At 42.0% G+C, this 144179-nt stretch overlaps 2 protein-coding genes, 2 long non-coding RNA genes and 2 other non-coding genes across 6 annotated transcripts; 5 read left to right on the top strand and 1 right to left on the bottom strand.

Annotated features, from left to right (window-relative positions):
* The first annotated feature begins 18215 nt into the window (after window positions 1-18215).
* Eif3a (eukaryotic translation initiation factor 3 subunit A) lies at window positions 18216-47821 on the top strand. The gene is made up of 22 exons (XM_085694180.2): window positions 18216-18411; window positions 24678-24868; window positions 25019-25155; window positions 25640-25803; window positions 26860-27063; window positions 28342-28546; window positions 29966-30137; window positions 31214-31318; window positions 31684-31782; window positions 33314-33430; window positions 33620-33805; window positions 34320-34667; window positions 34916-35020; window positions 35370-35483; window positions 36142-36264; window positions 37327-37480; window positions 38765-38949; window positions 40652-40740; window positions 41642-42303; window positions 44390-44591; window positions 45412-45611; window positions 46649-47821. Exons 1-22 carry the CDS (start codon window positions 18363-18365, stop codon window positions 46870-46872), a joined length of 4035 nt encoding a protein of 1344 aa, XP_085550306.1. The 5' UTR covers window positions 18216-18362; the 3' UTR covers window positions 46873-47821.
* LOC125393818 (small nucleolar RNA SNORA19) lies at window positions 31426-31553 on the top strand. Its single transcript, XR_007229971.1, has one exon. It is a non-coding gene; the product is annotated as a small nucleolar RNA SNORA19 (small nucleolar RNA).
* Window positions 32838-32969, top strand: LOC125393817 (small nucleolar RNA SNORA19). Its single transcript, XR_007229970.3, has one exon. It is a non-coding gene; the product is annotated as a small nucleolar RNA SNORA19 (small nucleolar RNA).
* A 1135-nt stretch (window positions 47822-48956) lies between the features above and the next one.
* Window positions 48957-52705, bottom strand: Nanos1 (nanos C2HC-type zinc finger 1). Its single transcript, XM_085694181.2, has one exon. The coding sequence runs from the start codon at window positions 52506-52508 to the stop codon at window positions 51693-51695; it is 816 nt and encodes a 271-aa protein (XP_085550307.2). The 5' UTR covers window positions 52509-52705; the 3' UTR covers window positions 48957-51692.
* Window positions 52706-54516: 1811 nt separating this feature from the next.
* On the top strand, window positions 54517-75606 carry LOC125393528 (uncharacterized). Its single transcript, XR_015738309.1, has 3 exons — window positions 54517-54755; window positions 63737-63799; window positions 75537-75606. It is a non-coding gene; the product is annotated as an uncharacterized LOC125393528 (long non-coding RNA).
* A 42611-nt stretch (window positions 75607-118217) lies between these two features.
* Window positions 118218-122619, top strand: LOC148121278 (uncharacterized). Its single transcript, XR_015738310.1, has 2 exons — window positions 118218-121632; window positions 121941-122619. It is a non-coding gene; the product is annotated as an uncharacterized LOC148121278 (long non-coding RNA).
* The last annotated feature ends 21560 nt before the right edge of the window (window positions 122620-144179 follow it).

Raw genomic sequence — 144179 nt, forward strand, 5'->3', positions numbered from 1 at the left:
TCTATAGAACCCACATGTACTTTAAAAGAGCCTTGATGTAGTCATATCTTAAGCTTTATTGTACACATGGGATTATTTTATTATCACCAGGAAACTTTTTGTCCAAATTATGCTGTGTTTAAATATGCCTAAAATAAAGTACTCAAGGTCAGACTCTTGACACTTGATCCAACACTAATTCCTGATTCAATTTGAACTGTGCTGCCTTATTGCTTCGAGCATAATTGACATTCTGCTGACCATGGTGGCTGCAAAGACCCCCACAGATCCTTGAATAAATATAATTCTTTCCACCAACTTCACCAACTTATAGTTACCAGATAATTGTTTTGAACTTCTGTTAGACCTTCTATGAATAGATTCCTTACAGAGGTAACACAGGCTTTACAGGATTGGGAGAACTGGTGACATATTAAGAAAAAAAATCTTTTTTTTTCTTTTTCTTTTTTTTTTTTTTTGAGTTAGTGTCTTATGAACTTTGGATTGGTCTTCAACTTCCTATGTAGCTGGGGGATGACTTTGAACTCTGATCTTTCTGCCTGTAACTCATAAGTGCTGGATTTAATAGAGCTGGTGTTGGGTGTGGAGAAATGATATTGAGGGCCATGTCTCATGTCTATGCTGTGGGACTCTAGGCCATAGTTGGAGATACGATTTATGGGAAGGTCAATTTGATGGATGAATGTCCTTCATAGGTTTATACATTTGAATGTTTAATCACAGAGAGTGGGAGTATTTGAAATATTCAGAAGGATTAGGGGTTGTAGTGTTGTTGGAAGAAGTATGTCACTGGGGGTGGGCTTTGAGGTTTCAAAAGCCCATGTCAGTCCCATGCTCTCTTTCTCTCTGTTTTCAGATCAGGATGTAGCTCTCAGCTACGTCTCCAGCACCATATTCACCTGTTGCTGTACTTTCTGCCATAAAGCTTCCTGTGAAATGTTTTCTTTTATAAGAGTTGCCTTGGTCATGATGTTCCTTCACAGCAATGGAATAGAGACTAAGGCAGTAGGTGACTGATAATTATGCCTCTCCTTCCCCCTCTTATTTCATTACTTTGTGCTGTCAGACCTGCCAGACAAGTTCACCAGCGTTAAGTGGTAAGGCTTAGAGTATGGAGATGGTGGAAAGAAAGCCTATCCAACCAACCTTTAGCTGTGAGACTGACCTCTGTTCTGTCGTAGATGAAGCTGGGGTGTAGAAATAAACTTTCTAGTTTCAAAGCCCTGGTCTGCCCATCTTAGCAGTACAGCCTAATTTACATCACTTGTTCTCTTGTTTCCTTGAAAATCAAGGGAAGCTATTAGCTTCCTTACCTTTGTTCCTCTCCCAATAAAATCTGAATCAGAATAACTTTAGAAAAGTGTCCTTAGCCTTGTATCAGGGGTTTCCAAGACTACCCCAAATTCGTTGATTTGCTTGAAGGACTTATCAGTTGCCACGGAACTTGTTCTGTAACTGAGGATAATCTTTAACTTTTGATCCCATGTACTGGGATTACAGGTGTGTGCTGTAACACCCAGCTAACTATTTACTCATTTATTGTAGTGATAGAGATTTGAATCCAGGGCCTGATGCATTCTAGGCAAGCACTCTAACCACTGTGTTGTCTCTTCAGCTCATATCAACTCTTTATTTTTTCATACCTTGCTTATTCTCTTGTCCCAGAAAGTAGTCAGGAACTATTGACATTTGTGTAAATTTAGAAAATGCCCCCAAACCACCAGTTGGTGGTTGTACATGCCTTTTATCCCAGCACTTGGTAGGCAAAGACAGATGGTTCTCTGAGTTCAAGGCCAGCATGCAGCTAGGGCTACACCGATAAATCCCTGTCTCAAAACCAAAAATGTAACTAAGAAAATGGACCAAACCTGTCTGGTCATGTATGTAAGGGACTCTCATATCTCACAGATGGAATTTTGTGGACCACTTGAGGAAAGAATGGATCTTTTTTTATTGTTGTTTCTATCATTGGAATTAATCAGACACTGGTCCTGCCAGTCAACAGAGCCATCAGAGTAGCAACCCAGCCCATTGAAGGGGGCCAAGAGGGCAGTTCAGACAACGGTTTTGATGCTCTCTCCTGAAAGCTAATTGGATTTCAACATTTGTAAGTATATTATTTACTTTTGCAAAGATGTGACCAAAACATCTGAGACCTTCCAGGGAGGGGTCATTTATTTCATGTCACAATTTCAGAGGTGTTGGTGTACTGTGGAGGCATGACTGAGCAGAACATCTCATGTCATGGAGAACGGAAAACAGGGAAAGGGAACACAGGAAGAAGCCAGGGTGATGAGTACTTCCCAAGGATATGCGCCTAGTGAGCTGCTTCCTTTTCAACCATACCCTGCTTCCTGCCATTCATCACCTCCCAATAATGCCGTTGTATTATTGATCCTTAAGGGGCTAATCCAGGTATTAGATCAGAATCCACAGGAGTTGATATCGTTGGAAATACCACCACAGCATTTATACTCCCAGAAGTGTGCTTTACAGTCTCCTAGGCATTCTCAATGTAGCCAAGCTGCCAGTTGAGATTAACCATTATGGTGAGGCTTTCTATGAAGAAGTCCTTGCTGCATTCTCCAGATTCATGATGCTAATGTTGGGACCTGGTTTCAAGAAGCCAAGCTTTGGAGCTTTGCTGTGTTAAAAGAGAAAGTTTATCCAGAAGAATGTAATTAAAGCCAATTTGGATCTTGTTTTAGTTACTGTCCTATTTCTATGATAAAACACCATGCCAAAACAACTTATAAAAGAAAGCATTTAATTTTGGACTTACAGTTTCAGAAGATTAGAGTCTATAATGGCAAAGAGAGAGAAAGAGGGAAAGAGAGAAAGAGAGAGAGAGAAAGGAAATGAGAGAGAGAGAAAATGAGAGAGAAGGCCATACAGAATGGCACCAACTGAGTTTTTTGAAAACTTAATGTTCATTCAGTGACACATCTCCTCCAACAAGGGCACACCCCTAGTCATTCCCAAATGGTTTCTTAAGCTGGGGAACCTGGTGTTCAAGTATTATATGGGCCTATGAAAGTCATTCTCACTCAAATCACCACAGAACACTAAAAAATTTATCATTTACAGCGATGTGTCTAAAAATAATTCCCCCCTGTTTTAAAAATTATCTTTTTGCTGGGCAGTGGTAGTGTACACCTTTAATCTTAGCACTTGGAAAGCGGAGGCAGGCAAATTTCTATGAGTGTGAGGTCAGCCTGGTCTACAAAGAGAGTTCCAGGACAGCCAGGGCTACACAGAGAAACCCTGTTTGAAAAACCAGAAAAAAGTCATCTTTTTGTTTTAGAACAGTTTGACTTTACAGAAAAGCCATAAATGTAGTACTGAGAGTTACCATATAACCCACACCCAGTTTCTTCTATCAACCTTGTATCAGGACATTTATTACAAGTAATGGACCAAGATTGGTGCACCATAACTGTTTATTTAAATACCCTTGGTGAGCCACTTGTAGTACACTCCCTACAATCTCAACTCTCAGAGGAGACAGAGACAGGTGGATTGAGAATTCAAGGCCAACCTGGGCTACATAGTGAATCCCTGTCTCAAAACAAAAATCTTGGTTTTATGATATACAGATTATATTCAAATTATCCATTCAAAAAACAAGTTCTGGGCTGGAGAGCTAGATCAGTGGTTAAGAGCACTTGTTACTCTCTCTGAGGACTTGGGTTTCCCAGTACTCAGTTCCCAGTACATGGCAGTTCCCAGTCATCTGTAACTCCAATTTTAGAGGATCTGATAGTCTGTACAGGCATCAGATATGTATGGGGTGTACATACATATGTACATGCAAAACACATACATAAAATAAAATAATCCAAACAATTAAAAAACAAAGGAGTTCTCTTCCTAGTGAGGAGTTATGCATGAATGTGTGCACCCAGCCTGCATCCACACAGTTCTTCTGGATTCTTCTTCAGTCCACTTTCATGGCCTTTACCTTCTTCTTATGTAGGGCAGCCATCTTGGCACCCAGGGCCCTCTATCTCTGGCAGGTTTGTTACACTTATTCCCCATGATCCTGACATGTTACATGTGGTAGATTAACAGCAGCACAAGTGCCACTTTTTGTTGGGTATTCAGAGAATTTTTTTCTGTTTTTTGTTTTTTTTTTCAAGACAAGAGTTTTTCTGTACAATTCTGATTATCCTAGAACTTGCTCTGTAGACCACGCTGGCTTTGAACTCATATCCATTTTCCTCTGCCTTCCTATCGAGGGGATTAAAGGCCTGCACCACCACAATTACCCAGAATGAGAATCCTTAGTAATAGTGTAACTGAACTTCTGACCCTGAGTGATCAAGCATCATCCCAAACCATGGCACCAACAATTAACACTTAATACTCCTCACTATTAGAACCTCTTGTTAACAGACTCTTTGCAGCAGGTGCACACAAGGCTTTACAGGATTTGGGGGGAATTGCCGACATACTATTAACCAAAATTCTCCCTCTCTTTGAGTAAGGGTCTGAGGTAGACCAGACTGGTCTCCAATCTGCTATGTAGCTGAAGATGATCTTGAACTTCTGACTTTATCTTCCAAGATCTGGGGTTAGATTACTTTTAGAATCTCATTATTCCTCTGACATAATATGGAGAGAAAGACCTAATGATAAATGCCTGTAATTCCGACAGCCTTGAGATTAAGGTAAGAGGATCCCTGTGAGTTTGAGGCCAGACTAGATAACAGTGAAACACCGTCTCACAAGAACAAACAACAAAAAGCTACAGAGATGGCTAAGCAGGCAAAGGCGCTTGCATGCAGGTTGGACAACCAGAATTCAATATCCAGATCCTACAAGGTGGCAGGAGAGAACTGATGACTAAGAGTTGTCCTTTGACCTCCCCATGCATGTCATGGCATGCACATACCCACACACATACCCACACACATACACACAGTACATAAATAAATAAGTAAAAGAACAGAGAAACTTAGCTGGGCAGTGGTGACACACTCCTTGAATGCCAGCACCTGGAAGGCAGAGGCCTACTGCTATCTGGGGGACCAGCCTCGAGCAGCACAGGGCTTTGACAGGGATCTATGGAGTCAGTGAGGCTAAACTTTTCTATCTGAGGGGGGCAGGGAAAAAGGCACTCACAAACTCTTTTGATAGTTTCCTTCTTTATTCTTTCTCTTCTTTATTCTCTCTCTATATAAGTTGTTTTACAGCTTTTATACCCCAAAAGAATCTTCCAGGCTGCACAAGAGTCAAAACAGTTGCATTCCATTTCTCAAGTGAATGATTATAGGGAAAAACATGTTTTTCATTTCCCTCCCATGATTAAACATTTTATATAATTACAGGTGAGAAACAAATTATCCCAAGAATCCATATACGTTCATACCCAAGCAACTTGTATAGATTAATCATATGGCAAGCAAGGTGTTTTTGTCAGGTCTTTTACTGGCAGGCTGCATTTTACGGTTACAAAGAAAGGGCCGATTACTTTATTACTTATCTCGAAAAATAATCTTATAAGGAATCTTAAAGAAATCACAAATGTAAACTTTTACATATGAAAAAAATCATTCAGCTCTCCTTTAAATCTTTAGGATACATATCCATTCATTAATAGATTTTTTTATATCAGGAGATTGAGGACATACATGGGTATAAGGAATTAGTCATCACCCTTCATCATCAACCAAACCTAGCAAGGAGAGAACATCAGCCAGTAATAATTGGGCTGCTTTGTTCTTGTTCCCTGATCTTGAAGAGTTCTGCATTCAGCTATATGCCTCTCTAAAACTTGTCTTCTTGGGGTTTTCACCTCCAAGTTATTTAACAAAAACATCTTAGTCTGACTTTATTATTTTCAAAGCTTTGTTTCAGTTGTGATGCACTCTGAGACCTGTGAACACATCTCCCAACATTAAGTTTAAAGAATTTAAACTAGCTGGGCTACTGGGACTCAGTTGTTAGTTGTTAATTTGAGCTACAATCCATGCAGCTCCTTACGAGAGACTCCCAGATCCTAGCTGTGAAACACATCCCTGTATTTATTTTTGTTCATCAAAACTCTATATATGCTATCATCATAATAAAACTAGACAGTACAGCTTAAGGAGGAGTCATCTTCTTGCCAATCCACAGGTTAAAAATGCCCAGTAGAATGGGATGTTTCCAAGAGATAAACACTTGTATTATAGTCAGTGAAAATCTCCCCACATCTACGCACACCATGCTAGATATGAGAGAAAGAGAGTTGCAGCAAACATGTAAAGGCACAGCAGAAGCAAGAGAATTCCAGGGTCCGTAGTCCCATGGCCTAAACGAGATTGACCCATTAGAGGGTGCCCTTCTGGTGGGCTGACTCCTGGAATTTCAATTGCAACTTATTGTTCCTCTTGCATGACCAACGACAAAGGCCAGCCTGGTCTAGAGATTGAGTTCCAGGACAGCCAGGGCTATGCAGAGAAACCCTTGGGAGGAGGGAGAGAGAGAGAGAGGGAGAGAGAGAGAGAGAGAGAGAGAGAGAGAGAGAGAGAGAGAGAGAGAACTGTTAATGCCTCTATGTTAATTTTCATAGTTGTGTAACAAATTAGCATGAACTAGAGGCTCAGAACACCCATACTCATGAGCTCATAGCTCTCTGGGCTTGGTACAGTAGGCCTTGTCTCTCTTTTTAGAATCTTACCAGGCTGGAATCCAAGTGATGACCAGTCTGCATTTCTTGTTGGAGACTATCAGAAAAACTGGTTTTTAATTTCAGACTGTTGACAGCATTCAGCTCCTTGTGGTTGTAGGACTAACATCTCTCTCTTATCTGAGTGGTTGTTTACTGCTCTTAGCTCCTTTATTGAAGTAAATTTTTATTACATTCATTTATTTAATGTGTGTGTGTGTGTGTGTGTGTGTGTGTGTGTGTGTGTATTATATGTAAGCCTGCATGTCAAGGGTTTTTACAGCCATCTCATTGGACTATCTCCCCCTTTAAAAGTTACCTGTAGCTGGGCAGAAGCCTGCCAACCTAAGTTTGATACCCAGATTCCATGGTGGAAGGAGAGAACCAACTCCTGAAAGTTGTCCTCTGACCTCCACATACATGTACCCGCACTGACACACAATAATAAAAAAATTTAAAAAGTCAATTGCAGCATATAACCAAATCCTACTTTTGAAAAACAGGCCCAGGGTTTATACAAAGCAGGTTCACCAGGAGATGGGAATGTTGAGGATATTACAAAATTCTGTCCACCATGGTCAGTCTCCACCACTTTATTTATTTATTTTATGTGTATGGGTGCTTTGTTTAAATGTATGTCTGTGTATGGCATGCATGCCGGATGCCTGTGGAGGCCATGAGGGCATCAGGTCTTTTGGTTGTGAGCTACAATGCAGGCACTGGGAGTCAAATCTGAGTCCTCTGGAAGAGTAGTCAGCCATATTTCCTGCTCCTCTTTTATTTATTCACACAACACATATTTATGCAGTGACTGCTCTGTACCAGGCAGAGTTTCAGGACTGGGGCACAAAAGTGAACAAAACCTCATTGGTCCCTTAAAGCTTGCCACCTAGTAACCAAGGAAACAAAATAATCACCTGATGGTGAGTACTCTACAGAAAATTCAAACTAGAGATGTAGAAGGAAAAGGGAAAAGGAAAGTAAGATTATTTCAAAGTATATGAGATGCATTCACGAAAATGCCATAACGAAACCCTTTATTTGTACAATTGATACACACTATTAAAAAGTCTAAATTAAAGGAAAAACAGAATGGTCATCAGATTTACATTTGGGTATCGGATAGGGCTTTCTAAACAGGTGCCCTTTAAGTTGCTCTGTAACACAGAATGAAATCTCTACAAAGATTATCTCTACCTCCCCAGCATGAAAGCCCACACCCTGTGGCTCCATGTTTCCTTGTAATCATGTTTGACATATTTAACAGAGACATTTGTTTTCAAACCACACCCAAAACCACTCTTCAGTGTCTTATTCACTTTGCTTTGACCTGTGGTTCGGGTAGCGTTGGGCCTACCTTCCTAAAATGACAAGCAGAAACTGAGTTTCATGGCCACCAACAACAGTGACCTACTTGGTATAGGTACAATACGTTCTTGGTGTATCTCTGCTGAAGAGTTCAACCTTAACTGGACTTGATGAAAGTTGCAAGCTGGAAGGTTTTGGGTCTTTTTTTCATATAGCGAAATAATTAAGTTGCTCTGAAAACAGTCACAGAATTAATGTTTTCTGAATATTAACCATGTGCCAGGCCCTATATCTGCGTACAATGATGGGCTGTTCCACTCACCACCTTTAAGAGACTGCCAGCATCAGACAAGGACATCGACAGGCAATGGGCAATCTCTTACGATCTCTCTCTGTCTCCCTGGATAGTCTGCTACATTGACCATGCTACTCAAAGAGTCCTAATCTCATGCTATACTCCCACCATAGGTTCAAAGTTGATGTGACTACAGGTGTGTGCCATTCTTCTTGGCATTAAAGACGTTTTTCAATCAACTATGACATGTGCTCAACAAATATTTATTGAGTGCTTTCTATGTGTTAGGCACTTTTATAGGTGTCACATACATGAGCAAATAAAACAGACCTGGCCCTTTGCAAGATTACTGTTTTTTAGATGGGCAGTCAATAAATAAATGAATAAAATATGCTAGAAATCAGATGGCAATCAGTGCTGTGAAGAAAATAAAAGAACGATGCTAAGAAATGTAGGAGAAAGGGAAGTTGTCATTACTCTAAGATTTTACAGTAAGGCTGACTCTGGTGGGGGGGAAGTAATAATGCAGAGGACCAGGACTATGCAAGGTCTTGTGAGATACTGTAAAGACTCTGACTTTCACCAGCTGAGCTGGAATGACAAAATGGATCTTCATCAGGGGATTGGCACCAACTCATTTTTACTTCCAAAGAATGTCTTTCATTGTATGTGGGGAGTAAAGAGAAAGAACCAACATGAAAATAAAAACCCAATTTAGTAGGCTACTACTTACTCTCCGTGAGAAATATCAGTAACATGAATCAGGTATCACCAGGCAGTGGTGGTAACTGTTAGGATACAGTATTGGATGTGGAGGTAAGTCAGAAAATAAGGGTCAAGGATGTCTTTTATCAGCATAGGGGGAAGAACATAATTGCTGGCATTAATTTGGGATGATGACAAGCAAGGGTGGAGGCAGAGGAGACCAAGGAGTCTATTTTATAACAGATCATACATATATAATAATAAGGTATATAAAATATAAGATAAACATTTATTTGATGTGTAAAACAGAGGTGTGGCAAGTCTAGCTTCTTGGAGAGAAGTCAAAAAGTGTTAATGCAATTTTATCTACAGGATAGAAATGATGTCTAAACCCATGAGCTAGAAACTAGGCATGAGTTATAGTCAGAGAATGAGGTCCAGGTCTAAACCCTTGGATAGTTCAATCCCAGAGGTCAGAGAGAGATACGATCACACACGGGTGGGTAGTAGTCAGCAAGGTGGGGTGCAAATCAGGTCCTGGAAGTTAAGGGGAGGAAAATGCAACCAGGACAAGAAGTGGTCCAGCCTGTGTGTGAGAGAAAGTGTTGGAATACAGGGTGGCTTTGGCCAGATAGCACAGAAGGGTGGAGGCTGTGCAGCACTAAGGCAGCTGGGTGGGAGATAGGTCAACACGTTGAAGATAGCAAAGGGAGGGACAGAAACACTCTGCTGGGAAAATGGGTAGCAGCCTAGAGAAGTGCAAAAGAGTGGCTGAGTGGTTGCAAGGGTTGTGGTTTGGGATTTAAGGTGACATCTGTTTCCATGGCTACGGGAAGGGGTATATTATGAGATTTCACCTGAATGGGGTTCTTCAGGTAACAATAAATTTGAGAGAGGAGTCAGAAAAGAAAAAAAAAAAACAGTGAGGAAATCTAAGTTGGGCAAGGAGGAAACAGAAGACGAGGCATAGCAAACGGGAAGCAGAGTTGCTCTTTGGAGACAGAGTCTGGTTATATGTAGCCTAGGCCGGGCTTGAACTCATAATCATGCCTCAGCTTCTCAATCAAGTAGCTGCCATACAGATATATGCCACCATATCTCTTTAGCTTGGAGACACAGAACTGAGGGAATGCAGATTCCAAATGATCATAAGCCACCATGTGGGTGTTTGTAAGTTAACTTAGGCCCTCGGTAAGAGTAGCAGATATTTTTCGTTTGTTTGTTTAAAATTTTTATTATCGTCATTATGTGTGTGTATGGTGTACATATGTGAGTGTGACCATGCTTATGGAAGTCAAAGGGCAGAATTCAGGAGTTGGTTCTCTCCTTCTACTTATATTTGGTTTCCATTTATTGAGCTCAGGTTATCAAGCTTGTGTGGCAAGAGCTTTTCACCTGCTGACCATCTTGCTAGCTCTATATCAAGTTCAAATCCAGCCTGCAATCCTAGCTGCTCAGGAAGAAGATGCCAGAAGACTGCAAGTTTAAGACTCTGCCTAGGCAACTTAGGAAGACCCTGTCTCAAAACAAAAAGGTAAAAAGAGGACTGGGGATATAGGTCAGCTGCAGAGGACTTGTCTAGCATGTAAAATATCCTGGATTCAATCTCTAGTAAATGCCCTCACATGCTCCCAAAACTGGGAATGAAAGGTGTGGTCAGAGCTTTATAGATACTTCAGGTAGTAACTTGGAGGAATAGCAGGTGGTTTAGTGTGGTGGTTTCTTCAACTTTTTCTATTTTTGAACCTTTTCATCTGAGACAGTTTTTCATGGCTCCAGGAATATAAAATAAGTATATAATTTACAAACTATAGAAAAACAATGCAAGGGTGGTATACCTGTAATGGAAACAGCAACATTAAGGTTAGTATTATAAACAATATAACAATTAAAGTTTGATCAAACTTTCTCAGTCTATGAAAGAGAAAAATGTTACTTTCATTACTAAATAGACATACCAGGTTAAAAAAAATAAGTTTATAAATCAAATTAATTAGAAATCATAAAGAACTTAAAACAATTTTGGTATACTGTTGTAGGAGGCTGCTTGTTCATTTCCTGGCTACCAAGACTCCCGAAATAATCACTCAGAAACTATATTATTTAAATCACTGCTTGGTCCATTAACTCTAGCTTCTTATTGGCTAACTCTTACATCTTAACTTAACCCATTTCTAGATTAATCTGTGTATTACCACGTGGCTGTGGCTTACCGGCAAGGTTCTGGCATGTCTGTTCCCAGCAGCAGCTACATGTAGTCTCCTGACTTGGCCTTCTTTCTCCCAGCGTTCAGTTTAGTCCCCACCTCCACCCCCGCCTAGCTCTATTCTACCCTATCACAGGCCAAGGCAGATTTTTTTTTAATTCATTAACTAATAAAAGCAATACATATACAGAAGGACTTCACACACAAGTATACATAAGAACTTAGTACTCTATTAAAGATTAAAGCAAATTTACGTACTGAGATGGATGTATTTCTTTGTCTAACATAATGCAATCTAAAAATAGACTAATTTGATACATGCTGAGGAATGATAGTAGGAAATACTAATCATTTTTTTGTGATTAAACTGTTGTTTAAAAGCAGAAAATTTCCTATATATAGTAAAAAAATCAGTGTATTTCATAACATACTAATTTCAGTTCTTTTTTTTTTAAATATTTATTTATTTATTATGTATACAATATTCTGTCTGTGTGTATGTCTGCAGGCCAGAAGAGGGCACCAGACCTCATTACAGATGGTTGTGAGCCATCATGTGGTTGCTGGGAATTGAACTCAGGACCTTTGGAAGAGCAGGCAATGCTCTTAACCACTGAGCCATCTCTCCAGCCCCTAATTTCAGTTCTTTCAAAACTTTTTTCATTTTAAAATTTTGTGTATGAGTGTTTCGCTTCCATGAATGTCTTATATCACTTGTGTGCTTGGTACCCCCAAGAGGCCAAAAGCTACTGTCAGAATCCCATGAACTGGAGATACAGACGCTTGTGAACCTTCATCCGGATGCTGGGAATCAAATCCAGGTCAGATGGAAAAGCAGCCAGTGCTTTTAACTGGTGAGCACCTCTCCAGCCCCAAATTTAGCTTTTTCAAGCTTTGCTCTTTGTTGGGTGTTAAAGCCTGTGCAAAGTGCACATGTTCAGAACCAGTGCTATAGGATGCAACATGGGCTAACCCCAGGTTCACTATGCACTTGACTTTTGTATTAAGTTTTAGCTCTGCGCATTCAGAAACCTTTTACTGCTGCCAAATATCTTGCAACTCTACCACATTCAGTTACATAATATCATAAGCAGCTTTGAGCTTCAAAGTTCAGAGTTCAGGGAGGATTGAAAGAGAATGCTCTGGGAGTAGTTACTGGGAAGCAGTGGTATGTATCTGATCTGCCCTCTGGGGGCCAGTAGACTGAAAAAGGAACTCATCCACCCCTTTGTGAGGGGTGCAGGATGGGAATAGTGGCCAGAAAGATGGGTACAGTGATGGAATTAATGGTGTTATAGGCAAACAGCACAGGGAGTGGGGCAGCAAAGATGCCCTACAGTCAAGAAAGTTTTGGTAGTGGAAGCTATGAGTTGGAAGTTGAAGTATTGTGTTGGGGGGAGGAGGTTGGTAGCGAGGAAGGTTTGGACATTCAGAAAAAATCACAAATAGATCGGTGTAGTTTCAGGCTCAGAAACAGTGCAACCAGAAGCTTTGGGCAGAGAACACTTTTGTATTTGTGTTCTGCAGCTTAAGCAAATGGAAAACCGGAAGTAGATGGACAGATGCACTGAGAACTAAGGATTATATATATTGGGCTTCTAGACTTGTTCTTCCTTACAGATAGAGCTGGGAACAGTTTGATTTAAATATTTATTTAAATATTCATTTGTTAATCTCTCATGTTTAGTTTGTAAGCAACCTATCTGACTGTTGCTCTGTCAAGCATTCAGATAAATCAGTAAACAATACAAAATTTTGGTTCTTTTCCACTCTTAAGTATAATAAAGGATAAGACAATTTGTTATTAATGTTCAATATATATGTATGTATGTATGTATATGCACACACACATTATATATATATATATATATATGTAGAGAGAGAGAGAGAGAGAGAGAGAGAGAGAGAGAGAGAGAGAGAGGATCTCTCTTGTATCCCTGGCTGTCCTGGAACTCAGTATATACACCAGGCTGCCTTGAAACTCACAGAGATCTGCCTGCCTCTGCCTCCTGAGTGCTGGGATTAAAGGCATGGTCACCAAATTCAGTTAATATTCAATACTTTGGCATCTAACCTGATCTGGTGCCAGGGACGATATCTGGAGGAAGTGGCCCTTAAGCAAAACCTGAATGAGAAGGTTAGTTTTAAAAACAAGGAATGAGGCAAGGGGTTAGTGGGTGAAGGCCTTTAATCTTAGTATTTATGAGGTAGAGAACCTCCAAACAACCTAAATACCCTTCACCAAAGAATGGATAAAGAAAATGTGGTACATTTACACAATGGAGTACTATTTGACGGTAGAAAAACAATGACATCTTTAAATTTGCAGGCAAATGGACAGAACTAGAAAAAACCATCCTGTGTGAGATAACCTAGACCCAGAAAGACAAATATAGTATGTACGCATTCATAGGTGGATACCAGACATAAAGCAAAGGATAACCAGCCTACAGTCTACAACCCCAGTGAAGCTAGAACCCTCTTCCAGAAACAGATGGAAGCAGATGCGGAGATTCACAACTAAACGGTGGGCCGAGCTCCTGGAATACAATCGAAGTGAGGGAGGGGTGATGTGAACAAAGGGGCCGGGTGTGGTGGCACCCTCTTTTAATCCCAGCATTCAGAAGGCAGGTGGATCTCTCTGAGTTCGAGGCCAGCCTGGTCTACAGCGGGAGTTCCAGAATAGTCAAAGATATACAGAGAAGCCCTGTCTTGGAAAAAAATAAGTAAAAATGAGCAAAGAGGTCAAGACCATGATGGGGAAACCCACAGAGCCAACTGATCCGATAGTGGGAGCTCTGGACTGACAACTGGGGAACCTGCACAGGACCAAACTAGGTCCCTGGAATACAGGTAACAATGATGTGGCTTGGGCAATGTAAGGGGTCACGGACAATGGGACCAGGATCTAACTCTAATGCATGTACTGATTTTGTGAAGCCCATTCTCTAGGGACAGATACCTTGCTCAGCCTAGGCCAGGGGGAGGGGGGTGATAGTGGTGGTGGTGCCCTTTGGTTCTGCCTCAAGGAGGTGATGGGACAGACTTTGTTGACCCAGGGGAGCCCTTAACCTCTCTGAGAAGCAGATGGGGGTGGGGTGGAGTGAAGAGGGAGGAGCTGGAGAGGAGGGTGGGGAAACTGGGATTGGTATGTAAAACAAAACAAAGAGGAAAAAAAAGCAAAAAAACGAATTTATGAGACAGAGGGAGCTAGATCTGTTTCTGGCCAGCCAGTACTTCATAATGAGATTGTTTCAAAAAGAAAATAAAACAAAATAAAAAGGAATGACTGGTTCCTAGTGAGGTAATGGCAGGAGTTGGGGAGGGCCTTTGAGAGCACTGAAAGACATAGTATGTGGGCCTGGAGAGATGTTCACAAAGCTTATGATGAGTTTGAACTGTCTTTTTCCTAGGACTGCAAAGTTCATTAATGTAGAAAGTTAGCCTATTTTGTTTACTGTTGTGACCCTTACATCTATCAAAAATGTTTATCTACTATGCTTGGCACATAGTAAAGTGCTTGACACTTGATAAAGATTTGTTGAAAGAGTGCTTTACTGTGAATCGTAGTTTATAACTACACTGCCACATTCTTATAAATAAAATGATAAACGTGATGGCAGACATGATGGTGCAAGCTTGTAGTTTGAGCTCACTGCAGGCTAAGGTGGGAGAATTGAAAATTCTGGGCCAGCTTGGAATTTTTTCATTGCATAGTGAGATCCTACCTCAAAAGCAAAACAAAAGAGAACAAAACCACTCTCAAAAACATTCCCTACACTGGTCCTGAAGAACCATAGCCACAGGATCTTCATAACTCAGGACAACAGCAGGATATCTGAGAGAAGTTTTGGTGAGGGTTCGGTTTTAATGGTGTACCAAAAGCCAGAGGCCTTAAACTGGACCAACGACTCATTGCAAGCAAGTAAAGCTATACTGCATGACAAACCACAGCTCCCAATGACACTTACGACAAATGAATACGTGATGTAGAGTTGGAAAGATGGAGGAGCAAAGTGTTTTTTGCTTGTTTTCTTATTTACTTATTTATATTTTCTTTTGCGGGACAGATTACAGGGGTGGAGTGTGGACATGGAAGGACCAGGAAATGAGTGGGATTGGGTACGTGATGTGAAATTTCCAAAGAATCAGTAAAAAAATTATGTTAAAAAATTCCTTACATGTATGAGAGAAACTATCCCGGGAAGTACAAAAGTAACTTGACAAGGGAAAAAAATCATCAGCTTTGACCATGCTTGAATAGTTTCAAACATATCTTCAAGTTGTTTGTTTCCTGATGAATGAGCATTAATCAGCAGGCAATTTTATGTTTTTCTCCTGGTCCAATTAGCCCCTGTCTCAATTCTCATTATATAAACATCTAATTTTTAAATTTTTTTTAAATCAAGGACTCCTTTGAAAGGAGGCATTGGGTGTCTTATCTCTACCACTCAACATTATGGCTGCTAGATGTTACCTAAAACCTATTGGGGGAATGTATTTATCCCTGCAATTGATATCATTGCTTTCAGTAACAAATAGTACTAGGCTCCAAATAAATTATTGGAGATGGTGTCTTGTGTGCTGCCCAGTTAGTCTTGTACTCCTAGATCAAGCAATTCTTCTGCCTTAGGCGTTGAGTGGTTGGGACTACAGATACCAGCCACCATATAAATAAATTAAATAATACTAATTTGACAAATTTTATTTAATGCTTTTAAATCATCATTGGCTATTATATCACCAATGTTTCATATGCTTCAAACAATGTGAAAGGGAAAATTATCAATATGAGGGATATTTGATTTTAGTTCATCTTTAAATTTTCTAGGGTTCATTCGACTAGGCCTAACAAATGAGTAATGCTGAACCCATTTACCTTTAAATTTTTTTTAGATTTATTAATGTGTCTGTGTATTTTGCCTTTATGTATGTAAGTGGACCATGTGTGTGTCTGGCGTTTGAAGAGGTCAGAAAGTGCCAGATACCCTGGGACTGGAGTTATGGATGGATGGTTGTAAACCACACTGTGGATGCTTAGAATCAAACCTGGATCTTCCACAGGAACAACAAGTTCTCTTAACTGCTGAGCCATTTCTCCAGCTCCTATTTTTTTTATCCTTTTCTGATATGATAAGCATCTTCTGATATTTAGGTCAAGTTTCTTTTTATTGTTTGCATCTTTCTTTAGCCTATGAAGTAATTTTTATGCAATAAAAACTGCATGAAAGAACTATTTGCTATTTATGCTTGGCTTTTACATTTTGACTTAATTATAATATACACAAAGAAATCCCTTGATCATGCCCATAAAACAGTTGCTAAAGCATTTTAGTATTTGCTGTTCCTTTAGACCAACCCTATCTGGTATTTGCTTTGGAATGTGAAAGCTCATGCATTTAGCATGGTCTAAGCATTCTGGGGTAAGAACTCTTGAAATAAACTTAAAAACATGTTTTATTGTTTTTGTCTGTGTCTTCATGTGGGTATGTAAGGTGCCATAGAGAGACCAGAGATGCTGGATACCCCTGAGACTAGAGTTATGGGTGGTTATGAGCAGCCTGGCATGAGCGCTGGGAACTGAACTAAGGTGCTCTGCAGGCCCAGAACCCTTTTAAAGGTTGAGTCATCTCTTCAGACCTTTAAAAAGCCCTTTAATTTCTTAAATTTTATTTGAGAAATGGTTTCTCTGTGTAGCCCTGACTCTCCTAGAACTCACTCCGTAAACTGGGCTGACCTTGAACTCAGAGCCTGCCTCTGCCTCCAGAGTTCTGGTGTGAAAGGTGTGCGCCACCACTGCCAGGTTTTTGATTTGAAACACTGCATTAAAGGGAAAAACTTCATTGTGGAGACAGAAATAAGAGATGCTTTTGTGGTATGTACTGTGGTTTCCTCATTCATTGATACAGTATCTCATTAATTCACATATCCAATATTATTATCTATTATTGTAAAATGTGTAATAAACTTGCAATAATTTATCCCACCTTTTCCTTCTGAACCTTTCTTATTATGGTGCTAGGGACTGAGCCAAGGGCCGTTCATGCTAGGCAATCTTCAGCCCTGAACTCAAGCTATTTCCTACCAAGAGCTTAATAATTCGACGCAATTTAAATGGCTTTCAAGCTCTAAGCACAGTAATTAATCTATGCACACTAAGTTTGTTGGTCAGCAATAAAAGACATGGCTTGCAATAAACCCTTTTCTCACCAACAGACATTTCGTTTGTGACGTGGACTGTTATGTAAAAGTCGACGACACTCGCGTATTTTCAAACACACAAATAATCTGCTATTTTCCAGGGCCTTCTCCCTCTTACGAGGTGGCTCTGCCACCACTAGCTTTCTCTTGGGAATCCTTGAGACACTAAACCCACAAGGATACCAAATAACTCTACTTATTAGCGTGCTCCCCTCCTCTTCCTTGTCAATCAAGCGACGGGTACCCTATTTCCCCGCGACGAACTCCGGATTTCCGTTAAGTAAATTCGGCCGGGCAGTGGCAGTACAGGCCTTTAATCCCAGCGCTCGGCAGGCAGAGGCAGGAGGCCGACTTGGTTTACAAAGTGAGATCCAGCACAGCCAGAGCTATACAAAAAACAAAACAAAAACAAAAAACAAACAAAATTTGTCTGTCTCGAAAAACAAAAAACAAACAAAATTCTTTTTCAGCCTTTCTTGACAGACAAGCGAGGAGCCTGAGTAGTCAATGTGACCTTAACCTAACGCGGTCTGCCCACGCGCCATTCGCTTTGGAAATGATTGTGTAGACACTGCCTTTTCTCATCGCAGATCTGACAGCAAATTCCCCTTTCCCAGCCCACGTTCGTTGGAGCACCGCTGTCGGGAGGAAAATGTCTCCAAGGTCCTTCCCTCCCGCGCTCCAAGGGGTACACAACTGTTCGCGCCACCCGGTACCCGCCGCCACGTCAGCCCGAGCTCCACAGACAAGCGCGCCTGCGCGTGGCGAAAGTCGGAGCATGCGCAGAGGTCCGCCCCCTACATCCGGGGCTCGGGCGGCGGCGGTGCCGCCGCAAGGGAATCACGTGGCTCCTTCCTTTCCGTCTCTGGCCGGCTGGGCGCGGGCGACTGCTGGCGAGGCGCGTGGAAGCTCGCGCTAGTTCCCCTCCGCCTCCTCTCCCGGTCCGGGCCACTAGGGAGTTCGCCGACGCCGGGTGAACTGAGCCTACCGCCAAGATGCCGGCCTATTTTCAGAGGCCGGAAAATGCCCTCAAGCGCGCCAACGGTGAGTAAGGCAGCAGGTCGCGCCGCACACGGCCGGCCTGAGGCTTGGGAAGTCGAGGGCCCCGGCCCAATTCCCGCGGCCCGGGCTCTGGAGACCGGTGATCACGGCCGCCTCCACCCCGACCGTGTCTCGGCACGGCCTCCCGCTCAAACGGGCCGCGGCGGAAAGCGCGGATCAGGAACCGTCACCCCGACTTGTCTTCCCTGGCTGCCGCCTGATGCTTGCGTTGCGGGTCTCTCCGGCCTGGCGAGCCTTCCCCTCGATCAGCCTCTCTCCGGCTTTTCAGACTCGCGGGCTGCTTGGGAAGCCCCGCGCTCCCTACCGCCATCTGGGAGTGCCGGGGAGGAGGAAACATGGCTCCCTCCCGGGGACAATGCACGCGAGAACCTCGGCTCCACCTCCCGCCGGGGCCGGGAGCCCGGCTAGTTTACCTCCACCCTGCCTCTCAGGCACGTCTGGCCCCAAGTCCCACGCCGAGGCCTGCTGGGTCAGGGTCCACTTCCCTTACACAGTCGCTTTTGCACTTCAGGCCTCTCATCCATTAACTTGTTTCCTGTGCTCCCCCTCACCCCATATTGATTAGGGCCAGTTCGAAAGCCTATTCTGAACCACGAAAAGTTAATATTCTTTAGGGATTTAAAAATGGTTCTCCCCGACAAGTCCCTAGAGTTGTTTCCCCAAGGTCACTTGGGATCGTCAGGAAACTAAAACCAAGGTCTCTTGATAACCTGATCAGATTTTTTTTCTTTTCTTTTTTCCTTCCTCCACCGCAGCCCCACCGTCTGCTATTTCTCTTAACATATGTGTGTTTAAGCTCTGGCCCTTGCAGGAAAGACTTGTCCTGATCTCTTCAGTTTGACATTGTGAGGTGGAAAAGTCGTGTGCACATCCCTGATCTTTAAAAATTGCCTTTAAAAAAAACCCCTAATAATTCTGTAGCCGTCTCCCTTTGTAACTCCCAATTCAAACAGGTAAACCATGTATGTTGAGGATTTATGTTTGGCAATTTTGCTATAAGTGCAAGTCTTATTTTGTGAAAAGGCCATTTGAATCAGTACTTACAAAGGAATACTGTTCTTTTGTAACAGTAATACTGACTGAATGTCTGTCAGGAATAAAGATGTGTTGGTTACATACTGCTGAGATGTGTTTTTTTTTTTGTGGTTAGGGAGCAATCTGGAATAGAGTAATTATGCACCCTGGAATTGTAGTAGAATTTACTAAAACTGCAAGTTGCTGATAGCTAACCTAATACTAACACTAATCTACATTGAAATCAGAAGTGTAGCTAAGTTAGGACTTTTGATGTTCTGAAACTTAGAATTACATTGTGCTGTAGAAAATGGCATTGGGTGAACTTACTAGTTATAGCTGTTGTATACATGTTTAGTTGTAACATTTCACCAGCGGGCGTTTTCCCCCATAGTTGTCTACTTAAAGCATTATAGTCTTTGGCCTACATACATACATAGTAACATGCTGACCTTGTTTTTTCCTGTTTGGAATCGTCATGTGAACTTAATAGTTCAATAACTTTTAAAGTAGGAAGGTTACATAATGTGTTCTATATTTGTTTTCACTGTTTCTCAGTTGAAGTAGACTTGATTAATGATGAGCAAGTTGGGGAAAGTAGCAGTAAAGTACTGTGTGGGTAACGTGGATTCTATTGATGTATCTTTCTAAAGGCCTGTATTGACTTCTTGTTGCAGCCCCATTAGTATCTGAAGTAGCAAGTAGTGATGCCTTAGCTTCCAAGAGACTTGACAGGAGCAGATTGTCTAACACACTTATCTCTGTTTATAGGACATTAAGTAGAGTAATGAAAGGGCTTTTCACATTTTAGAAGTCTTAATACTTAATGTTTTATCTGTAGCATCTATATATATATATATATATTCAATGAAATAGCCCTTCTGGTAACACTAAGCAGTCATTTCTGAGGGAAAAATGTCAAAGCCTTTTCACTTTACACACACAAACCCTACAACTCCTGTCTTGAGATGAAGTTGTTATTGAAACCCCACAATTGAGTAGTAACATAATTTAGATACTTAATCTGTTGCACAGAATAGTGAAAAATGAAGCATTGATGTGAACCTTTTCATGGTTTCAATCGTGTCCTAAAAATAAACAGAATGCTAGTGATTCTACACTTATTCTATTAATACATATAATTCTGGATTTCAGTTTCTAGAATTTTAGTCATGGAATCATTTTAAGTGTTGAAATCCTAGCTTCACAAGCCTTCCTAACCCTTTATCTAGGAGCTAAATCTCACAACCATGAATCATCATGAAGAGTTTGTTCCAATTTCATTGTTTTGTTTAAAAATATTCATCCCCTCCCTTATTTTTCTTATTATTTGGGGGGCAGTGCAGGTATCTGTACGATAATTTTGTGTTTTGAGACAGGGTCTCTTATGAATCCACCTACTGAGTGCTGGGGTTAATTAAAGGGCGTGCTCTATCACACTCAGTAAAGTGTTCATTTAAGTGTGCTTCCTTTAGTTATTTGAGACTTTCAGAGTTATAAAGGATGAGTTTTGAACCAGACTTATCATTAAAGATTTATTTTTGTAGGGTTTTTGTTTTAGCGCCAGAGTCTTATTAGGTAGCGCCAGAGTCTTATTAGGTAGCCCCAGGTTGTCGTCAGACTTGATCCTGTTGCTTTAATCTCCTTCAGTGCTAATGATACAGATTTGGTTCTACCACATCAAACTTCTAAACATGACATTAAGAAACCACTCTAACAACCAACTGTAACTCCAGTTGAAGGGGATCTATACTCTTCTGACAGACAAAGACATGCTTGTGGGGCACATGCAAGCAAAACACTCATACACATAAAATAATTAAAAATTAGTATTTTTTTTAAAGTAAAGAAGCCCCAGTCCCATTTAAAATATATATATTGGGAAAGTGGATTATTCTTACATTTCCAATGTGTTGTATTTTATCATGAGTTCACTCTTCAACTTTAACTTTATTTGTATTTCATATTGCAAACATTGAATAATAGCTTGAAAATTTAAATCATTAGTGCACAATTAGGGGTTGAGTATATGGGTATGATGCCATTTTAATGTTGCTGTTACAATTTTCTTTTTATTTTATCTCATTTTTTGTGCATATGTGTTTTGCCTGCATGTATGTCTATGCACTATGTGCAAGTAGTACCCTATTCGAAGTCAGAAGAGGGTGTCAGAAAGAGTGTTGGTAGAGGTGATGTGCACCTTCCATGAAGGTGCTGGGCATAGAACCCAGGTCTTTGAAAAGTAGCCAGTGTTCTAAATCGCTGAGCCATCTCTTAAGCCCTGCTGTTATGGCTAAATTAATTCACTAATTAAGGTGTTTTTTTTCTGATAAGGACTTTCAGTTAAATAGCTTTGAAAAACACCTAAAAGCATGGGAAACAACCTTAGACACACTTCAGGAAGAGGATAGTGCTTAAAACAGAAAGATTTTTGGTTCTAATATAGTATCTAACTGTACTAACTTGTTTCATTTGGTAAAATTTTGAGGCAACAGTGTGTAACTGAAATGAAGATGGTTGTTTCCACATAATGTTGAGTTTATATTTGTTTGCTGTGAATACTATTTAATACTGTATGGGGTGGTGCTAAGGTTGTTTGCCTGGCATACTGGAGGTGAGGCGCTAGGTGTGGGTCTCAGCACTGGAAGGAAAAATAAATAAGAGGGCTAAGAATATTCTGTAAAGGTGCTTGGTTTTTGATTTGTTGCATGATTTGTTCAGGTCTAAACTTAGTATGTTCAAGAGCCGCAGGAGTATTGTTTCATTGGAAGAACTGGGAAGCACCATTCCGGAAATCTTAGTCATTAAACCTGTAGATCTAGTAAGCTCCCAAATAAGTAACTTTTATTGGCTTTCTGTGTGCATGAGTGTATGTATGTGCACCTGTGTGTCTGGTGTTGGTGGAGTTCAGAGGACAGGGTATCAGATTCCGTGGAATAGGAGTTACAGATCCTGAGAACAGAACTTGGGTGTTCTGGAAAAGAGCAGCAAGTGTTCTAACCTCTCTAGCCTCAATTTTGTCCATTAAAAAAAAATGGTACTGAGGATTGAACCCAGGGCATCTAACAATTTTGCTTTAAGGCAGAACATCCCAAATTCAGATTAATTCAGAAAAGAAATTGTTTGCTCAAGTATTTTATTTGTTTGTTTCCTTAGGGGGTGGTAGAGACAGGGTTTTACTATGTAGACCACATCCCAGATTCAGATTAATTCAGGATTTGAAAAAAGAATTGTTTGCTCAAGATTATGTTTAGGGGGTGGTGGAGACAGGGTTTTTTTTTTTTTTTCACTATGTAGACCAACCAGTCTGGCCTCAAGCTCACAGAGGTCCACCTGCCCCAGCCTCCCTGCTGGGGTTAAAGGTGTGGGCCACCATCCCTGACCCCAAATCTAAGGGGTCATTAAGCTCTTTAGGAGGAAAATAAACAGTTTAAAAAATGGAGATTAGTAAAACCAATGTTTTAACTCCTTCAAATAAAAATGTGCAGTGGAATCTATTTGTGTTTCTGAATTTTTGTGTTTCAAAATTCAGCATTTGTGTGTGTGTGTGTGTGTGTGTGTTTGTGTTTGTGTGTGTGTGTGTTTTCAGCCTCCTAAATGCTAGAATTACGTGTATAAGCCATCACTCCTGGCTTAATTACTAAATTTTAAAATGAACCTAACCAGTTGACTAGATTAACTATTTTCTATTATTTGTATGAAGGGGGAAAAGGGCAAAAAATACACATTTTTACTTTAAGCCACTTCTATTGGCTGAATTTGAAAAGGTGCTGCGTAAAATTTTAAGGCAGCAGCTGGATTTGGAAATGCTACTACACAGTGCCATCAAGCTCAATAAAGTCATTACTTTGCCCTATAATTTTTAAAACTAACACTAATTTAGATTTATAAAAGTTTTAAGTTTCACAGACTCATTCAAAGATAGCACAGAGTTATCACTAAGGAGCCAGTAAATGAAGTTAATTTTTTTTTGTTATTTTGTATAGGATGTAAGATCTTACTTTGTAGCCCTGAAACTCACTAAGTAGACCAGGCCAGCCTCCAACTTACAGATTTGCCTGCCTCCCTCGTCCCTCTCATTTTTTTCTTTCTGTTGTTGCTGTTGTTTTTCTTTTTCGAGATAGGGTTTCTCTGTGTAGCTATTCTGGAACTCCGAGATCCACATGCATCTGTCTGCTAGGTGCTGGAATTAAAGGCGTGTGTCATTAAGCTCAGCATCTCCTTTTTCTTTTTTAAGGTTTATTTTTGAGCTGGGCCACTGTGTGTTGAACCTTCCCCTCAAAAAAAGAAAAGGTTTATTTGTGTCTCTCTGTCTGTCTGTCTGTGTGTCTAAAATTCTGGGAGAGCCAGAAGAAGGCATTGTGTATCCCCTGGAGCAGAAAATTACAAGCAGTTGTGTGCTGTCTGATGGGGGTGTTGGGATTTAGATCTGTGTAATAACAGGACATTCTCTTAACTGCTGAGCCAATCTTCTCCAGACCCATGAATTCCTTTCTTGTCTTTTTTTGGTGTGTGTATGCGACCCATTTGGATTGTCACGTTTCAAACTCACATCTATAACTTCAGTTTAATACCAATCAAAATCTTAGCAAGCTATTTTGTAGATGATTGCAAAATTTGTGTGGAAAGGCTCAGACCTATATTAGATTAGAGATACCAACTGACAACGTTTGAATACTTAGTATCCAGTTTCAAGACTACTTGATTTCCTTGAGAATAAACTCATTTAAATGTAGTAAAAATAATCTGTTTTTCTACTTCATAAAATCTATCAGAAGTGAAGTCATCCATAGAAATGTGATGAAGGTCATAATTACACTTTCAGTTACTGGGGGAGATATGCCCCCCAACCATGACTTCAGTTTCTGGAATTTTAAAATCACTGAGCTCTATATGGACACTATATGTTGAGATAATACTAATTTTTCATCATTATATGTTGGATGATTATGGGATTGTTATTAGAAGCCAAACATGTAAAAAAATATTAGGAGTAAGTTAGAACATTAAATCAGTAAAGGGGCAAGATTTAGATTTAAAAAGTTTTTTCTTTACATTTATTTGTGCAAGTTAAGGGGACAGGAGTGGGTTTTCCTGCCACCATGTGGATTCTAAAGATAAAACTCAAGAGGGTCAGGGTTGGCAGCAAGGGCTATTGAGCTATTTCCTTGGTCTGTCATTTAGATTTTTATATAGCATGTATAGCTAATTTTAATTCTCATTTTCTTTTCCAGAATTTCTTGAAGTTGGCAAAAAGCAACCTGCCTTGGATGTTCTTTATGATGTTATGAAAAGTAAGAAACACAGAACATGGCAAAAGATACACGAGCCAATTATGTTGAAATACTTGGAACTGTGTGTGGATCTTCGTAAGAGCCACTTGGCTAAGGAAGGTTTATATCAATATAAGAACATCTGTCAACAGGTACTGAGCTCAGTTTTTTGTATTTTTAAAGACTTTTAGTAACTTTTAGAGTAATTTACCTTTCAAATTAAGTTTTCTATCTCAGTTTGCTTTTTAAACATTCTTTTAGTTCATTGGAGAAAAATTAATTCATTTTCCTTCTTCCTGTAGGTAAACATTAAATCTTTAGAAGATGTTGTTAGGGCATACTTGAAATTAGCAGAGGAAAAAACAGAAGCTGCTAAAGAAGAGTCCCAACAAATGGTGTTAGATATAGAAGATCTGGATAATATTCAGACTCCTGAGAGGTATGTGAGTTTAATGCCTTAGTAAGTATTTTGATAATTGGCACGATGGTTTATTTGTTTGTTTTTGAGACACCTGACTGTCCTGGAATGTACTCTGGATCAGGCTGGCCTCAAACTTACAGAAATTCGCTTGTCTCTGCCTCCTAAGTGCTGTGATTAAAGGTGTGTGCCACCACTGCCCAGCACAGTGTTTGTCTTTTTCATGGGCCACTATCATTCCCCTACCTGAAGGTAGGTGGTTATCAGAAAAAACTGCTTAGAAGCTTAAAATGTATACTTCACCAGCCATGTAAGTAATATTTAAAATTTACACCTTAGGATAGAACATGCAATAAAATTTAAACAGCTGTAATACAGACTGAGAATTCAGGGACATCTCAACATATATGAGATTGTGGGAAGAATGTCATTGTTGGTTTGGACTTTCAGATCACAATAAAATAGGAAATTACTTAAAATAGTTTTCAATGCACTTTTTTTGTAGTGTTCTCTTAAGTGCAGTAAGCGGGGAAGACACTCAAGATCGTACTGACAGATTGCTGTTGACTCCTTGGGTCAAGTTCCTGTGGGAATCATACAGGCAGTGTTTGGACCTACTTCGAAACAATTCTAGAGTTGAGCGCCTTTACCATGATATCGCCCAGCAAGGTAAAATGACAACGTGAAATGTTAATAAACTGATTTGAAAAGTTGGCTTTAGAATAGATTTTTGTATATTAACATCCCGTTCTCTATAGTTTTTTAAAACAACTAATTTTAGCCTTGGTGAAATGAAATTGATCTTTATTGCATAAATAGCTGAAGAAGAGATTTGTCTTACAGGTTTAAGAATTGCTCTACTGACTTTTGAAGCCCCCTCCTGCTTTTTTAAAGTTAAGCACACTGAGCAATAGGCTTTATTTTGTATATTTTCATATGTTACTATTCTCCATTCTTGATTATCCTCCTACTGCCAACTCCCTGACTTCTGTGCCACCCCCACTCAGCGAAATATTTTAAGAGCAAAGATGTCCCAGAAAGTACTCTGATATTGCATAGATGTGCATTTTGATGGAACAGTAGTTCATATGCTCTTCTGTTTCTGTATTTGAAATTAGGTTAGGTGAATCCTCATTACATAGTTGTCATTAGTACAAAAGCATGTTGAATTTATGTACATTAGATATGTAAGTTCATTGTATTTCAGCCTAGCAACTTTTGTGCTTAGTTTTTTGAAGGTGATCCCTGGGTTTGTTTATATTGAATTAATTTATTATTTTTTGTGTATGGGTGTTTTGACTGTCTGTGATATAGACATACATGCCTGGTGCCTACAGAGTCCAGAAGAGGGCACTGGATTCCCAAGAATTGGGAGTTACAGATGGCCATAAATTGCCATGTGGGTTTAGGGAGTCTGAACTTGAGTCCTCTGGAGTAACCAGATGTTGAGCCATTTCTCCAGCTTCTGAGACTTTTCCTAAATTCAAATTCTATTCATTTCCTATTCGTAGATTTCTGGAACCATATCTTGGGCCAGGATTTATGACCATGTCTTTTATTTTGCTCAGGATTCAGAGTGGTGGTATAGGTTCATGAGGGAGTTAAGACTAATGGTGAGCTTAGTTAATCTTGCTAAAGTTGATCTTAATATATGGTGTATTAAACTTACTCAGATACTAAAGTTGACAAAAATATCTAATTCTTGTTTGACAATTATGCTTACAGCTTTCAAATTCTGCCTCCAGTACACTCGGAAGGCTGAGTTCCGCAAGCTCTGTGACAACTTGCGAATGCACTTATCTCAGATTCAGCGCCACCATAACCAAAGCACAGCAATCAATCTTAATAATCCAGAGAGCCAGTCCATGCATTTGGAAACCAGACTTGTTCAGTTGGACAGTGCTATCAGCATGGAACTATGGCAGGCAAGTTAACTGTCAGCTTTGTTCCAGTCCCTTTCCACCTTGAGTATTGGCATTTACTCAGTACTGGTTAATTTCAGTGGGTAATGTGAGAATTTAAGGTTGTCTGACAGTAGGAAGAGTTCTGTACAGGAAGTTCAGAGGTCAGCTTTTAATCACTTGCAAAATCTGGACTAAACCATGAAATCTTTTCATTCTATGAGAAAACAAAACCCTGCATCATGACTGCTGCTCAAAATGTGGTTCTATAATTGGTCTGTGATTGGTACTACTCTGAGCTGGGTAGTCTGATGAAAGAAATATGGAGAAAAATATTAAAAGATGTAGGTATTTTTGTTGCTGTTGCTGCTTCTGCTGTTGTTTCCTGCCCTCATTTTGTTTGGTTTTAGTGCCAGGAATTAGTTCCTGTTTATATGTGCATGCTCTTCTATGATAGGTACCAAACCCAGAGCCTTGTCTTGACTTGGTAGGCCAGCACTTTAATGAGCTAAATCTCCCAACCTCCTCCTGGTGTCAGTAGTTAAAACTCATAGACTTTCAAATGGTAAGCATGTGCAACACCACTGATTACATCTCTAGCTTCTACAAACAGTATTGAATAACAGTTTCTTCATAATTTTGTGTTAATCTGATAATACATTTTAACTTTATTGTACTTTATGAGCATTTGTTGATTAGAATTTAAAATGACATATCGTTTTCTCTGTTTGGAGAAGTACTGCTTTAGTACCATGCATGGTATATACTGCATTTTAGAGATGGCATTGGTGATGAAAGGTTTCCTGGACCTTTTCCCCTTAGTTTATAGTCACATCAATTTGTTGCTTTATAACTTGAAGACTTGCATATTTATTTAACATAAAGTTACAAAGGATTAACTAAAATATCAGCAGTTTTTAGTTAAAATGCTTTAACTAAAAGTTAAAAGTAAAAATGTGATTTAATTTTCTGCTTTTGCCCATTGTATTTTTCCTTTTTTATAGGGACACCTGTCTTAAATTACTATGTGTAGAGGGCAAGCAAACATTATTATATTAGGAAAAATATTCTGGGACAGCTAAGACTGCACAGAGAATCCCTGTCTTGGAAAAAAACCAAAACGGCAGAAATTTAAAAGATAGCATTTTTATAATTATAAAAATTTCTCAGATTTACGAGACAGAAATAAAAACCATGTTAGGCATTTTATTTTTATTTATAGTAAGTTTTAATTTCAAGAAAGTGATTGGTATTCAATCCTTTTTAAACGAAGTGATAAAGTGATTACTTTGTACGTTTTAGGAAGCCTTTAAAGCTGTGGAAGATATTCATGGGCTATTTTCCTTGTCTAAAAAACCACCTAAGCCTCAGTTGATGGCAAATTACTATAACAAAGTCTCAACAGTATTTTGGAAATCTGGAAATGCTCTGTTTCATGCGTCTACACTTCATCGTCTTTATCATCTGTCAAGAGAAATGAGAAAGAATCTTACCCAAGATGAGATGCAAAGGTAAGAATTGTAGTTGGGTGGTAATGAAATTAAACTTTTACGTGGCAGTGTGGTCTAAACCATGGTATTTTAGCTTTTAGTTTTGGATTGGCTAATACTGTTGTGGTGCATTGTGAGTACTTGATAGGATGTGTAGCAGTATCCCTAGACTCTGCTCCTTAGGGGCCAGGAGCAATCTCTAATTGTGACTACCAAGTATCTCTTGAGACATTGTTCTCTTGGGAGACTATTCTCGTGAACCCAGAAAACCTGTCACTGGAAACCCAATTGAGAAAATCGTATATACGCAGAGGTAATGCTAACATGTGAACCTTTTATCCATATATTGGTAGATTCTCTTCTTAGCACAAGTTATATAATTAGGTAACTCCATCAAGTTCATTTCTTCTTCCTTGATTATAAAATAGTAACTGTAGCATAAAGCACTTGACTTATGTTAGGTTATATCCTGGTAAACCTATTGTAAGTTCAAGTCAACAGTGTATGCTGGGGAGTGAGAGGGTCTGCTCACTCTTAAAATTGCATGGCTCACTAGGAGCTGTGTGTATCATTACTGCTGCTGCTTTTTCAAGAATATTACACCTTGCATCACTAGCCTGGGGAAAGATAAAAGTTTCTATTTCTTTTGTACTGTGGTAAAAATATGGGTTAAAAAAATCGTGTTTCTTAACATGTGAATCATAAAATGGAGATTATTTGGGAGATAATCATGAGAACACATTTCAAAGATAAAAGTGTGTGCAACTTGTCGACTATTAAAAAGGGAATTATAGTATAGGTCGAATGTGGTGACACATGGACCAAACTAAACTAGCTTAATTAGGAAAAAAGGAAAATCCACAACAAACCTTATCACATAGCTTGTTTCTTTCAGTTGCTCTGTTTTCTTTTTTCTCTTGTTAAGCTAGGAATTGAACCCATTGTACTGCACAAACTAGATAAGTCACATGTCACCTTTTTTCCTTGTATTAGTAAACTTTGCTTATATGTGTCTGGTTTTTTTAGTTTTGTAGAAGAATACAAAATCAATCAAATGGTTTTCCTTAAAGGAGTTAATTTATTGTTCTTATGAATGCTATAATATTGGTTAGCAGCATCAGGCTATTTACTCCTGTGCGTGTTATTAAGACTCCTGAGCACCTATGTGCTTAGCATTCTAAAGTGCAGACTTTCTTGTGTTTCAGGAAAGTAAAAAGTAAAGTTTTCTTTCCCTGTCATTTTTTTCTTAGTTTATAAAGCTACCTTTAATTTTGGTAAGGAAGTTTGTCTTTACTGCTTTTGGGCCACATTCATTTTGAAGAGATTTAGTTTACAAGAATTCATTTCTTCAAGGTTCAGTTTTCTAATACTGTACTATGCTGGAATAATAAATAATTAAAAAAGCATATTTATAATCTCAAATAAAACTTTATTACACAGAATGTCAACTAGAGTCCTTTTGGCAACTCTTTCTATACCTATTACTCCTGAGCGAACTGACATTGCTCGACTTTTGGATATGGATGGTATTATAGTTGAGAAGCAGCGACGCCTTGCAACACTGCTGGGTCTTCAAGCCCCACCCACACGAATCGGCCTTATTAATGATATGGTTAGTATAAATATAAGCATTTATCGCTGTGGAGAGAAAACTTTGTGGTAAGTTTTAATTCATGATTAAATACTGGGAATTCAGATTCATTGTCAGACTTCTGATGTCTGGACAAGGACCCACTGATGAAATGGGTGGATATCTTGTTCATTTGAGGAGACTTATTAAAACAGTGGTTCAGGGTATGTGATGAATAAAGTATATTTTCAGTTACACCTGAAAGTGTGTGCATGATACTGGTTCATATCATTGTTTCAGATCTCAGTGGACATCAAAACTACTGGTACACTGAAATAGGGTGTGGTTGTATTTGCATATAATCCATACATAACTTCATGTAAGATTGGAATATAATCTCCAAATTACTTAGAATACTTAATTATATCACGTTGTACAATAGTTATGTTGTTTAGATGATAAGGAGAAAACATTTAAGACAGATGTAATTTTTTTCTTGAATATTATCTAAATTTGATTGAGTGTGTATGTGGAACCTGATGATACAAGGGACCAGCACTGTTAAATGAACACGATACTGTTCTGTTAATGGACGCTGAGTTTTCCGAATTTGACCCTGTACACAATAGTCGCTCCACTAATTTTTGTGACACTTTGTGTATAAGAATAATTTGTTGTGGGACAGTGGTGGCACACTCCTTTATTCCAGTACATGAGAAAGGCATTAGCAGGCCAATCCCTGAGTTTGAGGCCATCTCTGGTTTACAGAGCAAGTTCTAGGACAGCCATAGCTCCACAGAGAAGCTCTGTTTTGAACTTACACCCCTCCCAAAATAAGCTCTGTTATTTTGCCTTTTTGGCTATGTGATTTGTGCTGTCCAGCCTTTGTAAATATTGTATGTTACCTAATATTTTATTCTCTTTTCAAGTGTTTTTTTTTGGGTTGTTAATTATGGGTAGAAACAATATGGGGTAATTAAGTAATGGTTTGGATTGGATTATATTTGGTAAATTGATAAAGAACTGAGGTCAGTTAATTTTCTATTTTCATTTGTAGTCCAAAATCTCTGCTAGAAAATTTCCTTTAGCGGTTAAACGTTTTGCTTTTCTTACTATAGGTCAGATTCAATGTGCTACAATATGTTGTCCCAGAAGTAAAAGACCTTTACAACTGGCTGGAGGTAGAATTCAACCCACTAAAACTTTGTGAGAGAGTCACAAAGGTAAGCCTTGGCCTGGGCAGTTTTTTGTCTTTACCACATGGTTGGTATTACTGCATTTGAGCATTGTATTTTGTCTAAGAAAGAAATGCTCCCCTATGTGTTGAAAAATGCACATTTTATTGTCTTTTTTCTTCATATCAAGAGAAAAGATATTTCTGATGTGCTAAACAAATTTTGGAGGTAAATTAGCAACATGACTATTTCTGCCACTGTTGTCAGTCACCTTCAGACAAGTATTGATAGTGTTGTTTAATGATTTTTGTATCTTTATATTATATACTATTTGTATTTATATAAGAAGTTGAAAGAATCTGAACTATTTGTGTATGAACTATATTTTTTTCTCAATTTAATTGATTTTATAGGTATTAAATTGGGTTAGGGAACAACCTGAAAAGGAACCAGAATTGCAACAATATGTACCACAACTGCAGAACAATACCATACTCCGCCTTCTGCAACAGGTAAAATGCAAGCAAAAGCTTTATGGAGAAAGTAAAATTTCTGTCCTTGACTCTGTATCACTATTGCAAGTATTTGTATGTACACACTTGCTTTGTATATGTGCACACAAGTATGTGAAGGCCAGAGGTGGACATTGCCTGTCTTTCCTCTGTTATCTGTTACTCTTTATCTTGTATTTTGAGATTGTCACTGAATCTGAACCTGACAAATAGCTAGACTAACTGACTCTGGAAAGCTCTCCTCTCCTCTGTAGCCCTTTTATTCTTTATTTTGAAGATAAAACTGAAAAAAGTTTAGAATTAATTAAGTGAAAGCCATCCCAATTTCCACTCCTGCTCAATTTCTGTATTTGTAATTTTAAAAGAGTCAGTGACTCATCTGTTCTTCTTCCCTTCTCTTTATTTGCCAAATACTACTGAGTTTTCCTTAGGTGTTGGATTATAGTTGACCTCTTCTGCCCTACCCTCCATAGAGTCTTGCTGTTTGCTCTGGCTATCTTGGAACTCATTATATAGACCAAGCTGGCCTTGAAATAACAGAGATTGGCCTGCTTCTGCCTTCCAAGTGTTGAGATTAAAGGTGTGCATCATTGAACCTACCCTGAGTTTTCCTTGCTAATATAGGGCACCCATATTCCTTTAAAAATTACCTACCATTGTTTTTCATAGTCTGAAAGTTCTACTTACTCAGATAATAATAACAAAACCATCTATTTCTTGCCACTGGAACTCCCTTAGGGTTTTCCCATTAGAAAGTGTTAGAGCATAACTTAATATGCATATACCTTTGCATGTGAGTGAGACTCCTGTAGCATATGTAGAGTTAGTCACACAATTTATGTAATTAAATCTTCAGCAGCTCCTGAGAAGACTATATTAACAGAGCATCTTACCAGTAATAGATGGGTAGTCTTTCCTTTTTTGCTTACACTGACTATTGGTGTTCTTTTGTCATATTAATTCAGTGTCATAACTATGGTTGAATGTTGCAGTTTATTAGTGGTGTAAGTTCTTTGTACTTTATTTTCATTTGGTGAGGGAATATTATGATGTGTTTGCACATTTCATTGACCTGCTTTCTTTTGAATATGTGAGCAGTGTCATTTCTTATGTGCTATACAAATACTTGAAGGTTAATTAGCAGAGTAACTGTATATAGTAATGCTGCCAGTCTCCTTCAGACAAAAAAAAAACCCAAAGTATTTATATTAGGTAAGTAGTAGGCCTTTATCTACAAATATGTGGCCATTTAATGGGTTTTGATTTATGAAACTGGGAATTCAGAAGATGGTTATGTATAATATGTACAGCATATGATTTGGAGCCTTGGAAAACTCCATTTCCCATAGTCTACTGCTGTGCTGAGTTGCATGAACTTCAGTTTTTTGTTTTTTTTTTTTTTTTTTTAACCTTTTCTGGACAGTGGTCATAATTTTTGCTTCCTCTAGCTACCATGAAATTGCACATAAAAAGTGTGACTATATAGTAGCCATTATTAACCTGTGGTTTTTTTTTTTTTTTTTTGGTGCAGGTGGCTCAGATTTATCAGAGCATTGAGTTTTCTCGTTTGACCTCTCTGGTTCCTTTTGTTGATGCTTTCCAACTGGAACGGGCCATAGTAGATGCAGCCAGGCACTGCGACCTGCAGGTATGTGCTATAAGGAGGCACTGGTGGCTGGTTAGAAGGTCTTTGAAACTGTTTTTGATACAATAGTAACCTTTTAAGCCTAATTAGCAAATTCTCATTGCTTTTCTTTCTATTAACTTGGGGTGATAATTTTCTTCTCAAATGCAGTTGTAAGTTTAGGTTTGGTTACTGCTAATTTAATTTTCAAAGGTTCGTATTGATCATACTTCTCGGACTCTGAGTTTTGGATCAGACTTGAATTATGCAACTCGAGAAGATGCCCCAATTGGCCCTCATCTGCAAAGTATGCCATCAGAACAAATAAGAAATCAGCTCACAGCCATGTCCTCAGTGCTCGCAAAAGCACTCGAAGTCATCAAGCCTGCTCACATTCTGGTATGTGTTTTGAGGGGGATATGAGCTATAAAAGTTTTGATGTACTTGTATGTCTTTCACAATGTGGTTTGAGATGAAATCTCTGGAAGAGATTTTATGATTTCACTGGTGGTTGAGATGCTTTTGTCAAGACAAGTTGTTGAACTGCCTTTCAATTGGTGATGGATGTGTTATTATACAAAACAGCAGACTGCATATACAAAAGCCTTGGCCTAGCTGTTGAGGTGATTGTGTTCTTGCTAAATGATTGTTGGTGATCTCTGTCAGTATTCTTGACTTGACATAATAAATTTGGTGCTGAGAACAATAATAGACTGGCAAATAGTGTTTTAGCTTGTGTCATTGCTAGTTAGAGAATGAATAACTGTAGTGCCATAGTACTTGGATACTAGAACATTATCTTACTAAATACACATATTTGTGGAAAGCTGATATTTTACACGTATTTTTACTACTACTGTCTAATACTAGATCATAGCTATAATCACTTTTAAAAATGTATTTGTTTTTGAAGCAAGAGAAAGAAGAACAGCATCAGTTGGCAGTTACTGCATACCTTAAAAATTCACGAAAAGAGCATCAGCGGATTCTGGCTCGTCGACAGACAATTGAGGAAAGGAAAGAGCGTCTTGAGAGTTTGAATATCCAGCGTGAGAAAGAAGAACTGGAGCAGAGGGAAGCGGAGCTCCAGAAAGTACGGAAGGCTGAAGAAGAGAGGCTGCGCCAAGAGGCAAAGGAGCGAGAAAAGGAACGAATTCTTCAGGAACATGAGCAAATCAAAAAGAAGACTGTTCGGGAGCGGTTAGAGCAGATCAAGAAGACAGAACTGGGTGCAAAAGCATTCAAAGACATCGACATTGAAGTAGGTAGCACATCAGTCACTCATTAGCACTTGGGACCTCCAGGCAATTTTCCCCTATAATTGAAATTTATCTTTAAAATTTGTAGCCAGGAGTTGGCAGGGGCAGGTGGACTAGGCAGGCTGGAATTCTAGGACAGCAGGGCTATAGAGAGAAATTGTATCTCAACATATAAGCTAAAATGTTTCTGCCTCAAATAAATATAAACTAAAATGTTGTGGTGACCATTCTGCCTTTGTGTTGCCATCAGGACCTTGAAGAACTGGACCCAGATTTTATCATGGCCAAACAGGTTGAACAGCTGGAGAAAGAAAAGAAGGAACTTCAGGAACGCCTGAAGAATCAAGAAAAGAAGGTAAAAGAAAGGGTGGATTTTTTTCCTTGAGGGTTTTGTTTTGTTTTGGGTGTTTTTTTTTAATTTTTTTTAAAGTTTTAATAAAAGTTCTCCAAATTGTCTTCTAAATGATCCTCCTGCCTAATTGGATTGTTAATCTTTTCATATGAGTTAAGTAGAGTTATTTTGATGGGTAGCGGTGGTGGTACATGCCATTAATCCTTGCACCTGAGAGGCAGAGGCAGGTGAATCTCTGAATTTGAGGCTAGCCTGGTTCTAGAACAGTTGGGGCTACATAGTGAAACCTTGTCTCTAAAATCATAAAAACAAACTTACTTTGTAAAATTGCTTTTGTTTTCATACCGTACAGATTGACTATTTTGAAAGAGCTAAGCGTTTAGAAGAAATTCCTTTGATAAAGAGTGCTTATGAGGAGCAAAGAGTTAAAGATATGGACCTGTGGGAACAACAAGAAGAAGAAAGAGTAAGCTTTCATTTCATTGTGGTATTATATACTATATAAACTAAGTTATAAGTCTGCCCATGAAACAGCTTTTAAATTCTTTTGCTAAAAATCGCGCTTTTAACAATTGCTTACTACTAATAGTTTAGAAGGATAAATATTCACAATAAAGATTTAATATGAAATTGTAAGTCATAGCCTTGTGTGCATGCACACGAGAGAAGGGCATCCCTACGGGGCCCTGTGGCACCTGTAGTCAGTCTAGTACCTGGAGATTTATAGGCCTTGTGTTCTTCCTGTTTTATAATGGATAAATTGGATTTTTTTTTTTTTGACAATTCTCAAGTGTTCAGACTAAGTAGAAGTAGAAAATGCTGAAAGTCAAGTGGCACTTGGGACAGTCTGGAGCCTTCTGTATTTTCGTTGGGCTGAGAAGAAAATCTGACAGTTTGCCTTAACTTCCAGTATAATTAAATAGTTTTGCTCAAAACTTCCCTCACTAATGTCCTAGGACTCTTGTCCCTGCCTTCTATTTTGGGGGTCTACTGGGATACTATTGTTACAAGATACAGTGGGGAAGGACCAGTTTGTCAGTTTTAAAGAATGTCTGTTAGAATCTTTTTGAGGTAAATTAGGAAAACAAATGCTTTGGAGATTACTCTTCTGTTGTGTACTTTAGATTACTACTATGCAGCTAGAACGAGAAAAAGCTCTGGAACATAAGAACCGAATGTCACGTATGTTGGAAGACAGAGATCTATTTGTGATGCGACTCAAAGCCGCCCGGCAATCTGTCTATGAGGTGAGATTCTTGGGCTTAAGGGAGCGCTAATTTGTGAGCTTTGAGGGCTTATTTATTTATTTGTTTGTGTGTTTAAGGATTTTTTCTCCCTTAACATTGGCAAGATCTGTCTTGAGTTAAAGTATAACGGATAATTATTCAATATTTCAGTAGGAAGAGTTGGGAGATATTTTATCTCAAGGAATGTTTCAAAGATGAAATCTCATTTGATAGAAGTGTGGGTTTTGGGGATGGGGCCTGTTCATCAAGCTGTGTGTGTTTTGACACTGAACCTCTTGAAGGAGGCAGAATTTCAGGCACACCATGGCTAAATACAGATTCATGTGTGCTTTTAAGTTGTGTTTGTGTGTGTGTGTTTTACTGTTTGATTCAGTCAGAAATGAACTAGATCAGGGCTGGGAATGATGGTGTACACTTTTAATCTCAGCACTTGGGAGGCAGAGGCAGGCAGATCTGAGTTGGAGGCCAGCTTGGTCTACATAGTAAGTTCGTGACTATGTAGAGAGAACCTGTCTCAAAAACAAACAAACAAAAAAAGGGAACTAGAACTAAATCAAAGATGTTTGTGTTAATTTCTTAGTCATTTTCTTTGTTTTAAATAAATAAAATGTGACTAGGTTTTTTACTTCTGTTTTTCTTTTGTTTTGAGGTAAGGACTGGAACTGGGAGTTGAACCTATGGCCGCAGATGTGCCAGACAAAGCACTCTGCTCTCAGTCCAGTGTTTAGCTTTAGTTAAGGGTAATTCAGTATTTTAAAACTTAACATACTGATAAAATTTCTTTACTTTTTAAGAGATTCTGCTTTTGTCTTTTCTTGCTGGCCACTTACTATGGCTTTTAGATCAGTCAGAAATGAACTAGATCAGGGCTGGGAATGATGGTGTACACTTTTAATCTCAGCACTTGGGAGGCAGAGGCAGGCAGATCTGAGTTGGAGGCCAGCTTGGTCTACATAGTAAGTTTTAGATCTTGTGAGCTTACATGTGTAAAAGTATGTTTCTGGTTTATAATTTGGACAAAGTTGACCTTTGTGGGGAAATATATAACTGTTTAATTCACAGGAAAAACTGAAACAGTTTGAAGAGCGGTTAGCAGAAGAAAGACATAATCGTCTGGAAGAACGGAAAAGGCAACGAAAAGAAGAACGGAAAATAACTTACTACAGAGAAAAGGAAGAAGAAGAACAGAGGAGAGCAGAAGAACAGATGCTAAAAGGTATCCATTTCGATAAACTGCATGGTAATTGTTAGATGTCCTATTTTACGCTCTTATTTAGAAAACAAAGGAATCTGCATGATTGGTCTCTACTGTACAGATAACCCAATGCATTATATGTAGGTGCTGTTTCCTCTATCAACCTATATCTACATACTTAAGTTTATACTTTCTTCCCTCTTGGTATTTTATTATCCTGTATTATTAATTGTAGTAAAAGCACCAGGCCGCTTCCCGCTGCCCGACTCCCGCCTAGCTTTACCCAAAATAATTACACAGAAACTGTATTCATTTAAACATTGCCTGGCCCATTAGTTCTAGCCTCTTATTGGCTCTCACATTGATTCAACCCATTTCTAATCATCTGTATCGCCACTTGACTGTGGCTTACCAGCATGAGTCTAAGCAGCATCTGTCTCTGAGAGAAGAGCCATGGCGTCTACCTGACCTCTGCTTTCTTTCTCCCAGTATTCTGTTCGGTCTACTCTACCTATCTAAATTCTGCCCTATCAAAAAGCCAAGGCAGTTTCTTTATTTGACCAATGAAAGTAACACATACAAAGAAGACCCTCCTACACCAATTAATGATTATTACATATGTGGTTGTATACCTGGTATCACAGATTAAGAATTAGTTGTAGTTTGGTTTCTGTTGCTATGCTAAAACACTGACCAAAAACAGCTTGGGGGATGAGATGATTTATTTGGATTCCATATCATAGTCCATCACTGAGGGACATGAGAGAGTCTGCTAGGGGACTACAAGGTAGGAACCTGGAGACAAACTGACTCAGACCATGGAGGAGAACTGCTTCGCGGCTCACTCCGACTTGCTCAGCTACCTTTCTTGTGTAGTCTAGGGATGAATGATGATATTGCCCATAGCAATCAGCAAACAAGAAAGTGTGCCCATAGGCCAGTCTTATGCAGGCAATTCTTCCAAGTATGTCTAGATTTGTGTCAACTGATGTCATAAATCATTGTGAACTACTTGTTTTCTTGAATCTCAACTGCTATTTGTTGATTGCTATTACTTCCTACCTGACTTCTTTTAATATTCTTGCCTTTGAAAAACTATTTATTTACTTTTATGTTCATTGGTGTTTTGTCTGTGAGGATGTCAGATATTGGGGTTATAGACGACAGTGAGCTGCCATGTGGATGCTGCTCTATCCCACCTCCACTCTACATGTACTGCTTTATACCAGAAAAGTAGCCCTGATGGTCGGTAGGGAAAGTATGGGTGGGAATCAACATTGGCATAACCTGAAAAACATTTTATAGAGCGAGAAGAAAGAGAGCGAGCTGAGAGAGCAAAACGGGAGGAAGAACTTAGAGAATACCAAGAGAGAGTCAAGAAACTGGAAGAAGTAGAAAGGAAAAAACGGCAGAGGGAACTGGAAATTGAAGAAAGAGAACGGCGCAGAGAGGAAGAGAGGAGACTTGGTGATGACCCACTTTCTAGGAAGGTGAGTATAGAAGTTATTCTCTTGATTTCTCTTCGGTGCTAGAGAGAGAATCCAGACTCTTCATCTGGCAAGTCCACTGTTAACTAAGTTGTGTTTCCAACCCTTGCATATTTATTCTGTTTTAGTTACATGTAGAATCACCAATGAATTTTCTTGTATAATATTGTGACCTGATGAACCACTGTACATTCTCTGACTACCTAGATACAAAAAAACTGTTCATAGTGTCTCCATCACTTGGGAGAGATAGTTAGGTCCATCTCAACCTCATTCAGAATGTGCAGTGTAATCGGGGGGCCTAGGTGATAAAAAGTTGCTTGAACACAAAAACTGACTTGTTTCTCTCATCTTTTGAATTGTTCTCATTCGTGGTCTGTTATCCACTTAATCATAGTTCAGTTTTTTGTTTGTTTTTCTTTTTATCCTCATAGACTGAAGGATGGGTTGGGAACACCCAGGGACTAAGATTGTAGACAGGGGAGTAGTCGTGCTAGGTAGGCATTACCTGTGAACATTGATTTTCACATGGGGCCAGGCTTTTGTAAACTAAAGTACTGAGCTCTGGGGAATGCACCTTAGGGAACTAAAGAGCCTCTGTTTGCCACGTTTCATTCTTTCATTCGCCCAGTGGGGATACTTCTACGGCCGTTTCTATCTTTTTTAAACTTTTATAAATGATTTATTTTTGTTTTATGTGCACTGCTGTTTTTCTTGCATGTATGAGGTGTCAGATCCCCTGGAACTGGAGTTACAGAGAGTTGTGAGCTGCCATGTGGGTGCTGGGAATTGAACTCTATGAAAGAGCAGCCAGTGTTCTTAACTGCTGAGTCATCTTACCAGCCCCTCATAGTTCGGTTTTAATTACACCCTATGTCGCTTTTGATTCCTCTGTCTTCCCAGTCATAATATTCTTCTAGACTTTCTTCCAGACCTGTTCTAGTTTTCATAATGATAGCGTATGTGACCATTAAATCTGCTCTTCTGTCTCAGCTTCCTTTGGTTCATATTCATTACTGAGAGCCAAAGGGAACATACTTGACAAACCCTTTTCATAGTTTCAGCTGTATACTTGTGCTTCAACGACTTTACCCTTTAAACCAATTAAACCAATTCTAATTTTTTAAATGATTATTTTTTAAGATTTATTTATTATGTATGTGAATTGCTCTATCTGCATATATGACTTTTTGTGAGACGAGGGCACCAGATCTCACTATAGATGGTTGTGTGTGAGCCACCATGTGGTTGCTGGGAATTGAACTCAGGACCTCTGGAAGAGCAGCCAGTGCTCTTAACCGCTGAGCCATCTCTTCAGCCTCCTAAATGATTATTTTTAATTATATGCATGTGGGTATGTACACATGAGTGCAGGTGCCAACAGAATTGTTGGATTCACTGGAACTGGAGTTACAGGTAAAATTGTGAGGCATCTGATTTTTTCTGGGAACTGAGCTCTTTCTAGTCCCTAGTTTTTTATTTTTGTGGAAGAAGATCTTATACAACCAAGGCTGACTTTTAAAAAGTTCTTGATCCTGTTGGCCCTCCAAGTGATGACGAAGTTAGAGTTGTGCATCCTCCTTCAACCAGACTCTTTTTTAGGATCTTGAGGTTGTTTAATGAAAGCATGAAATGCTTGTGAAAACTCTAGTAGTTGGCCTTGTAACTTTTATTACTATGATGCCTCTTTGCTTTGTGGGTGCAGGACTCTCGGTGGGGAGATAGAGATTCAGAAGGCACATGGAGGAAAGGACCAGAAGCTGACTCTGAGTGGAGGAGAGGCCCGCCAGAGAAGTAAGTAGAACCGTAAGAACAATGTGCCTTGTCTTGGATCGTGGTATGTAGATTTTAAAATCAGATTGGGATTATAGAATGGTATACAGATCCATCTGTTATTTGAGCCAAGGTCATGGTCTGTGTAGCTTTAAGATAACCTTGAAACTCCTAATCTTATTTCTACTTCTCAAGTGTTGGATTTGCAAGCTTATGCCTGGTTTTACTGTTAATGTGACTTTTCTTTATAGTTGTTTTTTTTCTTCAACATTGCTCTTATGACTGACCCATATAAATCTTGAGAGATACCATCAGACCCCAATTGCACTGAGTTCAAAGAATAAGAATGAAATGTGTCGTGTTCTGGTGGCACACAGTTTTAGTCCTCTTGAGTTTCAGACTAGCCTGTTCTAGAGTGAGTTCCCAGGACATCTAGGACTATACAGAAAACCTCTCCCAAAAAAGAGCTGTCTATAACATTTTTTCTAAAGAGGTTGAACAGTTTTTTTTAATATATTCTTTAATTTTTGTAATACTGGGAGATAGAACCTAGGGTTATAGTTTAGTGTAGCAAGCACTCTACCACTACACTACCTGCTTAGTTTTTGAACTAATTTTTTTTTTATGGTAATAACTATTGGTAGGAATAGTGCTTTATTTATACAGAAGTTAAGTTTTAAAGCAAAGTTCATTGTAAAAGATACAGAACTTGACAAGGTGCTCTTGGGAAGGCACAGGTAATTGTTTTCAGGATCTTGTCTGCTAAGGTACTGAATTTTGTGTAATTTTTATTTGGAGAACATTTTTGAAGGACCAGAACTAATGAATTTAGACTTAGTGATTTAGAAGAATGAGTGAAATCAAGGATCCATAGGCTTTCTGAAAAATTTGCTTTTAAAGCTTGTACCTTACTGCTCCTTAGGGACTGGAGACGTGGAGAAACTCGGGATGATGAGAGGCCTCACAGGAGAGATGAGGATCGACTGAGGCGCGTGGGAGATGATGAAGAGAGAGAATCTTCTCTTAGACCAGATGATGATCGCATCCCCAGGCGTGGCCTGGATGATGACAGAGGGCCTAGACGTGGTCCCGATGAAGATAGATTTTCTCGTAGAGGAACAGATGATGACCGTCCTTCCTGGCGTAATGCAGATGATGACAGACCTCCCAGGCGAATTGGTGATGACGATAGGGGAAGCTGGCGTCACGCAGATGATGACAGACCACCCAGACGAGGACTGGATGATGACAGAGGAAGCTGGCGTACAGCAGATGAGGACAGAGGACCTAGACGTGGGATGGATGAGGACCGGGGGCCGAGAAGAGGAGGTGCTGATGATGAACGGTCATCCTGGCGTAGTGCTGATGATGACAGGGGTCCCAGGAGGGGCATGGATGATGACCGGGGTCCCAGGCGAGGGTTAGATGAAGACCGAGGACCTTGGAGGAATGCTGATGATGATAGGATTTCCAGGAGAGGTGCAGATGATGACCGGGGGCCTTGGAGAAATATGGACGATGATAGGATTCCCAGACGGGGTGACGATGCAAGACCTGGTCCTTGGAGACCATTTGTCAAGCCCGGTAAGATTTCATATTTAAAAAATTAGATGCTTTTGTGGAATTTGTTTGGTGTGTAAAAAATGAAATGACAATTGTACTATTATCTTTTTTTTAATGTAGGTTTTTTTCAAGTGCCTGTACAATGATTTTTAAATGAAAATTACTCTCATTTGTCCAGTCACCCTGGGATCATACTCAGAATCTCATTTTTTAAAGTGTAATTATTTTAAAATCGCCTGTGTGCGGGTATGTACACATGAATGTAGGTGTCCATGGAGGCAGGCCAGAGGCATCTGTTCTCCGGGAGAGTGAAGGCAATTAGGGCCTCCTGACATGGGTATATGGAATTGAACTGCAAGAACAGAATGTGCTGTTAATTGCTGAGCGTTCTCTCCAGCCCCTTTCAGTCTGCCCTTTGAGGAACCTTAAATTCATCCACTTCTGTGTTCCCTCTGATTGAAATTGAGTATATGTCCTTTGAGCTCTCCTTGCTCGGCTAACTGGCTTCTGCCATTTTTCCCCACTCCCAGTTCCTTTTTGCAGTACCCAGAATAATCAGTCCTTCCTGAGTTTAGATCTAATTATCACCTTTTTTTTTCTTTTACTAGTTGTGACTTCTGTGGCAAACATACTATTTATCTTTTCTAATTTGGCCATATTCCACTATTGAACTATGTGACCTTAGATTGCCATGCTTTGTGTAAAATGAGATTGGCAGTATGGTAGGTTCTCAGTAAATTGTGATGTGTCCAATATAAAGTTGATGTGCTGTGAATACTGAGAAATCCTAGAAGAAATACAGGCTTAGATGCCTTTCTATTATTCTGCCATCCATCAGCATATAATTTGTCTCTTGATGTGTTTCTGTTTAAATCACTTTGCTCAAAACAGTACTGATTTGAAATAGTGAATCCATGGCCAGCAGTTTTGGTAATCCATGATTGAACAAAGTTTGTCTAACACATGCATTTCCCCTTAAATTTGAGACAGTACTTCAGCCTATTCTTGTAGGTCATTTGAACAGTGGAGTTAAAAAAAAAATCACAGTACTAAATAAGCAGACCTTTTAAAAGGACATTTTTTATAGTTAAAAATGCTGATTCTGTGACCAGAGTGCTACAGACCTGAGCTGGCATTACATATGTCAGAAGACAACTTATTTTTCTTTCTGAACTAAGTAATTGCAAGATTGCCACAAATATTAATTTGGGATTAAAATATTTATTTGCGAGTGGGCTGGGTGTGATGGCACACACACTTTTAATCTCAGCTTTCTGGTGGCAGAGGCAGGAGGATCTCTGTGAATATAAGGCTAGCGTAGTCTCCATGGTAAGTTCCAGGACAGCCAGGGCTACATAGAACGACACTGTCTTTGAAGCAGAAAATTCAAGAATCTGACAATAGTTAAGATTGACTTAATTATGGCAAGGATTAATTAAATAAGTTTGTTACTCACTTATTGATATGAAAGTAAGATACAGTGGTGATTAGCTTTGTAGCTTTAATGCACCAATGAGAAGTTGGCTTGCTTTGGCTTCTTTGCTGTTTTATACGAAACACCAGGCAGAATCAAAACATTTATCCTTGTCTTGTAACTGGATGATGGGGTAAATGTCACAGGACAGGAGTAGGAAAGAGTCATTGATTAAAATACTACAGAGTATAAATTCATAATTGGGGTGGTCATTCCCAGGAAACTGAAGTTTTCTGCTTAACTGAGTACTCTGTAATACAATTAGAACAGATTTTTATGCTGGCAATGTACACAACAAGAAATATTTGATAATCTCTTATTTTATGAAATATTACATCGAGACTGTTTAAACTTCCTATAGAGACATAGTTCAGGAAAATTACTAATGAGCAGCCATATATATATATGGCACAAACATGAATTTAGTTTTGTTTAATTTTCTTACTGGAATAAGAGTATCTTCAATTTGTTTGGGATGATGAATTAATGCTATCTTCATAAAGGCCAGGGATGAGCTCAGTTGATAGACAGCTTGCTTAGCATGCATAAGGTCTGTCTTTAAATCCCCAGCACCACACAAACATACAATTGCTAATCTGTTATAAAATAAAATTGCTTCTTTTTATAAAATAGGTGGATGGAGAGAGAAAGAAAAGGCTAGAGAAGAGAGTTGGGGTCCACCTCGAGAATCAAGACCATCAGAAGAACGTGAATGGGATAGAGACAAAGAGAGGGATAGAGACAGTCAAGATCGAGAGGAGAACGAGAAGGACCCCGAACGAGAAAGGGACAGAGAGAGAGATGGGGACCGGGAGGATCGCTTCAGAAGACCCAGGTTGGAATTATCCTACTTTTGTAGTTCTCTTACACTTTGCTATGCACTCCAAATCATTTTTGATAAGTAATATCATTTAGATAAACATAGAAAATGAAAAAATGGGCCTGGAGGGGGAGCTTAACTCTTACTGGCTGCCTGCAGGTCGCTTAGCAGGTAAATGGACCAGTCTGGTGACTACTACTCCTGCTTCTTAGAGCAATGAATTATCTTAATTGTTTTTAAATTATCCTTTTTTGTTGGTTTTTGAAGATGAAGTGTTAATGTGTAGTTTAGGATGGCCTGAATTCCAGTTTTTATCCGGCACTCATATGTTAAGATTTATAGTCTGTTGACAACATGCCCGGTTTTTATTAGCAGTAAAAGTCCTAGCAAATCTGGTGGGGAAAGTTCTCTGTATTTTATCCAGCATGGCAGCCAGCAGCTTCATGTGGCTAGTAATCTAGCTCTAGGAGTATGGGTTGTGCTGTTGTAGGCTCTTACTTAAGTAACTACAGGTGAAGTGGTCTAGGTGCCTTATTAGAAATGCCTGAGATAGATACCAGATTGAGATTGAGGTGTTGGGAGTTTAAACTCAGAATAATAAACTGGATTTGGTGTGTTATGTGTGTCCGTGTCCTCCCCCCCCCCGAAATATACTTGTTTTTGTTTTTTTGAGGCCGGGTTTCTCTGTGAAGCCCTGGTTACCCTGGATCTCATTCTGTAGATCAGGCTGGCCTCAAACTGGTATGCACCACCACACCCACAAGACTGGGGTGTAGTTTACAAATTACCCATGTAGTCTACCAAGAGCTGAACTTGTTACTTTAAATGGCTGCAGAGATGAGGGTGGCTGGAGAAGAGGACCAGCAGAAGAATCTTCAAGCTGGCGAGATTCAAGTCGCCGTGATGATAGAGACCGGGATGACCGTCGTCGGGAAAGAGATGATCGTCGTGATCTGAGAGACCTGAGAGAAAGAAGGGATTTAAGAGATGATAGAGACCGGAGAGGACCTCCCCTCAGATCAGAGCGAGAAGAAGGTAGAGAGACATTTTGGGTGTTGGAATGAACAGTTTTGTGGCAGGATTGGGGCTTTATATAATTATCTTTTAGATTTATATGGACATTGAAAATAAGAGCAAGTGTAGTGTACTTAGTTATCAGCTCGTGTATAAGGCAGCTGTACAATAGACTTAATGATAAGTAGCAGAAATTGGTGAGATTGGAGAGAACAGTATTAGTTGTATGAACACAGGAGTGTAAAGCAAAGACACTTTGGGGCTGGTGAGATGGCTCAGTGAGTAAAGCTCTTGCTTAGCAACTTGACGTCAGTCCTGGGGACCTGCATAGTAGAAAAAGAACTCACTCCCTGAAAGCTGTTTCCTGAACTGTACTCACTCGCATCCCTAACTGCATACACCTAAACAATATTTTAAATTATATCTGTTTATTTTTGGGTTTTTGTTTTTTTTTTGTTTTGTTTTGTTTTGTTTTTGAGGCAGGGTTGCGCTGTGTAGCCCTGACTGTCCCAGAATCTGTAGTCCAGGTTGGCCTAGAATTCAGATCTGCCTGCCTCTGCCTTCCAAGTGCTGGCATTAAAGGTGAGCACTGCCACCACCTGACAACAACAAAAAAATTTAAGTATTTTTAGTTAGTTTAAGATGTCCATTGTACTTCAGTTTGCTCGCTCGTCGGGATCAGAAGAGTATTAAAACTATAACTTAACATCCCACATTTTATGATTCATTTGCTAAAATTCAAGAGCCAAAAATTCTTTCTATTGGACATCTTTATTCTGATAGTTTTTATCCTGTGTTCAGTTTTTAACTATAAAGATATTTCTATGGTCAAGGATTTCTGTTTGCAATTTTTCAATTATGTCTGTAAGTTCATATTTTAAAAGGTTTTTGTCAGAAATGACAAAAGAATTAAAATGTGGACAAATAATTAAAATGACAACAAATTAATTAAGTGATTCTGCATTGTTGATTTTCTCAAATAGTTTAAGGCGGGCATTTCTTTAGCTTTAACCAATAAAATAGTTCAAACTTAAGACTTTTTTTTTTAACTTTTCTAGCAAGCTCCTGGAGACGAGCTGATGACAGGAAAGATGACCGGACTGAAGAACGAGATCTACCTCGTCGTATTCCTCCGCCAGCTCTTTCAAGAGATAGAGAGAGAGAGAGGGAACGAGAAGGTGAGAAAGAGAAGGCATCCTGGAGAGCTGAGAAAGACAGGGAATCCCTTCGTCGTACTAAGAATGAAACTGATGAAGATGGATGGACAACAGTACGACGCTAAGGCCCAAGACGATGGAGTCAAACTTGTGTCTCACCACATAGGTTTGATCACAGTCAAGGATTATTATACTTCTGCTTCACCCGGTCTATATTGAATTCTTTAATGTTGTCTCACCATAACACAAAAAGCATGAACTTGTATTAATCATATATAATAGATTGATCATGCACTGTATTCACAGGAGGTTGAAAAACCATGCCATTTTCTGGAATTTAAGGTGTTGCATTATTTCATCAATCATTTGTTTAAAAAAAACTAAAAAATAAAAATGAAACCTTCAGGTGTTAACACCTACATCTTGGTATACAATTGATCTTTTTGTTTTGTTTTGAAATATCAATTTAATTTGGACTAAGGTAAGGTTCTGTTAAAATATTTGAAAACCCTTTAAGCCAACTGATCTGACAGCTTTCCCATCATTAGTGGGGACATACTTTCTTGGGTATTTACTATTAATGACATTTAGGCAGTTTATAGCTTCTGATCAGTGCAGTAGACATTACAAACACTGGTTGCAATGGGGTTTTCTGTAGACTACTTGAGAGAGGTGAGTATAAGCATTTTGTAGTCATCATGGCACTGCTCAGGTGCAGATCCAGGACAGGACAGCTTTGGGTTCCTAGAGCGTTTGGTAAACTGTTGCTCTTTCTTTTTTTCTGTTGCCAAAAGAAAACTGCTTTCCCACTAATTCATGCCTTTCAAGCATTTTAAATATGACAATATTTATAAATGTGTGGTTTGGAGGAATTGTTTAAATTCTTTTTCCTACTTTCCTTTCTTCAGGATAGATTATTTCAACAAGTAATTTGTAGTGATGACTGTGTTGACTTCAATTTTGGAGTGTAGTAGCTGTGTTAAAGAGTAATAACCATTTGGTCTTATTGAAGCCAACACAGAACTTGCTGCTGTGTTTTTTCTTCAGTGATAAATAAAATACTTACATAATTGGTGTTAGTGTTAATTTGTTAATGGTGTTATAGACCATGTATTCAGTTGAGGTTTTGTGAATTTTATCAATGCTATTAAAAATTATTGTTAATAGCAAAGAATAACCTAATAGTAATACAAAAAGCACATGGTAGCAGCTAGCAAGTTTGTGAAGCGTCCTTACCATTCACAGAAACTATCGGGAAAAGGAAAAACAAAAAAAGCAACAGAGTTGTAGGGGATTTGTGTGACAAACTTTTAGTGGGGGTGGGCTTTATAAATTCTAAGGTAGTGGTTTAAAAATTTGTTACAGCTGTCAGACCAGAAGAGGGAGAACTGATGCTTTTCCTACTTAATCATGTGCTTTTTGTATGGTGTTTCCAAGGATTGGAATTTCAAACATGCAAAAGACTTAGAGAGCATTGGTTATATTTGAGACAGTAACCTCCTATGTATGCATTTACTAGTGAGCCAGATACTGTGATGCCAGAGATAATCCCCAGAAAGTGATTTTTTTTTTAAATATAGTTGAATGCATATGGTGGGGGTAGCACATTTCAAGGTTAGCCTGCAGATCTATCTTGGCAGCTTAGCTGGGTTTTCAGACACTGTCTGCCTTCTTGTTCTGGGAGAGAACCCAGGGAACAGGGTAGGGGCAGAAATATCTAATGCTTTTGCTTTGTGGTTTAGTTCATGGGATTCCACTATCACAGCACTCTCTCCATACATTTAACAGGTTAAAGGAAAGCTGATTAATCTCCAGGTGAGTCCTATGGCTTTTGGCAGTTATAAACAGTGGAACCTTACAGCCCCTGTAGCTGTTCTTGAAGGTAGAGAGGCCCCCAGAAGATCTTTATCACACTTGCCCATAGACTGCCAACCAGGAAGGGGTTTGAACCTATGTGTGGGATATAGGCAATAACCACCAGTACCAAATGACATGTCATCTCAGAACTTTGTTGGGTGAGGCAGAAGGATACTGAATTTTACAGGTGAGCTTTGGCTGGTGAGACACAGTCTCAAAAACTGTTTCCATCTGCTGTATTTTCCCCACAGACATTTTGGCTAAGTTATAATAGAACTACGAGACACTGGAGGGAATGTTCTTACCAAGACACTTAAGACAACAAAATTAATCTGAAATACATTTCTGATAGTTTTGAAATACATGGTTTTGGTTTAATATATCTGACAAAAGTTTTAATCAAAGCTATTTAACTTCTGAAAAGAATTTTGTAGGAAAAATAAAGTACAAGGAAGTAAAAAGCCACTAGAATTAATAAGTTTGGACAGACAGGCTAAAGCATAGCACAGCCTGTTGTGCTCATGGAGAAGCTGTTACAGGGCTGTACCTTTTGTGGTTTAAACCAGATACACAGTGTGTTCTTAGAAGCCAACCTTGTCACAGTTTTGTATTAAACTTTGGGTCATTTACTTCCCTGTAATGGGGTTGATCCTAGGGTTTTGTGCATTCTAGGAAAGTGCTCTACCACTGAGTACTTCTAGCCCTAAACTTCAGTTTCTAGTGTAAACATTTTTACAGAACCTTTACAGAGTGTCACATCGCATTCCAAGGATTACTTAAGCCTCCCTCTGCCTCAGGAGTGCTAGGATTTCATACCTGGCTGGTTTGGTGGTGGTGGGGTCTATTTCCTCTTGAGCGCTAACACTAGAAAACCAACATTTTTTGTTTATATAGAAGACTTTTTTTTTTTTTTTTTTTTTACACACAAGGTATTTTTTTTTGAATCTGGAGTTTTCCAAACCTGGAGCTAGCCTGCTTCCTGTGTGGTTAAGACCATAGCTTTAAGAAAAACACCCAACACAGTACATAAATGTGCACATATGTGAAGGTCAGCCTCAGAGGGATAGTCTTCATGAGCTCACATAACGTGAGATAGGCTTTTAGCAAGGCTGGCCTCTGCCTCGCCAGCACTGGGAGTAAAAGCTTATCACCACTCCCATATTTTTATGTGGGTGCTGGGGATAGAACTCAGGTCTTTGTGCTTAGAAGCACTTTATTGGTAGCCATTTTCCCCATTTGTTAGCATAACAGATACTTAATGTGAGCACATTTTTGGGGGGTCACCTTAGTACCACTCACTGAACAGGAATGCAAATCTCAGCACCCCTGGTTTTGGTAAGATGTCAGAAAATAAATGTAGGCATTAGGCATGTGCTCTTTGGATTTAAGGAGTTCCATCAAGGCATGTGTAGTGAAGTTCAAAGAGCTGAATGACTTGATCTTGCCTTTGAGAATGCTCAGTTTTTTTGAAGAACAGACCAGTTCGGGAAAAGAATGTGAATTTATGTTAACTTGAAAAACTTTACCCTCAAACAGATGGTTTATTTTCTAGCAAAAGAACAAGGAACTACATAGTTTTATTAAGTTTAGGCCCAGGTCGAGTGGAATCTAATTCTGTGGGGCTGCAACGGGTATTTTCTTTCATTGCTAAGAATGTCTTTACACCAACCCCTTCTTGTATATGATATGATGTACCCTGTGGCCCCCACCCCCTTTTACCAAAGGGTGCACAGCTATCCACTATTTTTATATCACTCTCTGGTACATGGGAAGCCAGTTTGTTGTTGAAGTTAACTGTTTGATATGAAAGTCTACTCTCAGTACTGTAGCTAATCTGACTACTGGAAGTTTTATATACTTAAACTCTTGCCTGGTATTTTCAGATAGTATTATGTCTGAGTTTATCTTAATTCACTTCCACCTTTGCCTCTTCTGTCTGGATGGCAGTTATATGCCATAGTCCAGCATTCAATGTGATGGATTTACTGCAATTAAGGGGTTAGGAACTTTTGCCTCAAGATTTGGTTCTGGAAGCAGACCAGTAAGAGTGGAATCATAACCAAGGAGGTCATGATACTTGCATCCAACCCAATTATTAGAGCCTTTAAATGGTGTTTATTTTGGCACACCTGTATATCTGAAGGTAGACAGCCCAGAGGACAACCTTCTGGATCTCGGGTTATTGCTTCATATTTCCCATTTTCTATTTAGGAAGCCTGAAATTGAACAATCAAGGTGAGTTAAAACACTGTTCTTGGTTTCCTCCTTTCTGATCTTAGCATCAGACATTATAAAGAATTGGACAGGTCAGGGAATGGTGCATAGAGGAAATGGTAAGGAGTTACAGGGGAGATTAATGTATTCGTATACTGTCACTGTATAAATACACAAGTCTCTTAAACAGCACCATTTCCAAATATGAGCATGATATGATTAGGACTTGGCACAGTTAATTTTAAGGGTGGGAAGGGCTACTTGCTAATTCAGTAGAATATCTGATACATAAAAGGTTAAGAACTATTCTAGCTGCTACAGATTGTGCCTTTAAACCTCCCAGTTAGGACAGAAACAAGCTACGAGGAGGAACACCCTCTTAAATTAATACTGGGACGTGTGCTGAATTGTTTTACCTGCAAACAGTAAGGACAAACTTAAAAAGTTAATAAATTGCATCAAACAATAAAATAGACATTTGCCGACATTCCATAAAATGGTTAGTTTTACACACTAAAGTTCAGAGGCTATTAAAAAATACTCTAGACCTAATAAAGTGCCTCCATTCATGAAACGAAACATCCAAAATCAGAGACAATTTCATAATGATGCGCACCTAAAATAGGCCGACGTACATAGTAAGCAACTCTTCAGTCGCCACACTTAAAGCCGGTGCCATACTCGTTCAGTCCTCACGGTTCTGGATGCGCGCTTTAGAAACTAGAGACAAAATTCAAGATTTCAACGTCAGAGACCCGACCACTCCACTGGAAACTGCTGCGCCCCGCCGGCTTCCGCAAAACGAAGACCACTTGCAAAGTTGAGTCACGGGAAAGAAGGCGCGACCATGACTTCAGGCGTCCACAGCCCGGCCCTAGCGCAGCTTCTTGCTGGGCAGGCTGTCCCTGGTGCTGCGCAGCGGCGGGCGGGCAGCAGGCGGTGGCACTTTGGAAAGCGGGCAATATTTGATGGTGTGTGCGTTGTCGCCGCTGGCACCGCACAAGGGGCACGTGTAGCGGCGCAGAACCGGGCACAGCACTCGGCCGTCGGGGCCCTTGAGGATGTGTGTGGTGTAGAGCGCCACCGCCTCCTTGTTGTTCCGACAGAACACACACACCTGCAGCTCCGGTTTCAGCAGACGTGCGGCGGCCGCCCCAGAGGCCGCGTGCAGACGAGGCTCGGCCGCCCACGCAGGGCCCGGCACCTCTCGTGGCGTCACCTCGGTCGTGGGGGCGGCGGAGGCGGCGGGCGCGCAGCTCAGCAGCACCGCGGCGGCGCGCCCTGCGAACGGGTTTAGCTCAGCGAAGCGCTCCTCCAGCAGCCCGGCCTCGGCAGTGCCGGCGCACAGCTCTAGCGCGCGCAGTTCCAGCGCGCCGCCCAGGTAGCGGTCCCGGGCCCCTGGCTCATCGCCATCGTCGTCCTCGTCGTCGTCGGGCGGCTCGAGCGTCGGCCCCGCCGCCAAGGGCCCGGACCCTTCGAGCGAGGAGCAGTGGGACGAGGAGGGCGGGGAGCTGCGGTCTCCAGCCCTGGTGATGAGCGTGGCGAGCCCCAGGTAGTCATTCCAGGAGCTGAAGGGCTGCGGGTGCACCGGGCCCGGGGCGCTCATGTAGCGGGCGCTGGGCACGAGCGCCATAGGCGCGGGTGCGCGGGCGCGGCGGGGCGAGCGTGGCGCCCAAGGGAAAGCCTCCATGGGCCGGCAGCGGCCGCGCGCCTCCCCGCCGCCGGCACAGGCCGGACGGAAGGGACGCGAGAGCCTGCCCACCGGCCTGCCTCGGGGTGGGGCAGCCTTGCCTCCTTTTATCGCTCCCGCTTCCCCCGGTGCCCCCTCCTCTCTGTCTCGGCCCTGCCCCCTGCGATCCTCCGCCGGGGCCACCGCGCCCGCGCCCCCGGACGGAGGCGGAGCGGAGGCGGGTGCGCGCTCCTCTCCAGCCCCGCGCGCCTCCTGCGCCCCGCGCTCTGCGCCCACCTCGCCAGCTGCGGGGCGCCTGGCATCCTGCGAGGGGGCGGGTGAGGCGCCGCCTCGGGCCCTGGCGCTCAATGGCTGCCGACCTGACTCTGCGAGCGCCGCTCGGGACGCTGATTGGTGGTAGCCAGAGAGGAGGCGGGCGGCGGGTGTGTGTGTTGGGCTGGGTGGGGGGTGGCTTTGCAGAGAGGGCCGGGAGGGGCGGTGGCTGGGGCTAGCTTTCGCCACAGTTGTGGGGACTGCCACTGGTGACCCAGCTTGGTTTTCCCTCTGCGGAGTAGTGAGGTGCCGTGGACTCAGATCGCGATGGAGCCACTGGGATACAAGTATCCACCTGCAGCGTTGACTGGACCGGGGGTTAAGGTCTGAGACCACCATTTCCCCTTGCCTTTCAACGTCATCGGCAAGAAAAGCTGTGAGAGGCAGAGCTAGGCGCCATCTCCCATCAAAGGCCAACCAGTGACTTCGGTTGGCAAAACGCTCCGGAGCTCTTTCCACAGGGTGAATCCTCCCACAAACTTTGAGGCTCAGGGAGGAAGCTCACGGTAGTAAATGGTAGAGAATCATAACAGGTTCAACAGGTGTTCAGAAACTGGGGGCAGTAAGATGTTTACTTAGGTGGTAGTGAGGACGGAGCCAGAAATTCTTTCTATGGGCCTGTTTGCTTGAAGCTCATCTTCTGGGGTCTTATATTGAAATCTAGAGTCTGTGCAACTTGAACAGCAGCGTATTCGATGCTTTGAAACGAGTAACTTTTTTATTTTTGGCAAAACCCTGGAGAATAAAGGACTTATTAGGAGAGAAAGAGGTAGTCTTGCCCTTCCCTGGAAAAGAGACAACTTAAAATGCAAACACCAACAACTTCAAAAAATAACTTGAAACTTCGAAAATGTGACATGACCTAGGATGAGGGACAGAAAAACACCTTCTCTTTGTTGGCTGGGCAGGTGGGAGAGCTGGTTTTGTGTTTTCCACTTTGCACCATACAGTGTCCACGGAAGCGAGGAGATAGGATCCCTAATGCTATCAGCTTTCTTTAGGTGACAAGTCACAGTCACATGACTTGCTGTGTCTAGCACAGGATGCTCAGAACTTGGCTTTGGCTTGGATTAATGTTAGAATGAATGTGTGAATGGTGGAACAGGTCAGCCATGAGAGGAATTTCTGGGATTATCTTTTTTTTTAATGGGTGATGAAAATGAGACCCCCAAGAATAGATGGAGTTCTTGAAGGTCAAACAGTGACTATGTGACAGTCACAATTAGAACTCTGGCCTCATTACTCCTGGCCAAGTGACTTCCCCAAATACCACGGCAAGAAGGTATTTCAGGCTAAGGTGGTGTTATCATCAGTGGGTAGCTGGAAAGAAATAAGTCGAAATGATGGATTTATCTTTGCTTGAGGCCCTGCCTGCAAGGAGCTATACAAAGCACACTGGAGGTACAGGATAAGGCCTGAAGCAAGAAAGGGACAACTGAGCTGGGCAGTGGTGGTGCATGCCTTTAATCTTAGTACTTGGGGGGCAGAGCAGGCAGTTATCTGTGGGTTTGAGGCCAGTCTGGTCTACAAAGCGAGTTCCAGGACAGCCAGAGCTGTTACACAGAACGAAAAACCTTGTCTTGAAAAACAAAACAAAAAAAGAAAGAAAGTGACATCTGTTCTGACCAGCTGTCAAGTTAGGGCTTGAAGATACGTATTTCATGCTCTTTCTCATGCCCTAGCTGCCAACGTTTGGTAGAGACCTAATGCCATGCGGGAATACTCTGCACTTGGCAATGTAGTTCCTTTTTAAAGTTTGTGTTGGCACTCAGGTTCAAAGTCACCTTTATTTCCTCCCTCTCTCCCACCAAAAATAAACAGAAGAACTGGAGCGGTTTGGGTCTCCCACAGAAGCCTGGCAAGTTTGCTGACACCGAACTCGAGCTCTTACCACAAGCACGGTGGCCCCCAGAGTGGTATGAAGATTATGATTCTGTAAGTGGAAAATTCCACTCTGTACATGTGTGTACGCTGTCTGCATACTTTCAATGTATGCAGAGATTTCAAGCTCTGAAGACTCCTCTTAGCCCTATTCTGAGAGAAACACTTCAGCAAGCAAAGTTTAAACCTGGTCAGCTTCCTTTGGATCAGGCTAGAGCCGGGAAAGCAAACAAGAGACAGGCTCTTTGCTTTCCTCCACATGTTTCTTAGTCCCTGTGGGAGAGAGAGAGAGAGAGAGAGAGAGAGAGAGAGAGAGAGAGAGAGAGAGAGAGAGAGAGAGAGAGAGAGAACGTGACACACTGCAGTTTGAGCATGAGGACAACTTTCAGGAGTGGGGTTTCTTCACTTTTGTGTGGGATTGAACCTTGACTGTCAGGCTTGCTTGGCAAGTGCTTTGTCCTGCTGAACCGTCTTGACAGCCCAAGGATAAAATGTTTATACGAATGAGATTTCATGCCTTGGGTAGTTCCTGCAGCCTGAAGGCATGGGTGATGGTAGAAAGAGGTCCTGGAAGGGTGTAAAAGGGGCATGCGTATCCTGGGGCACACTTCCCATGGCCACTCTCACTCACTCTTGAGTGTTAAGTAGATGTTTGACCCAGAAAGAGAGTTTGAAAGTAAAATCATGAAGGCTTTTAAATGTCCTTAGGTGCACACATGGCTTTCATACAAAGGGAGGTTTTGCTGTTAGTGACTTTGGAACCTCTAGAGTGGGTGGCTGCTCCAGGTCTGGGTCAAATAAACATTTACTTTTTGTCACTGAATGTGGGCCTTAGCCTGGTCATAAATTCTCTAGTTCTCTCTCTCTCTCTCTCTCTCTCTCTCTCTCTCTCTGGAACTGGCAACAGACATATTCCAGTACATCCTATGAAGTTAAACTGCCTGTTCACTCTGCAAGAGTCTGAATACAGCAGAGAGAAATAGCCAGTGTGAAGGCAGGTGGACATGGACCTCATCTCAGCTCCCTTTAAAAGTGGGCTTGACTGGCTGGACAGAAGGCTGTGGTGGGCAGAGTGGGCATGGGGGTGCTTTTTGTGCTGTGTTCCTTTCTCCACACACTAGCCTGGCTGTTTCAAAACAAATTTTCATATAACAAAATCCAAAAACTCAGTATGTACCAGGAAATCCCTTCCTGGTACTCAAGTTGTGGAGCTGGAGGTAATGAGGCTTCAGAATAAAGCAGACACCGTGGTGGGTTACTGGAAATGCTTATTTTTAAAAAGCGGTGACTTGTTAAATGACATAATTAAATGTCTTTGTGGTTGGGGTGCTTGGAGTCGGATCCTCTTACTTGCAGCTGGCTTTACTTCTTCACTGGAATTTTATGGTCCTATGAAAATTTATTTGTCACTTGTCAAAAAGGATGCTTTGTTCTGGTCAGACAGAGGTGACATCTGTGTCAGATTCCCCCACTTCTCTCCTCCCTCTCTGCCTCCCTCCCTCTCTTTCTTTTTCCCTGTGGTCTGGAACTTGATGTGTATGTAGCCAAGGCTGGTCCTCTAAGTCAGGATCCTCCTCCCCTACCACCTGAGTGCTGGGATTAAGAGTGTGGGTCACCTTGCCTTGCACTGTATCAGGATTCTGTGTATGTGGACAAGGGCTGGAAGGGAATCATGAGAATCAAATCAGGGTGTCTCTTCTCTCCCTGCCTTGAATACAGTCTCTCAGCTGACGGGAATGATTTCATCACCGTGAGCACCTGGCACTTCACTTGCTGAAGGGGCTTTAATTTCCCTTGATTTACCTGCTGATAAGTGTCAGGGCTGAGCCTTGCACCTGTGTCTTTCTTACTCCAAAGGTTCTTTTACCTGTGTCCCTCTTGCCTCTTTAAGTGTTCATAGTGTTTTTGGGGACTTAAGGGATTTAACTAAGGATGTGGAGTCAGGAAGTAACATATTCTGGCAGGTGGGGACAGAGAAAACATGGGAATATCCTATTCTGTGTTAAAGAGGTCCTCCAGTCTCCAAAAGCAGATCTGTGTAAATACAGTCTGGATGTTTGTCCATTGATGAGACTTTGGGTTAAGTGAGCACACATTTCTCTTAGTTACATTTTTTTTTTGTTTTTTTATTTTTAAGTATCTGGAGTTTCCAGTTGTGTTTAAAGTAGACTATGCACGAAGTAAATATGTTGAAGAACTGATGTCCCTGGTCGATGGGGTTTATAGTAATGGTAATGGGAGGTTGAGGGTTCCAAACCCTGGTAGTGCCTAGTTTTAACACAAAGCAGTTCTGAATTCCTTTTCTAGATGCCAAGCCTGGTACCTATTTCACAGATGTGAACGTTGGGTTTGGGTAGGTTAAAAACAAGTCCAGCATCCTACAACTGGTGGTGGTGGTCTCTAAACCCTAGTTTCCCTGAGTATTTCCAACTTCATTTAGAATTCCGCACATTCAGCCTCACCACTCTCTTCATGCACCCTGTAAAGAGACCATCTTCCTTCCCCCACTCATCTTTAGTCCTGCTCTGACCTAAGTGGTGAATGTAAAATGGCTGAGTCACTTTGGAAAACAAGTTTATTTAGAGCCCTCTGGTATGAGCAGTGTGCAGAATAGTAACTGAAGAACTACCTGCCGGTTACATTGTTTTTAAAAATATTAGACACGGGCTGTGGGTATAGTTCAGTGGTAGAGCACTTTGTGATCAAGCAAAGCTCAGGGTTCCACCTCCAGTGCTTCAAAAATAAGGAAAAAGTCAAATATACAGTATATAAGACCTAATGGAATATACATCTGCAGTCCCAGAACTGGGGAGACTGAGGCAGAACAACTACAGATTTGAGGCCAGCCTGGGATACAGTGTGTCTCAAATTTTTTAAAAAAAGATCATAAATTACTCTCTGTCCCATTAATTCTACTCTTGGAGAAATGAAAATACAGGTCCCCATAAATCCTTGCACACACACATTCTCAGCATCTCTCAGCCGAAACCTGAAATCCAACCAAATTTTTACCTCCTGGGCATTGATAGACAAGGCACAGAATGGAAAACTCTTCAGCACTGAAAAGGATCAAACATGGAGCAAGGTGGATGAGCCTCAAAATATGCACTGGGAAAGGAGCTAGATGCAAAAGACTGCTTATTGTCTGAGTCTGCTTATGTGAAATTTCTGGGAAAGGCAGAGAAGAGAACTGTGGTCGTCTGCGGCAGGTGGGGTTGACTGCAAACAGGCATGAAGGACCTTCTGCGAACAATGAGAGTGTTTCCAAACTCAGTGGTGGTGAGGTTTGCACACTGGTATGAATTTATAGGCTACTTAAAATGGGTAAATTTTATGGAGATACACATCATACCCTAAGAAGATTGTTAAAAATGTCCACAGCAGCATTATTCTTAATTGCTCCAGACAGGAAACAGCTCAAATGTTCATCGGCAGTAGAATGGATAAATAAACTCTGATACGTTTATTCGATGGATCCTGTCGAGCAGTATTAATGAGTCAATTATAGCGATATGAGAAAATGTGACACCAGGAGCACAAGGGCAAATGATGGAAATACAATTAGAGAAGAATGAATTGTGTGGCGTTTCCATTTTGCCCAGATAATGTTAACTGTTATTTTTAGGGGTCTGATGGGAACCTCCTTTAGCTAATGGCCTTTAAGAGGCTGGACCAGGGTGGGGTGTGACTTAGGGTACCAAAAAGCCATAGTCCTGCCCAGTTCCCTCTTTTCTCCTTACGAGCTACACCTGAATGTCGGACCCTATTCCTATTTCCTTGCTGTGATCCGTGAGTTCCCCTTTAATAAAGAAAAACCTTAGAATACTCTATTTGGAGTTATCTTGGGATTATTTGACTCGCATTCTGCATCAGGGGGCCTTTGGTTTGTCCTTGATATCTGTTCTCGGTTCAGCATAACAAACCAATAAAGAAGTTTAATGTCAGTAACAGGGTTTTGGGTGGTTTCAGGAGCCCTAGTAGCCAATTAACTAAGTTGTAAACAACTAGTTAATTTGTAACCAATTGACAGGTTGATTGAGGAGTCACAGCCAACTTCTTTTCTATATCTTACCTCTGTTCTCTTGATAAGAGCTGTCTGAAGTTGGTGGAATATCTCAGAATCACCTTTAGTTTTGCTTAAATACACTACTCAATATAATTGATCTATGAAATCTTTCCTTCCTTCCTTCCTTCCTTCATTTTTTTGTATTGTTTTTGTTTTCCAAGACAGGGTTTCTCCATGCAGTTCTAACTGTCCTGGAACTCACTCTGTAGACCAGGCTGGCCTCGAACTCAGAAATCCACCTGCCTCTGCCTCTCAAGCGTAGCACTATTAATAAAGAACCAGTAGCTGGCTGTTTTGCTTTTCTGACCTTCAGGTTGACCCTAATATCTGGATTTGGATTTTTAGTAATCATGCTACACCCAAGTGCTGAGATTAAAGCCATGTGTCGCTACCTCCTCACTCTTTTTCTTTCTTTTAAGACAGAGTCTCACTATGTAGCCCTGATGGGACTGGAGCTTGCTGTGTACATACACCAGGCTAGCCTAGAACACAGAAAAATGTGCTTGCCTCTGTCTCTCAAGTACTGGGATTAAAGATGTGTGTCACCACACCGAGGGGGAAAAATTCATTTTAACGCTAAAACACAAAACACACTGCTACTTAATGGCGAACACATACGGTACAACTTGAGAGAAGACTAAAGGGGAGGGGCGTTGGGGAGATAACTCAGTCAACAGAACAATAGGGTGCTTTCAGAGTACAGGGACTGGAGTTCCATCCTCAGAACCCACATTAAAACACACACACACACATACACACAACACAACAAAAATAAAACAGCAGCTCTGAGCATGGTGGCACATGCTTGTAGTCTCTGGCTAGCCAGTCTAGCTGAATTGGCAAGCTTCAGTCTAATGAGACACCCTGTCCTGAGGGAAAAACACCTAAGGTTGTCCTCTGGCCTCTGTTTATACATGCACATAAACAAATAATGAGTGAAAGACAGGTGTAGGATAGTTCTCCTTTGAGGGCCTGGAGATGGTATGGGACTGGGAGAGAGATTGAAGGCAATGGTTGGTTGGTTGGTTGGTTGGTTGGTTCATTCCTTCCTTTCTTCATTTTAAGATAGGATCTCCTGTTGTTCAGGCTAGGTGTATAGCTGAGGGTGACATTTAGCATCTGATCCCTCTACCTTTAGTTCTCGTAATTTTGGGATTATCAAGGTGTTACCATGCTTGGCTTTTTATTTGTTTTGTTTTATTTTTCAAGATAGGGTTTCCTCTGTGTAGCCCTGGCTGTCCTGGAAATCACTGTGTAGACCAGGCTGGTCTCATACTCAGAGATCCTCCTGCCTCTGCCTCCTGAGTGCTGGAATTAAAGGTGTGTGCCACCACCTTTGTCTATGCCTAACTTTTATAGTTTTATGATAATCTTTTGAAACTTTAATAATAAAAATTTTTGTTGGGCATGGGGTGTAGACCTATAGTCTCAGCTACTTAGGAGGCTGAGGCAGGGATGACCGTATGAAACTAGGAGCTTGGGGCCACCCTAGGAGTACATAGTGAGATCCTATCACTTAAAATGAGATGGGTGGGGAACTGGCTCAGTGGTTAAGAGTGTGTGCTGCTTCTCCAAAGGACCTGAGTTCAGATCATCATGTACCCGGATGTTCAGGAGAGAAGACTGAAGTCTGAGCTGATGGAGAGGGGATGCTGCTTGAGGATCCCATAGTGACCCCTTCACCCTTTGTGTCTAATTTAGTGTCAGTGTTCAGACTTCCTTTTGTGTAAATCTCTCTCGGATTGTAATTGAACATTTCCACCTGTTTACAGCATTTAAAAGTTGCCAAACTTTAACCGGCAATGGTGGCCGGGGATGACTTTAATCCCCACAGAACCAGGTAGATCTTTGTGAGTTCAGTCCAGTCTGGTCTACATAGTGAGTTCCATGACAGCCCGGGGTATTTAGAGCAGTGGTTCTCAGCCTTCCTAATGCTTCAACCCCTAAATACAATTCCTCATATTGTAGTGACCCCAGAACATTAAATTATTTTTATTGCTAATTCAGAATTGTATTTTTGTTACTGTTATGAGTCATAATGTAAATATTTGTGTTTTCCAAGCCTCAGGTGTCCCTTGTGAAAGAATTGTTCAATCCCCAAAGGAGTTTGGCCCACAAGTTGAAAACTGCCTGTGTAGAGACCCTGCCTCAAAAATGAACAAAAAGTTGCAGAACTTTGCTTTCATGGTTAACATTTCATGGCTAGAATGAAGTTGTGAATTAAAGAGTTATGTTTAAGAAATTAAACTGTTTAGCCATGCGATGGTGGTGCACGCCTTTAATCCCAGGACTCAGAAGATAGAGGCAGGCAGATCTCTGTGGGTTCGAGGCCAGTTTGGTTCAAAAGAGCTAGTTCCAGGACAGGCTCCAAAGCTACAGAGAAACCCTGTCTCAAAAAACAAACAAACAAATGAAGTGGAAAACAAAAAGAAATTAAACTGTTTAAGAAGGAAGCTCATGCAAATCCTTATTCATTCTCTGAACTGGGATGTGTGTGAGGGTGTTTCTTCCAAACCATTTAGATCATCGGTTCTCAACCCATGGGTCTCAACTCCTTTGCCAAACCTCTATCTCCAAAAATATTTACATTACAATTTATAACAGTAGCAAAATTACAGTTTTGAAGTAGCAACAAAAATAATTTTGTGATTGGGGAATCACCAAAACATGAAGAACTCTGTTAAAGGGTCACAGCATTAGGGAGTTTGGGAACCACTGAATTATACCATAAATAAAATAGCAATAGAAAAAACAAAAGGTTTGACAACAAAGAAAAGCAGAAAACATTAACAACACCAAAATTTTAAAAAGCAACAAAACCAAATACTTAGAAAAATATTTCTCCCCAAATGTATTTTCTAAAATACATCTGTTAAAATGTGTGAGAACATGGGGTTATTCAGTTTGTAGATGAATAAAGATATACACACATGTGGAAAATGTTTAATTCTTTTACTAGTCAAAGAGCGGCACTCTAACACTGCTTTAAAAGATCTACTTTGTGTATATTGATTTGGGTGCCTGTGTGGAGGCTAGAAGACAGTGTTGTTGCCAGGTGTGTGGTGTACACCTTTGATCCTAGTAATTTGGGAGGTAGAGGCAGGCAGATCTCTGTGGATTTGAGGCCAGTCTGCTGGTCTACACAGTGAGTTCTAGTGAGCCATGAATGCATAGTAAGACCCTGTCTCGGGCAAGTTACATGGGTGCTGGGATCTGAACGCTGGTCCTCATGATCGCCTGGCTAACTTTGTTTTCGCTTCTGAGTCATCTGTTCAGTCCTAATAAGTATTATTTTTTATCTTTCAAATGATTCTTTTGACAAGATCACATGCACCCCGGGTAGTTGGAGTTTGCTATGTAATAGAGGATGACTTTGAACTTTATCATTTTGCTTCTTCCTCCCAAAGACTGGGATGACAACAGGTGTTGATCACTATACCTAGCTCTTAGGTCCCCTCCAGTTGGTAAAGGCTGACAAAGCAGATGCTTTTCTGTGCTTGCCTTTTGGAAAGCCACTTGGAGTATCTGTTAAGAGCCCAGGGTTACAAGGCAGTGGTGGTGCACACCTTTAATCCCAGCACTCGGGAGACACAGGCAGGAGGATCTCTGTGACTTTGAGGCCAGTCTGGTCTACAAGTGCTAGTTCTAGGACAGCTAGGACTGTTATATAGAGAAACTCAATCTCAAAAACAAAAAACAAAAAACAAACAAAAAGAGTTCAGATTTAGGGAATTGGTTCAGCTGGTAAAACACTTATGCAAGCCTAAAGGACAACAATCGGGATTTCCCAACACCCATGTAAATCTCAGGTAGGAAGATGACATGCCTGTAATCCCAATATGCAGGATCCAGAGACAGGATTCCTAAGGCAAGCTGGACAGCGAGATTAGTTGAATCAGTGAGACTCTGCCGACTATGGAGAGCAATTGGGAAAGATACTGTCAGCTTCTAGCCTCCATAGGTAAGTGCTACACACTCCTATAGGTGCCCCTTCACACATAGGAACATACATACACACATGCATGCATACCACACACACATGCCCTCTCAAAAAGTACTTTCATTTTTCTATTGAGCACTTATCTGACTTCCAGGAGATAGTTATGATTTTTTATTTTTATTTAAGTTATTAGAAAGGTTTTTGGTGTGTGTGTGTGTGTGTGTGTGTGTGTGTGTGTGTGTGTGTGTGTATGTGTGTTTACCGTGTAAGCACAGGCACCCTTGGAAGTCAGAAGAGGATGTCAGATCCCCTGGAGCTGTCCTGCAGGCAGTGACCTACGTGACGTGGGTTCTGGTATCTGAACTTAGGTACTCCTCATGAGCAGCATGAGCTCTCAACTGCTCAGCCGCCTCTCTAGCCTAGGTTATTTTTTTTAAAAAAACAATTGTAGTTGATTTGAGAAATGGGATGTTGGATGATTTCATTGTTGTGAGATCATAGTACACAAACTATGACACCTACAGTATCACTAGACAACGTCATCTTAGGAGACTACTGCTGTAATTGGATCCATTGATGGCCTAAATGTCATTATAGCCACAACTCTAACCCAAGATACATTAAAAATTCCAGCAAAAGCAGTTATTGCTGGGTTGTTTGTGATACTATAGAATTGAAAACAATTGAATAAACAAAAGAGGCAGCTTGGTTAAGGGATCATGAACTATTGCATAATTGATGTAAATTAGGTTTTTTACTAATGTTTGATGGCATAGTAAAAGCTCACAGTATAAATCTGTACTATTGTATAATTCTAACGTATTACCAGTGATTCTCCCTGGGCTGGATGATTCGACTTTCCCCCTCTTGTAGTTTAATGGTTAGATTTTGGGGTTAAAAAATCCTCTCACCTTCGAAGTCAACTGTCAGTCTTGACCATCCCCAGTGGTTTTGTGGCATAGATCCTCCTGATTCATAAGTGATCACACTGGGTCTGCTGGCTAATCCAGACTTATCTCCCTACTTTAGGTCCAGTGGACAAGGAACCTTAAGCCCATTTCCAACTTGACTTCTTCCCCTTTGCCATGGAAGGTAATGTACTTGCAAGTTTGGTGAGCATTCTTTTGCCTCTTGTGCTGTCTGGCTAACCTTGGCAGGTGGTTTCTTTATCTATAACAGGCTTTCTCCTATCTCAGTACTTGGGTGTTTTGGGTGGACAGTTCTTGTTTGTCTTTTAGTCTGTCTGTCTTCCTCATTGTAGAACTCGCTGTTGTTCATCAGGAGTGGCTATTCCTTCCCCCCAACATTCGTTGCTTGTCCACTGGGGGTGAAGTCACCCCTAGATGAGTACTGATCTCTAAAGCAGCTGAAGTTCTTATCTTTTGGTACAGTCGTGAGGATCTGGTGACAGAACATAGCAAGGTCCTCTCCACTGTGTCTGTCTGTATTTTTTTTTTAAGGATTTAATTTGGTCTCTTGTATTGATACATAAAACATAAAGTTTGTGCATGTTTATGGGATGTGCTTATGTTCATGTGCACACAGGATATGAATCAGGGGAAACCTGCCTATTCTTAAACAGTTGTCATTTCTGTGGAAACATTCAAGCTCCGTTCTTCTAACTCTTTGCATGTATGTATGTAAAACTATTAAAAATAAACAGCGGTTTGGTAGGAGAGTCAATACTACAGAGGCAAAGGTATCTTTTTAAAAAACAGATTTATTTTATTTTTAAGTGTGTGTGTTTATGTGCTCATGTGTGTGAATGTGCCCATGGAGGCCAGAGGCATCAGATACCCAGGAGCTGGAGTTATAGGTGGCTGTAAGCCACACAGTGTGGGGACTGGAAACCAAAGTTGGATCCTCTGTTAGAGCAGTATATTCTCTTAACTCATCTCTCTAGTCCCAAAGTTACTTTTTAATGAAAACTCTAAAAAAACCTTTAAATTATTCAAATAGTAGTTTCCCTCATGTTATTAAAAATTAAAAATACAGATAGCATTAATATTTTTCTTCTGATCTTGCCTGTCTTGTGTCATTCCCTCCCCAGTGGCAACTCCTGAGAGGCAAATACCACAAGGGCAGGAACTGTATCTGTCTGTCTGTCTATCTATCTGTCTGTCGGTCTGTCTGTCTATCTATCTATCTATCTATCTATCTATCTATCTATCTATCTATCATCTGTCTGTCTGTCTGTCTGTCATCTGTCTGTCTGTCTGTCTGTCTATCTATCTGTCTGTCTATCTACAGGGTCTCACATTGTAGACCAGGCTGGCCTGGAACTCACAGAGATCTGAAAGGCAAGGACTTTATTGGTGAGGTCATCTTCTCATTTGGAGATGGAACCAAGTCTACAGAAATCACCCCATTCATGTTTGTTAATGATTGAGTTCATGTATGTTACCTCATTGTTTAAAAATGCTACATAAATCCCAGAAATTATTCGTATATTCCAATTCTTTAATGTAAGTTAGATGACCTCGCAGAGCTTTCAGTGGGTTAATGCTACTGCATGGTTGGAGGTTTGCAAACGTTTTTATACTCACACAGGGGCACACTGTGCTAGTTTGAATATAATTGATCCCCGTGAGCTCATAGGGAGCAGCACTATTAGGAGGTGTGGCTTTGTTGGAGGAAGCATGTGAGTGAGCTTTGAGGTCTCACAGATGCTCAAGTCACACCCAGTACCTTAGTTCACCTTCTGTTGCCTGCGGATCAAAGATGCAGGATTCTTGGCTCCTTCTCCAAAATTATGTCTGCCTGCGTGCCGCCATGTCCCACTGTGATGACAATGAACTGAACCTAATTAAATGTTTTTTCTTTTATTTATAAGAGTTGCCATGGTCCTATTTCTCAGAAAATTAGGCAACAACCTTCCTTAAGACCCAGTAATACCACTTTTGGGTATATATCCAAAGGATGCTCAGTTGTGTCACAAGTACATGTGCTCAACTATGTTCATAGCAGCATTGTTTGTCATAGCCAGAACCTGGAAACCACATAAGTGCCCCTCGACTGAAGAATGGATAAGGAAAATGTGGTACATTTACACAATAGAATATTACACAGCAGAAAAAAATAATGACATCTTAGATTTGCAGGCAAATGGATGGAGCTAGAAAACATCATTTTGAGTGAGATAACCCAGACACAGAAAGACAATTATCACATATACTCACTCTTAAGTGGTTTTTAAACATAAAGCAAAGAAAACCAACCCACAAATCACAATCCCAGAGATCTTAGACAACAATGAGGACCCTTAGAGAGACACACATAGATCTAATGTACGTGGGAAGTAGAAAAAGACAAGCTCTCCTGAGTAAATTGGGAGCATGGGGACTTTAGAGGAGGGTTGAAGGGAGGGGAGAGACAGGGAGGGGAGCAGAGAAAAATGTAATGCTCAATAAAAATCAATAATAATAAAAAGAGTTGCCATGGTCATGGTGTCTCTTCACAGCAATAGAAACCCTGACTAAGACACATACACACGTTTTTTTTTCAGTTTACTGTAGCTGAGATTTCCATATATACCACAATTTGCCTGATTTTGTTGCATGTCTTAGAATCTTTCCAGATCTCTATAAATAGAACAACTACATTCTTCTGCTGCTGTAAAGATGAGCCATAGTTTATTTAAGGGGTGCTGACCAGTGCCCCATCTCTCTTGACAGGACTGTCTGGTGCTCAGTGGAAAAAAAATCTCTTGCTGATGGAGCATGGTGCTATGCAAGCCAGAGAAGCCAGCTGATATTTTTGTTTTCACTAGCATGCCAATCTTTGAATCTTTTGGGTTTGACTGCGTCATAGTCTTGTCTGGAAATCTACCCTGAGCCTATTTTTAGCTGTTTGGCCAGGGGCTCAGCTTAGCTGCACAGACATGGTGTGCACAGGGTGGGTTGTTAGTCTGTAGGTGCAGCCTCCCCAGGCAGACCCAAATTTTAGGGTATGTCTGTTCCTTCTTGATGAATCTGTCTTGGGGCTTCGGAATCTTGAGGTTCTGAATCTTAAGGCAGGATTGAAGCTCTTTGGAGTCAGCTCCAGTTCCAGCAGATTCCTGAGTCCTTTTCTGGTCCTGCTGGGACCATGATAGTGGTTGGATATTAAAAGGGTGCTGCATCTTCCTCACCCTCTGTCCACTGTGCACACTGTCAGCTTTTTGCCTTCACACAAGCTGTTTCAGTTGATACAAATATTCTTCCCTTCCTCCTTGTTGCCTTTTACTTATTTTTATTTGTTTTCTTGAAACAGCATTTCTCTGTATAGCTCTGGCTATCTTGGAACTTGCTCTGTAGACCAAGTTGGCTTCAAACTCCCAAGTGCTCCAAATGCCTGCCTCTGCCTCCCAAATGCTGGGATTGGGTGTGCACCACCAATGCCCAGCTTCATTGCTGCCTTTTAAATCTCATCTTAAATGATCCCAGAAACTTCCCCTTTTCTCATATACACAATGGAACTTGTCACTTTCTTTTCTTAGTCCTCAGGGACTTTGCCTTTGATACCTGGTTGTCACAGGTAGAACTGATGCTCCTTGTTGGGTGGAACCTTTGACAGGTGGGACTCTTGGTACCCACTCTGGCTTTTGAGTATCTTGGAACGAGGGAATTCTGCAGTCTGAGGCTGCAGAATGGAGTGTAGGAACAAATAGAGCACTGAGAATCCCGGGGTCAGAGGATACCCAAAGGGCTGGGCTGTGAACACTTACCCAGTATGCACAGGCCTTGTAGTCAGCAGGAGAGCACACAGAGTTGGCTGTGCTGAGGGGTTTCCTTTTCAGCTTGGTTTCACATGAAGAAATGAGAGCCCAGTTGCAGAGATTTGAATTTGACCAGTGGAAGGCTTTCATTTCTAGAAAAAGACTAAAAGAAAATGGCAATCCAGATAATCACACACATCTACAAATTGCCACACCCTCCAGCACTCTCTCCATGTTGGGAGCTACTTAGACAAGCCCAGCAGTGGTCACTTTTCTAGGGGTATGGCTGTCTAGGGGGAGACTGAGAAGGAGGCAACAGTATGGGGGGATTGCTGCTACCTTGAACAGATGGCTCCAGCTGCAGTGTTTTGTTTGTTCGAGATGGGCGCTCACTATGTAGCTCTGTCTAGCCTGAACTCACTCTGTAGACCAGGCTGGTCTCAACCTCATAGAGATCGTCTGCCTCTGCCTCCTGAATGCTGAGATTAAAGTAAAGGCATGGCCACCACACCTGGCTGAACTCCTTTAAGCAGAAGAGGCCGCTGCTTTCTAGAGCCTATTAACTCTCACTTCAACACATTTATAAGAAGCATTTTATCTGGTTTCTTTATAAAAAAATTTAAATTGCATATGTTTATTTTCATTTGAATATACACAGATCAAAAGGTTGCATTTTATTAGTTATTTTATTAGAGACAGTGTGCAACACTGGTTTTTAATGGGGAAATGTATATCTTAACAGGATTGTGTCTTGATGATGACTTGAATAAAGTTATAACAACACCTTGTGTGGTGCCCAGAATGTGGGCCTAAGACTTGAAGCTGCAGGTAGCAAATGTTCTCAGAGAGACATGCCTCAGATGCTGCTGGCTGCTACCCCTTTCACATACCCCACAGACATGATGTTGTGAGACCCATGGGCCCAACACTGATGAGCTCAGCAGGCCATCCTTGGAGAACATGGGTGAATAGGTGTGGACAATGCTTTCAAAACTGATGAGATTCAGGAAAAGAAATTGTTGCAAGGCTATAAAGCTTTTTATAAAATATACAGAAAAGAAGGGCCAGTGAGATTGCTTAGTGGGTAAAAGCTCAGTTAGGTGGTTATGTGGAGAAGCCTTATGGTGGTTGGCATCTAACTGTATATTTTTCAACCGTACATGTAATACTTATAAAAATGGATCATTTACTATCCCAAAGCAAGAGTCAATGCTACAATTTGGGTGTGAAACATCTTCCTTAGGCTCACGTTTTGAATGCTTTGTTCCCAGCTGATAGGCTGGTCCTACTGATCTACTTCCTGCGTGTTTCACAGCCCCTAGAGTAGTCTGGTTCTTATCTTCTCTGTTTGGCCCGCTGTGCTGTGAGGGAACTCTGGAATGAGTTGCTCCATCATGCTATCCTTACAGTGATGAACTGAAATGGTGACTCCAAGTAAGCCTGTCCTGTCTTAAGTTGTTCATATATTGTTTGGTCACAGCCACACAAAAGGAGCTAATATACTTATTAAGTAATAAAGAACTGACAGACAGACAAGATTCACAAGCATTAGTACAGTAAAATTATAAACAATACTTTGCAAAAAGTTAGCCCCAGACTGAAGGAGATTGTTCCTAGGATTGTTCAACAATATTCAGTGAAAATGTGAAGAATTATGGCCACAACTGCTGATCTAATTATTGGGAACTGAATGGCTTTTAAGGACCCAAGAGGAGCTTGGTTTTGCACATCTAAATATGGAAATTTAATAACTGTACTTGATGCAGCCCTCTATCTCTGTCGGTAGTGCTGCAGAGAGAAAATTAGTCTTGGTGTTTGTAATTTTACAGATATTAAGAGACTGGTACAAACAACAAGACTCATGAGGTGGAGGGATTGAGGTGGCGGAGCTCATCTCATGGCCCAGTCGGACTGATGATACAGTGTAAGAGTTGGAGGCCCTCATTGCTGAGTCATACACGAGATCTGCATGTGGGGATAGTGAAGTCACCTAGGTTGTAGGTAAAACGTGTGTGGTGTGTGTGCATGTGTGTATGTGTGTATTGTGTGTGCGCATATGTGTGTGTATGTGTGTGCATGTGTGTATGTGTGTGCATGTGTGTATGTGTGTGCATGTGTGTGTGCGGTATGTGTGTATGTGTGTGTATGTGTGTGCGTAGGTGTGTGTGTGTGTAGGTGTGTGTGTGTGTAGGTGTGTGTGTGTGTAGGTGTGTGTATGTGTGTATGCTCAAGGGAGAGCATGCATTACTTTCATCAGATTCTTGAAGGGACCCATAACTACCCAAACACTGAGGACCTCGAATGTAGACCATGTCCTTTCCTTGGTGGTGGAAGGACACAGAGTTCTGGGAAGCAAAAGAGCTCCTCAGGTCATTGTCTAAACTGGTGTCAAGCAGTTCAGATTCTAGGTGTAAGAAGTCTTGTTTTAACTTGATGTCCCAAGCCTGACTAAGCACCGAAGCCCTCAGAGGGATCAATGAACAGTTTTGCAGCCTGAGCTGACCCCTGCCCCACTGATATAAGGTGTCAATGAGCCCTGAGAGACCGCATGGTTAGAAAGCTTTCTGGGTGGCTCCTGTGCTTGTTTGTCATCTGGAACTGGATCTGGGATAAAACTTTGGGCTCATACTGTGAGAAGATAGTTCTCAGAATGAATGGATCATGACGGGGTACTGTGTTTGATGTGTGTATGGGTGGTGGTAAACGGGTATGTTGTTTGTAAAATACCCTTTCTGATTTACTACAAGAACTCACAGGACTCATCATAGGTTACATCCATGACTTGGATTTATAGCAAAAGCATACAAAGAAGAATAGCAAAGACAAAAGGATGTGGGATGAAATGCAGGAGAAACCAGATATAAACTTTCTAGAGTCCTCCCCCAACCATGGAGTCACATAGGCTACATTAATGATTTTCCATAGGTGACCCTGATAGCAGGTGTGGGCATGATCCAATGCTAATGATTTTCTATAGGTGACCCTGATAGTAGGTATGAACACGTTCCAATGCTAAGGATTTTCTATAGGTGATCCTAATAGCAGGTGTGGGCATGGTCCAAGGCTAATGATTTTCTATAGGTGACCATGATAGCAGGTGTGGGCACAGTCCACTAGGGAGGCTCATTTAAGCTTCATGGAAGAAATGTCTATTCAAGTCATTTGTCCATTTTGAATCAAGGTTTTGTTGAACTTTAGGAGTTTCCTAGACAATTCAGATACATATTTGTTTGATGTATAGTTGGCAAATACGTTTTCTCTATTACATGTGTTGACATTTTGTTGATGTTATCTTTTGATGCACAGACATTGTGTGTGCATGCACATGTGTGTGCAAGGATGCACCCAAGTGGAGGCTAGAGGGGGATTTTGGTTATTTTTCTCTATTGCTCTTTATCTTAGTCACTTCAGACAGGTTCTTTCTTTACTTTCTTTTTTATTATTTGATAATTTCTTATATGCCTATAATGTGTTTTGATCACCTCCCCATTCTCCCTCTGGAGCTTGCTATTTTTCCAGTCCAGCTGGCCAGCAACCTAGCCTTCAACCTGTCTCTCCGTCTTCACCCACCGTCTGTGCTGGGTTACAGGCGTGGGCAGCCATGTCTGGCTGTTTTACATGGGTGCAAGGGATCTGAACTCAGGTCCTCATGCTTGTGAAGTGTGTGTTTTTACTCATGGAACCGTTGCATCAGCCCATACTCAGACATTTTACATTTTCATAAAATCCAGTTAGTTTGTCTGTTTTTGCTTTTATTTCATTCAAGAAATCATTGTTAAGTCTGGTGTTGTGAAGCTTTTGCCTTGCTTTCTTCCAAGAGGCCTTTTTTTCCTCCATTTTTTCTTGCCTGTCTTCTTTAGGTTTATCAATTTTATTGATATTGTCAAAGAGTAATCCTTATTTTCATTGATTTTTTTTCTATTTTTAAATTTTCTGACCTAATTTTTCTCTATTCTAATCATTATTTTTTTTCCTTCTGCTAGTGTTGGGTTTGTTATTCTTTTCTATTCCTTGAGCTTATTGAGTAGACCTCCCCCTCCCTCTCTCCCTCCCTCCCCCCTCTCTCGTGTGTGTGTGTGTGTGTGTGTGTGTGTGTGTGTGTGTTTGTATAACGTCCCTGTGATTTCTCTGTCTCTCTGTCTCTATTTCTCTCTCTTTTGGTTTTTCGAGACAGGGTTTCTCTGTGTAACCCTGATTGTCCTGGAACTCACTCTGTAGACCAGGCTAACCTTGAACTCATAAAGATCCACCTGCCTCTGCCTCCCGAGTGCTGGGATCAAAAGTTGTGTGCCACCTGTTGATTTGATTTTTTTAGTTCACTTGTTAAGAGTTTGTTATTTAGGACTGGGATATAGCTTAGTGGAATGAGGATTTTGTCTACCATTTTGAGGGCCTAAGTGTATTCTCAGGACTTTAAAAAAGCATGTGGTTTAATTTTTACAATTGTGGAAAATTTCTTTAATTATATTATTAGACTTCAATGCTTTAAAAATCTATTGAAATTTAATTTGTTCCTTTCTATCCTAGAAAATATCCCATGCACACTTGAGAAGAACATGAATGTTTGTTCTTGCTGAGTAGAATGTATATCTGTTAGATCCTGCAAATTAATATAAGATGCTGTACAACCAAAAGCAATCTACATAATGGAATCGACACCAAAATTGCAATGATTTTTAAAAAATGTTTATTTATTTATTATGTATACAATATTCTGTCTGCGTGTATGCCTGCAGGCCAGAAGAGGGCACCAGACAGATGATTGTGAGTCACCATGTGGTTGCTGGGAATTGAACTCAGGGCCTTTGGAACAGCAGGCAATGCTCTTAACCGCTGAGCCATCTCTCCAGCCCCCTGCAATGATGTTTTTCACAGAACTAGAGAAAACAATCATAAAAATTTTTGTGGAGATACAGGAGACCACGAACAATCAAAGCAATTCTAAGGAAAAAAGAACATAGAACAGAGGCATCATAGTATCTGACCTCAAATAGTGTTGTAATGACAAAGATACCATGATACTGGCACAAAAACAGACACGTAGACCCAGGGAGTATATTAGAAGACCTGGAACCCAGAGATAAACCCGCACAGTTATGAACAGTCAATTTTTAACAAACATGTAAAAATTATGCACTGGAAAAAAAAAGACGTACTTTTAAAGTAAATGGTGGCTAGAAAAACTGGATATCCCTCAGCAGAATAAAGTTAGATCCCTGTCTCTCATTCTACACAAAAAAATAAGTTCATACTGATCAAAGAGCTCAGTGTAAGCTGGGAAAAGCTGGAGCTGCTCAAGGAAAACACAGGGTGAGCACTTGAGAACACAGGCAGAGACGAGATCTCTAAGTACAACCCTAGCAGCACAAGAAAAATTCAAAAAAAGCTTCATGCCAAATAAAACCATCAAAAGAGGGAACAGTCAGATTATGAGATGAGAGAAAAACCTTTGCCAACTGTATTTTAGGTAAGGGGTTGTAAGCGCAGAGTACACATAGGCCACCCAGACCCGAATAATCACACAAAAGTCATATTAATTACAACACTGCTTGGCCAATGTCTTAGATGTATCCCTACCTAGTGCTATATCTTAAATTTAACCCATTTCTATTAATCTGTATATCACCATGAGGCTGTGGCCTACCAGTAAGATTTCAGCATCTTTCTCCTTGGGCAACTACATGGCATCTCCCTGACTCTGCCTACTGTCTCTATACCTCTATTGGATTTACCACCTGGCTTTACTCTGTTAAGTCATTGGTCAAAATAGCTTTATTCATCAACCAATAAAAGCAACACATATACAGAAGAACTTCCCACATCAAGGGGTCAATATCTAGAATGTATAGAAAACTCCAAAAATGAAACACTAAGACAGACAGACAAACCAAACACCCCCGATCAATAAAAGGACCAATACACCCCAAAAGATGGTTCTTAAAAGCAAAATACAAATGACACTAAATATTTTTTAAAAAATGTTCATTGTCCCTGGCCATCAAAGTCATGCAAATTAAAACTACTTTGAGATTCCATCTTGCTTCAGAATGACAAACATCAAGAAAACAAATACCACAAATGCTGGTGAGGATGTGGGAGAAAAGGAATTCTATTCACTATTGGTGGAAATATATGGTTGTGTGGAGGCGTCTCACAAGACAGAATAAGAGCCAAGCATGGTGGCACAGGCAGAGGCAGGCAGTCTACATAGAGAGTTCTAGGCCAGTCAGGGCATTATAGTGAGATCCTATCTCAAAAAACAAACAAGCAAACAAACCACAGCAAAGACTCCAGCCAATTAGTTAACCAACCAAAGAATAGAACCATCAGGTGACCCATCTCTACCATTCCCAGGCACACATAGAAAAGGACAACACATCCTAAGATACCTGCACACCCATGTTTATGGCTGCTATTTTCACAATAGTTAGTAAGTGGAATCAGTGTAGTTGTCTATCAACAGATTAATGGATAGTGAAAATGTGGTACATATGCACATAAATTTTATTTAGTAGTAAAGAAAAATGAATTCATAAAATATGCAGGCAAATGGCTAAAACTGGAAAATATGTTAACCTAGATTTAGAAAAACAAATCCATGTGTTCTCTCTCATATACAGATCTAGTTGTTAAATGTGTCTATCTAGGCAGAAGTTAATATGACTAGAGACCTGGAAACTAGGAACGGGCTAAAAAAGAGTCTTTAAGGGAGGGATCAGAGAAGACAGGACACATGTGCTATTAAAGTGGAGGGGAGAAAGTGAGGGCAAAAGAGTATAGTGGAGAAATGGGGGACAGGGAAATTGGGGGAGGAGTTAGAAGAGAGAATTAAAGATGAGAAGTATGTATGAATGTAATAAAGCTGTTACTTTGTAAGCTCATTAAAAAATTAGAAATAATATTTTTGAAATAAAGCAATTGCCAGTGGAGGAACTTTTTTATAATTTGCTACTTATTTTCTATGTGCCTCATAGCTGATTTTTGTTGTTGCTGTTCCTGATTTCCTATATTATTGTATTGTAGTATTTACTCAATTTTTTTTCTGATAGTAAAATGTTTGAGTTCCTTTCTCATTCCCTTTGAGTATATTCTAGGATCCTTACTGTGTGATCATGTTAACACCCAAAAAGTTATCATAGTCTGTGTTAAATTTATACCAGCTTTACTTCAGTCACACAAGGAACCTCTGCGTCTTTGCATCTCTGTTCTTCTCTTGCATAGAACCCTACTTTAATAGATAGGGAAGTAGGGGGTGACTGATAAAAATACATTAGAGACACTGCTACACTTCCTGGTACACACAACTCCCTCTGCAGACAGATAGAGCATCTCTCAACTCTCATCAAAGTGGCTTTGTTCCACAGTAGAAGGTGATTAATACAGAGCACAAGTGGTCAACATGCAGAGAATGAGAGACTGTGGAGTGCTCAGCTCCAAATAGAATGTTTGTCTCACACCCCCGACCCCACAGCTCAGGGGTCATCATGGAAGAAGGGTAGGAAGTTTGTAAGAGCCAGAGATGGTGTGTGAGCATCTGTTATTTGATGGACATAACAGGGCTGTTGCATACATAAACTCAAAGCAACTATGATTGCATGCACAAAATTCACATAAGAGCAAGTCAGCTGAAAATCTCAGAATGAAGGGGGTGGGATTCATGAAGTCATGTTCCCTTCCCCAACGCTGAGGAGCTATTGATAAATCATGGCTTCTGGTGGAGGGAGAGCCAGTTTTCTTCAGGGATACAACCCTTAGAAGCTATTTACACCCATCATACTAAGTGGACTTGGTGTTAAGAGCCAGCATATGAAATTGGGAAGGAATAGCAAGAATGAAGGATAGGGTAGAAATGGAGGGGAGGAAAGGGGTGATGAATTTGATCAAAATGTATAGTGTACATGTAAGAAGTTTTCAAACAATAAAAATATATATGTATCAACTTACTAAAAAGTAGAAATATTATGTTAAAATTCTATCTTTATATATCACATGTCCACAAATGTTAACTAATAACTGTTTTTTCTTTTTCTTTTTTTTAAGTTTATTAAAATATAAAAGTTTCCATTTTTGCCCCCCCTCCCAACACCCTCCCACTCCCCCCACTCCCTCTCCTCTTCCCTCACCGTCCCTAAGAGCAGTCCGGGTTTCCTGCCCTGTGGGAAGTTCAAGTTCCTCCCGCCTCCATCCAGGTCCAGGAAGGTGAGTATCCAAACAGACTGGATCCCCAAAAATCCAGAATATGCAGAGGAAACAAGTCCCAGAGTCATTGTCAATGGCTTTTTAGAAAGACTTCGGGTCAGCCACATTCAGGGAATCCTGCCTCCTCCAGAGAATCTGGTTGGATCAAGCGCTCCTTCAGTCTCAGTCAACTGGCCTTGGTGAACTCTCATTAGATCAGTCCCCTTGTATCAGTGGGTGATCGCTCCCCTTGCGGTTCTGTTTTCCTTTTTCATGTTCTTCCTCCTTCTGCTCCTCCTTTGGACCTTGGGGGGCTCAGTCCGGTGCTCCAATGTGGGTCTCCATCTGCATCGCCATCCATCGCCGGATGAAGGTTCCCTCTGATCTTGCCCTCCCTGCTCATGTTCTTCTTCCTTCTGCTTCTCGCTTGGACCTAGGGAGTTAAGTCCAGTGTTCCAACGTGGGTCCCCGTCTCTATCTCCATCCATTGCGAGATGAAGGATCTATGGTGATAAGCAAAATATTCATCAGTATGGTTATGGGCCAAGGCCAGTTCAGGCACCCTCTCCTCTGTCCAGAGAACAATCTGGGGATCTCTCCTTGGACCTGGGGTCCCATTTACAGTCAAGTCTCTAGTAAATCCTAAACTGACTTCCATAGTTGAGATATATTCTTCCCTGAACCCATATCTATCCTTCCTCCCCCCCCCCAGTCCCCCGAGCATTTCCCATTCCTCCCCTGCTCCCTTCTCTCTAACCTTCTCCCCTTCCAACTACCCTCCCCCCCCCATGCACCCGTGGTTACCTGGAACTCTTGTCTATTTCCAATCTCCAGGAGGAAAACTACCTGCATTTTCTTCAGGTTCACCTTCTTATTTAGCTTCTCTAGGATCACGAATAATAGGCTCAAAGACCTTTAATTATGGCTAGAATCCACTTATGAGTGAATACATACCTTATTCCTCTTTTTGGGTCTGGCTTACCTGACTCAGTAAAGCGTTTTCTTTTTATTTTTTTTTTATTTTTCTATTTTTCTATTTATTTATTTATTTAATTTTTACTGGGAACCCCTCCAGAATCAAGTCTCTTGCAAACCCTAGAATGGCTCTCTTAGTTGTGATATAAACTTCCCTGCTCCCATAACCATCCTTCCTCACTCCCCCCTCCCATTCCCCCAAGCCATCCCCAATTCTCGCCCTCTCCCCTCTCCCTAACCATCTTCCCTTACTTCCACCCCTCCACCCCCCATACACCCGAGTTTGCTTGGCAATCTTGCCTAGTCAGTGTGGCTGTTTCTCAGGAAACTGGGAGTCAACCTCCCTCAGGACCCAGCAATTCCACTCTTGGGAATATACCCAAGAGATGCCCTATCATACTACAAAAGTATTTGTTCAACTATGTTCATAGCTGCACTATTTGTAATAGCCAGAACCTGGAAACAACCTAGGTGCCCCTCAATAGAAGAATGGTTAAAGAAGGTGTGGAACATATACACATTAGAGTTTTACTCAGCGGTAAAGAACAATGACATCTTGAATTTTGCATGCAAATGGATGGAAATAGAAAATGCTTTACTGAGTGAGGTAACCCAGACCCAAAAAGAGGAATATGGTATGTACTCACTCATAAGTGGATTCTAGCCATAGTTAAAGGTCTTTGAGTCTATAATTTGTGATCCCAGAGAAGCTAGATAAGAAGGTGAACCTGAAGAAAATTTATATAGTTATCCTCCTGGATAATACTAATAACTGTTTTTTAAGCCTATTAATTTCTTACATTGTGTAGAAAATAACATGTAGGTACCTAACTTTAATATGTAGACCCTAAAAGGGAAAAAAGGGAAAAGTGAAAACCCACTCTGTAACCCAGACTGGCCCTAAACTCAGCTGGATCCTATCTAAACTAGCCACATGACTGGCTTGTGACATTTCTTTAAAAGCAATCATAAAATTTTATTGTATGTGTATAGTGTTTTGGCTGCATGGATGTATATACTTCAGGTGTGCAGTGTTTATGGAGGCCAGAAGGTGGTGTCAGATCCTCTGGAACTGGAGTTGCAGATGGCTGTGAGCAGCCATGTGGGTGCTGGGATCTGAACCCAGGTCCTCTGCAAGAGCAAGTGCTCTTAACTTCTGAGCTACCTCTCTAGCCCCAAACTCTTTAATGTAATAATGTAATGACTCTGGAAAGCAAACTCTCCCTTCCCCCTGGCTTGCTGTCCACCATAATTTACACTTTTTCATTTTTGGTTTATGTCTTGGTTCCAAGAATCAGCTTGAGTCATAAATCTAGATCTTCTCAGAGCTCTTCTGTGCTTCTACTTTTTCTTGAGCCTGTGTGATTCCTTTCTAAGTTTCTCCAGACATGTATTTGCTTTTGAATGTCCTAGTCTCTCATGTATGGGTGGAAAGTGAAACATGCCCCCGGCAATGCTGAAGCATGTGTGGGCAGCCCATTTATATTGGGTTTCATGGTCTGAGTTAATGAGGACGACTGACCGGGTCTCTTCCTCAAGGAAGAACAGGTTCCACTGAGATTCGAACTCGGCTCGCTGAATTCATAGTTCAGATCATTAACAATTACACCACGGGAGCTGGTGCTCTCATGTATGGGTACCAAAGGGTAATCAGGAAAACGAAGGAGAAACTGTTGTCCCTTTAAGTCCCCTGGAAGTCACTTTAGTTAGAGGGAGGGGCTTGCATCAGAGGAGGGGTTTGCAGTAGACAACATTGACTGTTTGCCTCTTCATCTGCAACTCTGTGACCAGAAAAGGCCGCCCAGCATCAGGGTCCAGATCTCTGAGACTTGGAGGATGGCTCATATTTGCCTATTCTAACTCTCAAAGTTACAGTTTGAAGAGATGGGGATCAGGACTGGAACATGTTTCAGTCCATAATAGTATACAAGTTCCTAAATTGAGGCAGGGTGCTTGGAATTGGGCATCCATAAACCAAGCATATGGATATTTGTCCTGATGTTTCCTTCTTGGCTTCTTGAAGAAAGGATTTGGGAGCTGTGACTGGGCTGCCTCAGGCCTAAAGTCCTGGCACCTCCACCACTTGTGGCTAAGCAGACAGACTTATGGTGGACAGAACCCTTTCGTGTGACTATTACTGCTGATGAACAAGAGCCCCCTTTAATCCTCCTGGGACTGACAGCCTGTCACATGCTAGATCATGTCAGCTTGGCTGGAAGACAGCTTGGAGTAGTAGAGAGATTTGGCCTGGGATGTTTGGGAGTCATGTGACCTTCCTGGGTTTCCGTTTCCATGTCTGAAAAATAAAATAAAGCCCTTCTTTGCCTCAGGTATATTTGGAGTCTTCAGGTCGGTTTTCAAGGGCTGAGAAGGAAAGGATTCAAGCTCTACTGTAGGGGTGAGAGAAGATATCTGGGCATCTAGGCCACAACAAGACCTTGCTAACTTCCAGGCTCCCTTCCCAGATATGAGGTACCCTGTCACCAGGACTACCTCTAGTTGTCTCTGGTCTCACCCTAACTACCCCACCCCAGCTGCTCCAGCTCCTCCTAGCCATGCCTTGCTTCAGTTGGGAGGCCGAATTTGCTTTGTGGTGTGTGAATTTAGAGATGACCCTTCTTGAACAGAACAAGCAAACCCCAATTTACTTCAGATAGACTTCCTCAAATCTGTTACAGTCTTGACTAAGGTTTTCTGTCCTGCCTAGTTCCCATAGTCATTAAGTCCCAAAGAAATCACACAGAAGTCTACATTAGTTATAAACTGATTGGCCCATTAGCTCAGGCTTCTTACTAACTCATATAACTTATATTAGCCCATTATTCTTATCTATGTTATCCTCGTGGCCCAGTATCTTATTCAGCAAGGCAGTCACATCTTGCTTCTTCTGTGGCTGGGGTCACGACTCCAGAATAGGACTTCCTTCTTCCAAGAATTCTTCTGTTCTCATTGACCCGCCTCTACTTCCTGTCTGGTTGTCCTGCCTATACTTCCTGCCTGGCTACTGGCCAGTCAGCATTTATTTAAACTATAATTGACAGAATACAACAGAATACAGACCATTGTCCTACACCATTGCAGCACAAGTTTTGTGTTTGACTTCTAAGGCTCTAGGATGTCTACAGTCTAATGTTGGTTTTGCCATTAGACTCAGCTCCTCAAGCCTTTTAGGTGGCAGTAGTGATACTGGAGTGATGGCGTGCTTTTTTGTTCTTTGGTCTTTTTAAACAGTGTTCCAGGCACACACAAGGAAAATAGCTTTGAAGCATTAACTTCCATTGCTCAGATGCCCTTTGTGTGTGGGGAAACTAGAGAAGACCTTGAGGTAACCTGGTGTCAAAACAATAACCACATCACAGTAGCTGAGGAGATTAACAGTGTATCAGAAAGTGTGCTCAGTGCTTTAGCAGCATGAATGCCATTTAATTCTAAGAATGATCCCAGGGAATAGAAGCTATTATTATCCCTATTGGGTCAGAGAGGAAACTGAGACACAGAAAGGTAGCTGGGTAAACAGAGGAGCTCACCCTTAGGTCAGACCAAGGTAGGTTATAAAGACGTGTTTTATTCTAGTCCACCTCAGAGACCCAGACATGCACCTGAGGGAAGGGCCACTCAACCCCTCTCCAGGAGCCCACTCTCTCCATTGTTAACTCTCTACTACCATTAATGGCATGAATGATGGCATTAATCCTTTCATAAGGGCAGAAATTTTTACCTAGATATCTCTTAAAAGTATTCTCCTTCCAACTCCAAACTGGGTTCTTGAGTTTTAACACATGAACTTTGGGGACATATTCAAACCATACCAGAGAATTCAGAGGTGGAACTCATCTATGACCTGGAGCTCATCTATGACCTCCTCCCTACTTGTTCCTCTAAATGTGTATGACTGCTTCATATGCATCCACACACATTAAGGCAGGCATATCACCTCTTATTTAATGGCCACCTTCATGAAGCTGGTGTCCACAGTTCTTACAGAATTCTGGGGTCTCTGAACTACTTAGTGATGGTAGTGGTGGTGGTTCCCAGAGTAGTCAGAGAAGAACTAGTCAGGTGTGAGCCAAGGTGAACATGCCCAAGAGACCGAATCAGGGTGTATCTACCAGGTGTGGAGACAAGCAAGAGGTATCTCATAGTTTAAGACTGACTCTCAATCAATAACAACTTTGTTCGTGTGTCCTGGGAGTATTAGGAGATATTTTTGGTGTCACCGTTGTCATGGAAGTGAATGGATTACTACTGGCTTATTGTAGGTTGAAACAGTTTAACTACTGTTCACATTGGGCAGAACAGCCCTTACTGACAAAGAATGATCTTGCTTCACATGTCATTAGCAATAAGTGTGAGGAACCCTAGCCCAGCGTTAGTGCTGATGACTTGGGGCTAGGAAGAGAAAGAGACTCCTCTGAGCTGTGACCAGACAGATTAAGTTCTCTCAGAAGATGTCAGTTTAGCCTGTGGGGCATGGCCCACTCTCTCCCAGGCCAGTGGAATTTAGAATATACCTAGAGGGACCTGCAGGGACAGGGACCTACCACTAGAGCAAGTTTGTGAAGAGGCTGCTTGCAGCAGAAACCAATTAGTTTCATCTGTTTTCCTACAAGTGTCATGATTGCCTTCTTTTCAGCCAGAAAAATTTCCACTGTCTACATGTACCACACTTTCATTATCCATTCCTCTGTGGATGGACATTTAGCTGCTTCCATTTCTTAGTTATTGTGAATAGAGCTGCATGTGTCTGTGTGGCTTACACATTCTTATAGATCTCAGCAACAGCTCTGTTATTGCTGTAAACCTAGCCCAACGTCTCAGAATTGTTCTATTTGACTCATGACTAATTTGTATTGCTATCCTTAAAAAGAAAAAAAGATGGGATTTCTCTATATAGTCCTGGCTGTCCTGAATCTCAGAGGGATTTGCCTGCTTCTGCCTCCTAAGTGCTGGAATTAAAGGTGTAGTGAGTGTATCTCCACACTGGGAATGCTATCCTCTTTAAAAACATTATTTATTTTTATATGTTTTATATGTTTCTGCTTGAATGTATGTCTGCACCACAAGCATGCAGTGTCAGGAGAGGGCATCAAATGAGCTAGGGATGGTTCTTTGCCTCCATATTGGTGTTAGGAGCTGAACTTTGGTCCTCTGCAAAAGCAGTAAGTGCTCTTGACAACTGAACCATCACTCCAGTCCCAATACCCTCTTTTTTTTAAAGTTAATAAGAGAGAGAGAGAGAGAGAGAGAGAGAGAGAGAGAGAGAGAGAGAGAGAGAATATGTTTCTATATGCATGCCCCAGAGTGTGTGTGTGTGTGGTGACCAGAGGACATCTTTCAGGAGCTGATTCTCTAATTTCCGTGGGTTCCAGGGATCATTAGGTTTACACAGCAAGTGCTTTTGCCCACCGAGCCATCTCAGTAGCTCACTATCTTTTTCCTATCTGGGCCATAGTTAGAGCTCAGAGAAGGGAAATAATAATGTGCCAGGTTTTGACTGTTTGGTGGCAGTGCTGCCTGGATGCAGGGCTTATGCCATTGGCAAATGTTCCTAGTCATGGATGAACTTCAGAGCCCAGACTTCAGCAGGTTTATTCTGAGGCTAGGTAGACAGTTCCATGGCTACTTATAGTCCTAACTCAGATACTCTTCTGGGGCAGAGATAGCAGAATTGCCGTGGTGTTTTCAGCTTGTCTTTGCCAAGACCTAGGCTCTGAGCAAAGCCTTTGTCTCCAATCAGATATGAGAAAGCTGAGTCATCCAGAAGCATCAGCAGGTCGGGGAAAAGACTGTAGCTGGAGCAACACCTCTTTTAGCCAGTATTTTCTCTCTAAGGTCCTGGACTTTCTTCTTTCCCCTTCCAGAAACCAAATAGGAACATTTGCACAAGCTTGCAAAATGCCTGCCCTGCTTTATGAGATGAAGTAGAGTTTCTGAGGTTCCTATAGAGGTCTGCCTGACACACGTCTTTGAAGTAACATGGGGTAGGTAGTGATACCAGCTTATACACTTGTACCTGCCAGGGTCAACTAAGGCACATCCCCTCCCGCTCCCATCCCCACCATATAGCCAGGGTTCCACTTGATGGGCTATGCCTTGTTTTTCCCTAAAAGAGTACGCTGTTTTCTTCCCAGGTCAGTACTTAAATCTGCAACAGTCTGTGATGCTTCTGCAGCCATCCGAAACTGAGATAAGAGGAAATGCCTGTAGAAAGGTGCAGTACTGCAGGCTCAGGAGCTAGGGTGATTTACTGACCTATGCCTCACTTGGGGCATCAGTAGTTGGAGGTGGGGGCTCTCCATGCACAGGTGGAAATGTTAGTACTAGCAAAGGCCTGTGTATCCCTTGGCAACCAGACAGGCAGCACAGTGCCTTTGACCTTTGCTTCTCATTGCTGACCTCTCTGGGTAATTGGGCCCCTTTACCTGAAGATGCTGAAGCATGGGAGCTGGAGCTTCAGGCCAGGACATACTAACTGAAGGGCGCCCCCTGGTGTCCATCACTCAGATATTCAGGTTCCACTGAAGCTGAAATGGAAGGAGACATAAGCTGGGAAGGTACCGGAGCATGGTTCTTCCTGCTATTCAGTATCTCCAACATGAAATATTTGCCTAAGCCTAGGCCACAAAGAGACACCTCCTCCTCACTTCCTAGAAGCATCCATTTAACTTCTCAGGATTTATGCTTAAAAATAAAAAAAAATCAGAAATTTGTTTAAAGATAGATGTTGAGGGTCTGGGATGTAACTCAGTTGTCAGAATGTTTGTCTAGCATGCCTGAGTTCCCAGGTTCTGTCTCCAGCATTACATAGACAGGATATAGTAGCACATGCCTGTAATCATACAACCTTCCAACCTCCCCACAGAACTGCAGCTCTAATCAGTCAGCCAGGTTCTGCAAGCATAGCTTCTTTCCAGGAGTTTTCATTCACACCAGCTTCCAAAATGTTGTTCCAGCTGTTTTTCATTCTTTTTGTTCTGGTGTATTTATTCCACTGTGGGCCTGGGGGTATATCTCAGTGATAGACGGCATGCTCAGCATATGTGAAGCTCTGGATTCGGTTCATAGTGCGTGTACACACACACACACACACACACACTGACACACACACACACACACACTGACACACACACACACACACACTGACACACACACACACACTGACACACACACACACTGACACACACACACTGACACACACACACACAGTCACACACACACACACACACACTGACACACACACACACACACACACACACACACACTGACACACACACACCGTATTGGTTAATTTCCTTGTGACTGTGACAAGGTATACTTGGCAGAATGTCATCCTAATGACAGGGCAGATGGTAGGGAAGTTCTTACCCAATGGTGGACAAGAGTCATAGCTCTTGAGGCAGGCAGTGGCTATGGACGACCACCAAGGATTTCCCCCCAGTGACCCATTTCTTCCAGCCAGGCTCTACCTCCCAAAGCTTCCAGTACTTGCCAATGTAGTGCCACCATCTGGGGACTCAGGCTTCTACACATAACCCTGGGGGTGCATTTCAAACTCAAACCGTATCAAAGTCCTCTATAATGACTTTAATAATGCAGACTCCCAGGGGGACATGCTTATCATTGTTTTTAGGAAGAGCCTATTACACACTTTTGTGTGGACATATCGTGGGTTGCTTTTAGCGATAGGCTCATGAGCAAATTCCAAGGTAACTTCTCAGGTGTAATTTATCTTCTAAGAGGTTTAGATTTCACTATGAACAAAACAGCCTTTTGGAACATTCTACATAAGTGGGCTGGTAAGAGAAGAGAATGCTTACGGAACAAACTTCTGTTTTATTTTGAGACAGGGTACCATGTAGGCTAGGCTGGCCTCATTCTTGCTCTATAGCCAAGGATGATGCTGAGATTCTGGTTCTCCTTCATCTTTCACACTTCTGTAAATGACCCTCACTTATATTTCATAAGCGAGCCCAATAAACTCATTGGTTCTCAGAGTTGGACTTTGGTACATTGTCCTTTGGTTTGGAACACTCCTATAAAGATGGGATAGATGTTTGTGTATGTCTCCCCAGGGAAAGAGTTCCTGAAACAGTCCTGCATTCTAGGCAAGCACTCTAATAGCTGAGCTACACCCCCAGCCTAGAACAAACTAGTAAAAGAGCTTGGTTTCCATTTGGCTCAGAAGTGTGACGGATTGTCTCGTAAATGCTGCTGAGTGGTAAGCTTGGGGATGTAATCTGCACTTGTTGCTGTGTTAATTTCTAGTCACAGTTGCTGTTGGAATGTGTTTTATGAACTGTCTGTCTGGAATAACTAGACTTGGGTTATTATTGGATTTTGGTTGGACATTAACATCGCATCCCTTGATGCACAATGAGGGTGTCTTTAAAGTGAGGAAAACATCCTAGGTGCTTGGAAGAAAGGAAGCAAAAGCCTCCTTCAGTGATGCTTTCTGTGCTTCAGTGTCTTTGCATGAAAGAACAACTAGACTGATTGATTCTCTGGGAATCATTTCTGTTATACTTTGGTTTCTGGTGCTAGTAATGAGGCTGCATTTAAAAATCCTTTAATGTTTTAGTAAAACTGCTTTCTTCCTTTGAGTGATATTGTGGCCAACAGTTGATTCATTGTGTGATTGCCTCTGTGCCTTTCCAATTGAACACAGTACATGTGGTCCTATCATTCCACTAAAGAGGAAGGATCTTTACTGATGGATGCAGTTGGAAAAATGCATTAGGATATTTGAAAACACATTTGGAAAAAATTGCGTTTGTTTTCTGAGACCTGAAAGAACTTCTGTCTAGGAGTTTGGGTCTCAGGTTCTGTGTGAGATTGCTTTTTTCTTTCACCTTTCCTGGGTGCTCTGCCTATGCAAATGGCTGGGCAGGCAGGACTCCATTGGGGCCTGCTGTTCCCTCCTGGCTCAAGGGTAAGAAAGAATCCAGCCCACCCTGGGAACTAAGAGGAGTCCAGTTGGTGGTTTTAGCCATTGCCTCACTGTTGGGTCCAGGTGCAGCTTTCTTGGGGTGAGTTGTCTAGTGGTGGGTTGCCGGTAGGGTTGAAGCTCTGAGCTGGGCCTCCACAAGGTGTGAGTACAGGGGATAGTTCTTGTGTGGTCCGAAAGCTGAGCTTAGGTGAGGTTATCAGCTAAATGAAAGCTGCCCCTGAGAAGGTCATGTATTTGATCACATCGTCCCCAGCTGGTGACACTGTTTTGAGAAATAGAACCTTTGGGATGAGGACATTAGGTGTCGTACATTAGGTGGTCGACATTGTCCCTTTGGGGCAAGCCTTGAATATTATAGCCCTAGTCTGCTTTGGGTCCCTCCCTCTGCTTCCTGATCCACTCTGATATAAGAAGCAGTCCCAAGGTTCCTGCCACCATGAATGGAACCACTCCCAGTTGCCCTGCTTTCTTTGCCATAATGGGCTATGAACATGAGTCAAGACACACCTCTCTTCCCTTCAATTACTTCTGTCAAATATTTTGTCACTTATAGGGAAGCTTGGTGAACTGCAAAGCTGAGACCCTCTTTGAGGGTAATTGTGTTGACCTGCCTGGCCCTGGACACCTTGGTTCCCATGCTGTCTCCAGTCTCTGACTTCCTGGAACCCTAGAAAAAGTATTTTTCCTTCAGGTTTTTTAATTAGCAATACCAGGAGTTAGCCATGAAGTCAGGCTCCTGCTGGTTCTAACAGTGCAGCATCATTGCTAATCTGGAGTCCCCAAACTCGCGTCCCAGTGACAAACCTATAATAACAGCTCTGGGCCCAGAGGCTTTCAGGGTCCTCATCTCCTCCTCTTTTTTGAAACAGGGTTTTCCTGTGTCGTCCTGGCTGTTCTGAAACTCACTCTGTTGATTTGGCTGACCTTGAACTCAGAGATCCACCTGCCCACACCTTCTGAGGGGTGAAGTATATACCTAGCTTGCTTTCACTTTTTTCTCTTACTACACAAACTACCATAAACAAAATGGCTGACTCAAATCTACGATTTCTCAGTACCATATGTTAGGAGTCTGAGGTGACTCTTCCTCGGCGAAAGCCAAAGTGTGAATGGGGCTTACTCCTTCTGGAAGCAATGGGGCAGAATCTGTTCCCAAGTCTTTCCTGTGGCCCCACTTCAAAAAGGTTTTATTGTCATGCAGCAGTACCATTAAACTGGGACCGGGCCTTCAACATGTGAACTTCGGGGGAATGTTCAAGATCCAAACCATAAAGGTTTGATGTGTTCCTCATTCCACATCACATTCTGAGAATCAGATCTAAATGCTAGCACCTCAGTGTAACTTTACCTGGAGACAGGGTCATTGTAGAAGTTGTTGAAACGAGGCCATCCTGGAGGGAGAAGACACAGGCAGAAATTAGGGGATGCTTCTTTACACCGTAGTACAAGAACCACCAGCATCCACCAGCAGCTAGGGATGAGAGAACTCACTGACACCTTGGTTGGGGACTTCTGCCTGATGAAGGGAGAGGATATATTTCTGCTTCTAAAGCCAACCAGCTTGTGGTACTTGATTTGGCATTTCTAGGAACAGCTGCTGGCCATAAGCCAGAGGGAAGGGTGCCAGATTCTTTAGTGCCAAAAGTGGCTGGCCTTCCTCTGCTTCCAGTTCCCTCCCCCTCCCCTCTGTTGATTCAGCTACACCAGCCTTGGCCACGCTCAGTTTTAACAGCCTCATAGAATGTGAGGGCTTTATTAGTTACTTTTCTTGTTGCTGTAACAAAATACCCAACAAAAGCAGCTTAAGAAGGTTTATTTTTGTGTAGTTTCTAGAATTTTATGTGAATGGAATTTTCTAGTCAGCACTCCACTTTGGCTATAGATTGGGCTCTTTTTTAATGTCTTGGAGCCATACCTCCCCCTCTTCCTGCTTCAAACTGTCCCTGTCCCTGAAACAGCTGACATTCTTTTTTTTTTTTGAAATTTTTTTTGTTGTTGTTTATTCAAGTATCCGAAAACACTCTTTCCACTTCCTCCCCTCCTCCCAATACCCTTCTGCTCCCCCCACTCCCTCTCCTCCTCCCTCACCATTCCCAAGAGCAGTCAGGGTTTCCCGTCCTGTGGGAAATCCAAGTTCCTCCCCCCTCCCTCCAGGTCCAGGAAGGTGAGCATCCAAACAGGCCAGGATCCCAAAAAGCCAGTCCATGCAGACGAAACAAGACCCAGTGCTATTGTCAATGTCTTCTCAGTCTTCATTTAGACCTCGGGGGCTCAGTCAGCCCCCATGTCAGCCACATTCAGAGAATCCGGTTTGATCAAATGCTCCTTCAGTCCCAGTCCATCTGGCCTTGGTGAGCTCTCATTCGATCAGTTCCCTTGTATCAGTGGGTGAACGCACCCTTCGCGGTCCTGACTTCCAGTGCTCCAATGTGGGTCTCCGTCTCTATCTCCATCCATCGTCGGATGAAGGCCCCCTCTGATTTTGCTTTCCTTGCTCACGATCTCCCTCTCTCTGCTTCTCATTTGGACCTAGGGAGTTAAGTCCAGTGTTCCAATATGTGTCTCTGTCTCTATCTCCATCCATCGCCATATGAAGGTTCTGTGGTGACATGCAAAATATTCGTCAGTGTGGTTATGGGCCAAGGCCAGTTCAGGCACCCTCTCCTCTGCTGCCCAGAATACAATCTGGGGACCTCTCCTTGGGCCTGGGAACCCCTCCAGAATCAAGTCTCTTGCAAACCCTAAAATGGCTCCCTTAGTTGAGATATAAACTTCCCTGCTCCCAGAACCATCCTTCCTCCCTTCCCCCCTCCCATTCCCCCAAGCCATCCCCAATCCTCCCCCTCTCCCCTCTCCCTAACCATCTTCCCCTACTTCCTCCCCCACCCCCCATGCACCCGAGTTTGCCTGGCAATCTTGCCTAGTTCTGATATCCAGGAGGATAACTATATGATTTTCTTCAGGTTCACCTTCTTATTTAGCTTCTCTAGGATCACAAATTATAGACTCAAAGACCTTTAACTATGGCTAGAATCCACTTATGAGTGAGTACATACCATATTCCTCTTTTTGGGTCTGGGTTACCTCACTCAGTAAAGCGTTTTCTATTTCCATCCATTTGCACGCAAAATTCAAGATGTCATTGTTTTTTACCACTGAGTAGAACTCTAATGTGTATATGTTCCACACCTTTTTTAACCATTCTTCTATTGAGGGGCACCTAGGTTGGTTCCATGTTCTGGCTATTACAAATAGTGCTAATAGCTGACATTCTTCCATCCCAGTAGTTCCTGGGAGAAACTTAACCAAAGCCAAGATGGAAGGGCTTTCTACCACACACTCTGTTGTGTCCTTCCTCTGAACCCTTAGTCCTGTGCAAGTCCAGTCTGGGTGACTGCACGTGGGGAATAGGCTACGATAGGCTCTCGATATTATCCCTGGCTCCTGGCAAATGCTTCTGTGGCACAGGGGGAGCCCCCGAGAAACAAAGGCACAGCTGTGCTGGGATCACAAAAGCAGTCCAGGACAAACCTGGCATCCTGGTCCTGTGGTCTCAGGCATTATGGTTAACCCTTCTTTCCTTCCTCTCTTCCCCCTTCCTTCCTCCTCCCTACCATCCTTCTTCCCTTCCTCTCCTCCCTCTGCCACCTTCCTTGTTTCTTCCTCTTTCCCTTTATCTCCCCACTTTGCTTCTGTTTTCTAATATTTAAGTTAGGTTCAGTAACAGTTCCAACCCCTAGGATATTGTGAGATCCCAGGGAGGCCATGCATGCCAAGAATTTCCAGAGGCTCTCAATACATAGGTAGTCCTTCATTAATGATGGTCAGACATTCTTGACCTACTAAGGATCAGGCAGTTCTGTTACCCAAAATTGGCCTTCTCATTCTCCTGAGTGAGGGGAACGCTCTCCTTCATTTTGTTAACAAGATACATGCTTACAAACTTCTTGATGACTCAGCAATTTTGAAGTATGATTGGGAGATCCAGCATAGATGTTATTTGTGGTACAGAGCTGGGATTTCATTAGCTGCCAGTAGTGCCGAGATCTCAAATTTTCCTCTTGGGAAAAGGGCTGGGCTTATAGTGCAAAGTTCCAGTATAGAGTTCTATCTGTATAATGGCACCGTGGAGCCTGGTGGAAGGTGCTCACTGATGGGAAGCTTCAGGCATGGGGGTGAGTTTCCCACTAACCTGAAATGCATGAAGCCCTAGGCATCCAGGCTCTGAGGTAGAGTCTGCTTAGGATGATATGGCCTTGGCCATTTGAAGGAGCCCTAAAGACAAAGTCAGGGGGTGTTGGCTCCCAAGGAACCTGGGGAGATGCTGGACCAGGCCTCAGGTGAGCTCGAACATATACACAATGCTAAATATCGTAGTCTTTTTGTATGGTGTCCCCGCCCCATCAAAGTTATACAGTACAGAACCCCCTGTCCAGTCTGTTGGACTATGGATTTGAGTTTTAAGGAACATGCTCAGATCCTTAGGGACATTGAAGAAAGCAGTGAGGAGTGGATAGAGAAGCTGGTGATCTGGGCAGAATACAGGGCACAGAGCTCATCCCTCCCACTCAAGCTTAATATCTTGGGTCCATATGAGGAATATTGAGCATCCCTCTCTTCCTGCACAGTGTCCCTGGGAGATGCTGTGGACTGGGGTCACTCTGTACAGTGCTGAATAGGTTAGGTAAGGTATTGCTTTTATTTTTATCCTTTGGAGAATTATTAAGATATGAGTTATACGTCCTCTGATTATAGCTGTTGAGGTAAGGGGACTCTCAGACCCTCACATCTTCTTCAGGTTACCTGGAGCCCCTGAGGTCTGGGGACAGTAAGAGACTATCCATCCACACATGGATCTTATATAGCCTATGGATCTCAAGTGTTTGGAGCTGATCCTGTAGGGAAACAAATACATGCCATAAGGCAAGGTTCTTTCCTCCTTTGCTGCTGTACCCTCCCTTGCAGGACTTTCTAAACTATATTCACAGTAACAAGAAGTCACTGAAGCTTTGAGAAGAGGGTTCTGTGGTCACCTTGATGTGGGATTGCTGTTCCTTTGTCCCCTCTAGGGAACATTGGCTGGTCCTGCAAAGTAGAAGCCCACATAACTCCACTTAACCCAGTGTTTCCCTGACTATTTGACCATGAAACCCCTCCCCCCATGGAATGGCATTTTTATTATTACCCTTATCCAAATTTTTGTAGCTGGACACTCTTTTGGAAATTCTTCCAAGTGACTGGTATATTGTTCAAAATCACTGTGGTTTAGTGTGTGTGTGTGTGTGTGTGTGTGTGTGTGTGTGTGTGTGTGTGTGTGAGAGAGAGAGAGAGAGAGAGAGAGAGAGAGATTGAGATTGATTCACAGGGAGGCAAAGGTGAATTTCAAGTATTGCCCACTGGCTTTTGTTCATTTATTTTGAGAGAGTCTCTCTACATAGTCCTGGCTGTCCTGATTGTCCTCCTTCCTCTGCATCTCAAATGCTGAGATTAAAGGTGTTCATCACCATGCCCAGCCCCACCTGTCTTTTTGAGGCAGGATCTCACTGGTTCAGCTAAGCAGGTCAGACAGTGAGGCTAGGGAATTTGCATGTTTCTGCATTCCCAGTGCTGGGATTGCCCACTTTTGCTTTGAGTTACTCTAGTTTTATGGAACATCAGCTTACCCTGAACTGCTCCGTTCTGAGTACAAATGCTAACAGAGCAGAATGAAGCGTCTGATTTGTGCCAAAAACAGTCACCCCCTGGCCAAGATAACCATAAGCACAGACTGACAGATGACTTCTTTGCAAAAAAAAAAAAAAAATCACCATCTGTGAACTTACCAAATTAAATCAGGGGTTCAGAAACATATACTTACCAGACCATGTCAGAGACCCCAGGCACACGAGCTTATCAACCAGACTAACAGATGATAGAGCCCCTGGCCTAACCTGCACAAAAGGGAGACACACCCAGGGTTGCAGCATAGCATATCAGTCTGTCACTTTGTCATGGGCCCCTCTGGTTTATTTGTTGCAGCCTCTGTCTCGGAGGTCACCAGTAATGAATTCCCAACTGTCCCCTAACTCAGTTCAGTTTTGGTTGCAGCCGATTTGGGCTCAGGCTGTGCACATCTGGTATGCACTTGAGGAAACTGGGTCAAAGCCAGTTGTGCCTTCTTCTTAGAGCTGTGCATTGTCATTCATCCGCAGGAGCTGGCAGGTGGCTGTGGTTAGCAGCCTCTGATATTCTGGGAGGACACAGATGTCTCTATTGAGACAAGTGGGGGACATGGTAATCTGCCTGGAGAGCTCAGCTTGAGTTGGGAGCAGGGTCCCTGACCCCAGTACTGTCACAGCTTGACATCTGAAAAATTTCTGTCAGGCACTCTCTGTCCTACGACTGCCCTGGAAGTGGCACGGTTTGCAGAGTTGGGTTCTCTTTGCAGCTAGGTTCCGAAGGATAATCAGTTGTCACAGCAAATAAGTCCCCAGGCTTTTACAGTAAACCAGGCTGTAAAGAAGTAACTGTGCTTGGCAGCCTGATAAATTGGGAGTTGTACATATCTTGAACTCATTGACTTCAAGCACATCAGCTCTCACTGTGTTTCAACTCAGGGTACGAAGAGAGAATTGAAGTTAGGTTGGGGTGAGTCCAGGTAGGTTCAGGCCTTGGATCATTCTTTATTAACTTGATAGGACCTTGAGCCAGTCAGGTGACCTCCTGAGCCTGGTGTCTCCTCTGAGAAACCGGGATAATAATATCATGTAGACTGGTAGCCTGGGGGCTGTCTAGCTTTCAGGTCATTAGAAAGGAGGATTTTAAAATGTGTGCACAGAGGATGTTTTCTGTTGGGTGGGGGGGGGGAGAAAACAAGATTTGTGGGAAGTGTGCCTGCTGAGGCAGAGAAAGGGTCTGGCAGGATGGACTCTATTGTCCGCTTTCCCATTCTCAGCTCCAAGGGCAGGTTTGAGCCCTTTACAAGCAGGAAACAGTAGCTGCCTCAACAAATATTATAAGACTTGGGCTCAGGCAGCTACCTGGGGATAGCACAGAATGCTGCTTGAGATAATCTTAATATGCTTATAGGCCGGAATATGGCCAGAGCCAAGGAAGCTAGGCTGTCTGAAGCCTAGTAGGTCTGGTGGTCCAGGTACTTTCAGGCACATAGGGTCCTTGTAGAGCATCCTTGCAAGGATCAGGTAAAGCTTGACCATCAGAAGATTGTGGGTAACAGTGGGGAGGCCAGAGTGGAGGAGGTGATCTTTTGTGCCTGAGACAGCCAGGAGCACCCAGGAAGTGGTTCAGAGGATAAGAAAGACACTGAAGGCGGTGGCTGAGAATCAGTGAGATGTGATCTCATTGGTCCTGTGCACCAGTAAGGTGGCAGAGAACACAGTGATCAATCAGGTGAACAATCCGTTAGAAGGCATTGTGACACCATGAATGTTTTGACAAACTCCAGGGTGTTTCACTAGCCATCTCTTGGTGTCCCCTAGCCTCAGTTTCTCCATTCATGAAATGGGGTTGATAAGGATAATTGCCTTGACTTTGGTTGTTCTAAGGATACAGTGTTAGGTATTTTATGTTTCAGAGATAGATGACATGTCAAAGTTGCAGAGCCAAGAGCACTGGCGCCCCATCTGGCTGCCTGACCTTGCATTCAGTGTGTTGTTTTCCTGTGAAGCTGACTGTCAAGGAGATAGCAGATTCTGTGTTCTACATAGCACTCTAAAGTCCTATTTGGTGAAGTCTTGTTCAGAGGATCTCCTGGGAATCCAACAGGTTCTAATCTTTGAACAATGAAGGCAGGGGTTGGCTTCCGGGCTCTTGGGAACACCTCCTTTTGTGCTAATATTGAGCCTATGAAACATATATTGTTATTCCAATTCCATAACGTAGATAAACAAACAAGGTCTGGGAGAGACTGAGGGATTTGGTCAAGACTAAGAGGAGGTTAAGAACAAAACTTGGGTGGCTTACTTATTTTGTAGCCCAGACTGCCTTTTTTTTTCTCTTCTCCTCTCCTCTCTTCTCCTCTCCTTTCTACCCCCTTTCTTCCTCCTCCCCTCCCTTCTTCTTTCCTTCCTTCCCCCCTCCTCTTCCTTTCCCTCCCTTTTCTTCACTTTTCTTTTTCAGACAGGATTTCTGTGTAGCCCTGACTGTCTTGAAACTCACTTTGGAGGCCAGTCTGACCTCACACCCACAGAGATTCCCCCTGCCTCTGCCTCCTGAGTACTGATATTAAAGGCATGCACTACCGTGTCTTTAATCCTGGACTTTCTATCCCTTCACTTGGTAGTTGACAAGATCCTAGAACTTAGCTCCTAGATTTTACCTCTGATTAATCAACCAGGATCACATTATATGGTACCCAACTCAATATTGGGTTGCAGACCCTAGGCCTCACAGGAATTATGTGTGAGGGGATGAAAAAGCAGAGATTGCTTCAGAATGGCTATTGGAGTGGTAATTATTACTTTTGTATACACAATGGGTAAAATTTGCCTCCCCTTCCTTGATCCCTTGCTAGAAGACTTGATTGGATGAGTAAGGGAAACAGGCATGCATTGTATTCACATACTCTTCAGTGCAATTATTGCTGCAGATTTTACTGAATTTGAAAATGATAGATAGTAAATCTTAATTTCCCAAGCTCTCCATCCTGGTAAGCAGATGTTAAAGACTGGCAGTGCAGTTAATTGGCTGTACATAGTGCCCACCAATACACAGTTCTCCTTTTTATATAATGCATTATGTTAATCACCTGGTATTCCATTTTTCAATAAAAGGTCAACAGAGCACTGTTTGCTCAGAATGTGCAATTTAAACTTCAGGTCTGTGATTAGAGATAATCTAGCTTTTGCTGCATCAAGTGGGGTTGCCATAGAAACCAGACCCACAAGCTCTGTTTACGGCCTTTGGAGAATAAGCATTCTGCATTCATATCTTTGGGAAGTAATAATAACAATAATAATAATAAAGACTCAAACATCAAAAATTGTCTAACAATTAAATAAGAACTGAAAACAAAGAAGTGATCACCAAGGGGAGGCAGGAGAGAGAGAGAGCGCGAACATTGTCGTTCATCAAAAATCAATAACTGCCACACAGTTGGTCTCTGGAGCGTTCAAGCAGGAGATTGATGTAAGTGGCCAAATATTTCCCCTGGGAAGAGCAGTGTGTTATTATGCTGAATACAGAATTAATTTAAGTGTACTAATGGGCTTTATTCAAGCTATTATACCCTTGAAAGATATTTTTTTTTGTGAATAGCATTGAAGTGATGGAACAGACCTTTTATGCCATGAGTTGGGCATTCAGTTGTGAACCCCACAGAGCCCAGATGATTTTGTGTCATGGTTTCTCTGATCTCCCTTCTGCCATCTGTAAGGACCCTCCCTGGAAGCAGTTCAGTGATCTTGGACTTCAACATCCTAAGATCTGGCCCAAGTTAGCATGACTATATTTATCAAATAAAATAACAACTAAGATCCATTAAACATTTATTCTAAGTATGCCCCAAATATGGCACAGGGCACACTTCTACTGGAATTTTTTGCTGCTTCTCTGAAATTCCAGTATATCCCAGAATCCACTGTTCAGTCAGCACCTCTGTGAGGGAGGGGCCTGTAGGGCTAGGGAAGCAATTCTCTTACTGTCAACTTCCAGCCCGACATGGAGCAGTGAAGTGTATGCAGAGACATGTGGTTGACTAATCCAGCTAAGTCTCAGTGAAATGTAGCTCTAATTTGCTGGAGGCATGAGCAAAGTTCAAAGAGGTAACCCTTGAGCATAGCCCCAGCATAGTGGGTCAAGTCTTAAGGTTTTTCCTGCTGAAATTGGGCTGTGGATCCCCCTCTGATGTGGTAAAGCCACACTCCCAGTTCCTCTTACATCTGGTCCAGAGAATGGGCCCAAACTTAGTCTGGGACTGTGAATGTCAGTCTGGGGCCACAGAGTAGGGCCATGTGAATTGCAGCACTGGATGACAGCAGCCTCGCTCTTGAAATCACTCAGATGATATCATACTGATATGGTCATGGTAGGAAATGACTTCCTTTGGTTGTCTTCCTGGATTCAGGTTGATGAATACCTACACACATTCAGTTTAACAAGAAAGAATTTAACATATGATGCCAGGGCCAGGAGTTGGGGAACTCCAAACCAGCTATCAGTCCTCCTCTGATAACTCAGCTGTGGGGAGAAAGGCTAGGACGATGTCACCCTGGAACCAGCAGGTGGAGTAGAAATTTGAGGAGAGGCAGAAATGAAGTGTCTTAGGAACATGGAGAAGATGAGAGGACTTTCTCTGTGGAGGCCGGCAGGCTTCTTGGAGGAGGGGACTCTCAGTTGACCTTGAGGGGCTGTGTATTAAATCGGATTTGTCATCTTGAGAACACCCATCTACAGGCAGAGACCTAAGCGGGATCAGGAGGTGGGGTTGGCAGACTTAGTTAAAATCTGGGGGTTTGGTAAATCCAGTTCCATTCTAAGTCAGAAAGTGCAGAGGTTAAGGGAGACCCTGTGAGCTTGGACTTAGATTCTTGCCCTGCTATAGGGGAGGCCACTGATGTTTGCCGCACTTCTGGCTGTGTAATGTGAAGGATAGTTGTAACTGACTGTTGCGTCCCAGATCCTTTCTGTTGAATGTGACCGTTTCTATCTTAAATCAGAGTGCCTGGGGTGACCTCCAAGAGATTCTCACAAGATTGTGCTTATTAACATTTTTTAGTGTGTATGAAGGCGGAAAAAAGCTCATGGGGCTCACGAACCTTCTCTGGTCTTTGCTAGGTTCTTTTTGTCCCTGAGCTTGTATAAGAAACAAACAATTGACTAGGATGGGGCCCTTTCTCTGGTCTGTTGATGGCTTTTCTGGGGCAAATAATCATTTCTGGTTTTGTTTTCATATGTATGTAGTATGCATGTGTATATTCATGTATATTCATACACATGCTTACAAGTGTATAGGTGCACATGTATGTAGGTGTACATGGAGGCCTGAAGTTCATGTCAGATGTCTTCCTTGATCTCTCACTTTATCTACTGAGGCATGGTCTCTTTTTTACCTGGAATTCACCAATTTTGGCTAATCTGGCTAGCCAACTTGCTCTGGGGATCCCTTGTCTCTGTCTCCTGAAATGCTGGGATTACAGATGGCTGCCACCCCTGCCCAGCTCTTATGTAGTTTCTGGGGACCCCAATTCTGGGTCCTAACACTTATAAGGTTAGAACTTTATCTACTGGGTCTTCTCCCTATTCCTGAACAGACATTTCTTTATGTCTTCCCAGGAAAAGTGATATAATACTGAATCGCCAGTGTTGTGAGAATCAAATAAAGTGAATAAACTCTTTGCTCAGGTTTCTGCGCGCCCCGAGAGCTTGACAAGAGTTGCTGCTGTCCTCATAATTCCCCATGGCCTTCAGCCAACTGGGTTCTGATCCTATCTCTAAGCTTTCATCCAAGGTGAGCCTGAGGCCCAGAAGCATCATCCCTTACTAGCTGTCCCCTTATCTCCATCACTGGCTTGCCTGTTCCCCTGCCACCTGCTCCCTCCCAAGCTCATCTTGCTGTGAGCTGTAGGTCTTTGGAGTTGTCTAAAGATCGTAACTTTTGTTAGTTCTCCAAATCGAGTTCTGGGCAGTCACATGAATTAGTGGTCTAGAGAATGTCCGGGATGGCTCCCCAAGTAGCCCAGCCCTGTGCCTTGTGCCCTGTCCTTGGTTTCTGACTTGACTCTGTCTTCTCTCCTCCTGGGTCTGAAGTTTAGAGAAGTCCTCCAGGTAGGAGGAGCAATGTGAGCAAGGTAAAGAGATATGAACACGAATGAGGGATTTAGAGAAAGCCAAGTGGTTCAGAAAGGGGAAGTCAGAGAGTGCCTGGAGAGGAGTTCAGGGAATAAAGGAGGGGGAGATGACAGCTGAGAACACAGCTCTGCCCTCCCCTTCTGTGCGATCTTTGTTAGGTTGCCAGTCACGGTGACCCATATTCCTGGAACCTAGACGGTTCAATAAGCTTTGGAATCCCTTGTGTAGGGGTTGGACATAAGGTACAAACAGAGATAACTGCTGTCTTCATATTCTTTACCAGGAGTTAGCTAAGTGTTATCAGTTAGTTAATACCACAGTAATGCAACAAGCACACAGTAAAAGCAAGAACACATTTTAGGCACTTAACCTGGTAAGTCACCTAGATTTCAAGCCTGGGACTCAGTGGATCTTGTTTGGGTTTGCACATATGGCTAAACACCAGTTACATATCTGTTAATCAGTACTGGCTGTGGCAGAGATGGCTGGGATATATAAGCAGCATGCCAGGTACATTTTCAGTGGGCTAGCCCAGGCATGTCCTCAGGACAGTTGCAAAGCGGCAAGTGGAAATGCTCGTTGTTTTCTCAAGACTCTCTGGCATCACAACTGCGATCATCCCATTGGCCAAAGGAAGCCATATGACTGAACTCAAATTCAAGATATAGGGCAGCAGACTCTACCTCCTTATTAGGAGGCACTGCAAAGGAGAACACATAGATGCACGGAAGGCTGAAGACTAACATGAATTATATACCACTGTGATACAGTATATGTGTAGAAGGATGTTATTCAGGACACGTTTGACCATTCTGCAGCCAGAGGGAATAGAACCCATCTGAAAATGAAACCTGGAAGAGAGCCCTGATCTAGCTGTATTCGCTGCTTCTTTAGAAATTCCTCATGTGAACTGAGTTCTTGTTATTTTCAGTGAAAAGGATCCCAACTAACAGTGCTCTAAATGTAAAATAAAGATGTTCAGATGTTAACAGCATTCCTGTTTGAGACTAGAACTATGCAGAGAAACTCAAATGCAAGAAAGATGAGGCCCCAATTAGGGTCTGGGCAATATGGAGGAAGAGAAAGGGACAGGTAGGATATTTGGCCTAGGTGGAGTTAGTGTGGAGGATGTGGAAGCTGGTGCAGTATGTGCCAAGGGAACCTCTCTTTGGTAGATTTGCAGATTTCATTGATATGAATGCTCCCGTTGTGGCTATTTCAAGGAACTTAAATTTAGCCATCAGCAGGAGATATAATGAGTTATTTTGTAATTGGCTCTGAATATTTGTGCTGGGAAACTTAACCACATTAGTGGCTCAAGATCATGGTAACACGAATTGGAAAGCAGCAGTCTGCAGGTCTTGCTAGTGAAGATTCATAGCTGACTTTGCAGTGACAGTTTGGGGCTCAGAAGAGAGGTCCCGGTTGTGGAAAGTTGTTGGGAAGTGACACCATCATAGTTTTGAATGAGAATATGTGGCAAGAAGTGCCTTTGGACCCCACCTGACTGACTGGTAACACAGAGACCTCACCAGGCACACAAGTAGATTTTGTTGACTTTTTCAGTGTGATTAAAAATTCAAGTTCATTGCTGGTTTTGTTTCCCAGGACTGATGTATGGACTTACTACAAACAGGCACCTTAACACAACTGAGGTGTAACCGCCCACGTTCCTGCAGGCCGGGCATCTACAATCATGATGGGGTCCTCTGGAGGTTTAAGGAGAGGGAGAGTGTTCCATGCCAGTCTCCTGGCTCCCTCTGTGGTTGCTGGGATCGTCGGTGTCTTTGACATGCATGTGCACTTTTCAGCTTCTGTCTTCACATGACCTTCTGTGTGTCTCCATCTTTCCCCTCTCATGAGAACATTTGTTGAATTTGTAGTTGATGCAAACATGACCTTATCTTAACCTTTACTTCACACACTTGGGGCTCTGTTTCCTAACAAGGTCACACACATCCTTGCAATTTCTTGATGGAGTGGTTTATTTACTTATTTTGGAGACAAGGTTTCAGGTAGCTCAGGTTGGCCTTGAACTCACTATGCAGCTGGGAATGATCTTAACTTCTGATTCTGATCCTGCTTTTACCTTCCCAGTGCTGGGATTAAAGTTGTGCACTGCCATGCTTGGTTTTATGAAGTTCTGGGGATTGAACCCACGGCTTCATGCATGCTGGGTAATCATTCTATCGACTGAGCTGCATATGCCGTATAGGTGGCTAGGGTTTTTGGACAACACTATTCAATCCGCAATAGTGGCCAATGATTATAACCTGAGTCCTGCTAACTACCCTGAATAGTGCACCTGGCCTGAGGGCCTACAATGAGCTGGGGGTTGGAGGAGGCAGGTACTCATCCGTGGGTCTGGTGCTTCTCTGGGCCCCGTACCTACTCAGCCCTCACTGTGGTTCAGCCCTTGCTGTGACTCTTGGGGTCAGCGAGGCTGGAATCTGCCTCCTGATCTTCCGTCTCCTCCTTGATGTCTCCTTAGCAACAGGCATTCATTTATTCTGTGCACAAGCCACCGTTTAACAGTATTTATTTCCAGAGTCAGAAATATTTGATTCCAATTAGGGACAGTAAATTGAAACCCAGGCAATGTCAAAGATGCAGGTCAGGCAATAATGAAGAGCTGCGTGACAAAGGACAGGGAGGGAGAACTCAGGAAAAACAATCGAGTTTCTAGTGGGCTCTTGAAAAAGTAGCTCTGTCTTAGCTAGTTTGGTGGTTTGAATAAGAAATGCCCCAGATCTTGGACATCTGTGCTGTTTGGAGAGGTTTAGGAAGTGTGACCTTATTGGAAGAAGTACGTTACTGGCAGTGGGCTTTGAGTATTTAAAGCCTTAACATTTTGAGTTTGCTCTGTCCGCTTCATGCTTACAATTTGGGATGCGAGCTCTCGGTTTCCTTTCCCCGTCACACGCCTGCTGCGTGTTGCCCTGCCTCTGTTACCCCTCACAGACTTTTATCACTCTGGAACTGTCAGTCAGATAAATCTTTCCCTCTCTAAGTTTACTTTGGTGATAGTGTTTTATCACAGCAACGGAAAAATAATGGATACAGCTGGTTTTAGTTTCACATCCGAGGGATGGATGCGATCATTCCCGCCAGTGTTGTGGGGACTTGAAATACTGTAGATGGAAGTTTCTGTCCTACCCAGTCCTGCAGCCATTTAGTCCCAACAAAACACACAGAGGCTTATGTTAATTATAAACTGGTAGGCCTATTAGCTCAGGATTATTATTAACTAGCTCTTACAACTTAAATTAATCCATAATTCTTGCCTATGTTTAACCACGTGGCTTGGTACCTTACTCAGTGAAGCATTTTCATCTTGCTTCCTCTGTGTTTGGCTAGTGCCTTTCCTCTTCCCAGAATTCTCCTAGTCTGGTCACCCTCCTATACTTCTTACTTGGCTATTGGCCAATCAATGTTTGATTAAATGAATACAAGTGACAAATCTTTACAGGATACAAGAGCGTTATCCCATAGCAAAATATTGTGCACAAAGGTCTAGTATTCAGTAGGGACTCAAGTGAATGGTGCAAAAATCATGAATGAAATAGTTATTTGAGCTTTGTGCATCCTAGCACACACACACACACACGAGAGAGAGAGAGAGAGAGAGAGAGAGAGAGAGAGAGAGAGAGAGAGAGAGACTAGAGAGAGACTACACATGACAACCAGATATTATCATTATGGATCAAGCTAACAAAATAGTTCCTTCACCTCAAAGATTCCTCATTTTGCCCTTTTATCTACTTACATCTTCTTCCCTTCTGTTCCCTGTCTTCATTGTTACTGCAGTGTAACTGACTCCTAACAACTGTGAACCTGTTTTCTGCTTGTGTTTTTGTTATTTAGAGAGTGGTACTGAATAGTATGCAATTTCTCTGTGAAATGTGTCTCTGGAGATTCATGCAGCTATCAGACATATTAGTCACGTAGTCCCTTTATTACTAGTTAGTGCTCTAGAGTAGGTATCACAGTATGCGTAACCATTTATTGATTGAAGACCATCTGAGTTGTTTCCAACGTAGTGCTGCTATGGTTAAAGCTGTTGTAAATCTCTGTATACAGTGGCATTGTATGCATTACTCTTCTTTTCTCCTGCATCCTTTTAAGCATTTAGAGTACTGCTATTTTTTAAATTTAAGCTGCTTGATAGGCTCATAGTAATAGTTCATTTCAAATTTGCATTTATTTCCATAGAAACTAATGGTGTTGAGAATCTTTTGATGTGCTTATGTGACATAGTCCAAAAAGAAATAAAATCTGTTTTAGTTTTTCATAGTTTGCTTATTAATTCCTCTCTCTTCCTCTGGTCCAAGGTTTCTTTTCTTCATATCTTCCTTTCTCCCTTTCTTCCTTCCTCCCTTGCTTCCTTCCTATCATTCATTTAGGGTGGGAGACATTCTCTTCATTTCCCTGTATTTGAGAATGTCTTGACTTCTTCTGCCATCCCAGTCTCCTCTGTCTTTTTAGCCATGATTTTTCTGTATAATTCAGATCGGCCTTGAATTTGCAGTCCCTTGTGCCTCAGTCTCCTATGTATTGAGATTATAGAAATGGACTACCATGCCTGGATCTTCTATTCTTGAAGGATATTTAGCTAGGTATAGGACCTGGGTTAACAGTTTTCCTTCCTCCCTGCTTTTCTCTGTCCCTACCACTACCCTCTTTTCCCTTCCTGCTGTCTCTCTTTCTTTCCCTTCCTCCTTTCTCTCTCTTTTCCTCCCTCCCTCATTCTCTCCCTGTTCCTCTCTCCCCGTTTCCACTTAAAAATAATGTGCTGTTTTCTTCTGGTCCTCACGGTTTTCAACAAGAAATCCACTCTTATTATTTTTCCTCAAAGATAAGATGTCATTTCCCTCTATTTCTAAGGTTTCCGTTTTATTAATTTTAGAAGCTTAATTATGACATGTGTTTATATGTAATTGTGATGTGTATTTGTCTTAGGATTTTTGCTGCTGAGATGAAATACCATGTCCAGAGCAGTTTGGGGAGGAAAGGTTTATTTGGCTTACTCTTCGGTATCATTGTTCATCATCCAAGGAAGTTAGGACAGGAACTAAACAGGACAGGAACCTGAAGGCAGGAGCTGATGAAGAAGCCATGGGTGTGTGTGTGGGATGTTACTCACCGACTCGTTCCCCTTGGCTTGCTCTGCCTGCTTTCTTATAGAACTCAGGACTACCAGCCCAAGGATGGTAACACTCACAACGATCTGGGCCCTCCCTCATTAATCACTAATTAAGAAGATGCCTTACAGACTTGCCTATAGCCTGATCTTATAATCTTATGAAGACATTTTCTTAATATAAGTTTTCTCCTCTCAGATGATTTTAGTTTGTGTCAAGATGACATAAAACTATCCAGCATAGCATTTATGGGGCTTGATTTTGTCATATTCAGAGTTCACTCAACTTCATTTTTTTTTTAAATTTGAGCCAGGCATAGTGACACATGCTTTTAATCCCAGCACTGGGGAGGCAGAGGCAGTTGTATCTTTATGAGTTCCAGGACAACCTGGTCTACATTGTAAGTTCCAGGACAGTTAGAATGACATAGAGAGATCCTATCTCAAAATACAAAAACAAAGAGACAGAGCATTTATTTCTGTCTGTGTGCTGTGCTCCTGACTGAGTTTTGTGCCTGTGTGTAGGTATCTGAGAAGGCAAGAAGAGGCATCACATCCCCTGGAACCAGAGTTATAGTTATGAGCAGCCTGCTGTGTATGCTGGGAACTTCTGTCTCCTGCAAGGGTGATGCCTACTCCTAACTGCTAAGCTATTGTGAGATACAAAGTTACAATTTAAGTTTTAATTTTTGTCCCCAAGAGAGCCATGAATCAAAAATGTATCTAACCTGTAATTCCCTTGCCAAGGACAGATAGTTCCTGAATGCCGGAGGCTGTTGCTTATAGGAGATAATAAGCCACAAGTTTTCACTACTGAAAACAAGTTGTTTGACACACATGCACCGGCTATGCTTGAGGGCATGTATGTGGGTAGCAATTATTTCAGGTTGTATGTTTGCCCTTGATTCGACCTGATGGGAAATTCGGTGAGTTGTGGGTTTTGTCTTTTTAAGCCTTTGCAAAACATGACTCATGGCCATTTCCTGGGAATCCTCAGATGGTCCTGGCCAGAGCCCATCCTCCTGGCCAGTATTTAGTTAAAGCTTCTTTAAAGTAGGCTCAGAATTGTGGTAGTGGTCTTATTCTCAACCAGGGGTATTGACACTTTCTCTCTAACTCTTCACCCAGCTTTTAAAAGCTATAGATCTATGCTTTTTTTTTTCACACTCAGAAACTTTCAGCCATTTTTTCTTTTCTTTTTTGGTTTTTTGAGACAGGGTTTCTCTGTAGCTTTGGAGCCTGTCCTGGCACTAGCTCACAGAGATCCACCTGCCTCTGCCTCCCGAGTGCTGGGATTAAAGGCATGCGCCACTATCGCTGGGCCATTATTTCTTTTAGTACTTTTTAGACCCATTCTCTTTCTCCTTTGTTTTAGAATATTAATTAAAGATGTGTTACATTTGTTTATGCTGTGGAACATTTTCCCCCCTTTCCTTTTTTTTCCTTCCTTCTTTCCTTCTTAATTGATTTTTCTGAGCTACAAACCTTTCTCTGATCCCCTTCCCCTTCCTCCCCCCAACCCTCTCCCATGGTCCCCATGCTCCTAACCCACTCAGGAGATCCTGTCCCCTTCCACTTCCCATGCAGACTAGATCCATGCATGTCTCTCCTAGGATCCCCATCACGTCTAGGTTCTTTGGGATTGTGACCTGTAGCCTGGTTTTCTTCGCTCCATGCCCCCAAACCACTTATGAGTGAGTACATGTGATAATTGTCCTTCTGGGTCTGGGCCACCTCACTTAACATGATGCTCTCCAGATCCATCCATTTGCCTGCAAATTTCAAGATGTCATTATTTTCCTCTGCTGTGTAGTACTCCATTGTGTAAATACACTGCATTTTCCCTATCCATCCTTCGGTTGAGGGGCATCCAGGTTGTTTCCAGGTTCTGGCAATGGTAAACAATGCTGCTATGAACATAGTTGAGCACATGTCCCTGTGGTATGTCTGAGCATCCTTGGGTATATGCCCAAAAGTGGCACTGCTGGGTCTTGAGGAAGACTGTCTCCCGATTTTCCAAGAAACCACCACACTAACATCCAAAGTGGCTGCACCAGTCTGCACCCCACCAGCAATGCAGGAGTGCTTCCTCTCAGCACAAGCTATCATCAGTGTTCTTGATCGTGGCCTTTCCCACAGGTGTAGGATGGAATCTCAGAGTTTCAAACACTCTCTTGAAGTTATTTTTTAGGTCATTTTCTTCTGCTTCATCTATATTTGGTTGTTCAAGTCTTGCTGTTGTAGGGTTACTAGATTTTACTGGTTTTGTGTTTCTCTTTGTGGTATTGCGTGTGTTCTTACCTTCTCTACCCATCTTTTCCTCTGAGAGATGTAGTTGGAGCTTCTGTGACTCTGGTGATCAAATTTCCCAGTGTCAGTGGGTCCAAGGCTCAGATGTTCCTCATGGTGCAGTCAGGGCCACAGTTCCAGTTACCCCGCTGGTCACTCCATGTTCCTGGAAATCTCTTGGCACTCCTGGGGTTTGCTCCGTTCCTGTGCAGTTCTCTGTCTCAAGCCTGCTCCGGCTTAGGTCACAGGCTCAGACCTGTTTCTGTAAATGTCTCTGGTCTGGATCTGCTCCTGCAGAGGTCCCTGGCTTGGGGTTGGTCCTGCAAAGGTCTCTGGCTCTGGTCTACTCCTTCGGAGGTGCCAGACTCACACCCAGACCATCAGAGGTCCTGGCTCAGGCCTACTTCCTTGGAGGTTCCAGATTCAAGCCTGGACCCTCAGAGGTCTTTGCTCAGTTCTACTCCATTGGAGTTCAAAGATTCACACCTGGACCTGCAGAGGCCTCTGTTTCCTGCCTACTTCCCCAGAGGTCTCAGACTCATGCCTGGACCCGCAGAAGTCCTGGCTCTGGCTTAGTTCGTCGGAGGTTTCAGACTCATGCCCAGACCCTCAGAGGTCCTCTATGTGGACCATTTTTTAATGATGCAAAGATGTGTTGCATTCTTTTATGCTGCATTTGTTTAACTCTATGAAGTTGTGTTAATTTGCTTGTGTTAATAATGCACTTGATTGGTCTAATAAGGAGCTGAACAGCCAATAACAAGGCAGGAGAAAGGAGAGGGAGGCCTGGCAGGTAGAGAGAATAAATAAGAGCAGAAATCTGGGAAGAGAGGATTGAGCAGTGAGAAAAGAAGGAGAGAGAACTCCAGCTGAGGGGCCAGCCACTCAGCTACACAGCAAGTCACTGAGTAAGAAGTAAAGAAAGATATATAGAGTAGAGAGAGATAAAAGCCAGAGGCAAAAGGTAGACAGAACAATTTAAGAAAAGCTGGCTAGAAACAAGCCAAGCTAAGACTGGGCATTTATTATATTTTATTTTTAGTATATGGAGACTTGATATAGGACAAGGCTTTTATTAAGAATTAGTAGAAAGCACAAGCCCTTCAGTAAATGGGGACATGACAATTGATGCACCCATACATTAGGACCCATAAGGATGTTTGGCTTTGTAACAAGTATTGTTTGTAATATTACAAAACTAAAATGCCTCTAGCAGTAAAATATCTGGAAAAATAACATAATGAAGTACTAATACTGTGGAATACTTAGTGATGTATTTGAAAAGCAGCTATATATAGCATTGTACATGCATTCCCAAAACACAATGATGTGGGATTCCCCTCTGTGTGCTATGAATATGTTTTATTACCACTGGTTAATAAAGAAGCTCCTCTGGCCTATGGCAGGGAAGAGCATAGCTAGGTGGAAAAACTAAACTGAATGCAGGGAGAAATAAGGTGGAGTCAGGTAGATGCCATGTAGTCGTCCAAGAAGCAAGATGTGAGGTAACAAACCACAAGCCTCATGGTAAAATAGAAAATAATAGAAATGGGTTAATTTAAGATGCAAGAGCTAGCTAGGAATATGCCTGAGCCATTGGCCAATCAGTGTTGTAATTAATATAGTTTTTGTGTGATTATTTGGGTCTGGACGGCTGGGAAATGAAAGCACAGTCTTTGTTTACAGCACAATGACCTGCAAAACAAAGAAACCGGAGAACACACACATCTTGTTCAAAGCGTGAAGGTCAGAAATCACCTAAAATTTAACTATTTTCTTTCTAGTGATATATACCTATGTAGGCTGAACATTCATAAGAGAGAATAAGACTCAGTGTAATTTACTTGGGAGCTGGCTGGTGGGGCCCCTAAGAATAAAGAGTAAAAAACAACCAACAACCCTCTTTTTCCCTCTAAACTTTGATCATACAAATGTCAGATCTTTTTACCATAGCATCAGAAATAGATGTACTTAACAAACTCTTTTTGTTGTTCAATTGGATAGTTTCTGCCAATCTGTTACCCAGAATAACTCTTATGATTATTCCTCTGCTTTCTCTGTTTTGCTAGGAGCCCAACTATTAAGCTTTTTGTCTCACACATATTTTTTTAAATTTCAAGAAAAATATCAACTAACTGTATGTGTGCATGTGTGTATACACAGGCATGGATGCCATGGCATGAGTGTAGCAGGTAGAGGACCCTTTGATGGGGTTGTTTCTCTCTTTTTACCACGTGGGGTCTGGGAGTTAAACTCTGGCCATGAGACTTGCTAGCAAGTGCCATTAGCCACATAGTCATCTCACCGGCCCTAGTTTCAAAACCGTTGTTTGGCTTTTCTTTGTACATTTATTTCTTGGTGAGATCTTCTGTTTTCCCATTTTCTCCCCCCTAACCTTATGAGGACTGTGTTTTGGTTTGCTTGGCTTTCTTCTGTACCTCTGCGGCAGGGAAAACTACTTTGATCCTGCCAGGTGAAGGAAGAGCTCCATCTTTCCGTTTGACGCCTGCTGACATTAAGACAAAGACTTTTCACTACTGCTAGGTAGGAGATTTGTCTTCCTATCTGGCCTTCACTGACTTTGTAGGGGTGAAGTTCAGTGTTCATTATCACCTGGCAGGGATAGAATGAAGTTCCTGGCCTCCTGCTTAGCCTTCTGTGGTAGTGTCTGAACGAGAATGTTGGGACATCTGGGTACAGTTTCATGCAGTGGGAATTCAGGCTTCCCACTTTGCTAATATTGGAGGCACAAGAACAGATTTTGCTTTAGTGTTGTTAGAAGTAGAGAGGCCTTTGGTTAAAGTTCTCTGTCTTGCTAGGCTTGTTCTTTGATAACCTTTAGTAGAGGTCATCTTTTTGTTGGCACTGTGTATGTGTGGTGGGACAAAGTGCTAGAGATTGAACCAAGATGTTTCTCAGAACAAATCTCTTTTTGTTATTATTAACATATTTTTAAAAATTGATTCTTTGGGAGTTTTCATATCATGCACCCCAGTCCCTTCATATCTACCCTTCATCCTTGTAGTGTTCCCCCTAAAGGAAAACTAAAAGAGAAATAATAAAAGTAATAAAATAAAAAATTCAAATAAGAATATTAATGAACAAGCAAGCAAATGCTTCACTCCTCCATCTTTCTTGCCTCTCCATCACCTCTTCATTCGTGGTGGGGTTGGGAGCTGCTGTGTATTGTGCAGCATGGTTTGCGTAGGCCTCTGTAGTAACATGAGACTCCAGATGCGGCAGGACCATGCACTCAGACAAGGCCAGCAGCAGCAGCTTGAGCCCAGATGTCACCATGACTAGATAGTAGCACAGGCCTCTCAGATTGTCATCTGCCCAGCAGCAGCATGGTCCCTGGACCCCATCATGACCCCAGGTGGCAGCATGACCCTTGGGCAACAACATGGCCTCAGGTGTTGACCTAGACCCTGGGCATCTGCACTTTGGCAGAAGAAATTTCAAGAAAGCATAACATTCTGGTTGTGGCGTGGTTATCCCTCATTGTTTTTTATTGCACTTATAATTAGAATTCAAAGCAGGAATATTTGAAAAAATGTGTTTGGGAAAGGAAAAAGTGTGGATGAATTACAGTTATGGGCAGCAAAAGCAGGGTGCGGGCAAAGGTAGCTGCAATTGTGGAAGACCTTGGCGCCATTAAGAAGAGAAACCTTGCTCTACCCATCTAAGGCTCCAACATCACAATACAAATTCATTCTAAAGGAGAGAGCCTTCCTGAAATGCCACCACAGGTGGTCCCCACTCCAAAATAGCCACCCAGGGAAGTGTTTGTGCTGTCATGCTGGCCTGCCCTGTCATCTGGGTTCCCTATCCCTTTAAGAGACAAGCCCCGCCCACTCCCAATCTCCCCCTTCTTGCCAGGGCAAGCTGATCTCCTACCTCCTTTCCAGCACTCTCTCGCTCTTTTTCTGGCCAGCCTTCTTCTGAAGAGGCAGCTTCTGCCTCTCTCTCTCTCTTTTCTCCCCTTTTCCCCTTCTCTTTTCTCTTTCTCTCTCTCTTCCCTCCACCGTCCACTAAATAAACTCTATACCCAAGCTCTCTCTGCATGGTGTATCTGTCTGTCTCCCATCTGCCGGCCTCAGGTCACCCTCCACTGCCCCTTGCCCCTTGTGGGATCATCTGTATCATGAATGATAACATTGGTGCATGACTCAGCCAGGGACCCTGGACCTGGACCACTTTCCAACTTCCTGTGCCTGCTCCATCGCTGCAAATGCTAAGGTCCCCTTCTCCTAGTCGGCTTTCACTGACATTCATCTCTGGCAATTCCCTATGGCTGAGGACTGGGATCTCGTTTCTCATGTCTCAGACTGTAGTCCCTTGGCCATTCACTGTGGCCCTGGTCCCCACCATCTGAGGTGACAAGCCTGAGGATGGCTTGACCTATCTATCACTCAACCCTTGCTCTGTCTCAAAGGCGTTTGCAGACAGCTAGCTTTTGGGTCTCTTCTTTCTCTCATACGTCCTCAGCCATGGAAAATAAACTTTCAAATACTACTGTCTGACCTCCCCCCAGGATGTGTTTTAGAGACCCTAAAGCCTCTAAGCTCAGTGCCTTGCTTACAGATTCCTAGCCTTACCCACCTTTGCACTAACAAATAGCCCACACACCCCTTAAATAGCAGCCTAAAGTGTGAGCTTTCTATCAGCTAACAGGCAGATATAAAAGTTTTTGTCCAACCATGCTAAACTCTGTCCAGCTGGCATCTCACACTTGTCTGCTTTTCCTTTTGCTGGGCAGCTACTCCCACCCCACTCCCTGCCTGTCAACACCCCTTTTCTTGCTCCTATTCCTTTTCTTGCTCCTATTCTGTCTCTGCCACCACTACATCTGCTGGTCCCGCAGGAACTACCAACACTGGTTCCAGTACCAACTCAGCGAAGTGACTGTTGCAGTCCAGGGCTGCCACTGGTCTGACGGTGCTAAGTAGTTTTCCTGTCTACTTCATATATGAAAGAATGTGTGAATGGTGTGTCCACATAGATGTAATTCTGTTTTAAATGTATATTTATCTGTTTAAAATTCCCCCATGGCTCTGAGAATGTGTTTCTCCATGCTACACTTGATTGCTGCCATCTTGACTGGAGGCAAGGAAGGCAGGTCAGATGACCTCACTACCATCTTGACTAAGGGCAGGTCAGGTAACCAAGTCCGGGCATCTTGACTAAGGGCAGGTAACCAAGTTGCCATCTTTACTGAGGTACTCCTTTCCCCTCTCACCATTTACTCATGTTTTTGTCTCTAAATTCCTCTTACTGACTCTGTTATATGTGTGTTTTGCACAGTGGCATGCTTTCGGTAGGGCCCACCAGAGCGTCCACTTCACCCAACTCCTGTTTAATATATGTGTGTATGCATGCATGTGACTTTTGAGTTAACTTTAACTTATATGGATATAAGTTAGCTTTAACTCTGTTTGTATATATGAATGAAACTTAAATCCAATTGTGCATATTTGTACATGTACTTACTGTTAAATGTTTTAAGCAGTCTCAGTCCTAATGAGCTCTGTTTACTGTATCTCATTCCAGACTAAGAAAGCATTATGGATCAAATATTTAAATTGATAATGTACTTTTAAATCTGTTACAACATACTGTATATGCAGTCCAACTCTGCTTTAATATATATTGAGCTATTCTCCACTATTGTCAGTTTTACTGTTAAGCTTCTATTGCAAACAGTTTTTTTTCTTTGACTTTCACAAGTATAAATCCTACCTGTTAAGTTAAAAACCAGTATAGTCAAGCCTGGACTCAGCTCTCCAGGTAGATTCTGTACTGTAGTTATAACTCATCTATACCCGGTAAACAGTCCTCAAGTGCTCAGAGATCTGGGGAATATGGCCTTTAAATGTTTGATTATTATTGGGTTTTTTTTTTTTTGGTGTTTTTTTCGAGACAGGTTTTCTTTGTAGCTTTGGAGCCTGTCCTGGAACTAGCTCTTATAGACCAAGCTGGCCTCGAACTCACAGAGATTCTCCTGCTTCTGCCTCCCAAATGCTGGGATTAAAGGTGTGCGCCACCATCGCTCCACTTAAATGTTTAATTATTAAAAGACTTTTCATAACAGAGAGACAGGTTGACTCCTAGCAGCAGCACCTCATTTTCTCCAAGGAAGACAGAAGACAAATGGACACAGAATGGGCACAGAACAATGTCCATCCGCAATTCACTTCGTCAAGTGAAAACACTAACCACTGGAAAAAACTGCCTTTCATCTAAACTGATGGTCTCCAGAAAGTGGATAGAATTGGTGAAATCAACAGCCTCTTTGCTCAGGGCAAGGTAGACTTGTCTTCCTATAGATTCCTAATCCATAGGATCTTCTAACGCCTGGCAGGCCCTGCTTCTAACAACAGAAGACACAGTCCACCATGGAGGACCCTGAAGAGTGGCTCTAGATAACCAATCGAGTAAATTGTCATTCAAGTAAGATCTGTCATTTTTTAAATTAATAACTCAAGTAAAATTTTATCCTTCTCAAAGATCTCTGATGCAGTTTGACAGCTGAGAGGTTTTGCCAGTTTAAAAAGGATAACCTCACCAAAAAAATTCAGTGTAACTTCTTAACATGTTCTAAATAAAAGATGTTTTAAGATATACAAATGCAAATTATTAAGGTGTGTACCTGTACGTTATAAAGGTCTGAGAACAAATGCAAGTTATCAAATTTCTCTCATACTGCTGTTCATAGTCTTAATATTATCAATAAAGTGATGATATGTCATTAATCTAACTCTGGCAGACTACTACTATTACCATTACTACAAGATCAAGATTTTAAATTCTCTTTGGTCTGGTGTGGGAAGTCCTTCTGTAAATGTGTTGCTTTTATTGGTTAATAAAGAAGCTGCTTTCAGGACAATGGCTTAACAGGATATAGCCAGGCTGGAAGATACACACACACACACACACACACACACACACATACACACACATATATAAGATATGTGTATACACACACACACACACACACACACACACGCAGAGTAGGTGGAGCCAAAGAGATGCCATGTAGCCCCTCCAGAGACAGACGCTGGGGACATAATTTTCCCTGGTAAGCCATAGCCACATGGCGATACACAGATTAAAGGAGATGGCTTAGTTCAGGATATAAGCACAAGCTAGAAATACGCTTAAGGTATTGGCCAAACAGTATTGCAAATAGTATGGTTTCTGTGTGTTTATTGCAGGACTGGGAGGACAGAACCTCTCCCATCATTGGTCATTTTCTAAAGATACTTTTTAAAACATCTGTCACAGTCATTCTGGCATAAATATGCTGCTGTTTTATACAATGTATGTGTCTAAAACTTATGTTTTACAAACTCAAAAAATTCTTGTGTGTTCCAGGGAGCTCAACTGAAGGATTCACCTTAAACAGGTCAGATATACCCCTCTCTCAATTCCCTGGTCTCCTCCTCAATTACTAGGACCTAAAGAAAATTTTTTTCTTCCTAAACATAACCTTGTCCTCTGCTCTGTCAACACCTCGCCAGGTCCAAGAGACATCAGATAGATCCACACCACAAATCCTGAACAGGAGTGAAACAACCAGATACTCAGTGACCAGCATTCCAACTTTCTCAGGTCTCCCAAGACTCTGACATCCACGAATAAGCAGGAAGCAGTCTTGAAAACCCAATGCCCTCATCCCCTTAACCTGCCATGCCTAACTCCTCACCTTTTTATTATAAGAGAAAGGTGGGAATGTGGTAGTGTACTGGCCTGGCCTGTTACCTGGGTATCCTGCCCCTTTAAGAGACAAGCCCTGCCCAATCCCAATCTCCCCCATCCTGCCAAGCCAAGACTCTCCTGAGCGCTCGGCTCGCGCGCGCTCGCGCGCTCTCTCTCTCTCTCTCTCTCTCTCTCTCTCTCTCTCTCTTTCTCTCTCTCTCCATCCTTCTTCTGAAGAGGCAGCTTTTGCTTCTTTCTCTTCTCCCCTTCCCTCTTCTTTCCTCTCTTTCTCTCCCTGCGTCCACTAAATAAACTCTATATCCAAGCTCTCTCTGCATGGTGTATCTGCCTGTCTCCCATCTGTGGCAGCCTCAGGTTACCTGCTGCCACCCATCGGGACCAGCCTTGGGTCACCTGCATCATGAATGATAACAGTTTGTCTAGGTTCAGAGAGAAGGCATCCAGAGGCTACTACAGCTATGATCCAAAGGGATCAGGCTACATCTCAAGCTGGTAGCAGAACTTGGCTTTATCTAAACTGCAGGAATGCACCAAGGTTTCAAGAAGTTACTGACACCAGCAGCATTAAATTTCTTGCATGGAACTCCTGTGTGGGCTGTGCAAGAAGCTTCAAAGGTAAAACCCAAGTTGTAGTAGAGACCTCAGGATATTAGAGATGCCAGAAACATGGGCATTCATGAAGGCTCTGTTATGCCAAGATCCGTGAAGTCTCTCAAAAACCAACAAGGAGTCTGACCGAATCCCGTATGTAAAAGCAAAGAGCCTTTATTTTATGCAGGTTTGAAAACTTGGTCTCTCCGCATGTCCAATGTATTGTATTAATGTATTGGACTAAACAGAGAGCCCCGAGCTCACTTAGAGTTTGGTTTTTATAGTAAAGGTAGGGGTGAGGGGTTTCTGAGGTTTCTGAGGGGGTTCTGAGGTTTCTGATTGGCTGACATTTGTCTAGGGGTGCCCTGATGAGTGTTCTGGCAGGTAATCTTATCTACAACGGTTGGAATGTTAGGCATTTCCTTTGGATGGTCTGTTCTTGGGTGGTGGTTGGGTCATCTCAGTTTGTGGTTCTTCCTGCAACCAGGTATTGCTTCAGGGTAAACTACTGAGACTCAGGCCTCCATTAAACTTATCGATGGCTGAGTCCTACTCTGGCAGGTGATAATGGTCGGAAGAACTTCCTGTGTGTAGTCTGTTTCTATTTAGCTTATCATGGCTGGCATCTATGGCTCCAGGTACGTAGTGGGACTGACTCATGAGAGAGGCCACATGTGTCTAACATAGCAGAACTGGGGAGTAGGGCTACCCAAGCATGCTGAAACTTTTATGCCCAGATCGTGGAGTTCTCCCCAAAACCAACTAGGAGGCCAAGCCCTGTATATAAAAACAAAGAGCCTTTATTCTTACACAAGAGAGCCTCGAGCTCAGTTGGGGTTTGGTTTTTATAGTAGCAAAGGTAGGAGTGAGGGATTTCTAAGGTTCAGGAACCCTGATTAGCTGACATTTGTGTAGGGGTGTACTGTTGAAAAGCTATGGGTATGTGCTGGCAGGTGATCCTATCTACAATGGTTGGAATGTTAGGAATTTCCTGTGGATGGTCTGCTCCTGAGTGGTGTCAGTTTATGGCTTTTCCTGGAACCCGGTGCTGCCTGCTATGGCAGCTGTGCAGCCTGAGCCCCATAAAATATGTGCTGCCATCATGCCTTCAATATGGCGCTGCAATATTTCACGTTTGTTTTGTTGGGCTTCAGTGTCACTTTGTCCCTGATTCTTCCCTTTTAGGATGGGAATAAATCTTTCCTTTCTTCCTTTCTTCCTTTCTCCTTCCTTCCTTCCTTCCTTCTTTTTTTTTTTTTAAGACAAGGTTTTCTCCATGTAGCCCTAGGTGTCCTGGAATTAGCTCCTATAGACCAGACTGGTCTCAAACTCACAAGGCGTGTGTCACCACTGCCCAGCTAAATCTTTCGTCTTAACGTATGTTTTATCAGGTATTTGGTTACAGCAATGAGAAAAGTAACTGATACAGCTGCCTTCCTTCCCTGACAATTCAGTCTTCCTGTGCGTGCTTTATATTTAGTGTAGGGTTTTTAGCTGTGTGTTGAAAGAAACAAAGAAAAGCATGTGTATTTCTTCATCAACTAGTGGGGAATATTTAAGGAATATTTAAGATCTAAACTACATGGACTGGAAAGATGACGCAGAGGTTAAGAAGAACTAGCTGTTCTTCCAGAGGTCCTGAGTCCATTCCCAGCAACTACATGGTGGCTCACAACCACTTGTAATGAGATCTGGTGCCCTCTTTTGGGGTTCAGGCATACATGGAGGCAGAATATTGTATACATAATATAAATAAATAAATCTTTTTTTTAAAAAAGAAGATCCAAACTATAGCAAAGTCTTTCTTCCATCAGACATCTTGAATAGAGGCCTAATTTGAGTTTTTAAAAAGTGTTCGGTACTCATGTATGTTTTACTTTATGTGTATGAATGTTTTACCAGCTTGTATATAGGTGATGGAAACAAACCCAGTTTCTCTGTGAAGCAATAAGTAGTTTCCTGCATGGAGATTTCGCTGCAGCCTCCAGAGGCCCAATTTAAAGTTGTTGCTGTGGTTCTTCCAGTTATCTGCCAGACATAAATTGGAATGGGAGTAATTAACCAATTGTAGGGCAAATTTCCCAGACCCCTGCCTCTTCTCCCTGGGGTACTGATTTTATCTGTCTGATTGTAATGTTTCTCCCTCCAGCCTTAGCTTGTGAGGAGAGGGGATACAGCCAGTGTGATCACTGATCTGGGATGACAGCAACTAAGCATGAAAAATGTGCTGGGAGAGACAAAAGGACAGTGACCAGAAAGGTTTTTTCTTTCAACCTAAATCATGATGTTTTGGGCGTCGGCTAGAATTTTCCATGTTATTTATAACTGTCCATCCCTGTTAGGGGTTGTATGTTTTATCTAAAAATAGATCATCACTTCCTAATCAGATGATAAATGTGTGTCCCAAATGGAAGCACCATAGTTAGCCTTCTCATTAGCAGACGTTCAGGTGAATAATGAAACTATTACTAGCAGGACATTGGCTCAGATAACTCAAGATGATCAGTGTTCAGATGTTGGGCTCTTTAGATTTTCTTGGGACCCTTTATGCTACTGAACTAACCCTTATTACCCAGATTCTTGAGGGTGACATTTAAATTACCTCTTACTGCCAGCATGCACTGGAACTATGCTGCATCTTGTTGGAGTTTATGCTGGGACCAGGCTCTTTCTCTTCCATTCTTCTTAGGGCCGTCAAAACTCATCTTCTCTTTCCACTCTGAGGCAGTTCTCAGAGTAATGTAGCTGATGTGAAACTATCCACTGCTTCTTAATCCTGGCTTCTCTTTAGTGATATCTGAGAAGTGGTGCTGTGGCCAAGAGAAATTCTGTGCCTGTGCCTCTTGCTTCCCTGTAACTGCCTCACCCTTCATCCCCAGTGCCTTAACCAGTTGCCTGTACCTCATAGATGGCCAATGAAAAGTCAGTTGACTGCCTGGAACCCACCTGTTGGCGTTCCCCTTCTGGGTGAGGCCTTTTGTGCTGTTGCTCTGTTCTGACTGAACCATATGGCTCTGCAGTAACTAAGTGAGTCAATAGAAAGCCTGCTATTTTCAAAGCAAGTGATCTTATGAATGAAACCCAGAGCAGGAACACAATTATTCCACCCAGAGAAAGAGACTAATTAAACATGAGACCGCAGTGTGCACATTTACAGGGAGAACTGAAAGGTGTTGGGCTGTGGGGAGTCACACTGCTCATTCCTAGAATGGGATGAGAGGGGGAAGGCTTCGTCATGTTTGTAGTGATCAAAGATGTTCTTAAATTCAGCCCTTTTGTTAACCATGCGATGAATGAGGCTGACTTAGTGGGACATTTCAAGCAGCATGAATTAATTATGAATTGCTTCAAACGATCAACTAGACTTTATCCAACTCTCTCCCATGCTTTTGCGCAAAGGACCAGAGGCAGCTCAGCTCACATCATATGGTGGCAAATAGTAGGTAACAAAAGCTGGCTTCATGTCATTCTTGAGAACCACTTGTTAATGTCTTGTCTGAGTCTGGTTCCTTCCTGGCTTTGCAGTAGTATCAGAATTATGGTAGACATTGTAGAGGCCACTCATCCCAAGTCTTACAGGACTGTTCCTGTTTCAATACTGAGAGTTCCTTGAACTCTCATTTCCTTTGAAAAACCCTACTTGCCAGAGACGGGAATAAAAGTTGTGAAAGAACTACAAGATCCAGTTGAGACAGAGCTCAATACAACACTGTTTTGGAGTTGACTGATACTGAATAAGTCATTCTCTTTCTGTGACTACCTGACTTCTGATGGTGGGAACCACAGGTGGCCTTTTAAAGATGTCATTGCTTACCCTTGTTCAGTATCTGGTCTGAAATTCACATAGGAAAAAACTTGGCCTCTGGATTTGGGGATCTGAGTGTGTTTTCTCTTTTGACCTGTGTTAGTCCTGTGGCCAAGGGAATTTATCTACCTGTTCTGAGATTCAGTTTCCCTAAGCAGTGAGGATACTAAGAGCACCCCAGAGTTTTGCAACAAGCATCTAATGAGACAGTATGTGTAATGTTGTAAGTGACCACACATAGTTACTGGTACAGCAGCTGATGGGTGTGGTTGGGGGGTAACACTGCCCTATGCGATGTTCAGATCTCTTACGTTCTCCTATGCACAGAGATGATGGAAACTTGTCTTGCATGAGGCAGAGAGTCTTTGGTTGAATGCTTTGGATCCCGCCCTCAGATAGGTCTGAACTAAGTTATCTGGGCAGGGAAAGTGGGAAAGGAGACTATCCAGCACCCTCCAAACATGTGTTTAGAAGCATGGTGGAATTAGCCATCCTTTCCCCTATTGGCGATAATGTGTGTACCCAAATATTTATGGAACTGGCTCCTTATTTGTGATTACATGACATAGATAGACGTCAGTAGGTCTGTGGGACTGAAACAGCTTGGAGAACACAAGTGCTTCTTAGCTCATTTGTTCCACTCCGTTCCCTTCCTCTCCCCTTGGTGAGTCTTCCCATGGCTCTCCTGCTGGGTGGGGCCAATCAGGTCTTTCATAGCCATTTGTGTAAGTCTGAATGAAATTTTCTCTTTTGACTATTATTAATGTGAGGAGAGATCTTTGGGGGCAGTTTAGTCTCTGCAGATTCTTTAAAGATATTTTAAATTTGTTATTTGACAGTTCTATATATGCATAAATGTTTATTGAACATATCCAGCCAGAATCCTCCTCTTACCCCCTGTGGAGCACCCCACTAAATAATTTCCCCTCCCACTTTCTTTTCCTCTTCTTTTTCTACTCTTTTTCTGGGTGTAGGGCACATCCAGTTAGTACTGACTACATATGAATGAGTGTTGGGCCACTCACCCACGCGTGGATAACCTACCAGCAGCCACACTCCAGAATAAAAATTACTTCCTCTCCTATAATAGCTGTCAATTACCAATAATCCCTTAGCTAGGGCTGGGACCTCATGAATCGTCTCCTTTCCATGCTACAGTATTGACTGACTTGATCTTTTTTTCCAGGTTTTTTTTATTATTATTATTAAAAATTTTTCACCTCCCCCTCCTCCCATTTCCCTCCCCCTCCCCGACTGACTTGATCTTGTGTGATTAACCATAGCTGCTGTGAGTTCGTGAGTGGCATGGCCCTGTCATGTCCAGAAGATAGCTTTTTTAGTATTCTTCCCTATATTTTGACTATTACGTTCTTTGTGCCCCTTTCCCCTATGCCTTGTGGGGTGGGGCAGCTGGGTGAGTTGATATAAATGTCCCATTTAGAACTAGTGCTCAGCAGTCATTTATTCAATGCACTTTTACTATTTGTGAGTCTCTGAGGCATTGACTGCTGCCCACTGCAAAAGAAGCTTTCTAACCAAAATTGATAGCAGCACTAATCTGTGGCTATAAACAAATGGTTAGAAGGCAGTTTGACAATACAGCCATTTAGCAAAACAACAATAGTAAGTTTCCCTCTAGGGTCAATTACCTTTACACTCATGGGATTTTGATTAAATTTATATGACCAGACATGAATTACTTCCTGTGGAATAAGCCACAATCCAAGCAGAAAACAGTTATCCCGTAACAGCCATACCACTATTATACCAGTAGACACATGTTGCTGAGCAGGTTGGTCATACAGCTTGTAGGGTCCACCATGGGTAAGTCCATTGATGACTTTTCTCACTTGGCGGCTTTCATGGCACCTTCTGGCTCTATAAAGCTAACCACCAGATAGGAAGTTTCCAGGTAAGTTCCAGCTAGTTTCATATATGTTCTCCAACCAAAGAATGTAAGATCTTCAGCAACAGAATCATCCATCTACTATGGAAGACAACAAAAGGCAGTGTCAGTAGCTTGTGTTGTCTCAGGGGATCTCTCGAGCCTCCATGATAAATATTCTTAGAGGCATCCCACACTTGGCACTGAGATTTTCATTTGATAACCAGTATTCTGGGAGAAGCATTATTCATCCATGCAGGGATGTTCTAACTCTGTTTTGTTTTGTTTGTTTGTTTTGGTTTTTTGAGTCAGAGTTTCTCTGTGCACCTCCAGTTGTCTGCAACCCACTTTGTACACCAGGTTGGCCTTGAGCTCACAGAGATTCGCCTCTGCCTCCAAGTGCTGGGATTAAAGGCGTGCATCACCACACTCACACTAAACTCCTTTTTTTTAAAAAACTGTTTTTAATTAGCTTATGAAAACAGTGGGATTCCATAGGCATTTTCATACATACCCTTTTCATGTGTTTATTTCCTGTTGTCTTTATGGCTCTTTGGGATGTGCAAATATTTTGATCAGTTTTTTAAAAGTAGGTTCTCCCTCATTATTGACCAAACAGTTGAGTTTTGAAAATTCTATGTATCTATGTAAACTTTATCCAGGATTTTTTAGATATATTTTTGTTTACTATTATTTTCCCATCTATGTTTTGTAGTTGGAATTTTCTTTGGACCACCAACCAGCTCCCAGATAAAGACATGGAGACTTATTATTAACTATGAATGCTCCACCTTAGCTTAGGCTTGTCCCACTGGCTGTTTAAACTTAATTTAACCTATTTCTATTCATCTGTGTTTTGCCTTTGGGACTTCTTTCACTCTGTATGTCCTGCTTTCCTGCTTCCTCTGTGTCTGTCTGTCTGGCCCCAGTGTCTTCTTGTCATCTCCCTCCCACATCCCCAGCCTAAATCCCTACTCCTACTTACGCTTCCTGCCTATACCTCCTTCTTCACTATTGACCATTCAGCTTTTTAGACCAATCAAGTGCCTTAGGCAGGCAAGATAAAACAACAACACATTTTTACATAATTAAACAAATGCAACACATTTTTATATAGTTAAACAAATATTCTGCAACAGTGTTTATCTTTTTATTTTCCCTCTTCAGTCATTAGGTCTTCTTTTAATCTCTCTATTCTGTTTCATTTATATATTCGTTTCTTTTGATGACAGCATTCACTGTCTTGGTCACTATAGTCTTTTCCAACTTTGATATACTTTTTCAAACTACTGTCCGGTCTTAGTTACTTTTCTATTGCTGTGATAGTTCACCATCACCAAAGCAACTTAGAAAATGCTTAATTTGGCTTGTGATTTCAGATAGAGCCCATCATAGAGCAAAGGAATAGCTGAGAACTCACATATCGAGAGAAAGAGAGAGAGAGAGAGAGAGAGAGAGAGAGAGAGAGAGAGAGAGAACTCAGTGGAAATTACATGAGCCTTTTGAAACCCCCCAAACTGGCCCCAAACCTCCTCCAACAAGGCCACACCTACTAATCCTTCCCAAATAGTCACCAGCTGGTACCAGGTATTTAAACCTATGAGCTATGGGACCATCTCACTCAAACCATCACTGCCTAGAATACTGAGAACCAAAGAGCACCTGTCTTATTCCTGATTTTATGGGGGAAAGAGTTTTAGATGATGATGGTTGTTTTGTTTTGTTTTCTTTGAGACAGGGTCTCACTAAGTAGCCATGACTGGTCTGTAACTCTCTATGTGGATCAGGATGTCCTTGACAGAATAGAAATCTGCCTGCCTCTAGCTCCTGAATGCTGGGATTAAAGACATGTACCCCCTGGCCAGCTTGCTGCTGCTGCTGCTGCTGCTGCTGCTGCTGCTGCTGCTGCTGCTGCTGCTGCTGCTGCTGCTGCTGCTGCTGCTGCTGCTGCTGCTGCTGCTGCTGCTTCTTCTTCTTCTTCTTCTTCTTCTTCTTCTTCTTCTTCTTCTTCCTTCTTCTTCCTTCTTCTTTCTCCTTCTCCTTCTCCTTCCCCCCCCTCTTCTTCTTCTTCTTCTTCTTCTTCTTCTTCATAATCATCACCATCATCATCATCTGAGACAGGATCTGGCTATGGATTTTTCACTGTCCCTGAACTCACAACTTTTCTGCCTTAGGCTCCAACTGCTCGGCTAACAAGGGAACACCACTATGCTCAGATTTTCAGTTTTAATCATTAAGTATGTTAGCTCTAGGGTGTTTCTCTGTAGATCTCTTGTAAGTTTGGGATTGTTCACTTTCCTCCTGGGTAATTATTTTTATTTTGAAAATTTATTTTTACTTAAAAACTATGTGTATGTATGTGTGTGGGTTGTGCACATGCATGTGATGCCTACAGAGGCCAGAAGAAGGCATCAGATTCTCTGGAGCTGGATTCCATGTGTTTGTGAGACCCTTGATGTCATGAGTGCTGGCAGAACTCTAGTCCTTTGCAAAGTATGTGCTCTTAACGACTAAGCCATCTCTTCAGTCCTGGGAATTCTTTAAATAAAAAAGAATAAGAGATAGATGTTAAATTTTTGTCAAATATCTTTCCAGAATCTGTTGAGATAACTAGTTTCTGTTTATAGTTTATTAATATTATGAAATAAATTGACTGATCTTTTAAAATGGTAAACCATTATTTGATATCAAACCACTATCAAATCTCAAGATATAAAGCCATCACGAGTGTTGTTTGATCAATTTAAAAAAGTTCATTTTGAGATGGTTTGATACTTGTTTTATTGACCAAAATTTTTGTAATATTGAATGTGCACACAAAAAGTATGTGCCTCCTGCCAGGTGAAGTCTCCTGAGCATTGGTATGGCCAGATGGACTGACAACCTTACCTCTTCTGGACCAATAGTGGTGTGGTAAGTCCTTCTGTATATGTGTTGTTTTTATTGGTTAATGAATGAAGCTGTTTCAGCCAGTGGCTTAGCAGAATAGAGCAAGGCAGGAATTCCAAGAAGATAGAGGAGAAAAGAAGGCAGAATCAGAGAGATGCTATGTAGCTGCCAAAGGAGAAAGACGCCTGTGGAAGCCCTCTGGAACTTTGCCAGTAGCCACGACCTGTGGTGATGCACAGGTTAATTTAAGATATAAGAGCTAGCAAACAATGTGCCTAAGTGATTGGCCAACCAGTGTTTTAATTAATAAAACTTCTGTGTAATTATTTCAGATCTGGGCGGCCGGGAATGAACAAGCAGCCTCCGCCTACATAGTAGTGATTATGTCCTGCCTTGTGAAGTCTCCTGAATATCAACGTGGCCAGGTGGCTTGATGTTCCTCTTCTGGACCTGTAGTAAAAGGGATTATTATAATATCTTTCTTGATTTATAGTTTTTTTCCTTCCTGTATTTGACATTCTGCTACCTAGGACAGAAACATTTGGAATTGTTCTAACCTCAGAATAGGCTTATTCCTCATTATGAAATGCTTTATTTGTTCCTGGCAATGTTCTTTGCTTGGAGATGTGTTATGCTTGCCTATAGTATCAGCACTTGAGAGGAAGAGGCAGGAGGATCAGAAGTTCAGGGTCATCACCTCCTATGCAGTGAATTCAAGACTAAGCTGGTTACAGGTCTCAAACAATTAAAAGATCACCTCACCTTCTTTCATATTGTTTCTGAGGAGAAATATGCTGTAATTATTCTCTTTGTTCTTTTGTTAAAAAGTATGTCATTTTAAACTCTGCCTGCAAGATTGTACTGTTTGTAATTGATTTTGAACAATTTGACTGTAATGCACTTGGGAACTATATTCTTTATGTTTCTTTAGTTTTATTGTGTTAAAGCCTTTGTGTCTATGAGTTAAAGTTTTCATTAAATTTGGAAAAGTTTTATTGAGGATTTCTTGAACTGTGTCTTCCCCTTGCCCTCTGTCTTAGTTTGGGTTTCTATTGCTGTGAAGAGACACCATGACCACAGCAAGTATTATAAAGGTAAAAATTTAGTTGCGGGTGGCTTATGGTCCAGAGGTTCAGTTCATTATCTTCATGGTGGGACATGGTGCAGGAAAAGGATCTGAGAGCTGTATACCTGGATCTACAAGCAGCAGAAGGAGTCTGTGTAGTGGGCATAGCTTGAGCATGTATACGACCTCAAATTCTGCCTCCACAGTGACATATTTGCTCCAACAAGGCCACACCACCTCCTAAGAGTGTTATTCCCTGGATACCAAATATTTAAACACGAGTCTGTGGGGGCCATATCTATTGAAACTACCACACCCTCGTTTTTCTTCTTTCTCTTCAGAGACTCTATTACACATAGACTAAGTTGTTTAATGTCTCACAGTTTATTGATATTTTGATTAGTTTTTAAAAAAGTTTTCTGGTGTTTGGTCTCAGAATCTCTTGTGTCTTTAAACTGAATAAAATTTGTAAAGAAACTAAGACTTTGAGATATGATATAACTCATGCCCTGCATGATATCATGCTAGAAATTTAATTTTGTTTTTAGTTACTTGGAATTAAAGGTAGCATTCTATTTCTAGAAGGATGTTATTTCTAGGATCTTTATGTTAGAGAACACTGGGTAGCAGAAGTGGGCCCCAACAAGTTGGAGAAGTTGTCTTAGTTAGGGTTTCTTTTGTTGTGAAGAGACACCATGACCATGGCAATGCCTCTCTCTCTCTCTCTCTCTCTCTCTCTCTCTCTCTCCCATGACAAGGTTTCTCTGTGTAGTCTTAGTTGTCCTGGAACTCACTCTGTAGCCCAGGCTGGCCTTTAACTCAGAGATCCACCTGCCTCTGCCTTCTTAGTGCTGGGACTAAAGGCATGTGCCACTACCACCTGGCTAATAGCAACTCTTACAAGGGAAAAACATTTAATTGGTGTGGCTTACATTTTCAGAGGTTTAGTCCATTATCATCATGGCAGGACATGGCGGTGTTCAGGCAGACATGATGCTGGCTACATCTTGATCAGAAGGCAACAGGAAGTGGACTGTTTCATTGGGCATGACTTGAGCATATATGAGACCTCAAAGCCCACCTCCACAGTGACACATTTCCTTCAAAAAGGTCATAGCTCCAAATAGTGACACTCCCGTTAGTGACATTTTCTTTCAAACCACTCCCTGGCCCCCAAATATTTGTAGCCATATCATAATGCAAAAAGTCCCCATGGTCTATAACAATCTCAAACTTATTTAAAAATCTAAAGTTCAGAGTCTCTTCTGGGATTCATGCATATTTCCATATTTCTATTCATGCCTATCTCTTAACTGTAATCCTTTGTAAAATAAAAATAAAAAGATGGCATCTTTCAATATATAATGGCACAAGATATATATTACCATTCAAAATGTAGGGAAAAGAGCACAGCAAGGGCATACTGAACCAAAGCAAGACTGAAAACCAGCTGGGCAAACTCCAAACCTGCATTTCAATGTCTGATGTCAAAATGCTCTTCAGATTCCCAACTCCTTTCAGTTTTGTTGACTGCAACATACTCTTTTTCTCTTGGACTTGTTTACACCTTGTGTGTCAGCAGCTCTCCTCAGCAGGTATTCAATGACTCTGGCATCTCTACTATCTTGGGGTGTCCAAGGCAATCCTGGCTTCATAGGCTGTTTTGAGATTTCCACTGTCATGGGAATGAATCCAAAACTCTTCACTTTAGCCTCAGGCAAACTTTTCAGACAAGGGAAAAAACCAGCTTCATTCTTCACCAAAATATCACAAGAAAGGTTTCTAGGTAACACACTAAAATTCTGTTCCTCTGAAACCTCTGAAACCCCCACAGTTCATCAAATCATACTCAAATGCCAATGTCTTCCATGCTTCTATGATATGGCCCATTAAACAGAGCTTAAAAAGTTCAACTACTTTTCTAATCCATAGTCCCCAGATCCATAATCCTTCAAACAAAAAACATAATCAGGTCTATCACAACAGTACCCCAGTCCTTGATATTAACTTCCATCTTAGGGTTTCTATTGCTTTGAAGAGACACCACGATCATGACAACTCTTACAAAGGATAAACGTTTCATTGGGGTGGCTTACAGTTTCAGAGGTTTAGTTCATTATCATCGTGGTAGGACATGGCAGTGTTCAGACTGACATGATGCTGGCTACATCTTGATCAGAAGGCAACAGGAAGTGGACTGTCTCATTGGGCATGACTTCAGCATATATGAGACCTCAAAGCCCACCTCCACAGTGATGTACTTCCTCCAACAAGGTCTTAGCTCCTAATAGTGGCACTCCCTTTGGGGCCATTTTCTGTCAAACCACCATAGAAGGTATTGCCTCAGTGGTCAGCACATTATAGGCTGATACATTTATAGTCTTTGTGGCTTTATTTTCTTTTTATTCCTTGTTATTCCTTTCTCTCCATCTCTTCCTCTTCTTCTTCCTTCTCTATCTTCCTGTCCTCACTCTCTTTCTTTCTCTTTGGCATTTGATGTTCTTCCTCTTCCCCCCTTCCTGTCCTATGTTCCCTCATTTCCTTTCTCCCTGTCTCTCCCTTTTCTTCTCTTTCTCTCTCCCTTCTCTTATCATGTCTCTTCTTCCCTCCCTCCCTCCCTCCTTCCCTTCCTCCTTTCCTTTCCTTCCTATTATAATTCTACTGGCCTGCCCTGTCACCTGGATACCCTGTCCCTTTAAGAAACAAGCTCTGCCCATTCCCAGTCTCTCCCTTCCCAATGAATCAAGCTGATCTTGTGCCTCATCTCTTCCTCTTCCTTTCTCTCTCTCTCTGTCTGTCCTTCTGTTGATGCAGCCTTTGCCTCTCCCTTCCCCCTTCCTCTTTCCTCTCTTTCTCTGTCCCCCCTCTCTTTCTCTCCCCTCCATAACCCCTTTACCCTTATACCCTTCCCAGCACCCACCAAATAAACTCTATACCCAAGCTCTCTCTGCATGGTGTATCTGTCTGTCTTCCCCCTGCCGTGGTCTCCCACCTGGACCTGCCAGGGGCACCTGCGCCATAAATTGTAAATCATAACACTTCCTCCTGCTGTCCCTTCCTTCTTCCCCTCCCCTTCCTTTCTTTCTCCTTTCATATAGGACCTCCCGGTATAGCACACATTGGCCTTAAACTCCCTGTGTAGCTCAGGCTAGATTCAAATGTTTGGCCCTCCTGTTGAGCTTAAAGGTGTGTGCTGCCATGCTCCTGGTTTCTGCTGTTTCAATGTCTGTTTCTTGCTGACTGTAGGCTCTGTGTAAACAGGGATATGGCTCATTTTGCTGATTGTACGCTTCCACACCTTTTTAAGGTCCTCAAAAGGGAATATTAGAGGATTTAATGAGACACCAGTATTTTATGGGCTATAGGGGGGAGATCTGACTCAGATCCTGGGATCAGTTAAGGGGAGGGTGGTTCCCTACGGAAAGACACATGCCATTCAATTTAAAGGATTAATAGGAATTAGGCAGAGAGTACAAGGAGAAGATTCAGTAAGAGAAATAAAACCCAGACTCAGTTTGAGATCAAGATGGAGAGCAGGATGGAGAGGGCAGAGGTGTAAGCCTCCGCACTTTCTGTGGATACCCAGGCCTAATCCAGGAGCGCGCTTTCCCGAACCAGGGCCACGAGAATGGACGACTGTCCTAAGGGTTTAAATAGACAAACACAAGAGACCTGCTCGCTTGCCAAAGAGCAAAAAAGCCTTTTATTAAACTCAAGTTGGGTATTTATACCAGGAGGCAAGAGCGTTCAAAAGGGCATGGCCCCCTCCCATCAGGAGCAGTAGAATAGATTGATACATTCCCAGCGCCTCAGGCAGAATCAGCAGGCGTGGGAGGCGTGTAGGGCCCACAGCTGCAACCTTGTTTACAGGTGGAATTACCATAACAAAGACAGCCAAGTTCTTTCTAAGCTACCCTCAAGCCAGTGCTAGTGCAGAATCTCCAGGGGCCAGACGTCAAACAGCCCTCCGAAATGCCAAGGAAGAAAAGGGAAAAGGACCTGTGTACCTACACAGAGGAACAGGTAAGAGCCTTGAAAATGCAGACAAAGCTAGACTCTACTTGGGAGGCATTGGACAGCTTAAAAGGTCAGACATGACCACTGGACTTTTGAGAAGATGATCATCTTGAATTTGAGGAAGAATATGATGGGTTACTATTCCTTGTCAGCTTGACTGACTTTGGAATCGCCTAGCCAATACATGCCTGGGCATATCGGTGGAATGTTTAACCAGAGAAAACACAGTCTGAATATAGGGAGCACCATCCCATGGACTGGGGTTCAGGATTGAATGAAGGGGGGAAAGGAGCCATTCATCTCTTTCTGTTTCTTGAGGAGGAGGTGACCAGCTGTCCTATGCTTCTCTCACCATGGCTAGAGCTGCACTTGTGTTTAGACCTCACCAAGTGCAATGGACTGTTTCTTCAACTATGAGCCAAAATAAATCCTTCCTCATTTCCTTTGTCAGGTATTTGGTCACAGCAACAAAAAAGAGTAACTAATAAAACTTAGGTGATAGTGGCACACACTTTTAATTCAAGAATTTGGGAGGCAGAGGCAGATGGATCTCTCGGAGTTCAAGGTCAGCCTGGTCTACAGAGTGAGTTCCAGAAAAGCCAAAGATACACAGCAAAACGCTGTCTTGAGAAAACAAATGAACAAACAACCCTCCCCCTCAAACTTGGAAAAAATAAAATAAAGCAATTTGAATGACCCAGGAACTTGGGTGAAGACCACAGGTTCAGGGACAGAGTGATTGGAGGGCTTGGAGAAAAAGGGTGGATTGGAAGCCAAGTTCAGCATCTGACAAGATGTGGTTGATGTTGAAGAAGGCAGGAATCTAGAGATCTGCCTTTCTGGATGACTGAAGACTGGAGGGGGGTAGGCTCTCCTGGGGGAAAGGTTGAATTTGAGATGCCATATTACACTGTAGAACACATGCCTTCCACAGAAGGATCTACCATTGGAGAGAGCCAGGCTAGTCACTCAGTGTTTGTGAGTCATCAGTATATAGAATTCAGGTGGTGTGGTTAAAGATCTTAGAAGAGGCAGAAGAATCAGTGGATCACTGGGGTGGTGTTGGGGAGAATATAAAATGAATGAGTGTGGTGTGAGGAAGGTGAAAGGAAGTCAGCCATCAAATCTGGCCAGTAAGACTTCCAGGAAGCAGATAAGAGTCACCTATGCCAAATGCCACTAAAAGATCAGCAAAGGAAAGACTGACAAGTTGCCTTTGGCATTTATTGATCTGAAAATAGTGTGAGGCATAGACCTATACAATCCAGGCACTCTCAAGGTAGAGATATGAGGATCAGTTCTAGGCCATCCACAACTATATAGGGAGTTCAAGGCCAGTCTAGGCACATGAGACTCTACCTCAGAAGAACAAATCCCAGAAATGACCAACTTAAGAAGTATGTGTGTTCTCATTGTAGTAATTGTGAGAAAAGTGAGCGAGCTAACTATTTCCTCAACGTTCCATTTATGGGGAAAGACCACATCCTGGTGAGGGAAGAAAGGTGATTTTCCGGATATATTATCAGGAAGATCCAGAACCATGGCTAAGCCTCAGCCAAACCCCATAATAACACATTGAATCCCCTCTGTCTTTTGCCCCTTCTTAGGGCCCCTAGCTAATGGAAATTAGTATGAGTCAGACATTCAGCCACAGTCTCACTCTGGGGTTTCTGGGCTGCAGACTGTCATTAAATTAACTGAAGGTTTTCTGTATGGGCTCGGAGCAGTGATGCAGAGACTTAGGATCTGTTGTTTTCTGCCCTGAGTACTCATAAACGTGATAATCCAATCAAGGCCTGTTCTGTCACAGCTCCCCCACTCCTCCCCACCCAGCTAGGTCTACCCACATGATCTCTAGCCCAGCAACCAGACGGATCTTTGAAATGGAACAATTAAATCTAAAGCAAGCTGTCTGAACTGATTTTTCCCCTTCATCCTCAGCCAGCACTGTGAATGCTCTTCCTAGCATTGTCTTCATTAGCAGCCAAGACAGTCTCGACAGGACTCAAACAGCTGGCTCCAAATTGTGCTCTCTGTGCTCTGAGTTGCAGGCTCATGTTTTTCTTACCACCTGCCTGGGCTATCTCCACATCCATCTTCTGACTTCCTGCTCCAAAGTCAAAAGCTCTGGGACTTGCCCTCTGGTGTCAAGGACCTGGAAGCCACATCTGGCCACATAGCTGCACAGCACACAGCCTGGGTAACCTTAACTCGTGTCTGGTGTCAATAACACCCCATGGAGTTGTGCTGGTGGCAAGTATTCATGGACTTTTGGCCAGAAAAAAGGGACTTGTCTGTGTGACTCTTCCAGGTTTTGTCTACAGTGGTGACCAGGAAGGGAGGGAGAGGGGGCTTCTTCTATAAGCCAGAAGGGCTCTACTTTGTCACTTGCTTCCTTCTCAGCCCATAACTATATTCCTAGTTGGTGACCCCTCATCCAGCCTCAAGTGTTTACCAAGAACCATAATGAAAAGGATAGGAACAGGGTACAAAAAGACTTTGGGCAATGTCCAGTGTAGGTTTCTACACCTGTGGTACTACTACGCCTGTAGTGTGGTGCCTGCACTAAGAGATGGTAAGTGAGTCTCGGGCAAGGGGCTGGAGATTGAAACACACAAACACACACAGAGACAGAGACATGGATCATCCTTGAACTCCCCAAGAATGCCCCTTTTATTGTGTTCCAGGGCAGCTTATATAGGGATCCTTAATTGATAGCCATATCCCAGCCAAACCCACCAGAAACCACTCCCCTGCCATTAGAAACTCCTGAGGGTCTCATGCTCAGAGCAACTGCAAACACAGGAAAACAAGTTGTTTACAGGAAATCCAGAGTTCCCAACAGGTTTTTAGAACCATCAAGTGATAGTATTTAAGATGGGAAAAACTGAGGCTGGAAAGTGGTAAGGGAGGGCCTCAAAGTAAATTGGAGGATTGACCCTAAACTTCTCTGCAAAAGCTAAGGGAGAACAGGTAGTCCTAGTGATGACCTAAAGTTTTGTCCCTGAAATAATCAAGTGACCTCAATGACTGAACAAGGTCACATGCAATGACCCTTGTATCTTCTCCAGCTGTCTTGGGGTTGGCTTGTGCCCTTTAAGTCAAGCGTGTACTGGGCTGTCGGTTATTCTAGTCCGTAGCTAAAGTTGGTTACCCCAACGTTGTAAATGAGACTTTGGGTGATCGCCCAGGTAGCCGGTTGTCTGTCATTTCTTGCACATTTTTGAAGTTGCTTGATTGCACTTCCTGTTTTCTTAAGTAATATTATTTCCCTCTTCAGGCCTTTGATGGAGTCGAAGACTAGATAGTTATAGCTACTTTCCACTCATGACTTAGCCAAGCCATTTTTAATATAAGACTTAGACTTCTTAAGATAGGATAACTATTAAAACATTTAGCATATGTTTCTGGTTTGATGTTGCTCATGCTGGTTGTAATTCTAATTTTTATGTATGTTTTTGTCTCTTCTTTTTCCTAGACAATACTTGATATTTGTTCTTATTGTATGTAGTTTTATATTAGGCTTAGAACTCTCTTATTTAGACAAAAGGGGAGGTGTTGTGGGAACTCCTTCAGCCAATAGCTTTTAAGATACCCCAGTTTGGTGTGGTCTCATGTACTATAAATGCAGATGAAAGTGGCATTCATGGGCCTCTTAGCTGCTGGATTCTGTTCCAGTTCCAAGAGCACACAGAGGACTGTGGATCGCTACTCTTTCTGTGAGTTTATCCTCAGATATATAAACCTTTGTTATACTCCATTCCGGGCTGTTGTGGAACTCTTTTGTACACCAACAGTGGGCTGATCATCAACCTTTGCTACATGACACCCCATCTGTGTTGCTCCAGCGATGTCAGTTCATAGTGACGGATGCTGAGGTTTACCTCTCATGTTGCACATACACACAAATATATGTACATATGTATGTGTTCACAGACTACACATGAACCTGTGTGGGTCTATGTAGTCACATAGCTCTGTTCAAGGAGCCTACTTCTCCCCTCCTGCTGTGTCTATGTCTACCCAATCCTATGTGGCACTTTCCAGAAAGCCCTGATGATTCTCCCACCTAAGTGGTTCTGGGATCCTTTCTACCATGTTTCGTCTGCAGTCAGAGCTGCCTCCTGGTGTCTTCTGGGCCATGGGCTTCTGTTGATGGCTCCAGCTGCAGTGCTGATGGGTTTTACAGATCATCTGGACTCATTGTAGACCCCTTTCCCCCTTGTCACCTTTTACAGCCTGTATTATCACAAACCCTTTATTTGAATCATTCTACATAGGTATCTCCCAGCTGGCAGAGTTTATCCTCACTTTTATATATCATTTATTCATATATATATATATATATATATATATATATATATATATATATATATGTATACTACATACCATTACATCTCTGCCCTTGCTGGGCAGAGAGTGTGTCTTCTGTGTTCCATATTGTAGGTAGTATTTTGTGGAGTTCTGCAAGAAGCAACATTAGGGACTGGCTAAGGACATGGGTTCTAGGTCTGTAGCCGCTAGTACTGTGTAAACAGATATTTAAAGTCTTAGTGCTCTACTTGTCTCCTGTAGAATGGGAGTAGTATTTGTATTGTAGCTTTGTGAAAAATTAAACAAGAAAGCAGACCTGTAACTCATTGTTAATAGCCTCTGGCAGAATAGGTACTATGATATATTATTTTCCTTTTTGTTGTCTTTTCAGACCCATCTCTATAGATATATTTCATGAAGTAAGCTTATTCGACCAATGGTTAGAAGGTCTTTGAAATGTTTTGACAAATTGCTTTTGAGAAGTTAAGAGCTATTTGTTCCCTCCTGTCTTTTTGTGAGGAGCGCACTATAATTCAAAGCTCCGATCGTAGAAGTTGGGAATGATGATGGAGTCCATTCTTAAGCTGTTAGGTCTTCCATCTACCATGGCCATTCAGCTCAGTCCTGAATCCTCAGGCCAATTCTCTCTTCCTACAGATGCTTGACAACCGTGTTTTTCTTTAATCATTTTATAATTTAGTGGCTTACTGAGATATTAACTTTTATTCTTTCATGGAAACTAGCATCCTTTTCTATTGCAGGATAAGAGCTTTGCTGGATAGTTTTATGTCAACTTGACACAAGCTAGAATTATCTGAAAGTAGGGAACCTCAGTTGAGAAAAAGCCTCCATAAGATCCAACTGAAGGGCATTTTCTTTATTAGTGATTGATGGGGGGAGGGTCCAGCCCATTGTGGGTGGTGCCATCCCTGGGTTGGTGGTCTTGGGTTCTATAAGAAACCAGGCTGAGTATAGTGGTATATTATTTGTGTTTTAATAAATAAAGCTTGCCTGAAGATCAGTGCAAAGCAGCCACACTAGTCAGCCACACAGGCCAGGCAGTGGTTGCACACACCTTTAATCCCAGCAACCACACTAGTTAGCCATAGAGACTGGGCCACCATGGTACACTCCTTTAATCCCAGCACTAGAGAGGAATATAAAATGGGAGGAGACAAATCTCATATTCAGTCTCAATCTGAGGATTCATGGTGGCAGGATTGCCATGTCAGTCTGAGGTAGAGGTAAGAGCTGGCAGCTGGCTGCTTTGCTTTTCCGATCTTCAGGTTGAACCCCAATATCTATCTCTAGGTTTTTATTATTTGTGTAAAAGCTGAGCAAGCCATGGGGAGCAAACCAGTAAGCAGCACCCCTCTATGGCCTCTTCATCAGCTCCTGCCTCTAGGTCCAGGCTCTGTTTGGGTTCCTGTCCTGACTTCCTTGGATGATGAACAGTGATGTGGAAGTGTAAGCCAAATAAACCCAATAGTCGCTGGAGCAGTAGCCGGGAGCAGAAGCTGGAACCAAGAGGCCGAGCCAAGGCTTGCCGGTCTTCTTTTAAAGAGAAATATACCACGCCCCAGTGGGCTGGTATTTCAGCAGCTATTGGCTGATGGAGCAGAGCGGAAGGCGCTCCCGCAGCACTATGGGCTCGTGCTTCAGCAACTATTGGCTGAAGCAGCGGAAGGTACTCCCACAGCAACCAGCCCAGGGAATGGCGCCACCTGCATTCAGGGTGGAGCTTCCCTACTCTGTCAAACCTTTCAGGAAACACACTCATAGGCAAATTCAAAGTTTACGTTGCCATGGTGATTATAAATCCCAGCAAGTTGACAACAAAGTGTAACCATCACAGGGAGATGGAGGTATGGGTATATGCAGCAAATGCTTCAAACACAGATTGTAACCCCAGTAGTCAACCTTGTCACCCAGCATCAGCTCCCTGAGCGTGTGGTAGGAATTTAATATGTTTATTGACTGATTAGTTAACTCTCAGTCCTGTCTCTTTATATTACAGAAAGGAAGAGACATTGTTGTCTCCTATTTTGAGAAGATGAGAGAGGTGGGATTTGATTTGCATTGGCTATAAGTCCTTGAACTTCCTCAGAGGCTGTAGGTTACTTAAAGGTTTCTAATTAGTATCACATTTGTCAGCCCCAGTTCCCAAGCTGGGAGCTCTTTAGCCTTTCTCTTCCGCGCTCCATCCCCCCCACCCCCCAGACTCCACCATGCAAGCAAGTATGGCCTTAGAAGAGCAGCGTGAAATCATTCATTGGGCACTGGCCCGGCAAATTGGGGTCAGCCCTTCCTAAGTCGTTTAATGGCTAATTACATGCTGAGTAATGCTAAAATGCATCAGGACCCTGTTAAGGATAAATGCAATGCTTTGCAAGGCATATGACAGAAATTCAGAATTTGGCATTCTTCCACTTTTAAGGATTGTGTATTGAGGCTTTGGCAAGGGAGAGACCTGGAAATAGAACCACTGTTTTTATAACAGCCCCTTTACCCCTAATGCCCATTTTATCCCTGTAAGTGTAGGAAAGTATGGAAATATTGCCATGCTCTTTGGCACAATTTTCTGTGATTTTTTTTTCTGTTAAAAGCCCCAAGAGAAAGTGCATTTCTCTACCTACTTATTTGCCACTGTCAAAAGATAAAAAAAATTCATGAAAGTCTCTTTCTGTCAATCCTCAGCAACTATGCAATTATTTCAGGCTAGTTTTAAGAAAAAAATATTTCCGCGGTGAAGACTTGCCTCTCTTCTCAACAAAAACAGGGTGTTGTTGCCTCCAGATGTTTTTGTTCTCTGAGGATTGCAGATGAACATCTGCTTCAACACATGCAGGTTACTTTCCTCTGGTTGAGCTGGCTCTGGTGCCTTCTTGTGAATAGCAAGTAGGGATCACAAAGTAATTTCTCTCACAACCTTAGAAAACCTATCATTTTAGGACATTCCATAGGGATGTTGGGCAGTAAGTGATGAGAAGGCTTAATGGGGAGGAGAAAATAGACGATCTTGCCGACCATAATCCAGGAAAGATACATAATGGGAAGTTCTTGAAAGATACACAATTGACCACCTGTCACAAATAATTGATGGCTGAGATCCTGAAGAATGTGGCCATGATAAAAATTCTGTGTAGATACTCACACACTCCACATCTTCCTGACACTTTGTAGGTTCCTTTTTTTGCAGAAATCTTTGTGGAATCAAATTAGAAGCACTATTTGCTGAAAGGCAATATTCTCTTCTTCAGGTTTGTGAAAGCAGAGCTCCCTGTCTCCTGGGGAGCCTTGGTTTGGCTTTCATCTTTATATTGAACTTCAGCCTTAAACTTTGTGATAAATGCATGAAACTCTTGGTCCACCTAAGAACAATGACACACAATGCATATTTCTTTTGGTAGAAGGGTAAAGAGGGCTCACCTGATTACTTGAACTCTGGAATGAATTAACTCAGATCTCTCTGGGGTTTGACAGGTCCTTCATAGATTTTTTTTCCTAAAGTGCTCTGGATTGCTTTGCAGTTTTGCTTGAGTAAAGAACCATCATTGTGCATGGAAGGAGCAGGGTAGCTGCTTGCAGTCCAGTGTGAACATGTGAGCAAGGGGGGAGAGAAAGAGAGGGAAAGAGAGAAAGAGAGAGAGAGAGAGAGAGAGAGAGAGAGAGAGAGAGCGCGCTTGTTGACTCACTGCAAGAGTCCTGATTAGTGGGTGGAACTGGAGGGAATCTTGGGAGGGCTCCTTAGTAGTTTGTGTCAGTGAAGCAAATGATCTTTAAATGTGGCGGCATTGATGATGTGCTTACATTCTCTCATCCAACTGCCAGCACCTGAGAGCATTTTTGTGGCACTGAGACCATTTTGCTTGTCCATGGTGCTAGTGATGAAAACACCAGGAATAGATGTCCCCATTCACCATCCAACGGGTGGTCCTTGTTCTCTCACGCCTCCAATAGGTAATGCTTTGTTTTACCTCTAAGAGCTTTCCTAGCTTTTCCTTTTTTAACCATCTTGCCTGCAGTGCTAACTGGCTTGACGTAGCCTTGTCTACTGGGTGAACCTATATCAGGTTTTGGGCTGACTCCTCTTCTCTGTCTTACACTCCCATAACGGCGAATCAATCCCACACCAGTTATGTTTTAAGGGGTTATTTATTTTGGGGGGTAAAACTTGCATACACCATAAACCGTCAGGAAGGGAGCCTAGTCGCTGGAGCAGGAGCCGGGAGCAGGAGCCGGGACCAAGCGCTGGAACCAAGAGGCCCTAGCTGAGCTCTGTGGCTCTTTTTAAAAGAGAAATATACCACGCCCCAGTGGGCTGGTATTTTAGCAGCTATTGGCTGACGGAGCGGAAGGCGCTCCCACAGCACTGTGGGCTCGCTGCTTCAGTGACTATTGGCTGAAGCAGTGGAAGATACTCCTGCAGCACTCTCAGTCTTCTATTCATTTATTTTCAACTTTCCAAATAATTTTGTATTTTCTCAGGTTCTTTTTCTAGGGTTGCCCTAAACTAAGATGATGCTCATCTTGTCTGAACAGCACAGGGGGACATGGCCTGAGATGGGGCCCTTTAAAAGTCAGAGGTACTGAGCACAGTGCACAGTTTGTGAGGAGACCCTGCAGCTCTCATGAGAACAGAAAAACTTGCTGGCCACTCCTTGCCTGCTGTCCCGTATCTTTTGTCTGCATAACAGGGAACTTACTGACTTTACAGTTACCTGCTGCTCACTGCCTTGCTAGCTTGCCTGTGCTATGTGAGGTGATACAGTAGCTTGGCTTGTTACGACATTCTGCCTCCATTTGCTCCCCCATGCTTTAGAGCCAAGGAACTTATACTTACCACAGTCTTTCCAGGAGCCTTTGGATAACCTACTCCAGAACATTACTAAGAGTGGCTTTCTGCCCACTTAGGCCACCATTGTCCACTCCTGAGATTTCTGCCAGTTCTTGTAAATCCTGTGTAGACAGCAAGATTAAAGACCAGAGGTATCATTTGGATATTGAGTTTTACTGTAGATTTAGGGGTAGATCTCTCAAAAGGCCGGGGTAACCCTGTTTGCCTCAGGCAGATGTAAATGCCCTAAGACATCATCATGTTTACCCTCTTAACTTAAAATTCCAGAATTCTGGTTAACTGAAAAGGATAGTATTGCACTTCCATGAGTTTACAGTCCTCGTTTTGGGTTGTTTCTCTGTCTGTGGGCATTCATGGGCAAGCTGGGTGGTGTGTGTGCCTATAATTCCAGCCACTCAGAAGGGTAAGGCTGTTGAGGCCAATCTGAACAACTTAATGAGATCCTATTTTAAATAAAATCTAAACATGTATAGGGGAAAGAAAGACCATGAGCAAGTCCTATTTCTGGACATTAATAACAGAAGTAGCCTGAAGTCAGCTTCTTATTCAAGGACTGGATGGGAAGCACTAGAATCCGTAAGATTATAGATGGCTGTAAGCCATCTATAAATGCCCTATTAAGCTGCTGAAACTGGGCACAGGTTTCCATCCATTTCTGCTTCCCTTTCTTGGCATCCTTCCCTTCCTTGTCTCTGCTAGAAGTCTTTTGGCAGGGCTCCTCGGCTTCTAAACAGCAGAATGGGTCTCATCTCAACTCTTTAAAGTCTTTTAAAGAGTTTATGACTACCCTGAAGAGATAGCTCAGAGTTATTGGTGGACAGCCATAAAATTCTGAGTTAAGATATTAAACATCTACATTAAAAGCCAAACATGACTGTGTGTGCGCATACTTGTAACCCCAGTCTGTAACCTGGGGGTGTTTGTGGAGATAGAAGTCTACAATCACTGAAGCTTGCTGGTCACCAACCTTACTCCAGGTTCAGTGAGAAACCCTGTTTCAAGGGAGAGTGATAAAATTGGGCTCCTTTCATCCTCCTCTGGCTCCTGTGTATTCATGAATGTGCATATTTGCATAATATATGAATATATCATTCTCCACATACACAAAGACTTTATAACCCCTTATATGATGGTAAATATTCCACCTGTTGTGAAGCTGGGAGAGGTTCAGAGTTTCCCACTAGCCAATGGTCTTTCCAATGATTTCTTCATTTGTTTCAGAGACTCTTACCTCAGTATCAATGTCAGCATGTTAAACGGTGATGTTGCTGAGGACCCTTTCCTTTCTGAGTAAAGACAAGATTTCTCACAGACTTCCTGTGCTCTACTAGAAGACACTTGGTAGGCAAGTGATCTTAAAACTGTACAAGTAGCATGGCATTAGCATGAACTTTCACTTTCCTAGTTTTCATTTCTACAGGTTTCTTTTCAGCCCCCATATTGTCAGGCTGATCCAGTGCCAACATTGTCTTTTCTGTTTCCATACGCTACAGCAGTGGTTCTCAACCTCCATAATGCTATAGTTCCTCATATACTTTTGTTGCTACTTCATAACTGTAATTTTGCTACTGTTATGAATGATGTAAATATCTGATATGTGGGATATCTGGTAGGTGACCCCTGTGAAAGGATCATTTGACCCCCAAAAAGGTCACAACCCACAGGTTGAGAACTGCTGCTCTGCAGTGAATTGTGTAAGGGGTTCAAAGCTTCTTTAAAATTTCACCAACATAGTCAGTGTTGTAGAAGATGAAGGACATTTACAGTTTTGAGATTTAGTAAGGGACACTTTAACAAGGAGGCTGTTGGCTTTCCTGGAATTTCTGCTCTAGCATCCAGCAGAGACTGGAGACACTTGTCTGGATTTGGATAAATAATATCCACAGTGCTTTCCAAAAGTTCATGTCTCTGTCATCTCCATGAACTCTGCACAGCTTGGTGCAGCCATATGTATAGAATAGTCTAGAAGAAATCCACCTCTCTTTTATTTGGAAAGAAATTGTCCCCATCCTCTAGAGGAAGACTTAGATGTGATCTCTTCAGGAGCTGGGGGGAGGGTGATGGCCCAGTTGGTAAAGTGCCTGTGACCTAAGCATGAGGACTCAAACTTGATTTCCTGAAACTTGTATTAAAAACTCAAGTATGTGGTGTACATACTCCCAAGAGCTGAGGAAGTAGAGACAGGAGGCTCCCTGGGGGCTTGCTGGCCAGTCAGGTTAGCCTCATCAGGTGCTAATGAGAGACCTTCTCTCAAAGGAGTTGGGTAACATTTCTGAGGAGAAGCTATGATTTTCCTGCCCCCACCAAGGTATCAAACTCACATGCATTTGAACCTATACACATAATAATAATAATAATAATAATAATAATAATAAATTTACACAAGAGATCACAGATACTGGTAGTTTTAACCATACAAAACATATTGTAGACAAACACTCATAATTTTGAACTTGTGTTCCAACCTTTGCATCCTCTTTGTAACAGGATTGGTTTCTCAACACATTAAAATCAGTCACTACAGGTCTGTGTCTAGACAGCCATCGATCCATCCGACAATCCACGCAGCCACTCTTTCCAGCCAGTAAACCTTTCCTTAAACTTTTCCTTGTGCCAGCATGGTGTCAGGGACTGGAGACGAAGGAAGCACTATGATGGACTTCCTGCCTGCAAGCTAGTGATTAGATCATGGGAAGATGTTCTGCCATTTTTGAGGGCCCCTCTGGTTTCTATATAGTTAGTACTCTTAGTATGACCATATAGCTCAACACCACTGACAACCATTGGTCTTTTCATAAAAACACAGTAATCATAACATTTTCCCCTATTCTGGAAAGTATTCAGACTGTATCTCTATTTAATTTAAACTCCCTGTATTAAGATGCTGCTTCTAAGGAACCAAATTTAGTTTTGAAAAACCGTTCTGAACTTTGGAGTCATTAAATGTAGCCTCTCTGTGTATGTAATATGACAGAGAAAAATTGCAGGCAGTAACATCTATATTGAAAATTCTGCACTGGATTGCCATCAATTGCTAATAATACATCATAATTATTCTTATAGGGTTAAGCTTTTCTCTTTCCTCTTCCACCTGCCTTGCTGAGATAACCTCTAAGGATGTCCAGGAGGATAGGAGGGCTGGAATTCAAAAGCTTTCATGACAGCTGAGCTCTCCATGCAATTCATTATAGCGAAAAGATGGGGAGGGGGTTGTCAGCCAAGATAATGACTGTGCAATTTCCAGTTCATTCTCCTTGCAGCCAGATCGTGGAGGCAGCCATGGACCAATTTCATCAGGCAGACCCTGCTCATCTCTCATCTGTCTATATTGGGAAACAGGTTGTGTCTGGCTGGCGCAAGAACAAGCTGACAGCAGGGCCAGAATGGGGGAGTTGGAGAGGGACAGGCTGAATAGGTAGACAGGCTCATCCCCAGAGCTTCAAATCTTGGGAGGGGTACTGACTGACATTAGTGCCAAGGGGATAAAGGCAGAAAGAGGAAGACATGCTGTGTGTGCGTGCGTGCGTGTGTGTGTGTACTCTTAGCCCAAGCTGTGTTTCCTAGATTTCCTAGCCAAGCAAAGTAGAAACTCGATAAATGTTTGTTGTCTGTGATGGAGAAAACAAATGCAAGGTATGGAGTTAGTGACAGCCCAGCTCTTATGGGAAATGGAAGCCTCTTTACTTTCTGCCAAGGGAATAAGATTCTCTGCACGAAGATTATGGCCTGGGAGCAGGGCTGATGTGAAATTATCTAGTGAGAAGAATCTCAGACATTTCTAGTACTATCTTTGCAGGGACCTCAGGTTTTAAGAGAACACTGCAGTTATTGCATCTGTTGCACACCTGAAGGGAAGCCAAGCGGATCTTTGAACACAAAGGCTGTGGTTCCTTTCAGCTGGAAGTTGGCAGCTGTCACACGTGTAAGCATCCGTGCAGATTTTCATCCTCATTCTCACTTTTTTAAAAAATATTTATTTATTATGTATACAGTGTTCTGTCTGTATGCATGTCTGCAGGCCAGAAAAGGGCACTAGATCTCATTACAGGTAGTGGTGAGTAACCATGTGGTTGCTGGGAATTGAACTCAGGACCTCTGGAAGAGCTGTCAGTGCTCTTAATCGCTGAGCCATCTCTCCAGCCCCCCTCATTCTCACTTTGAGAGCTGTTTCATTTTCTCCCCTAGACTGGCTACCTTCCTTTCCTTATGCCCCTTTCCATGTGTATGTTCCTGACAGATTCTCAAGGTTATGGTCACTACTGAAATAGTGGCCTTCCCTCATTGCAGTAAGGAAAAGCCAGCCCTAACACTACATCAAGTAGCACTGGCAGGGAAAACTAGAAGAACTGTTGGATAATAAGTGTGTAAGTTGGCCTGGGGAGATGGCTCATTGGCTAAGAGCACTTGTTGGGGACTGCAGACCACCAGAACCTGAATTTTCTGTAAACAACTTGTTTTCCTCTGCTGTGAGCACGAGACCCTGATGGAGGGGAGTGTGTTCTGGAGAGCCCTGCAGCTGAAAGATCCCGAGAGCTGGGGTGTGGCCAGAGCCCTATATGAGCTGCCCCTGAGCACAGTAAAGGGGACATTCTTGTTTCAAGACCCACGTCCTTGTGTCTCTGCCAGTGTGAGTATGTGTTTAAATCTTCAGCCTAGTTCCCAGCTCGCGTACTGTAGAGAGCAGAACAAACATAGGTTTTTTGTTTTGTTTTGTTTTGTTTTTTTTCAAGCACTGACTGCTCTTTCAGAGGTCCTGGGTTCAATTCCTAGCACCCACGTGGCAGGTCACAACTGTCTGTAACTCCAGTTCCAAGGAGTCCCTCTCACAGACACGGAGACAGGAGAAACATCAGTGTGTATAAAATAAAAATAAATCTTCAACAATTAAAAAAATAAGCTAAGTCTTCTCTGAACCCAACTCCTTCAGAAAAAGGCAATGACAGATAGTTTTAATTATCCTTCTGCATCAAATCTCTGTTGCTTCTATGGTAAAAAATACCTCCACTTTTTTAGAAGGTACAAAGTTGCTTGGAATGAAGTCTGTGTCTTCAGTCTCTCTTGTACCTACTGTGGCCATGTGACTGAATTCTGGTTTGAGATCTAAGCACAAGTGACAGATCTAACCTCCTTTGTTCTCTTTTCTTTCATTATTGAAAATAACTAAACGTGATAGTGTTCACTGATCATGAGACTGATTTCACTACTCCTACACAGATGCAAAAAATTCATAGAAATCCAAGTCTCTGAAATCCAGTGATGTCACAATCACTTATAAACTTTACATATCCTCCCTGCAGGCATGAACTCATCTCAGGATTACTAATGCTTTCTACCTTATGCAATGAAGATGTTGTGGAAATGGTTGTTGTGCTGTATTATTTATGGAATAATAACAAGAAAAATATCTGTGCATGTTCAAGAGATGAAAAATATTTGATGCTTTTGTTTGATGTGGTTCCAGGGGTGAAATCAAGGGTTTTATACACACTAGGCAAGACCTCTACTTCCAGCTCTTTTACATAATATTTTTGATTCAGATTGGTTGGCTCCTATAGCTATAGGGTCAAGCATATAATTTACATAAGGAGTTTAGTTGTATGACCCAAGGAAATTTGAGAAATGTACGCACTCTACTTGAGACCAAGGAGTTTTGTTTTATTATCCAGGAAAGTTTCTTATATCTCTCTTTCTATGCCTCACTTCTTCCTGCCCTATGCCAGATGACCTTCTAGCTCTTCCTAAGTCTGAACCAACCACTAGCACCTGTTAGTTTTGTTGATCCCTGCTTTTGAGATAGGATCTTCTAAGCAGCCTAGGCTGGTCTCAAACTTAAAAACAATATGCCTCAGCCTCTAGTGTCTGTTCTTGAAATAGATAGAAATGGAATTTATAGCACATCTATAAGCTTTTGGTATCTGGCTCTTTTCATTCCACATACTTGAGATTCGTTCATGTTGTTGCTTGAAACTATTGTTTATTCCTTTTTATTGCCAAGTGATGGTTTCTTGCAGTGATATATCATGTTTTATCTATTCTCCTCTTGACATGCAATTGGTGTTTCTGGTTTAGGAACACTAGGAATGAGGCTGCTGTGGTGATTGTTGAATAAATCTTATTGTAGAGTATTTTTATTTCTCCAAGGAATGGAATTGTTGAGTTGGTGGGTAAGGGTGTACTTGATAAGAAATTGCCAAGGAGTCTCTCAAAGTCATTTCAGTTTTCAGTGTCTTCCAGCAGCATAGGAGGGTGAAGTTTCTTCATAGCCTCAGTAATGTTTACTATTATGCATATTTTTAATTTAAGCCATTCTAGTAGGTATTTTGCTGGTATATATTGCAGTTTTCACTTGAATTTCCCAGTTGACTGTTGAATAATCACATGGAACCCTTCTGTGTGCTTATTGCCTATTCATATCCTTCCATGTCTGACTTGCACATTGCAAGAGTAGATTGCTTATATTTTTAAAAACTCTATCTACTTCTGATGTAGTGTACAAAGAGTTTTAACAAATATGCATGCATATGAATTCTACCACAAGCAAGACACAACCATGTCCATTCTCTCAAGAATTCCTTCAGACGCCTTTTGCAGCTAACTTTCCCTGTGCCTAACCAGCCACAAGTCTACCTTTGCTAATAGCTTTGTAAGGTTTCAAAAAAATAGAATTATACTGTGTGTATAATTAGTTTTCACTCAGCGTTATGTTTTTGGGTTTTATCCATATAAGAGTTGTATCAGGGGCTGGAGAGATGACTCATTTAGTAAAGTACTTATTGTACAAGCATCAGGATTTGATTTGGGTCTGCAGCATCCTCATAAAAATTGGGCATGGTGATATGCATTTACAACCTTAGTGATGGGGGCTCTGAGGACAAACTGATACCTGGAGCATGCTGGGCCATCAGTCTAGCCAAATTAGTGACCTTTGTGACAGACTGTGTGTCAAAAAATAAGATAGAAAGCAAGAGAGAAAAAAAGATATTGACCACTGGCCATCATATTCTTATACATAGATACACACACAGATATACAAAACCACACACACAGTTTTATCAATAATACTTTTTCTTTTTACTGTGTGTATGAGTGTGTAGGCATGTGGATGCATGTGCACATGCCGTGGTGTACTTATGGAAGTTAGAGGTCAATTTTGTGGAGTCAGTTCTCTCTGTCCACCTTTATGTGGATTCTGGGGATAAAACTGAGGCAGTCAGGCTGATGTGGTAAGGCCTTTACCCTTACTGGCCCTGCCTTTTGCTTTTTTTTTTTTGTTGAATAACATTTCTTTGTATGGACACATCCACAATTTGTGTGTATTTTTGTGAGCTGGTTAACAGTACATCAATACAGAGTGTTTTCGTATGGGACTATTATGAATGTTTGGAAACATCTATGTACTTTCATTTGTATAAAAACTTCATTTGTATAAAAATATAGCACCTATATTACTAGGTTGTATGTTAAATGTTACAAGATATTTTATATCTCCCAAAATGATTGTACCATTTTATGTTCCTACCATTAGTGAATGAGGATCCTAATTGTTCCACATTATCACCAAACAGTATTATCAACCATTCTAACTTTATTCATTTTTAAATTAAATTTTATTTATTTTGTGTATATGAGTATTTTGTTTGCACGTATGTCTGTGCACCACATATGTACCTGGTGTCTGAGGAGCTCTGGAGAAAGTGTTGGATTCCCTGGAACTGGAGCTATGGTTGGTTGTGCGCCATCATGTGGATCCTGGGAGCCGAATCTGGGTCCTCTGCAAGAGCAACAAATGCTCTTTATTACTGAGCCATCTCTCTAGCCCTAACAGCTTTTAATTTTATCCGTTTTAATACAGATTCTGTGGCTCATGAGCATAGCTTTTGCTTGCCTTTTCCCATGAGAATGATGTTGAGCATATTTTCATGTGTATATTTGCCCCTTCCGCACAAAATATCTGTTCAAATCTTTTATTTTTTCTTTAAATATTGCGATCTTCTGCTTGAGTTGCAAATTCTTTTTATATTCTAGATACAAATCCTAAAAAACATTTTTTTTTGTTGTTGTTGCCTTGCCTGGACTATAGCTCCCTGTAGAACGGTCTGGTCTTGAACTCTCAGAGATCTGCCTGTCTCTGTCTTCCAAGTCCTGGGGGTTAAACGTGTGTAGTACTATACACAGCCTAGATACAAATCTTTTATCAGCTATGTATTCTCTTTATAATTTCTTCTAGTCCATAACTTGCTTAATAATATGTTTGGAAAGTTTTAATTTTGATGAAATGCAAGTTACTAACTAGCTAGCTTTCTTTTTTTTTTTTTC

Source organism: Myodes glareolus, chromosome 7 (genome assembly GCF_982192425.1).
Source record: "Myodes glareolus chromosome 7, mMyoGla1.1, whole genome shotgun sequence".
In the NCBI taxonomy this organism is placed as follows: Eukaryota; Metazoa; Chordata; class Mammalia; order Rodentia; family Cricetidae; genus Myodes; species Myodes glareolus.

Bases quoted from the DNA above. Each gene is read 5' to 3' on its own strand.
- Eif3a (XM_085694180.2), top strand. From the start codon at position 18,363: ATGCCGGCCTATTTTCAGAGGCCGGAAAATGCCCTCAAGCGCGCCAAC. The intron at 27,064-28,341 runs GTTAACTGTCAG...CGTTTTAGGAAG, and splicing joins CATGGAACTATGGCAGGCAA to CCTTTAAAGCTGTGGAAGAT. The intron at 35,484-36,141 runs GTAAGCTTTCAT...TGTGTACTTTAG, and splicing joins AACAACAAGAAGAAGAAAGA to ATTACTACTATGCAGCTAGA.
- Nanos1 (XM_085694181.2), bottom strand. From the start codon at position 52,508: ATGGAGGCTTTCCCTTGGGCGCCACGCTCGCCCCGCCGCGCCCGCGCA.